The 144,179-nt window shown below is 42.6% G+C and overlaps 1 protein-coding gene across 1 annotated transcript; it reads left to right on the forward strand.

Moving 5' to 3' along the window:
• The first annotated feature begins 8,625 nt into the window (after window positions 1-8,625).
• hcrtr2 (hypocretin (orexin) receptor 2) lies at window positions 8,626-93,705 on the forward strand. The gene is made up of 7 exons (XM_043687463.2): window positions 8,626-8,839; window positions 50,791-50,969; window positions 63,345-63,588; window positions 70,890-71,005; window positions 71,092-71,315; window positions 74,156-74,277; window positions 93,330-93,705. Exons 1-7 carry the CDS (start codon window positions 8,632-8,634, stop codon window positions 93,548-93,550), a joined length of 1,314 nt encoding a protein of 437 aa, XP_043543398.1. The 5' UTR covers window positions 8,626-8,631; the 3' UTR covers window positions 93,551-93,705.
• The last annotated feature ends 50,474 nt before the right edge of the window (window positions 93,706-144,179 follow it).

The raw sequence follows: 144,179 nt of genomic DNA on the forward strand, positions 1-144,179 counted from the left end.
AATGCTGGCAGCCTTTCCTTTACATGAAGCCTGGTAGATGGATTCTATAGATGGGAGGTTGGCCTTTGTGATTGTCTGGGCTGGGTTCACCACTCTCTGTAACCGTCTCCGATCTTGAACAGTACAGGTCATACGAAGTAGTGATACATCCAGACAGAATGCTCTCGATGGCGCACGTATAAAAGTTGGCAAGGGTATTTGCCAACATTCCAAATTTCCTCAGCTGCCTGAGGAAGAAGAGACGTTGTTGGGCCTTTGTAACCAGTGTGTCCACATGAAGAGTCCAAGAAAGCTTATTGTGGATGACCACTCCCAGGAGCTTGACACTCTCCACCCGTTCCACCACTGTGCTGTTAATGTGTAGGGTGGGGTGGGGTGAGGGGGGGTGGGGGGCATGAGTAACATCTTGCTGAAAGTCAATAATGAGTTCTTTGGTTTTGCCGGCATTGAGAGCTAGGTTGTTCTCAGTGCACCATTTTTCCAGGTCTTCCACCTCCCATCTGTAGTCTGTTTCATTGCCATCTGAGATTCGACTGACTATAGTGGTGTCTTCAGCGAACTTGTAAATGGCATTAGTCTGGTATTTGGTGACGCAGTCATGGGGACGCAGTGAGTACAGTCTTGGGCTGAGTACACACCCCTGGTGAGGATGATATATTGTCCCCAATCTTCACTGATTGTGACCTGTGGGTCAGGAAACTGAGGATCCAGTTTCAGAGACTGCGCTTAGTCCAAGGTGACTAAGTTTAGTAATCAGTCTTGGGGGGATAATAGTATTGATGGCTGAACTGTAGTCAATGAGTAGGATTTTTACGTAGCTACTCTTGGTGTCAAGATGTTCTAGGGAGGAGTGAAGGGCAAGTGACATGGCATCTGATGTGTTTTGTTGGTCCGATAGGCAAATTGGAGTGGGTCACGAGTCGTGGGGAGGCTGGAGTTGATTAATGCCATAACCAGCCTTTTAAAGCACTTCATGACAATCGAAGTTAGGGCCACTGGGTGGTAGTCATTGAGACATGCTGCATGAGCCTTCTTAGGCAAAGGGATGATGTTGGCCCTTTTGAAACTGGCAGAGACTGTGGCCTGCTGCAGGGACAGGTTGAAGATGACCGAGAAGACCTCTGCCAGTTGATCTGTGCATGCTCTGAGTACATGGGCGTGATATTCCGTCTGGTCCCATCACTTCCCTTGGATTCACATGAAGGAAAACTGATCTGACCTTTGATGCAGTGATTGTTAGAATAGGTATTACCTCTCCGCCGAAATTCTGTTCAAAGCAAGCATAGAAGGCATTGAGACAATCTGGGAGGGTTGTGTCATCTGCTATCTTGCACTATCTCTTTTTAGAACCTGTGATGTCATTCAGTCCTTGAAATAGTCGCCGGGTGTCTGACTGGGTCTCTAGTTTGGATCAGTATTGGTCCTTGGCTGTCTTAATGGCTGTGCAAAGTCATTGTGGATTCCTTATATTTGAGTGGGTCTCCTGATCTGAAGGCACCATACCTGGTTTTTAGCAGGTTCTGTACGTCCTGATTCATCGAGGGTTTCCTATTGAGTAACACCTGGACTGATTTCCTCGGTAGCAGTCTTCCACACACTTGCTGATAAAGTCTGTGACTGTGGTGGCATACTTGTCCAAGATACCTGCGAACTGTTTGAACATGGCCCAATCAGCCGATTCTAGACAGCACAGGAGTTGATCCTCTGCCTCTTCTGACCAACACTGGACCTGTATCTGCAAGGATGTCTCCTGCTTGAGCTTTTGCCTGTAAGCCGGGAGAAGAAACACGGTTTTCTGGTCAGAGTTCCTAAAATGAGAGCGGGAGATGGAGCAGCAGACATCCTTCACAGTGGTGTAGCAGTGGTCTAAAATGTTTAGGCTTCTGGTGGGGTAGGTAATGTTCTGGTTGTACTTGGGCAATATCTTCCTTCGATTGTTTAGAGTCATAGAGTCATAGAGATATACAGCACAGAAACACACACATATCTGGTCCACACCGACCAGATATCCCAAACCAATCTAGTCCCATCTACCAGCACCCGGCCCATATCCCTCCAAACCCTTCCTATTCATATACCCACCCAAGTGCCTTTTCGATGTTGCAAATGTACTGGCCTCCACCACTTCCTCTGGCAGTTCATTCCATACACATATCATTCTCTGCGTGAAAACGTTGCCCCTTACGTCTCTTTTATATCTTTCCCCTCTCACCCTAAACCTATGCCCCTCTAGCTCTGGACTCCCACACCCCAGGGAAAAGACTTTGTCTATTTATCTTACCCTCATGATTTTATAAACCTCTATAAGGTCACCCCTCAGCCTCCGACACTCCAGAGAAAACAGCCCCAGCCTGTTCAGCCTCTCCCAGTAGCTCAAATCCTCAAACCCCAGCAACATCCTTGTAAATCTTTTCTGAACCCTTTCAAGTTTCACAACATCTTTGCAATAGAAAGGAGACTAATGGCCTAACCAATGTCCTGTACAGCTGCAACATGACCTCCCAACTCCTGTACTCAATACTCTGACCAATAAAGGAAAGCATACCAAATGCCTTCTTCACTATTCTATCCACCTGCAACTCCACTTTCAAGGAGCTATGAACCTGCACTCCAAGGTCTCTTTGTTCAGCAACACTCCCTAGGACTTTACCATTAAGTGTATGAGTCCTGCTAAGATTTGCTTTCCCAAAATGCAGCACCTCGCATTTATGTGAATTAAACTCCATCTGCCACTTCTCAGCCCATTGGCCCATCTGGTCAAGATCCTGTTGTAGTCTGATATCATCTGCAAACTTACTAACTATACCCCTTATGCTCACATTCAAATCATTTATACAAATGATGAAAAATAGTGGACCCAGCACCGATCCTTGTGGCACTCCACTGGTCACAGGCCTCTAGTCTAAAAAACAACCCTCCACCACCACCCTCTCTGTCTTCTACCTTTGAGCCAGTTCTGTATCTAAATGCTAGTTCTCCCTGTTTCCCATGAGATCTAACCTTACTAACGAGTCTCACATGGGGAACCTTGTCGAACGTCTTACTGAAGTCCATATAGATCACATCTACCGTTCTGCCCTCTGACAACTTGACCACTATAGGCTCACTAGTCTATAGTTTCCTGGCTTGCCCTTACCATCTTTCTTAAACAGTGGCACCATGTTTGCCAACCTCCAGCCTTTTGGCACCTCACCTGTGACTATCAATGATACAAATATCTCAGCAAGAGGCCCAGCAATCCCTTCCCTAGCTTCCCACAGAGTTCTAGGGTACACCTGATCAGTTCCTGGGGATTTATCCATTTTTATGCCTTTCAAGACATCCAGCACTTCCTCCTCTGTAATATGGACATTTTTCAAGATGTCACCATCCATTTCCCTACATTCTATATCTTCCATATCCTTTTCCACAGTAAATACTGATGCAAAATACTCGTTTAGTATCTCCCCCATTTTTTGCAGCTCCACACAAAGGCCACCTTGCTGGTCTTTGAGGGGCCCTATTCTCTCCCTAGTTACCCTTTTGTCCTTAATGTATATGTAAAAATCCTTTGGATTCTCCTTAATACTATTTACCAAAGCTATTTCATGTCCCCTTTCTGCCCTCCTGATTTCTCTCTTAAGTAAAGTCCTACTGCCTTCAGGATTCACTCAATCTATCCTGTCTATACCTTACATGGGCTTCCTTTTTTTCCTTAACCAAACCCTCAATTTCTTTTATCATCCAACATTCTCTATACCGACCAGCCTTTCCTTTCACCCTAACAGGAATATACTTTCTCTGGATTCTCACTATCTCATTTCTGAAGGCTTCCCATTTTCCAGCCGTCCCTTTACCTACAAACATCTGCCCCCAATCAGCTTTTGAAAGTTCTTTCCTAATACCGTCAAAATTGGCCTTCCTCCAATTTAGAACTTCAACTTTTAGATTCAGTCTATCCTTTTCCATCACTATTTTAAAACTAATAGAATTATGATCACTGGCCCCAAAGTGCTTCCCCACTGACACCTCAGTCACCTGCCCTGTCTTATTTCCCAAGAGTAGGTCAAGGTTTGCACCTTCTCTGGTAGCTACATCCACATACTGAATCAGAAAATGTTCTTGTACACACGTAACAAATTTCTCTCCATCTAAACCCTTCACACTATGGTAGTCCCAGTCTATGTTTGGAAAGTTAAAATCCCCTACCATAACCATCCTATTATTCTTACAGATAACTGACATCTCCTTACAAATTTGTTTCTCAATTTCCCTCTGACTATTTGGAGGTTTATAATACAATCCCAATAAGGTGATCATCCCTTATTTCTCAGTTCCTCCCAAATAACTTCCCTGGATGTATTTCTAGGAATATCCTCCTTCAGTACAGCTGTAATGCTATCCTTTATCAAAAACTCCACTCCCTCTTCTCTCTTTCCTCCCTTTCTATCCATCCTGTAGTATTTGTATCCTGGAATATTAAGCTGCTAGTCCTGCCCATCCCTGATTACTATGATATCCCAGTCCCATGTACCTAACCATGCCCTGAGTTCATCTGCCTTCCCTGTTAGGCCTCTTGCATTGAAATAAATGCAGTTTAATTTATCAGTCCAACATTGTTCTTTGCTTTGTCCCTGCCTGCCCTGACTGTTTGACTCACTTCTGTTCTCAGCTGTTCCAGTTTCAGATTGATCCTTTTCCTCACTGTCTCTCTGGGTTGCAATGTCCATGCACCACAAGCTGTTGATTAAAAAGCAAATTCCTCCACCCTTTGTCTTACTCGAGGATGCTGTACAGTCCATGCAATGGATAGGAAAACCCTCAGCCTGCATTGCGCAGTCAGGAATGGATGGATTGAGCCAGGTTTCTGTGAAGCAGAATGCCCAGCAGTCCCGCAGGTCATGTTGGAAGCTGAGCTGCGATCTGAGTTTGTCCATCTTGTTCTCCTGAGATTATACATTTGCTAGGAGTAAGCTAGGAAGGCTGTTCTTGAATCTGCGTAGTCTCAGTCTTACTAACAGGCCGGCACACTTATCCCACTTCCTCTCAGGTTTCTTACAGAGTGGTCTGGTGATCTGATGGAGTAGATTGTGACTGCTTCCAGTTCCGTGATCCCTCCTAGGACCCTGTAGAGCTGGTAGGTTGCAGGTTAGTGTATTTTTGCAGAGGGTCTGCTTAGGACCCGTGTAGCAGGTAATTTACTGTTTTTTTTTAACCAGAGGGAATTTGCTTAGGACCCAGTGGAGAAGTTCCTGGTTTCAGTTGCTGCTGATTTGCTGCCCCAGGTTCAGCCATGTTTTTTGCAGAGGTGTTTGGGCTGCTCTCCAGGTACGTTCTGATAGATTCCATGTCAGGCAGGCATCTTATGGGGTCGGGAGTGTTTCGTGTATGTTCTCCTTCCTGGGGCAGATCTCTCAAGTGTCTCAATTTTTCGGCAGACCCCAAGCCTGGAGTTCATGTAGGCTGCCTCTGGCTGGCCTGGCCTTCTTCTGGTGTGGTCAGATGGGACATGGGTACCACGTGGTCTGCAAAGCAAAAGACAGATTTCAATAAAACATATAATCAAGAAAGAGCCCATTCTACGCACTACTGTCGACTTACAGCAAAGTTACACCTTAAAAACTATGCACTTATCTGTTCCTGTGCTGTGAGCTCTCCCACACAAGTTCCTCCAAGGTCAGCTGTGAATTTCGCTGTTTGTCCTATTAGATTAGATTACTTACAGTGTGGAAACAGGCCCTTCGGCCCAATAAGTCCACACCGACCCACCGAAGCACAACCCACCCAGACCCATTCCCCCACATTTACCCCTGCACCTAACACTACGGGCAATTTAGCATGGCTAATTCACCTGATATCTTCGAAGAACTTTAGCAAATTAGTCAAACATGATTTACCCTTCATAAAACCATGCTGACTCTGATGGATAGTGTTTTGACTTTCCACTACTGTGTGAAAACATTTCTGTGAAATGATATCCATGCCCTCCATTTCTACACACATGGTACTAATATGGTCCTTAATACTCTTTCCTTAGTTAGCCTCTTGAAATTTTATGCATTGGGAAAACACCTGTAAGTTTTCCTTGTCAATAGTTTTCATAATAAGAAACAAAGAATGACAGATGCTAGAAGCAAAAACAGAAACAAAAACAGAAATTGCTGGAAAACTAAGCAGGTCTGGCAGCATCTGTGGACAGCTAGCAGAGTTAACATTTTGAGAGTGACCCTTCTTCAGAACTGAATAGCTTTTCATGCCCCATCTTTATTTTCCTAATTTCTATTGTAATTTCATTCCATTTGTTTTTTTTTGTCTTCTTGGTTTTCTGCAGTATTGAGCTCTTGACACCTATCTCAAATGTCTGTTGCACCTTTTGCTCTTTCTCCTTTACCTCCCTGCAATTCTGGGGTAGGGGAGTGGTGATGGAGAGGACTGTAGATTTGTTTGCCTATCCCTTTTCAGAGGGGGGCATACTTGTTCTGTGTTCTCACCATTTCTTCCTTGATTGCTTTCTACTGATCTGGCACTAATTAACCTTCAAGCATTATTTACAGTCAACTTTATTGAAATCAGTTCTCAGCTTGTAAAAATAAGTTGATCCCCAGTTGAGAGTTTTATTTCACCTGGTCCAGATTCAGCCATTCCTATAACCATTCTAAATCGCATTGCATGTTGATCATTTCCACCAAAATGCTCCCCAAATGAGAGCCTTCCCACTCGCCCAGCATCATTCTCTAAAACTCAGGCCAAAAATGGACCCCATCATGATCAACTAAATAAGGTTTTCCTGAATGCATTTTGGTGTATTTCACATTAATTTCATCCCCAGTTAGTATTAGGGTGCCTGGTATTTCCCATTATTATTGCCTTATTGTTCATGGCCTTCTCAGAAATTTGTCTACACATTTGCTCCCCTAACCTCTTTTGACTAACTCTCCACTCCCATTGTGTGATTGCCTCTTATTTATTGTCCTTCTACTGTGTTATAGCTCCTCATAGCTTTGATTGCAACTTTAAACAGTACTGTATTCTCACATTTTTAATAAGCACCTTGCTCTCTCCCTGGTTTTGTGTAAGAATATATTCCCCCTTTATACATAGTTAACACCACATACTCTCCCTTGCATGTGTGAGAATATATGCCTCTTGGGTACATGTAAGACTATGTGCTTCATGAGTACATGTGTAGCAGTGCATGAGCACATGTCTGTCAGTCATATGCACACATATGCATAGTCTTTGGTTACATGTGTGAGTACATGGTCCATGGTTACCTGTGTTTATGTACATAGCCTTTGGGTACAAGTGTAAGAGAGCATGCCACTTGGATACATCCTTCAGAATACATGCTATTCAGGTTCATATGTAAGAGTACTATGTAAGAATACGTGTAAAAAGGCATTGCATTCAGCACATTTGGAAGAGTTCATGTCTGTCAGGTACATGGGAAAGGTGTATTTGTGTAAGAGTTGTGTCCCCTTTGGGTACATGTAGGAGTTAACGCCCCTTGGATATTTATATATACTGCTCTGGTCTCTCGAGGTATGTATGTAAGGATGCATGCCTTTTTGATAAATGTATAAGAGAACATGCCCCTCTGCCCTGTAAATGTACCTGAGGGCATGTGCCCCTCAGGTACGTAAGAATACATGCACTTTCAGTATATGTGTGAGAACGCATGCCACTTGTGTGTGTAGGTGCATGTCCACTTAGGTACATATGTAGGGGTACATGCCTCTTGTGTGTAAAGATAAATACCCTTTGAGTATATTTATAAGGATATGTGCCCCTTGGGGATATGTGTAAACCTCTGCACTGTGTTGGGTGGCACCACTGGCTTGCAGCCAACAGACTGCAAGCAATCTAGTACCACTGTTCATGTCTTGTGCTGTTTGAGAGATTTCGATCAGACATATTTGAGTACAAATCATGAAAGAATGTCTTCCAATCTGGATCAAGTAAGGCTGATAACGCTTTTGGACCTATGGCTTTCCAAAAGCACTCTCTGCTCGCTCTCTCTCTCACAGACGCACACACACTATACTGTGTATCTTCGCAGGTCTGTTGAATAGTAGAGGGTCACTCCAAGTAGCAAGTACAGAGCCTGGGATAGTTAATCCAGCGGTCTCAGTAGTAGGAAGTGGGCTGAGGAGGTGGGAAGTGGGGGACCACTCCCAGGGTGATGAGGGGAATGAGGGTGGGGAGACTCTCAGGGTTGGGGGTGGGGATAGGGATGAGTGTTGGATGTTTCCTGGGCTGGGGTGGAAGGGAGGGGATAAAGGAAATGGGGAATGCGGGAATCCCAGAGTAGGGAATGAGGATGAGAAGATCCCTGTCTGGGTTGGGGGGTTTGAGGGTGGAGTATCTCTCAGTCTAGGGGTTGTGTGTGTGTGTGTGTGTGTGTGGCGGGGGGGGGGGGGGGGGGGTTGTGGAGGCTTGAGGAGTGGCTGGATTGATGCGTTCATTCCCTTTCCCATTGGAGGGACTGCGGGAGAGTGAAGTTGTTGGGGAGTGGGCACTGGGAGAACGTCAGCGAGTTGGAGTGAAACCTCCTCCCTTAGCAACTCCCTCCCACTCACGGAAATCCCTGGGCAGCATTGCCGGGGAATGGAGCGGTCTGAGGGAGTGGGCATTCTGTGAGCACACTCTGCAATGAAGGAGATGGAGAGGGACCAGGCTGAGCAGCTCTTTGCACTTAATGAGACCAACAGCAGCGGCGCCCTCCTGTCCGGCGCTGATTACGACGATGAGTTTATTCGTTACTTGTGGCAGGAATATTTATATCCCGAGCAGTACGAGTGGGTGCTCATTATCGCTTATATTATCGTGTTCATTGTCGCCCTGGTCGGAAACATACTGGGTGAGTAACACTTTCCTGCCCTTTGCACCATTCAGTAGCTGAGCTTTGGTGTTCCTGTAGCTGATGTATTGTTAAACCTTTACCTGCCCCGATACCTCTTTCCCTGCCTGTCTTTGCTCACGTAGAAACAAGCAGCAGTTGCAAGAAGTCACTTTTAAAAACAACCGTCCGATATTAATTTTAAAAGCGCCTTGTCTCGCAGTCCGTCCCATTGCAATAGTAAAAGTGACACCTGGTGATATGAGCCCCCCCCCCCCCCCCCACTTTTAGCCAGTTTTCAAATGCTAAGTAGGTGTAATGGGAGAGAAGATAAAGATGTCTTGGTTTCTCAGGAATATATAAATATTAGCAGCGATTATCAAACCGACTGAAACCCAAACTAGCTAAAAGTGTGTAGCATCAGCAAATTCCTGCGGATGCTGGAGATCTGACAGTTCGGGTATGTTGAGCGTCTCTGTGGACAGAGATAAGGTTGCAGGTCCCTGCCTTTACATGACATGCCATTGCCGAGCAAGGTCAACTCTGTTTGTAATTTTCTAGGGTGAGAAAGGATCCTTGTTTGCAGAGAACTGAATAAATGCCTTCAATATCGCTTTTAGCGTTTCACACAGTGAGGGAGCTGGACTGTATCAGAGAGCTTCGCTAGTAAGAGACTATCAGAGTCCACATTGGAAGAGCAGCTGGCGCTCTCTTTGCCCTTGTGTGAACAGAGACCTTAATCCGGTTGTGCTTCCTCGACCCATTCTTACTGTTTGCACAAGTGGGCTTTTCAATGTTTATTCCCGATTCTCCTAGAACAACAGTTTAAGGAGACATTCAAAGAGTCCAAAAAAAACACCACACCATAACTAATGAATTCTGAAACCTGGCGTCACTTTCATTACAAAATATTACACAGTTACATCATGGATTTCTCACTGATGTGCCTTGATTGAACAATGGCATTGAGCAAAGCCGGGGAATGAAATCATGAGCTCTGATACCTTCCTGAATCCAGACCTCTAACCCCAAACTGCTCAATCCTCCCCTTCATATTCTTCCAGTGCCCACAATTGAGAATATCGTTACAGCATGGTCAAACTGTTATGAAAATATTTCAGAAATTGTTTTCACTTTTGAATTCTATTCCTATATTTGTAAAGTCCTTTAAGAGCACAGGTATCAGTGTGATACACTTTATAACCAAAGCTTTGTCAGACAATTACACACAATTGTTCATATTATGCATCCATCTCCACTTCTTGAACCTGACCCTGACCTGGCAACATCCAAAAGACTTGAACCTGTAAACAACCATCCCATGGACAACGGAAAGTATGTTGAATGAACGGTGACATACTCCATTGGTATTTGACTCCTGGTTTCACTTCCAACTTTAAAGTAGCAAAATGTTTGAATAAATTAGCTCCAACCCATACCATGCAATAATGTGCAATCTCTATCCACACAGGAACTTTGTTAACAGAAAAGATGCATTTTGCATTTGCCTGGCTTGGGAGAAGCAGTGAATGCGCAAGTAGGGAAATACACCTATTAATGGGACAGGAAGGCTGACAATGACTGTCATTTTCACAGAGTTGACTTTGCCATTTAGAATAGGACCTTGGATAAACTGCCAGAACACTCCTCTATTATCATCGAAAATCTCATGACATGACACCTCAGTCATAACCAATATGCTACTTTCATCACTGGTCTTTAACTGGATTATAACATTAAATACCATCTAGATTGAAAGCTTTTTTAACCTCACTCGCCTCCATGTCAAAACTAAATTGACTTCCATGATACATGATACAAATGGCTGCAGTGTTGTTACCCACTTTGCTCAAAATTTGCAAGCCGCTCTCAGTCTCTCCAATTTTGCAAGGAAGAATCTCACCTTACATTGATTGTTGCTAAAAAAAAATTCCTTCAGTCAACCCATACCTGGTCCACTAATTCCACTCCCAAAAATGTTGAAGGAGAGGCTCTGTACTATATTGAGCACTTCCCACACCTTGGCAGCCATCTCTCTTTAATGGCCATCATTGATGAGTGCATTGCAGTGAGACCTGGACTATCTATCAGTCAGCAACACATACGTGCAATGGAGAAATTACATCAGGAATATCTCTACTGCATCCTGGAGAAACATCAAATACTGCTGTTTATTTTGAGGCTAGAGCTCTAAGGATTCAGGCAAACTTTATGCACAATCAATAGACTGGATTCGGTGGCCCAGTGACCAAAATGTGGCTTCCCTGCAAGGTCCAGTTTTTTTCTAACACTGAAATGGGCAACATTCCAGGGGAAGACAAAGAAAATGCTCCAAAGGTTTCTTTTACATTCGACAGCATTATCATATATGACTGGGAGGTGCTTGTCTTGAATCATTGAAAATGAAGGCAACCTGTCCATCAAGTTGCATCACACTTTGAATTGCATCATCCTAATGATGAGGAAAGTGGCAGCAGGGAGGGGAAAGACAAGTAGAAAAAAAACATCCTGCACTCCAAATCCCTTCTCCTCACAGAATGTCCTTCCTCATATGTCCAATGATCTGTACCTTGAAAATCAATCCATTCGTACAGATGGAGAATCACAATAGAAACTCACAATTCTGAGTAGGCACTATCTGTGAATTGAGAGGCGGTGATCATGATAATGATGGGGTAAGGTGATGGGATGAATCCGAAGAACTACCTCAGACAGTGTGGATGTTGAACTTGTCCTGTTAGCATTATTCTGCACTGCACAGTGAACTGAATGAAATGACTATCCACACACACAATCATTTGAGTACTTGAAATTCCTATGTGGACTGAAAGCTTCTTTTGAGATCAATGCTCACGCTCATCCCTGACCAAAGACAGATGAGAGTATTAAAGAACTCCTACTGAGTTCTTTACAATATGCAGTGAGGTAGATCTGCCAGCATATATTACTATGTGCCGTATTCTACAAATACTATTAATTTGTCACTAAAATTACATCACAGTATCCACTGACAGATAAAATGGTTAAGCTTTGATTCTTCATCATTTTAGAGCACAGTGTATATACATAACAGTGGGTGCTTCTTATCTGCATGGGCAGCAGTTGCAATGCAATTACTGGTTCACTGCTCCAAGAGATTAGAGTGCTTATTGACAGCCCTCCCTCAGTCTCTAACGTTTTGTTGCTGCTGATATGGATTGCAGCTCCGATCTGGTGTGGTTGCTTTATCTTTAGGAAAAGGATATGCATGATGGGCCAAAATGTCTCCCTCATTTGTACGTATCTTGTCAGAATCTAAATCAAACTGTATCGAAGGAGGTGGGAACACCTCCAAATGGACATCTCTCTGTGCGACAAATGGGTATTTCTGATGAATCAGTACAAATCCATTCTGGTGAGAAGGGCAGCTGAGATTGATCGGATAAAAGGTACATGTAGATAGGAGACCGTCTCTGTGACCTTCAGATGGTTATGGTGAATGGTGTTCCAGAATGTCTTTTGAATTGAGAAAAGTGCTGAGAAGTTCAATGAAGGAGGGCAAGTAACTTTCAAGGTAATCTTAAGGGAAATGACAATCCAGTTCAACTGTTAGTTGTATCTATCTGTCATCAGCAAAACAAGGCAAAGATATTCAAATGTTGGAGGCAATACAGAATGATGATTCTCAGTGTTGATTGGTTGAATTGTAAAGGAAGACTGAAGAGAGCTGGGATGTTCAATTTGTATAGAACATATCAGACATGAGCTTATTAAGGTTTGTAATGCAACAAGTAATTTAATTGTTGGTGAATGGTGAATGGTGTAAGGTGAATGTGTGTCATTACTTAGACCATGCCTTACTAATAGTGGATGTATTCTTTGAGGAGAAAGTGAGGTCTGCAGATGCTGGAGATCAGAGATGGAAATGTGTTGCTGGAAAAGCGCAGCAGGTCAGGCAGCATCTAGGGAACAGGAGAATCGACGTTTTGGGCATTAGCCCTTCTTCAGGAAGGGCTAATGCCCGAAAGGGCTAATGCCCTTTCCTGAAGAAGGGCTAATGCCCGAAACGTCGATTCTCCTGTTCCCTAGATGCTGCCTGACCTGCTGCGCTTTTCCAGCAACACATTTCCATCTTTAATAGTGGATGTATGTTGGAACTAATTAATATCATGTTTAGGATGGATGACAGGAAGTTTACTTGGAATAGAACCCTGGAGTCACAGGGTACCTAAAGTAAACAAGTTCAAGGGCTGATTTAATGGAGTGTTTGTAAACAGAAGACAAGGATCAAAAAGTTTTTGGAAAAGGATCATTGGTGACGTGAGTCTTTTTTATGCAGAGTTATTCTGATGTACAGACTGACAAAGTGGTGAAAGGAGATTCAATGACAACATTCAAAATGGAATCAGATTCACACTTGAAGTGGAAATATTTGCAGGTCAAAGGCAAATGCAATGGATTAGACAGCTCTTTCAAAGAGAAGCACTGTTACAATGGTACACATGAGCTCAGGCTCCACTGCACCCATACTCAAGAAAATTATTTTCTGCAATGCGGACTTCGCTGGCTTAGACCAGGATTTACTCCCCAAGCAGAACTGCCCTTGAGACTATACTGATAAGCTGCCTTGTTGGACTGCTGCAGTCAAGTATAATCCAACTCAATTCCTGCCATTCTGTAGGTGGACTAGACATTATTAATTCCTCAGATTTACAATATAATAACCTTGCTATTCAATTCTATTTCTATTCAATTTCTATTCTTTGTATGCAATGGGACTGCAGCACCTTCAATGGGAGAGAGACATTTGTAATGGACTATTTCCCTTATAAATATGAAGACAAGAAATTTCAGTGGGTGGGCATTTATTTTAGTGCATTAACAATTTAAGAGAATGGTTTATCTATGTATCATTGTAGTTGAGTGTTCCTAGCATGATATTTGTGTCCTTTCAGAAACGTTGACGGGTGGCTGGTTGGTGAATGGTTCCCATCTGACTAATGGAAAATTACCTTCAGACACCATGACCAGACATTCCAACCACATCAGCAAAATCTAGCACAAGAACCCAAATTTCTTATTTGCTATTGTCACAGCTGGAATTAGAACTCAGTAAAGCTGTCATTGAGCACCTTGCAGACACAATGGATGGATTTCTTGAGGAGTGTCAATCACACTCAGATTGCTGCTCGCATTTTTTCCATTGAGCAAGAACTCCATATATCTGGCAGGAGATTCTGACTGGGTCCTTTCAGAAATATGGTGCTGTACAGGTTCATTCTATAGTCGGGGCAGGGCAATCAGGGGAGATGGATAGTGTCAGGTCTGGCAGTGGGGAGGGAGGTGTGGAGTCCTGGGGAAGGTGGCAGACATTGGGTTCCAGGCTTGATGGGGCAGTGGGTAGTGAAGGTTTGCCAGGTCCAGTGACAGTGGGAATGGTGTCAGGTTCTGGGCAGTTGGGAGGTGTAAGTGAAGGATCCTGGATAAAAAGAGTGTGTGTCAGATCTGGCAGTGTGGAGTGGAGTATTGTTGGGTGTCGGTCCCAGGAAAAAGGGGAAATGTCAGGACTCTAGGGGTTCGAAGGGGGGTGAGGTCCCAGGGTAAGCGAAGATGGGGTGGTGTAAGGTTTAGCAGCAGGGGTTGTTGAGTTCTGGGAAGTGGGAATGTCTGGTCAGAATCTGAGAGGCATAAGGGATCTGGGGAAAATGTGGTTGAGGAAATGTACAGTAAGTTGTGGAGTCAGTTTAATATTAACCAAGAGATAGACTGCATTGTTAATTGTCTCCTTTTTCTTGGATAACTATTTGATTAACTTCAGCAAAACGCTCTGAATTCTTCAATTTAAGTTAATACTGTTTGGATAGAAATGCATCATGTTAGATTAGTCATGTGACCTGTACCATGAGGCACAGCCCTTGCAGACAGACAGCTTGACTTCACTTCAATAAAGTCTGTGTATTGAACACACTGCTACACTGTCCGCTCAAAACATGGCGTTAGAAGAGGCCCTGAGATGAGTATTGCAAAGTTGTACAAAAACACAACTACTGACTGGGAGGCACAGGTACATGCTGATGATGAGTGATCTGCAGATCTTTTTAAAAAGTGCAATTCAACAAAGCATGTCACAGTTATTATGATCGCAGCTGATGTTACTATTGGACAAGTCAGATCCTAGACTGAAGTCTGGCTTGATGGATCTTATTTTCTTTTTTGTTTATTTTTATCTCAGTGTTTTTCACTGAAACATAATTACACTGCTGCAGATTTGGTCTTAATAATAAAATAGAAGTTTATATGTAAAGTAAATAATGAAAAATAGAATTAACCAAACTACTTACTTTAAACACAAGTTTAAAGATTTTGAAACTCATGATAAATATACTCCTTAATCTTAAAAAAACATCCTTAACAATATTCATATCATAGAGAATTCCTTCCTCTATTCCCTCTGTAGGGCTTAATGTAACTGTACCTGCTTGCTTCTTGTCTTGAGAATATGATAATCTCTTTTTTTGAATCTTCATATAACCAACTTAGACTTTCTCAGTTTAAAGCAACCCCTTCAGCATTTTAACCAAACACTTCTGGTCTGGAACTTTCAAACTGAACTCCTTGCATTGAGATAATCTGTTTCTTAACAGTATTAAATTATCTCCCTTCTTTAGGAGCAGTTGTTTTACATTTCCGGTTTTAGCCAAGATTTTTGCAAATGATCAAACAGAAACTAAAAAGCTTTTCCAATCTATTGGCAATTCCACTAAACTAAACTGACCACCCCTGCCCCCACATTTCCAGAGTCTTCTACGTCAAGCCTGATAAACTACACTGTTTACTTAGTGCTTATAAAACTCTCCCAATAAATAAAATCCCATTAACCTCTAAGTGCTATTCAATTTCAATATTATTTATTTTTAAAAAATAAGTCATCCTGACTTTAAAAATACATGGAAGTTAATCATTGAACCTCTTCACACACAGAGAAACCCACATGTTGCTAGTTCAAAATCCACAAATCCAAAATAGATGATTTTGAAATATTGATGAATCACATACCTCACATCATACAGTTTAAACGCTGGTTAAAAGAAAATGGTTACAGCTTTTCTCCTGGATGAAATCATAGGGAAGATGAAGCAAAATTGGGAGGTCTTGCATGCACAAAGGAAGAATTATGTAACAGTTATGGACTTATTGACTAGAGGTTTTAAAATCATGAGAGACATGGATAGGGCAAATAGCCAAGGTCTTTTTCCCAAGGTAGGGGAGTCCAAAAGTAGATAGTTTAGGTTTAAAGTTAGAGGGGAAAGATTTAAAAGGGACCTAAGGGGCAATGTTTCTGTGCAGAGGGTGGTGGGTCTATGGAACAAATTGCCAGAGGAGGTGGTGGAGGCATATGCAATTACAACATTTAAAAGGCATGGGTAAATAAATAAAGAGTTTAGGGAGAAATGGGCCAAATGCTGGCAAATGGGATAAGGTCAGACTGGGATGTCTGGGCAGTGCAGATGTGTTGGACCAAAAGATCTGTTTCCGTGATGTATAACTCAATGACTTTATGACTAAAAGACTTTCAAAACGTATTCCATGCTAATTTTTTCTGAAGCGCAGAAAAAGCACATGGAAGGAACTTTAAAACATTTTGAAGGCATATTTTGAGCTCCAAGTGCATGTTATTGCCCTGGGTTCAGCATTCAGGACCAAGGGAGAAAAAGGGTCAAAAAGTGTGGTGCTGGAAAAGCACAGCAAACCAGGCTGAGGAACAGGAGAGCTGACACTTATAGCATAAGCCCTTCATCAGGAATCTAGGGGGGAGGGGGACAAGAGGGCTGAGAGATAAAAAGAGGGGTGTGGGGCTGGGGGGGTGGAATGTAGCTAGGAATGCGATAGGTAGATTAAGGTGGGGGCTAATGGTGATAGGTCAGAGCAGAAGGTGGAGTGGATAGGTGGGAAGGAAAATTTACAGGTAGGACAGTTCAAGAGGGCTGTGCCGAATTGGAGGGCTGGTTCTGGGATAAGGTGGGGCGAGAGGCGATGAGGAAACAGATGAAGTCAACATTGATTCAGTGTGGTTGGAGAGTTCCCAGGCAGAAGATGAATTGTTCTTCCTCCAGTCTTTGGTGGCTAGGATTGAGCGATAGAGGAGGCCCAGGACTTGCATGTCCTTGGTGGAGTGGGAGGGGGATTTGAATTGGTCAGCCACAGGGCTGAAACGTCCTGTCTCCCCAGTGTAGAGGAGGCCTCATCGAGAGCAGCAGACACTGTCTACTATGAGTGAATGAAAGATCGAATCATCTTAGTCCTATGAGATCCTACCATGGCAGCGTAATCACTAAGAGAAGAGAATCTGACTCTTGATGGAATGATAAACAGGTGCGGAATCTCTGAGCTTGTAAATCAACAGCCACAACACAAACACCAGAGAACATGCAAATTTATCCACATTGTAGAGAAGCAGCCTCAACTTGTGTGCTACGTTGGTAATCAGCCCAGGGCTGTGTGCTATTTTGGTAATCAGTTCAGTGTTGTGTGCTATGTGGGTAATCAGCCCAGAGCTGTGTGCTATGTGGGTAATCAGCCCAGGGCTGTGCGCTATTTTGATAATCAGCCCAGAGCTGTGCGCTATGTTGGTAATCAGCCCAGAGCTGTGCACTATTTTGATAATCAGCCCAGAGCTGTGCGCTATGTTGGTAATCAGCCCAGGGCTGTGCGCTATTTTGATAATCAGCCCAGAGCTGTGTGCTATGTTGGTAATCAGTCCAGAGCTGTGTGCTATGTTGGTAATCAGCCCAGAGCTGTGTGCTATGTGGGTAATCAGCCCAGAGCTGTGCGCTATTTTGGTAATCAGTCCAGAGCTGTGTGCTATGTTGGTAATCAGTCCAGAGCTGTGTGCTATGTTGGTAATCAGCCAAGGGCTGCGTGCAATGTTGGCAATCAGCCCAGGGCTGTGCGCTATGTTGGTAATCAGCCCAGAGCTGTGCGCTATGTTGTTAATCAGCCCAGAGTTATGCACTATGTTGGTAATCAGCCTAGAGCTGTGTGCTATGTTGGTAATCAGTCCAGGGCTGTGTGTTATGTTGGTCATCAGCCTAGAGCTGTGTGCTATGTTGGTAATCAGCCCAGAGCTGTGCACTATGTTGGTAATCAGCCCAGAGCTGTGTGCTATGTTGGTAATCAGTCCAGGGCTGTGTGCTATGTTGGTAATCAGCCCAGAGCTGTGCACTATGTTGGTAATCAGCCTAGAGCTGTGTGCTATGTTGGTAATCAGTCTTGGTAATCAGCCCAGAGCTGTGCGCTATGTTGGTAATCAGTCCAGAGCTGTGCGCTATGTTAGTAATCAGTCCAGTGTTGTGTGCTATTTTGACAATCAGCCCAGAGCTGTGTGCTATGTGGGTAATCAGCCCAGAGCTGTGCGCTATGTTGGTAATCAGCCCAGAGCTGTGCGCTATGTTGGTAATCAGTCCAGAGCTGTGCGCTATGTTAGTAATCAGTCCAGTGTTGTGTGCTATTTTGACAATCAGCCCAGAGCTGTGTGCTATGTGGGTAATCAGCCCAGAGCTGTGCGCTATGTTGGTAATCAGCCCAGAGCTGTGCGCTATGTTGGTAATCAGCCCAGAGCTGTGCGCTATTTTGGTAATCAGCCCAGAGCTGTGCGCTATGTTGGTAATCAGTCCAGTGTTGTGTGCTATGTGGGTAATCAGCCCAGGGCTGTGCGCTATTTTGATAATCAGCCCAGGGCTGTGTGCTATGTGGGTAATCAGCCCAGAGCTATACGCTATGTTGGTAATCAGTCCAGAGCCATACGCTATTTTGGTAATCAGCCCAGAGCTGTGCGCTATGTTGGTAATCAGTCCAGTGTTGTGTGCTATTTTGATAATCAGCCCAGGGCTGTGTGCTATGTGGGTAATCAGCCCAGAGCTATACGCTATGTTGGTAATCAGTCCAGAGCCATACGCTATTTTGGTAATCAGCCCAGAGCTGTGTGCTATGTGGGTAATCAGCCCAGGGCTGTGCGCTATTTTGATAATCAGCCCAGGGCTGTGTGCTATGTGGGTAATCAGCCCAGAGCTATACGCTATGTTGGTAATCAGTCCAGAGCCATACGCCATTTTGGTAATCAGCCCAGAGCTATGCGCTATGTTGGTAATCAGTCCAGAACTGTGTGCTCTTTTGGTAATCAGTCTTGATAATCAGCCCAGGGCTGTGCACTATGTTGGTAATCAGTCCAGAGCTGTGTGCTATGTTGGTAATCAGTCCAGAGCTGTGCGCTATGTGGGTAATCAGCCCAGGGCTGTGCACTATGTTGGTAATCAGTCCAGAGCTGTGTGCTATGTTGGTAATCAGTCCAGAGCTGTGCGCTATGATGGTAATCAGCCCAGAGCTGCTTGTATGTGGGTAATCAGCCCAGAGCTGTGCACTATGTTGGTAATCAGTCCAGAGCTGTGTGCTATGTTGGTAATCAGCCCAGAGCTGTGTGCTATGTTGGTAATCAGTCCAGAGCTGTGCGCTATGTTGGTAATCAGCCCAGAGCTGTGTGCTATGTGGGTAATCAGTCCAGAGCTGTGTGCTATGCTGGTAATCAGCCCAGAGCTGTGCGCTATGTTGGTAATCAGCCCAGAGCTGTGCGCTATTTTGGTAATCAGCCCAGAGCTGTGCGCTATGTTGGTAATCAGTCCAGTGTTGTGTGCGATGTGGGTAATCAGCCCAGAGCTGTGCGCTATGTTGGTAATCAGTCCAGTGTTGTGTGCGATGTGGGTAATCAGCCCAGAGCTGTGCGCTATGTTGGTAATCAGTCCAGTGTTGTGTGCTATGTGGGTAATCAGCCCAGGGCTGTGCGCTATTTTGATAATCAGCCCAGGGCTGTGTGCTATGTGGGTAATCAGCCCAGAGCTATACGCTATGTTGGTAATCAGTCCAGAGCCATACGCTATTTTGGTAATCAGCCCAGAGCTATGCGCTATGTTGGTAATCAGCCCAGGGATGTGTGCTATGTTGGTAATCAGTCCAGAGCTGTGTGCTATGTTGGTAATCAGCCCAGAGCTGTGTGCTATGTTGGTAATCAGTCCAGAGCTGTGCGCTATGTTGGTAATCAGCCCAGAGCTGTGTGCTATGTGGGTAATCAGTCCAGAGCTGTGTGCTATGCTGGTAATCAGCCCAGAGCTGTGCGCTATGTTGGTAATCAGCCCAGAGCTGTGCGCTATTTTGGTAATCAGCCCAGAGCTGTGCGCTATGTTGGTAATCAGTCCAGTGTTGTGTGCGATGTGGGTAATCAGCCCAGAGCTGTGCGCTATGTTGGTAATCAGTCCAGTGTTGTGTGCGATGTGGGTAATCAGCCCAGAGCTGTGCGCTATGTTGGTAATCAGTCCAGTGTTGTGTGCTATGTGGGTAATCAGCCCAGGGCTGTGCGCTATTTTGATAATCAGCCCAGGGCTGTGTGCTATGTGGGTAATCAGCCCAGAGCTATACGCTATGTTGGTAATCAGTCCAGAGCCATACGCTATTTTGGTAATCAGCCCAGAGCTATGCGCTATGTTGGTAATCATCCCAGAGCTATGCACTATGTTGGTAATCAGTCCAGGGCTGTGTTCTATGTTGGTAATCAGCCCAGAGCTGTGCACTATGTTGGTAATCAGTCCAGGGCTGTGTGTTATGTTGGTCATCAGCCTAGAGCTGTGTGCGATGTTGGTAATCAGCCCAGAGCTGTGCACTATGTTGGTAATCAGCCTAGAGCTGTGTGCTATGTTGGTAATCAGTCCAGGGCTGTGTTCTATGTTGGTAATCAGCCCAGAGCTGTGCACTATGTTGGTAATCAGCCTAGAGCTGTGTGCTATGTTGGTAATCATTCCAGGGCTGTGCACTATGTTGGTAATCAGCCTAGAGCTGTGTGCTATGTTGGTAATCAGTCTTGGTAATCAGCCCAGAGCTGTGCGCTATGTTGGTAATCAGTCCAGAGCTGTGCGCTATGTTGGTAATCAGTCCAGAGCTGTGTGCTATGTTGGTAATCAGTCCAGAGCTGTGTGCTATGTTGGTAATCAGCCCAGGGCTGTGTGCAATGTTGGCAATCAGCCCAGGGCTGTGCGCTATGTTGGTAATCAGCCCATAGCTGTGCGCTATGTTGGTAATCAGCCCAGAGCTATGCACTATGTTGGTAATCAGCCTAGAGCTGTGTGCTATGTTGGTAATCAGTCCAGGGCTGTGTGTTATGTTGGTCATCAGCCTAGAGCTGTGTGCTATGTTGGTAATCAGCCCAGAGCTGTGCACTATGTTGGTAATCAGCCTAGAGCTGTGTGCTATGTTGGTAATCAGTCCAGGGCTGTGTGCTATGTTGGTAATCAGCCTAGAGCTGTGTGCTATGTTGGTAATCAGTCCAGGGCTGTGCACTATGTTGGTAATCAGCCTAGAGCTGTGTGCTATGTTGGTAATCAGTCTTGGTAATCAGCCCAGAGCTGTGTGCTATGTTGGTAATCAGCCCAGAGCTGTGCGCTATGTTGGTAATCAGTCCAGAGCTGTGCGCTATGTGGGTAATCAGCCCAGAGCTGTGCGCTATGTGGGTAATCAGCCCAGGGATGTGTGCTATGTTGGTAATCAGCCTAGAGCTGTGTGCTATGTTGGTAATCAGCCCAGAGCTGTGCGCTATGTGGGTAATCAGCCCAGAGTTGTGTGCTACGTTGGTAATCAGTCTTGGTAATCAGCCCAGGGCTGTGTGCGATGTTGGTAATCAGCCCAGGGCTGTGCGCTATGTTGGAAATCAGTCCAGAGCTGTGTGCTATGTGGGTAATCAGCCCAGAGCTGTGCGCTATGTTGGTAATCAGTCTTGGTAATCAGCCCAGAGCTGTGTGCTATGTTGGTAATCAGCCCAGGGCTGTGCGCTATGTTGGTAATCAGTCCAGAGCTGTGCGCTATGTTGGTAATCAGTCCAGAGCTGTGCGCTATGTGGGTAATCAGCCCAGAGCTGTGCACTATGTTGGTAATCAGTCTTGGTAATCAGCCCAGAGCTGTGTGCTATGTTGGTAATCAGCCCAGGGCTGTGCGCTATGTTGGTAATCAGTCCAGAGCTGTGCGCTATGTTGGTAATCAGTCCAGAGCTGTGCGCTATGTGGGTAATCAGCCCAGAGCTGTGTGCTATGTTGGTAATCAGCCCAGAGCTGAGCACTATGTGGGTAATCAGCCCTGAGCTGTGCGCTATGTTGGTAATCAGCCCAGAGCTGTGTGCTATGTTGGTAAACAGCCCAGGGCTGTGCGCTATGTTGGTAATCAGTCCAGAGCTGTGCGCTATGTTGGTCATCAGCCCAGAGCTGTGTGCTATGTTGGTAGTCAGCCCAGAGCTGAGCACTATGTTGGTCATCAGCCCAGAGCTGTGTGCTATGTGGGTAATCAGCCCAGAGCTGTGTGCTATGTCGGTAATCAGTCCAGAGCTGTGTGCTATGTTGGTAATCAGCCCAGGGCTGTGTGCTATGTTGGTAATCAGCCCAGGGCTGTGTGCTATGTGGGTAATCAGCCCAGAGCTGTGCGCTATGTTAGTAATCAGTCTTGGTAATCAGCCCAGAGCTGTGTGCTATGTTGGTAATCAGTCAAGCGCTGTGTGCTATGTTGGTAATCAGCCCAGGGCTGTGCGCTATGTTGGTAATCAGTCCAGAGCTGTGCGCTATGTTGGTAATCAGTCCAGAGCTGTGCGCTATGTTGGTAATCAGCCCAGAGCTGATCACTATGTGGATAATCAGCCCAGAGCTGTGTGCTATGTCGGTAATCAGTCCAGAGCTATGTGCTATGTTGGTAATCAGTCTTGGTAATCAGCCCAGAGCTGTGTGTTATGTTGGTAATCAGTCCAGAGCTATGTGCTATTTTGGTATTCAGTCTTGGTAATCAGCCCAGGGCTGTGCACTATGTTGGTAATCAGCCCAGGGCTGTGCGCTATGTTGGTAATCTGCCCAGGGCTGTGTGCTATGTTGGTAATCAGTCCAGAGCTGTGCGCTATGTTGGTAATCAGCCCAGAGCTGTGTGCTATGTTGGTAATCAGCCCAGAGCTGTGTGCTATGTTGGTAATCAGCCCAGAGCTGTGTGCTATGTTGGTAATCAGTCCAGAGCTGTGTGCTATGTTGGTAATCAGCCCAGAGCTGTGTGCTATGCTGGTAATCAGTCCAGAGCTGTGCGCTATGTTGGTAATCAGCCCAGAGCTGTGTGCTATGTGGGTAATCAGTCCAGAGCTGTGTGCTATGTTTGTAATCAGCCCAGAGCTGTGCGCTATGTTGGTAATCAGCCCAGAGCTGTGCGCTATTTTGGTAATCAGCCCAGAGCTGTGCGCTATGTTGGTAATCAGCCCAGAGCTGTGTGCTATGTTGGTAATCAGTCCAGGGCTGTGTGCTATGTTGGTAATCAGCCCAGAGCTGTGCGCTATTTTGGTAATCAGCCCAGAGCTGTGCGCTATGTTGGTAATCAGTCCAGTGTTGTGTGCGATGTGGGTAATCAGCCCAGAGCTGTGCGCTATGTTGGTAATCAGTCCAGTGTTGTGTGCTATGTGGGTAATCAGCCCAGGGCTGTGCGCTATTTTGATAATCAGCCCAGGGCTGTGTGCTATGTGGGTAATCAGCCCAGAGCTATACGCTATGTTGGTAATCAGTCCAGAGCCATACGCTATTTTGGTAATCAGCCCAGAGCTATGCGCTATGTTGGTAATCAGCCCAGAGCTATGCACTATGTTGGTAATCAGCCTAGAGCTGTGTGCTGTGTTGGTAATCAGTCCAGGGCTGTGTGTTATGTTGGTCATCAGCCTAGAGCTGTGTGCGATGTTGGTAATCAGCACAGAGCTGTGCACTATGTTGGTAATCAGCCTAGAGCTGTGTGGTATGTTGGTAAACAGTCCAGGGCTGTGTGCTATGTTGGTAATCAGCCCTGAGCTGTGCACTATGTTGGTAATCAGCCTAGAGCTGTGTGCTATGTTGGTAATCAGTCTTGGTAATCAGCCCAGAGCTGTGCGCTATGTTGGTAATCAGTCCAGAGCTGTGCGCTATGTTGGTAATCAGTCCAGAGCTGTGTGCTATGTTGGTAATCAGCCCAGGGCTGTGTGCAATGTTGGCAATCAGCCCAGGGCTGTGCGCTATGTTGGTAATCAGCCCAGAGCTGTGCGCTATGTTGGTAATCAGCCCAGAGCTATGCACTATGTTGGTAATCAGCCTAGAGCTGTGTGCTATGTTGGTAATCAGTCCAGGGCTGTGTGTTATGTTGGTCATCAGCCTAGAGCTGTGTGCTATGTTGGTAATCAGCCCAGAGCTGTGCACTATGTTGGTAATCAGCCTAGAGCTGTGTGCTATGTTGGTAATCAGTCCAGGGCTGTGTGCTATGTTGGTAATCAGCCTAGAGCTGTGTGCTATGTTGGTAATCAGTCCAGGGCTGTGCACTATGTTGGTAATCAGCCTAGAGCTGTGTGCTATGTTGGTAATCAGTCTTGGTAATCAGCCCAGAGCTGTGTGCTATGTTGGTAATCAGCCCAGAGCTGTGCGCTATGTTGGTAATCAGTCCAGAGCTGTGCGCTATGTGGGTAATCAGCCCAGAGCTGTGCGCTATGTGGGTAATCAGCCCAGGGATGTGCACTATGTTGGTAATCAGCCTAGAGCTGTGTGCTATGTTGGAAATCAGTCCAGAGCTGTGTGCTATGTGGGTAATCAGCCCAGAGCTGTGCGCTATGTTGGTAATCAGTCTTGGTAATCAGCCCAGAGCTGTGTGCTATGTTGGTAATCAGCCCAGGGCTGTGCGCTATGTTGGTAATCAGTCCAGAGCTGTGCGCTATGTTGGTAATCAGTCCAGAGCTGTGCGCTATGTGGGTAATCAGCCCAGAGCTGTGTGCTATGTTGGTAATCAGCCCAGAGTTGAGCACTATGTGGGTAATCAGCCCTGAGCTGTGCGCTATGTTGGTAATCAGTCCAGGGCTGTGCACTATGTTGGTAATCAGCCTAGAGCTGTGTGCTATGTTGGTAATCAGTCTTGGTAATCAGCCCAGAGCTGTGCGCTATGTTGGTAATCAGTCCAGAGCTGTGCGCTATGTTGGTAATCAGTCCAGAGCTGTGTGCTATGTTGGTAATCAGTCCAGAGCTGTGTGCTATGTTGGTACTCAGCCCAGGGCTGTGTGCAATGTTGGCAATCAGCCCAGGGCTGTGCGCTATGTTGGTAATCAGCCCAGAGCTGTGCGCTATGTTGGTAATCAGCCCAGAGCTATGCACTATGTTGGTAATCAGCCTAGAGCTGTGTGCTATGTTGGTAATCAGTCCAGGGCTGTGTGCTATGTTGGTAATCAGCCTAGAGCTGTGTGCTATGTTGGTAATCAGTCCAGGGCTGTGCACTATGTTGGTAATCAGCCTAGAGCTGTGTGCTATGTTGGTAATCAGTCTTGGTAATCAGCCCAGAGCTGTGTGCTCTGTTGGTAATCAGCCCAGAGCTGTGCGCTATGTTGGTAATCAGTCCAGAGCTGTGCGCTATGTGGGTAATCAGCCCAGAGCTGTGCGCTATGTGGGTAATCAGCCCAGGGATGTGTGCTATGTTGGTAATCAGCCTAGAGCTGTGTGCTATGTTGGTAATCAGCCCAGAGCTGTGCGCTATGTGGGTAATCAGCCCAGAGCTGTGTGCTACGTTGGTAATCAGTCTTGGCAATCAGCCCAGGGCTGTGTGCGATGTTGGTAATCAGCCCAGGGCTGTCCGCTATGTTGGAAATCAGTCCAGAGCTGTGTGCTATGTGGGTAATCAGCCCAGAGCTGTGCGCTATGTTGGTAATCAGTCTTGGTAATCAGCCCAGGGCTGTGCGCTATGTTGGTAATCAGTCCAGAGCTGTGCGCTATGTTGGTAATCAGTCCAGAGCTGTGCGCTATGTGGGTAATCAGCCCAGAGCTGTGTGCTATGTTGGTAATCAGCCCAGAGCTGAGCACTATGTGGGTAATCAGCCCTGAGCTGTGCGCTATGTTGGTAATCAGCCCAGAGCTGTGTGCTATGTTGGTAAACAGCCCAGGGCTGTGCGCTATGTTGGAAATCAGTCCAGAGCTGTGTGCTATGTGGGTAATCAGCCCAGAGCTGTGCGCTATGTTGGTAATCAGTCTTGGTAATCAGCCCAGGGCTGTGCGCTATGTTGGTAATCAGTCCAGAGCTGTGCGCTATGTTGGTAATCAGTCCAGAGCTGTGCGCTATGTGGGTAATCAGCCCAGAGCTGTGTGCTATGTTGGTAATCAGCCCAGGGCTGTGCGCTATGTTGGTAATCAGTCCAGAGCTGTGCGCTATGTTGGTCATCAGCCCAAAGCTGTGTGCTATGTTGGTAGTCAGCCCAGAGCTGAGCACTATGTTGGTCATCAGCCCAGAGCTGTGTGCTATGTTGGTAATCAGCCCAGGGCTGTGTGCTATGTTGGTAATCAGCCCAGGGCTGTGTGCTATGTGGGTAATCAGCCCAGAGCTGTGCGCTATGTTAGTAATCAGTCTTGGTAATCAGCCCAGAGCTGTGAGCTATATTGGTAATCAGTCAAGCGCTGTGTGCTATGTTGGTAATCAGCCCAGGGCTGTGCGCTATGTTGGTAATCAGTCCAGAGCTGTGCGCTATGTTGGTAATCAGTCCAGAGCTGTGCGCTATGTTGGTAATCAGCCCAGAGCTGATCACTATGTGGGTAATCAGCCCAGAGCTGTGTGCTATGTCGGTAATCAGTCCTGAGCTATGTGCTATGTTGCTAATCAGTCTTGGTAATCAGCCCAGAGCTGTGTGTTATGTTGGTAATCAGTCCAGAGCTATGTGCTATTTTGGTAATCAGTCTTGGTAATCAGCCCAGGGCTGTGCACTATGTTGGTAATCAGCCCAGGGCTGTGCGCTATGTTGGTAATCTGCCCAGGGCTGTGTGCTATGTTGGTAATCAGTCCAGAGCTGTGCGCTATGTTGGTAATCAGCCCAAGCTGTGTGCTATGTGGGTAATCAGCCCAGAGCTGTGTGCTATGTTGGTAATCAGCCCAGAGCTGTGTGCTATGTTGGTAATCAGTCCAGAGCTGTGTGCTATGTTGGTAATCAGCCCAGAGCTGTGTGCTATGTTGGTAATCAGTCCAGAGCTGTGCGCTATGTTGGTAATCAGCCCAGAGCTGTGTGCTATGTGGGTAATCAGCCCAGAGCTGTGTGCTATGTTTGTAATCAGCCCAGAGCTGTGCGCTATGTTGGTAATCAGCCCAGAGCTGTGCGCTATTTTGGTAATCAGCCCAGAGCTGTGCGCTATGTTGGTAATCAGCCCAGAGCTGTGTGCTATGTTGGTAATCAGTCCAGGGCTGTGTGCTATGTTGGTAATCAGCACAGAGCTGTGCGCTATTTTGGTAATCAGCCCAGAGCTGTGCGCTATGTTGGTAATCAGTCCAGTGTTGTGTGCTATGTGGGTAATCAGCCCAGGGCTGTGCGCTATTTTGATAATCAGCCCAGGGCTGTGTGCTATGTGGGTAATCAGCCCAGAGCTATACGCTGTGTTGGTAATCAGTCCAGAGCCATACGCTATTTTGGTAATCAGCCCAGAGCTATGCACTATGTTGGTAATCAGCCCAGAGCTATGCACTATGTTGGTAATCAGCCTAGAGCTGTGTGCTGTGTTGGTAATCAGTCCAGGGCTGTGTGTTATGTTGGTCATCAGCCTAGAGCTGTGTGCGATGTTGGTAATCAGCCCAGAGCTGTCCACTATGTTGGTAATCAGCCTAGAGCTGTGTGCTATGTTGGTAATCAGCCCAGGGCTGTGTGCTATGTTGGTAATCAGCCCAGAGCTGTGCACTATGTTGGTAATCAGCCTAGAGCTGTGTGCTATGTTGGTAATCAGTCTTGGTAATCAGCCCAGAGCTGTGCGCTATGTTGGTAATCAGTCCAGAGCTGTGCGCTATGTTGGTAATCAGTCCAGAGCTGTGTGCTATGTTGGTAATCAGTCCAGAGCTGTGTGCTATGTTGGTAATCAGCCCAGGGCTGTGTGCAATGTTGGCAATCAGCCCAGGGCTGTGCGCTATGTTGGTAATCAGCCCAGAGCTGTGCGCTATGTTGGTAATCAGCCCAGAGCTATGCACTATGTTGGTAATCAGCCTAGAGCTGTGTGCTATGTTGGTAATCAGTCCAGGGCTGTGTGTTATGTTGGTCATCAGCCTAGAGCTGTGTGCTATGTTGGTAATCAGCCCAGAGCTGTGCACTATGTTGGTAATCAGCCTAGAGCTGTGTGCTATGCTGGTAATCAGTCCAGGGCTATGTGCTATGTTGGTAATCAGCCTAGAGCTGTGTGCTATGTTGGTAATCAGTCCAGGGCTGTGCACTATGTTGGTAATCAGCCTAGAGCTGTGTGCTATGTTGGTAATCAGTCTTGGTAATCAGCCCAGAGCTGTGTGCTATGTTGGTAATCAGCCCAGAGCTGTGCGCTATGTTGGTAATCAGTCCAGAGCTGTGCGCTATGTGGGTAATCAGCCCAGAGCTGTGCGCTATGTGGGTAATCAGCCCAGGGATGTGCACTATGTTGGTAATCAGCCTAGAGCTGTGTGCTATGTTGGTAATCAGTCTTGGTAATCAGCCCAGAGCTGTGTGCTATGTTAGTAATCAGCCCAGAGCTGTGCGCTATGTTGGTAATCAGTCCAGAGCTGTGCGCTATGTGGGTAATCAGCCCAGAGCTGTGCGCTATGTGGGTAATCAGCCCAGGGATGTGCACTATGTTGGTAATCAGCCTAGAGCTGTGTGCTATGTTGGAAATCAGTCCAGAGCTGTGTGCTATGTGGGTAATCAGCCCAGAGCTGTGCGCTATGTTGGTAATCAGTCTTGGTAATCAGCCCAGAGCTGTGTGCTATGTTGGTAATCAGCCCAGGGCTGTGCGCTATGTTGGTAATCAGTCCAGAGCTGTGCGCTATGTTGGTAATCAGTCCAGAGCTGTGCGCTATGTGGGTAATCAGCCCAGAGCTGAGCACTATGTTGGTAATCAGCCCAGAGCTGAGCACTATGTGGGTAATCAGCCCAGAGCTGTGCGCTATGTTGGTAATCAGCCCACAGCTGTGTGCTATGTTGGTAAACAGCCCAGGGCTGTGTGCTATGTTGGTAATCAGTCCAGAGCTGTGCGCTATGTTGGTCATCAGCCCAGAGCTGTGTGCTATGTTGGTAGTCAGCCCAGAGCTGAGCACTATGTTGGTCATCAGCCCAGAGCTGTGTGCTATGTGGGTAATCAGTCCAGAGCTGTGTGCTATGTTGGTAATCAGCCCAGGGCTGTGTGCTATGTTGGTAATCAGCCCAGGGCTGTGTGCTATGTGGGTAATCAGCCCAGAGCTGTGCGCTATGTTAGTAATCAGTCTTGGTAATCAGCCCAGAGCTGTGTGCTATGTTGGTAATCAGTCAAGCACTGTGTGCTATGTTGGTAATCAGCCCAGGGCTGTGCGCTATGTTGGTAATCAGTCCAGAGCTGTGCGCTATGTTGGTAATCAGTCCAGAGCTGTGCGCTATGTTGGTAATCAGCCCAGAGCTGATCACTATGTGGGTAATCAGCCCAGAGCTGTGTGCTATGTCGGTAATCAGTCCAGAGCTATGTGCTATGTTGGTAATCAGTCTTGGTAATCAGCCCAGGGCTGTGAGCTATGTTGGTAATCAGCCCAGAGCTGTGTGCTATGTTGGTAATCAGCCCAGAGCTGTGTGCTATGTTGGTAATCAGCCCAGAGCTGTGTGCTATGTTGGTAATCAGCCCAGAGCTGTGCACTGTGTGGGTCATCAGATCAGACTTGTGCGCAATGTTTAGAATCTGCTGTCATTTTACACATGTTACAATGTAGAAAAAAAGCACCGAGCCAACGGAAAGGTCAAGCTTGACGGACAAGTTGCAAACGTTGTGGAGGTAATCATAAACAACAAAAGAAAGCATGTCCATTTTGTGTGGAAAACTGTGTTTAGCTCGGAATCAGACAAACAATGCCTTAAAGAAGATTGCTACAAAGATGTCAGACAATGATTCCGATCAACCAAAAGTGACTACAAGAGGTGTCAGATGAAGATTTGGATGGTTTGATTTACATATGAGTGCAGGTTGGGAATGTCAAATCTAAAGAGAAAAATAATTTTTAACCATTGCAATGAGAATTATCCGCACACAAAGTTTCAGTTAGACTCTGCTGCCTCTTGCAGAGTGGCCAGAGGCAATCTAAAAGTGGACTGAAGGTAAAGTTGAGGCTCTGTGTTGGAACAATGCCCACTCTGAGGGGACAAATTAACCTGAGACCCAATGGCTGTGGCAGATCCAATGCTAAGACACTCACCTCAGCAGAAACAAGTCACGAGCTAATCCTAAACAGTCCAGAAGAGATTCATAATGTTTCACAGGCCACATCAGCTAACAAACAAGAGAAACAAACTGTGCAAGATGCACAGGGTCTAACTGCAGGGACACAAAAGAATTTTGTTGCTTAAGTTGAAGAATGAAAAAATTGCTTTCCTGGAAGGAAAAACAAATCGCATAAACTGGTAAGTGAGATATACTTGTCCATCCTATCTTGCATCCTTTAAAATGGAGGGTTAGGAAGACCAGTGTATTCATTTTTCAGCATGATTTATTTTGTTGTCTATCTCTTCTAGATTTTCAGACAGAGTTAATACAACGAAAGGAAAAATGTATCTAAGCCAACAGCATAAATCAGCCGTGTTAACTGGGAAGGTTTGGAAAGCAAACCAGAGAGCACATCATTCCACCCAGCAGATGTTGGAAAAACAAATCCACCAATCTGCATATGTTCTATCAAAAGATACAAGCATTTCAAAGACCATTGGTGCTCTGCATGTAAATAAACAAACAAAAGTGGGACGAGCCAAACTAACAAACAGTGGCTATTGAGGGCTGTTGTGTGTATGATTTTTTATATCTATTCTTTCATAGGATGAGGGCATCACAGCCAAGGCCAGCATTTATTGCCCATCCCTAATTACCCAGAGAACAGTTAAAACTCAACCACATTGCTGTGGGCCTGGTCAGGTAAGGGTAGCAGTTTCCTTCCCTGAAGGACATTAGTGAACCAGATGTATTTTTCCCACAATTGACAATGGATTCATGGTTATCTTTAGGACTTCTAATATCAGGTTTTTATTGGATTCAAGTTACACCATCTACCATAGTTGGATTTGAATTCAGATCCTCAGAACATTCTGGCCATTCTGATTGGTAACTTGGATAACTTGAACCTACATGATAATGGGTGCATATACTTTCTTTGTTTTATATAACAAGCAACATGTACAAAGGTCCTTCCTAATTTGCAATAATCATGTGACCCCTATCAGGGGACTCTATTGAACCACACCCCTGTAGGCAGACATCTTGACTTCAATAAAATCCTCAAATTGAATATACTGCTATATTGCACAACCAAATCAGGAGTATGGGAGTTTCTGATCAGAAGATTCAATTTCCCAGGTCACTCCCTCAGAGTCTGAGGAGATACAGCAAGACTCCACCAATTCTATGATTATTGGGCCATTGCAAAATCTAGACCGTGACTAGATTTACTTGTAACCACCTTCTAAAACTTGTAGATCTGTTCGTAAGACTGGAATATCTGTCGTTCACCTAAGAAATATATTTGAAATGATTTTTAAGTGACAATAGTTAAACTGATGGTGTATCTGTTTTTAAACCTTGTCAATATGAACGTCAATCTGATATAAAATCACATTATTAGCCTAATAATTGAATAAAAGTGACTGGCTTGAGCTGTAGAAGCAAATACTTCAATATTACCCCTGAATGCACTGGAACTGTCAAAAAGGCACTACTGAATGAATCCGTTAACGTCATTTACTCCAGCCCTGTGGAGTTTGGAACCACTATTCCATTTAAATGAATAGAATAAAATTAATCCCTATTGTTATGACAGGGGTAAACCCCTCTGTTAATTTAAACCAGCATGCTGTAATCTGTTAAAATTTGAGAGGCAAAGAACTATCCCATAGGTGACTGTTTAACGTAAAAATTGATAACTTTATTCTTTAAGTTCAACAGAGAATATTAAACCAACAATTATTTACAACTCCTTTTACTTAAACCTATCTTTTACCTCCCACTCTATAATACTAGTCTGATAAAAAATCACGATTAAGATTTACAAAAATAAATTCACGTTTCAAAACCAGTCAGCTTTGTCGAGTGTCCTTTATAGATGTTCCTCTGTAGATTCTCTCCAGGTTGGTTTCAATGTTCTGCTGTGCAAACTTCTTATGGACAGATACCTTTTCAGAGAGCTCTTCAACTAGCAGACTATATTTGTGGATGTCCTTGGCAGTTCTCATTCTACCTGATCAAAATGTCTGGTTTATACCCCAAAACATTGGTTTGTTTCATTGGTTTTAATATTATCAAAATACTAAATTCAAATTTGATTGGAATTTGGTACCTTGAGGCATAATTTAAACTGGCTGAATTTGAATTTGTTTTTGTTTCACGCAGCCCAGGTGCTGCTATTTGTTTTGATCAAGTATTACATTGTTACCTTGTTCAGGACACTCTACGCTGTCAGTCCTTGCTAGCATTTCAACTCTCTTAAAGGTACAGTACACCTCTACAACTTCATAGCACCATGCAGTTGCTGCTTGTAGGGTACAGTCTGTTGCGTACTGTCACTGGAAAACGAAAAATAAACTTCCATTCTCCCTAACCTTTCAGGCATTAGATCTTGCTGCAGTATAGATGATCAATTTGAATACAGAATTCTCCCAGGGGCCTGGAACATTCTGAGGTGTCTACAGTGAAAACTGGATTGCAAGATGCAATCTTGTAGAGAAGGCAGATTTGGGAAATTTGGAAATTGTTGTCCACTTCTCAATAGAAAATTAAATCATTGTTTTCTGACTGGAGAAGATCCTGAAGAATAGGTGGTGGCAATAGGATTAGTTCTGTAATTGTTGATGCCGATGGTGACAGGGTTAGATGGAATAAAGTAGAAGGAGGATCATATGGAACGTCAATACCACTGTCAACCACTTTGGGCTGGAAAGCCTGCTTCTACACAGTACCTATGGTATCACTGGGGCTAAGGGGCCTCATCTATACCGCATGACACGATGACTTTATAAACTGGGCTGTTGTGTACAGTTTTAAATTCTGTTGCTAATGAATATTTGGCACATAATGGGCATTAGGTTATTCCAATATTCCCAAAGATACACGCTATCCACCTGCAAGATGCATTGCAGAATTTTACCAAGTCTCTTATAGACAACACCATTCAAATCCCTGGCCATACAATCTAGAAGGACAAGGAACAGCAGATACTTAGAACACCACCATCTCCAAGTTCCTTTCTGAGTCAAGCAAAATTCCGATTTGGAAATATGTCACTTTTCCTTCACTGTCACTGGGTTAAAATCCTGGAGCCCCTCCCTAACAGCATTGTGGGGCTATCTGTATCAAATGGATTACAGCAGTTCAAGAAACAGTGGCCATCTTCTCAACTGCATCAAAGGATGGGCAAAAAAGGCTGGTGCAGTCAACAATGCCCACTCCCATGAATGAATAAAAATAAACATACTAGTACTTGTCATTAAACAGATTACCATTGCAAACATACAGGTTCCATGATGTGGTATCCAGTGCTTGTCCATTTCCACAATAGAAGGCAGGAAGTGACTGGAAGTTGGTGTCTGTAACATGACCAACATTTGAGAAGTTGCTTTTGAATGAGATAATTTGCAAGATCTCAGACTGGAAGAGACAGTGACTGTGAGTACCATAGGTATGAATCACTATCCTGGATAGCTCATGTTCTTGCATGATTTAAAGGTTATACTACCCCCATCTTGTGCACAGTCAGCAACCTATGGTAGGCAAAAGTGAGGACTGCAGATGCTGGAAACCAGAGTTTAGATTAGATTGGTACTGGAAAAGCACAGCAGGTCAGGCAGCATCCGAGAAGCAGGAAAAACGACGTTTCGAGCAAAAGCCCTTCATCAGGAAGCCCTTCATCATTCCTGATGAAGGACTTTTGCTTGAAACGTCGATTTTCCTGCTCCTCAGATGCTGTCTGACCTGCTGTGCTTTTCCAGCACCACTCTGATCTCAGCAACCCATGATGTCAGACTGGAATGGCATAGGAACTCCTGATGTTCTTTTCTCTTGACAGATTTTTAGAAGAAGCTCAGCACAGTCCCATAGTCTACAGACCAAATATTCTACAGTATCAAAGACATTATTAAAAACACCATGAGAGGCACTCGTACTGGCCATTAACTTAGAGATGAGATCGCAAGATGCTGTCAGGTTAAGGAAGGAAGGATGTGGTGATGTGACAATCAGTCAGCAAGACTCAGACATTCAAATATCACCTTTGCCACTTCAATTAAAGAGAATGCTGCTTTTGCCATAACTGCAGCAATAGGAACTATTCCTCTGCTACATTGTTCCTCCATCTTTAACTGAACATTGCTGTTACCAACTTTGGCACCAACATGCTCAGCATATAGACTGTGACTTTCGCCATATCACTACCCATGACAGTTATGCTGGGGTTTTCCACACCTAGAATAGATAAACCTCTCATAATGATCATCTATTTATTGACAATATTAGATGGGAGAGTTTCATTCAATTGGAACACTGCAAACCAGCATTATGAACAAGAAACCTCAGGCAGATGCTAGAAACTTGAAATAATAACAGAAAATGTTGAAAATCCTTAGCAGGTTAGGCATCATCAGTGGAGAGGGAGAGAGAGAGAGAAAGTTAACATTGGTACTTCTATCAGAAGTGGAAAAAGTTAAACGTATAACAAATTTTAAGCAGGTGTAGAGACAATGAAATGGCAAATTCTAGAATAAACAAAAGGAAAGGATTATGATCGAGTGGAAGCCAAGAGAGATTATAAGACCTAGGAGACAAAGGTCAAGGGTGAGAAAGAGTGGTGCTGGGACAAATAAACAAATAAATATTGTGAGGTTTAAATAGCAGCCACAGCATCATTAATAACAGTTACTCACTCAAAATGGGAGCAATGGTTATGACTTGAAATTATGTAATTGTATGTTAAGTCATAGAATCATACAGTCATGCAGCATGGAAACAGACCCTTTGGGTCAAACAGTCCATGCCAATCATAATCCCAAACTAAACTCATCCCACCTGTGCTTGGCTCATATCCCTCCAAGCATTTCTTATTCATGTACTTATCAAAATGTCTTTTAAATATTGTAACTGTAGCTACTTCCACCACTTTCTCTGGAAGTTCATTCCATGCGCAAACTTTGAAAAACGGTTGCCTCTCATTGTCTTTTTTAAATCGTTCTCCTCTCATCTTAAAAGTATACCCACTACTCTTGAAATCCCACTCACTGGGGAAAAGACACCTGTCAATCACCTTATCTGTGCTCCCTATGATTTTATAAACCTCTCAACCTTATACACTCCAGTGAAAGAAGTCCCAAAATATCTAAAGAGAAGATGCAGTTCCTCAAAGATTTGTTGAGCTTTCTGAGAACAGTGTAGGACGATAATGACAAAGTTGAGAGTGAAGCTGAGTATTGAAATGACAGGTAAACATAAGTTTTAGGTCATGCCTACAGAGTGAGCATACATGTTCTCTAAAAATAATTCCCAATCTGTCTTTGATCTGCCAAAGTTGTAGAAACTGTATTGCCAATGGAGTGAGCTGCCAGATGAAGTGGTGGAGGCTAGTACGATTGCAACACTTCAAAGGCATCTGGAAAGGTTTATGAAGAGGAAGGGTTTGGAGAGATATGGGCCGGGTGCTGGCAGGTGCAACTAGATTGGGTTGAGATATCTGGTCGGCATGGGCAAGTTGGACTGAAGGGTCTGTTTCAGTGCTGTACATCTCTATGACTCTAAATAGAAAACATTCAGTTCAATGACACACAAATATACAACTTCAGCTTTGAGTAGTATTTGAGGCATTGGATAGTGCATAAGGAAAAGACGAATGAACAGTTGCAACATTCTCTGCACTTAGATGAACAATGCTGTGGGAAGAGGTGTAGGATATTGGGATAGATTGAAGGTGGGCCAGGTGTCACAGAGGGAATGGCCTCTTGGAATGCTGGACAGGGTGTATAAGGGAGCGGCAGCAGGTAAGCAGTGTTTAGTGGAGCACAACTTTGGAGGCAATGGGGGTGGTCAAGAGAATCCATTGAATGTGGGGGTTAGTGGAAGGTGGGGTCAAGTGGAATCCTTTCATTGTTCTGGGAATGGGGGAAGGGTTGACAGCAGAAATGTGGTAAGTGGACAAGCACAGTACTGGGCCCTATCAGTCACAGTGGATGGGAGTCCTTAATTGAGGAGCAAGGAACACAGATGAGAAAAGCTGGTCAGGAAGATTACACATTCAGACCAGATGCAAAGCCAGAGAAATCAGAAAATTGATTCAAATTCTCAGAGCAGCAGGAATCTGTTGATTCTTATCCCACTTGTGGTCTTCCACAATTGATACATTTAGTGATGGGGAGGCTCTCACTCCCACCAAATTCAAGTATTCTACTTAATGTCAGCCCAGGATAAAGTGTACAACCACTCTGGAATAGTTTTTGTGCTACCTACTTTCTGATCAAAATGTGGGAAGCCAAAGGAAAAGGCTCATTCCACTATCCAAAGGCAAGAATACTGTATATATAATACGTTCAATCAAGACAACCCCTCAACTTTCATCAAATGGAATAATGTTTCTCTGAGATTTATTAGCTCAGCTGGTTGTGGGACTATCACGTCATCAACCTGTCTCACTACATTTGTTATTGATGAATTGAGTTTATCTTTGCATTGTGAGATTTTGCTGCCTGTGCACCCACTGACTTGCCAATGTGTTCTGAGCATACTCCTAGTACCCAGCCCATGCAGTCATTTCACTGAAGTGGAACTTCAAGACATCAACTGAATGAATCAGTCCCATTTGCCTCATGATGCTCTGAGCTAAGCTGAATACCCAGATGTAATATTCCTAGATGCACGGTAAGCTAGGGTTGTTCTGTTAAGGGAAGACTAACCAATTCTAACTTTGTAAATCTCACATAATATTCTAAAGGTATTGGCAATCATTCAACCTATTAATCCCATCTCTCCAAATTATGTAGTAGTAAAAGATTGAAAGTCATTTCTCTATTTTGAGCAACTTCTAACTGAAATGTTGACAGCACAGCTCAATCTTGCTATCACTAGAGTATATCCTGTTAAATGTGAAAAATGTGAAAGGAGACTGTGGAAGCATAAGTTATTCAGAGAAATTGAAAAGCAGTTGGCGATTAGTCAATATATATAGTTTTGATAACTCAGCATTTTGCTAAAAGGATTGACAGTAATTTAATGTGTTCCAAATGAATGAAGTATTTATTTTCAAAGAAAGTGGTCAGAGCATTGAGTATAGGAGTTGGAAAGTCACGCCTCGGCTATACAGGACATTGGTTAGGTCTCCTTTCGAATATTGCGTTCAGTTATGCTCTCCCTGCTAGAGGAAGGATGTTGTGAAACTTGAAAGGATTCAGAAAAGATTTACAAAGATGTTGCCAGAATTGGAGGATTTGAGCTATACGGAGCTGATTAGGTGGGGCTGCTTTCCTTGGAGCATCAATGGCTGCGGGGTGATATTATAGAGGTTATATAAGATCCTGATGGGCTTGAATAGCCAAGGTCTTTTCCACAGGGTGGGGAGTCCAAAACTAGAGGACCTAGGTTTAAGGTGAGAGGGGAAAGATTTAAAAGAGATCTAAGGGGCAACTTTTTTCACACAGAGGGTGGTGAATGTATGGAATGAGCTGCCAGAGGAAGTGATAGATGCCAATGGAAACATCTTCTCAATGTCCACTCTGTCCAGGCCATTCAGTATTCTATAAAGTTCAATCAGATACCCCTTCATCCTTCTAAACTCCATTGCTGGAACAGCACAGCGGGTCAGGCAGCATCCAGGGAACAGGAGATTCGACGTTTCGGGCACAGGCCCTTCTTCAGGAAAGAAGGGCCTGTGCCCGAAACGTCGAATCTCCTGTTCCCTGGATGCTGCCTGACCCGCTGTGCTGTTCCAGCAATAAAGTTTCAACTTTGATCTCCAGCATCTGCAGACCTCACTTTCTCCTTCTAAACTCCATCAAATGTTCTTCGTATGTTAAGCCTTTCATTCCTGGGATCAGTCTCATGAACCTTCTCTGGACCCACTCCAGAGCCAGTACATCATTCCTGAGGTATAGGGCCCAAAATTGCTCACAATACATAAATGTGGTCTGACCAAAACCTTATAAAGCCTCAGATGTACATCCCTGCTTTTATATTACAGTCCTATCAAGATGAATGACAGCACTGTATTTGCCTTCCCAACTACCTACAAGTTTACCTTAACAGAAATCTGGACTGGGACTCCCAAGTTCCTTTGACACCACGTCAAATTTCTAAATTTTCTCCACATTTAGAAAATAGTCTATGTCACCATGCTTCCTACCAAAGTGCATGAACTCACACTTGCCAACATTATATTTCGTCTTTGCCCACTCTCTTAACCTATCTAAGTCTTTCTGCAGCCTCCCTATCTCCTCAATACTACCTGCCCCTCCACTTATCTTTGTATCATAAGGGTGGACGCTAGGAAATTGTTTCCGTTAGGCGAGGAGACTAGGACCCGTGGACACAGCCTTAGAATTAGAGGGGGTAAATTCAGAACAGAAATGCAGAGACATTTCTTCAGCCAGAGAGTGGTGGGCCTATGGAATTCATTGCCGCAGAGTGCAGTGGAGGCTGGGACGCTAAATGTCTTCAAGGCAGAGATTGGTAAATTCTTGATGTCACAAGGAATTAAGAGCTATGGGGAGAATGCGGGTAAGTGGAGTTGAAATGCCCATCAGCCATGATTGAATGGCAGAGTGGACTCGATGGGCTGAATGGCCTTACTTCCACTCCTATGTCTTATGGTCTTATGGTATCATCTGCAAACTTAACCAGAATTCCCTAATTTCCTCCATCTAGATCATTAATGTATAAAGTGACCTGTGGAGGAAGGGAGTTGCAGGTCCAACAGATGTTAGGGATTGTAAAGAGAATGAACAAAACATGTACATCCATGTACAGTGTAGGATCTAAAGCCATGAGGTCTTTAATCACATGACTATCCCACTGCGTTACCCTCTGTGATGTACCTTGCTGCCGTAGACACTGCTGGTTGACAAGCAGGAGACTGGCAGAACACAGCAAGCCAGGCAGCAACAAGAGGTGGAGAAGTCAATGTTTCAGGTGTAACCCTTCTTCAGGACTGGGGGTGGGTGTAAGGGGCGCTGCAGAGACATTGCTGAATAACTCAATCACACCAACAGTTTTGGTCACAGTGGTTAGGAAAGAATAAGGATGTTGTAGAAGGAGGGCCATTACTTTCTATTATACCTTGTTCCTCTTGCATCTAGATGCTGTAGCAGGCCCTCACCACAGATATCCATCCATGGTACATGGGTTGTTGCCATGACGTTATGCCTAATGCTGGAAAAATTACATCTGGCACTACACAGAGAGACAAATAACCAGATGTAAGGTGAAAATAGTGCTATTTATTTAAAAAAGTGCAAAAAGAATGTAAAATCACCTAAGACCTAAAGTGTCCTCAATACATTTTCTTCCTCCTCCAGCTAAGTATTAATATACTCCCTGATACAGCCTGTGAGAAGGGAGGAAGCCCACTCAGTAGTGGAGTCTGTTGGCCTTAGGTGTTTGTTCAGGTGGTCTAGAGCACTTTCTGGTCTGCATGAGCCAAACATGCTGAGGATCTTCTTGCCAGATGCAGGTGACCCTTTGTAGTGTGAACTTTCAAGAGTCAGAAAGGAGCTGGCCAGATGGAAGTGAAGACCCTGACTACCTCAGGAGTGTTCTGAGTTGATATCACTGAGGGGGCTGTATCTAGTTCCACTTCTGGCTGAGTACTCCCGGCACTACCCTATCTGTTTATGAAGAAGTGGCACTCAGTGCTGTTTGGAATGATGTACTCTGGTTCAGTTCTGGAATCAGCTCAGTTGACTCTGCTGACTTCCACTGTTGCCTTCAACACCTATTTCATTATCATGGCAATTTTTTGATTTTGTCATCAGGCCTACTTTGTGGTCCTGGGAGAAAGTGAGATCTGCAGATGCTGGAGATCAGAGTTGAGAGTGTGGTGTTGGAAAAGCATAGCAGGTCAGGCAGCATCCAAGGAGCAGGAGAATCAATGTTTATGGAGGATTCCTGATAAAAGGCTTATGCCAGAAATGTCAATTCTCCCGCTCCTTGGATGCTGCCTGACCGGCTGTACTTCTCCAACACCATGCTCTCAACTCTACTTTATAGTCTTGTCATCAGACCATCTGTGACTCACATTGCTTGCGAGTCTTCATCAATCAATGTGATGAGTGAAACACTCTTCTGGCACTTTCGTGACTGCTTATTTGAGCTTTTGATTTGCTTCTACTGAGCTGAGTGAGTTTCGCTTCATGTTTTGTATCTGGGATTTCAATCACAAATAAAAACAAATTGCTGAAAAAGCTCAGCAGTTCTGGCAGCAGCTGTGGAGAGAAATCTGAGCTAATGCTTTGGGTCCAGTGACACCTCTTCACTGGAATTTCAAGACTTCATTCTTGCCATTACCTTGGGCTCTGAGTATTCTGTCCTCTTAGGGTGAGCATTGCTCTGACACAGAGCTTCACATTTCCCATTGAAGAACTCACTTTTTGATTGCTATCTGGTGTAACTTTACGTAGTTGCAAAAAAATCAGCGTTATGGAAAGTTTTGCAGTCTGTATGACCCCTATTAGTCATTTGAAGCTCTTATACTGCTGTCTTTGTTGCAATAATTGAAAACCATTTTTCTCCTTTCAGCTCAATGTCAATGGTGTAGATTGAATCATTTGTATCTTCATCTAGCATCTCACAGTACCACACTTGATTGATCAGAATCCTCATCTGATTTGGCTGTAGCAATAGTCTTTCTGGTCTCTGTAGGCTTGATTGTCTTCTTTCAGGTTAAAGATTTGCATGCAAAATACTTCATTTCTTGCGAGTAAATCACTGGACATGCTTTCTTGTTTTTTTTTTGCTGGTCTTTCTGTGAATACTTACTGATTTTCTCCACCTTGTCATGTTTGAACTGTCAAGACTGCTTTTCAACAGAATGGATAGGTCTGAGCTCCCTAGCAAAATAATACACAGCCTTGGGTTGATTCTCCACCTGTTCTCGCATGTATGTGCTAAAGCTATTGATTGACAACCTCAGAGCCTCTGCATATGTGTAATACCTAATAAAGAGTCAGATTCTCTTCTCTTAGCATCCATGCTGCCTTCGTAGGTAATCTCATGTCAAATAGTATTCCATCTTGAATTAGATCATTTTCAAGTGACTGAATTCACTGGGTGCTGTAAGCTGTGTTAATGCAGTAATGTATTTAACAATAGGTTCTTGTTCAACTTAAGCTTGAACATTTGGACATTTACCATTCATGTGTGGTGCTATTGAATCATCCTGATGAAGGGCTTATGCTCGAAGCATCGATTCGCCTGCTCCGCGGATGCTGCCTGAGAGCACCACACTCTCAACTCTGGGCTCCAGCAACTGCAGTCCTCACTTTCTACTAATTTACCATTCATATGCCATGTTCAACTTCAGTTTAAAATGCTTCTAAAAGTTCTGTCATCCTTTATGTATTCTTCAGAGAGAAATTTAGCTTGAAATGCATTTTATAATAGTCTCTCCCCAGCAGTGTTGTCCACATTCTTTATCACCATTATCTGATATTGCTGTACATGAGAAACTTACCCCATTGGTAATGGTTTTATATTATGGCGCAATGGTCTGGGTGTAGTCAGCCATCACTGGATAACAAGTTTTGTATTAGAGGCTTCAAGAAGTGTTACAGAAATTCTTTTAGTCAGATATTTTCAAATGCCAATATGGCAATTGGTAGCTGCTCTAGCTGATAGGTAAATACATTGTTATTTTGTAATTTTGTCATTTTGCCATAACAGTTGGAAAGGCTGCTAGTTCTCTTTCATATCACATATTTCTATCTCATGGGGACTAGCATAGGAAAGTTAAAACCATTGCATGACTCATTCAGTACTTTCAGCTGTGGCTTGAGTCTTTTCTGCAGCTTCTGGTGGATTTTAGTATCTCTGAAAGTCTTGTTAAAATGTGAATCTGTTGAATACTTTAATCATTTGACAATTTTGACTGAAAGTATTTCTATAACACTTCTTGAGGCCTCTAATGCTAAACTGGTGTGTCGGGAGGTTAAGGGTGATGATAGCTCAAACCATGGCACCATAATACAAAACCAATACCAATCAGGTAATCTCTGATATGCAGTAATATCATTGGAGTAATTCTCCGACTCCACATAAAGTCATAGAGTCGTACAGCATGGAAACAGAACATTCAGACCAACCTGTCCATGCCGACCAGATATCCCAATCCTATCCAGTCCCACCTAGCACCTGGCCCATATCCCTCCAAACCCTTCCTATTCATATGGCCATCCAAATGCCTCTAAAATGTTGCAATTGTATCAGCTTCCATCACATCCTCTGGCAGCTCATTCCATACACGTACCACCCTCTGTGTAAAAACGTTGTCCCATAGGTCTCTTTTATATCTTGCCCCTCTCGCCCTAAACCTATGCCCAATGGTTCTGGACTCCCTGACCCCAGGGAAAAGACTTTGCCTATTTACCCTTTCCATGCCCCTCATATAATTTTGTAAACCTCTATAAGGTCACCCCTCAGCCTCCGACGCTCCAGGGAAAACAGGCCCAGCCTGTTCAACTTCTCTTTATAGCTCAAATCCTCCAACCCAGGCAAATGCTGGTAAATCTTTTCTGAACCCTTTCAAGTTTCACAAAATCCTTCTGATAAGAAGGAGACCAGAATTGCATACAGTATTCCAAAAGTGGCCTAACCAATGTCCTGTACAGCTTCAACATAATCTCCCAACTCCTGTACTCAATACTTTAACCAATAAAAGAAAGCATACCAAATGCCTTCTTCACTATCCTATCTACCTGCGACTCCACTTTCAAGGAGTTATGAACCTGTACTCCAAGGTCTCTTTGTTCAGCAACACTCCCTCGGACCTTACCATTAAGTATATAAGTCCTGCTAAGATTTGCTTTCCCAAAATGCAGCACCTTGCATTTATCTGAATTAAACTCCATCCGCCATTTCTCAGCTCATTGGCCTATCTGGTCAAGATCCTGTTGTAATCTGAGTAACCATTATTGCTGTCCACTACACCTCCAATTTTGGTGTCATCTGCAAACTTACTAACTGTACCTCTTATGCTTGCATCCAAATCATTTATGTAAATGACAAAAAGTAGTGGACCCTGCCCTGATCCTTGTGGCACTCCACTGGTCACAGGCCTCCAGTCTGAAAAACAACCCTCCACCACCCACCCCCCTGTCTTCTACCTTTGAGCCAATTCTGTATCTAAATGGCTAGTTCTCCCTGTATTCCGTGAGATCTAACCTTGCTAATCAGTGTCCCATGGGAACCTTGTCAAACGCCTTACTGAAGTTCATGCAGATCACATCTAGCACTCTGCCCACATCAATCCTCTTTGTTACTTCTTCAAAAAACTCAATCAAGTTTGTGAGACATGACTTCCCACGCACAAAACCATGTTGACTATCCCTAATCAGTCCTTGTCTTTCCAAATACATGTACATCCTGTCCCTCAGGATTCCTTCTAACAACTTGCTCACCACTGAGGTCAGGCTCCCTGGTCTATAGTTCCCTGGCTTGTCTTTACCACCCTTCTTAAACTGTGGCACCACGTTTGCCAATCTCCAGTCTTCTGGCACCTCACCTGTGACTATTGATGATACAAATATCTCAGCAAGATGCCCAGCAATCACTTCTCTAGCTTCCCACAGAGTTCTAGAGTACACCTGATCAGGTCCTGGAGATTTATCCATCTTTACCCGTTCCAAATTTAAAGAATGTGGGACTACACTATTCTCTGAGAGATCACCACCATTGCCAGTTGCATAGAAGTCCAGGTGGTTGTCTTTGAGAGACGATAGCCCCACAGTCCTCAAGTCCTGCTTCAGCCAATGTAGTTCCATCATAGTGTTTTAATCTTTGCTACTTAGAATGCATTTCGATACTCTCCATCACAGCATTTCTTAACCATGAATTTTTGGTCTTTCTCATCAAGCCCTTCATTTTGACTGGAAGAACTTTATGCGGAGTATTACAAAATATCTGCTTAAAATCTGTCCCTGCTCATCTACTGCCCCTCTTTTAATCTATTTTCCCAATCTGCTTTTGACAATTCTTTCTTCATATCTCAGTATTGGCCCATATTTGAATTGAGAATGCTGGGTTGAGACTCAAGTTGCTTTCCCACAAATGGAATTTGAAATTCTCCATGTTGTGATCAATACTCCCACAGGATTCTTAGCTATGAGATCTCTTATTAATCACACCTCATTATACATTGCTAGATCTAACATTGTTTGTTTCTGGGTAGATTCTGCAGCATACTCTGCTCTAAAAAAGAATTCCTGATGCATTCCAGAAAGCTGTCTTCCTTGTGACTTGTGCCGATCTGATTTGTCCAAATGATATTCAGATTGAAATCACCCATGACAATTACAGGGATTAATGCTTACATGCCTCCATTGTTTTCTGATTTATATTTTGTCCTTTGGTGAGGCAGTTCTTCAGTGCTGATAGATAATTCCCATGTGGGACATCTTTCTCTTGCTTTTCTTTATTTCCACTCAAACTGATTCTATATCATCATCTGTTTCATTGCATACCACTGCACTGATACCTTGACTTTTTTTAACAAAGCTACCCTTATTTTACCTGAACGTTGAATACCATGCTTTTGGATTTTAAGTTCCGAGTCCTGGTCACCAAGCAACTATGTAGCTGTAGACATCAAGTAATTTTCATTTGTTTTATTTCTGGCATGCGACTCTTAAACCTACCATGTCATTCCAGTCCTTTTGCTTGTCTCCAGCACCACCCTATTTTAATTTTTTTGTAATTATCTCTCTGCCACAATTTAATCAGATTATAGGTCATCCCTTCGCTTGTTATTTAGCTGTTGACGCTTTGCTCACACTGTCTGACACTCTTGATCACCTGCAGAAACCCATTATTTAGCTTGTTGACACTCCACCCATACCATTTGTATGACCTTTTGATCTCTCTGAGTATACATTCTGTGCCTAGTGCTTCTCTCTCACCTCAGTTGACAAAGGGGTAGTGCTCCAAAAGCTTGTGATTTCAAAATAAACTTGTTGGACTATAACCTGGTGTCACCTGACTTCAGATCTTGTTTTATTTCTCAGCATGGGTCTTGGCCTTGGGGACTGCTGACAATACCTCTTGGCCTTGGGGTGCTCCTAAATATGATCCCATACTCTTGGGGTTATCAAAGTTCACTCTGATCCTTGGGTTGCCAAGTTCCAGGTTTTGAGGGGTGCCTATCACTGTTCAGGGCCATCAATATTGTTGCTGATCAGGTCTGGGAAATGTTACTTGAAATCGATTTGGATGAGGGGGTGATGGAGGAGGCTACAAGGACTAGAGGCAAGGATGGAAGACTCCAAAAGACATGGGGAGAGGAGGACGCTACAAGGGGCAATGAGGGATATTGGAAGGCTGCAAGAAGTGTGCAAGAAGCAGAATACTGAAAGAAGAAAAGGAAAATGAGTCTATAAGGTGGGGAGAAGATGACTGGAAAGAGGTAGGTGGAAGAGAAGGCTACAAAGGAGAGATAACAATTTCAAACATTTCACCAATGGAACATTCAACTACTTGGGCCAGGAAAAATCAAATTCACAGAGATATAGAATTCTTTGAAAGGGGAAACATCTGTGCAGAAATATAATGGATGCTCTTATAAGACTGTCAATTGTTAAATTTAAATCTGTGATTATGATCTGCGATACAATAAATAGGGTAGTGACTGCCTGGTCAAACCTTTTTAAGGAGAAAGTGAGGTCTGCAAATGCTGGAGATCAGAGCTGGAAATGTGTTGCTGGAAAAGCGCAGCAGGTCAGGCAGCATCCAGGGAACAGGAGAATCGACATTTCGGGCATAAGCCCTTCTTCAGCCCTTCTTCAACCTTTTTAAGCCTGTGTATAGCAATGGAAACACACCTCACCATTATGCAGAAGGTATGTTTAGGGTAAGGCTTTTTTTGTGTAAAAGAGTCTGTCACTTACTTCAAAAATAACTTTTATTGATAACATGTGCCTATTGATCATGCCAATTTAAATACTGTGTGTGACTAGAAAATGAATGCTTGACTTGTTGTGTTGTGGATTGAAGTTTCACGGAGGGTTGATAATTGAGATTGATGAATTCTTCTAACTTTGCTTCTGTGTGTTGAAATACCCCATAAGCCTACTCAAATACAAAAGATTTTGTTACCACATGACAGCCTTATTTAATAAATCTGTAGTGACAGTGAAAAAGGCAAAACTGAAAAGTAAAACATAGCTGTTAAAAGTTATTAATTAGCCCTAAAAAAATCTCAAAATGAGTTCTACAAAAAGGTTTTTCTGATTCAGGTTCAAGCACAAAGAAGCAAAGCTGTCTGCATAATATGAATGGCCAAGATGTGCCTGACTAAGCCATCATTTTAGAGTTCATTGCACTGAAACTGAGCTGTCAATAAGCTTCACAAATAGAGTACAAAATGAGAAGGTTTTGCTAAACTTTTGTAAACAGTTCAACTCCTTTGTGACTGCAATTTCAAATTCTGGACAGCAGAAAAATGTAAAAGTTTTGTCAAGGGTTCGGAAGAGATTAACTTGGATGGCTCCAGGGAAGAGGAATTATAGAGAAGCCTAGGTGACCTTCTTTAGAGCCAAGAAGCTCTAAGGAGACATCAGATTACAAAGAATTTAAGTGGATCAAACAGAAACTATTTCCGGTGTCCAAAAGATCGATAAGTAACTGGGCCAAGTGTGACTTCATTTAAATTGTTTGGCAGAAGAACCAGTGATACCGTGACAAAAAAAAACCTTCTCCACAAACACTGGTTATAATTTGGAAGAAATTTGGCAATAAGCATGAGCAGTCATAATACAAACAAAATGGTACAGTTTTAAAGAGGATGCAAGAGCAGTGAGACATGGGGTTAATTGTGCATGGATCTATGAAGGTGTCCAATCAGATTTATAAAGTATATGAGATCTTTGTTTTTAATTATACGTGTGGAGTTCAAAAGCAAGGAAGTTATGTTTTTTTAAAAAATTCATTCATGGGATGTGGGCATCACTGGCGAGGCCAGCATTCATTCCTAATTAGACCATAAGACCATAAGACATAGGAGCGGAAGTAAGGCCATTTGGCCCATCGAGTCCACCACTCCGCCATTCAATCATGGCTGATGAGCAATTAGGCGAAAGTGGGTCCTGCAGATGGTGGAGACGAGAGTCAAGATTAGAGTGGTGCTGGAAAAGATTCCTGATGAAGGATTTTTGCCTGAAAGGTTGATTTTCCTGCTCCCCGGATGCTTCCTGATCCGCTATGCTTTTCCAGCACCACTCTAATCTTGATTCATTCCTAATTGTCCAGAGGGCAATTAAGAGTTAACCACACTGCTGTGGGTCTGGAGTTATATGTAGGCCAGATCAGATAAGGATGACACATTAGTGAAGCAGGTGGTGTTTTTCAGACAATTGACAATTGTTTCATGATCATCAGTACACCTTTAATTCCAGATTCTTGTTTGAATTCAAATTCCACCAACTGCCATGGTGAGATTTGAGCCCAGGTCCCCAGAACATTAGCTGAGTTTCTAGAATAACAATCCAGTGATCATATCACTTGGCCATTACTTCTCCAGAATGAAGGAAAATATTAATTATGTCCATAAAGACCACATCTTTTTATATTTCATTATTTTTATTGTGGGCCAAAAAATGAAATGGACTGTTTTAAACCAAGATTGTGGAAAGATATGCTGTACTTTTTAAAGTAGTTTACTGGAACTCATTGTGAGTTGTCTTTGCACAGTCACTCTTTCAACCAGTGGAGCAAGATGTCTGAGACCCAGCAGCAGTGTGGGTGAGGGCTCAAAGCAAGCTTCATCTAGAAACAGTTGGTCAATTGTTTTTTTTTCAGTTAGGACCAATACGCAATGATTGGTGAAAGACATGAGTGCAGTGTTATTATGCAGTGAGAGGTTAAGATTTGGAATGGATTGCTTGACAGGGTGAAAGGTATGATTTCAATAGCAGCCTACAAAATGGTGCTGAATATTTGATGGAGAAAAGAAAAAAATGAGGATCTGTGGTTAAGCCAAAAAGTGGGACTAATTGGGTTGATCTTTGAAAGTACACGGACGGACTTGATGCATTATTCAATGATTCTTTGAAGTAATGTGAACTTGCATAGTTTTATAAGCTACATGCTGCAGCCGCGAAAATAGAGAGTGAGTGTGATGTGCGTGTGATCTATCAATCCTTATTCTATTTGATGTGACTGAGGACTTTTAAATCTCATCTCAGATGGTCTAATTAATGCATGTGATGGTGGCAATTCTACTAATATATGAATTATCTTGGGCATGGGAATTGTCAATTCAATTGATGGGTCTGCTCATAAATTCATGAATGGGAAAGGTGATGACGGTTCATTTTCTGTATGGGATAAAAGCGTTGAGACATTCTCAAACAGGAGACGAGAAAATAAGAAGCGGGAGAGTCATCCTTCAACTAGAAATGAGGTTTAATATTCTACTCATTTATCAAAGAGAGAATTAAAATGAATTGAAGATGATCAGGCTTACTGGCAGCCTCTCTTACAGGTTTGTTTTCTGTGTGTAAATTAAAGGAGCTTTACAATTCATTATGATTGAGATTTGCTGCATTGAATTATTTCTTAATCCCCCCATTGAAAGATTGGACAAAGGAATGACATGGTATTAATTCCAATATCATAAGATGTTGTTCTGAGTCATGCAACTGCATAAGCAAAAGTTGGATTGTTAAGTCATCTGGCTGTGTACAAGATCCCATGAATGCTTTTGGGAGTGACCAGCCCTGTTACATTGAGAGACTTTAAAAGGCAGACCCAACATTTGTAACACTGAATTGTGTGAACACATGAAGAGACAGAGGGCTCGGCACACCTCATCTCCTGAAAGTGTGAGTACCAGTGGATAACTTTGCAAAATGGTCAAGAGTTTATAAATAAAGTTACAAGAAATTTACACTAAAAGTAGGAAGTCACATTCAGAGAATTGTGTTCAGTTTTTTTATGCCTATAACAAAGGACAATAAACTGAATGGTAAAGATTCATCAAGATGCAGACGGGAAAGAGAAACTGCAGGGGAATGATCTCAGATACCTACTACAGCAGAGAAAGTTAGGACATTGAAAAGGAAATTGGAGTCTTTTGATAGTTGAGTGGAAATGATTATTTCACTGAGAGTCAGTTAGAGGATATATTTGATGAAATTACTTACAGTGTGGAAACAGACCCTTTGGCCCAACAAGTCCACCCCGACCCTTTGAAGAGCAACCCACCCAGACCTATTCCCTTACATTTACCCCTTCACCTAACACTACGGGCAATTTAGCATGGCCAGTTCACCTCACCTGCACATCTTTGGACTGTGGGAGGAAATCTGAGCACCTAGAGGAAACCCACGCAGACACGGGGAGAATGTGCAAACTCCGCACAGGCAGTTGCCTGAGGCGGGAATTGAACCCAGGTCTCTGGTGCTGTGAGGCAGCAGTGCTTGCCACTGTGCCACTGTGCTGCCTAATCGGAGCCTGCTAAAGGCAGTGGATAAGTATTTGGAGGAGAATATTTTTGCAGGAATTTGGGGTTAGAGCAAAAACATGAATTTAATTGGATTATTTTTGCAAAGAGCAGAGACTGACTTGATGTGCAGTTCAATCATTCTTCTTTAAAACAATGTGAATGTCCATCATCTTAAAAACCATATACTGAAGCCACTAGATAGAGGGTGAATTGCTGCTGAGGGGAGATCTAATTCCTTTATACAGCAAGTCATTAGAATGTGGAGTACATCATTACAAGGAGTGGTTAAAGCATGGAATATTGCAGCTTTTAAGCAAAAATTGGATTCAGTGAATAGACAGTCAAAATGAGTTGAAATGTACACTATTCCATCTCCACTGATTATCATTTAGTGGTTGAGGCTATTGCAGCCAGCTGCTAGATGCCACATCGATACATGGCACGGTGGCTCAGTGGTTAGCACTACTGCCTCACAGCGCTAGGGACCTGGGTTCAGTTCCCACCTCAGGTGACTGTCTGTGTGGAGTTTGCACATTCTTCCCGTGTCTGCGCAGGTTTTCTCCGGGTACTCCGGTTTCTTCCCATAGTCCAAAGATGTGCAGGTCAGGTGAATTGGCCATGCTAAATTATCCATAGTGTTAGGTGCATTAGTCAGGGGTAAATGTAGAGGAATGGGTTTGAGTGGGTTACTCTTCGGAGGATGAGTGTGGACTTGTTGGGCCGAAGGGCCTATATCCATACTGTAGGGAATCTAATCTAATCATATGCTAATTGGTTTCCTCGGATGGAATTCAGAGTTTAATAGAATTATGACGGCCCAGAGTGCTGCACTTTGGCAGTTCAGTGGGAAAGAAAGGTTAAGTCAAAAACTCTCCAAAGGGAGATGAGCAAGAGTGCCTTTGGGGTACAGAAGGAAGAATCGGTTCTGGACTCTCCCACCAACACAAACGACCAAGTTTTACGCCCATTCTGAACTAACCTTCACGCAGCCTGGGGGGGGGTCCTGGTTGTCTGCCTGGCCAAAACAAACTTCACGTATACAGCTGACAAATGGGATGCAAAACAAGTTCGCCCATTAAAATAAGCCTTTGCTTTCTCATCAGAGTAAGAGATAGTGTCTTTCACTTTCCCTCCTACCTGCCACCTACATTCTATCGGCCTGTTTCCCAGCCAAGCAGTTAAAACCTAACTAACAGAAAGGACTGAGGACTGTGCAAGCAGTGAAGGGACTGGCTTTTATCTCGACTCTTTCTAATCTTGTTTTTTTTCCATTTTAGTTTGCATTGCAGTTTGGAAGAATCATCACATGCGGACAGTCACAAACTATTTCATAGTTAATTTATCATTTGCCGATATCCTTGTAACAATTATCTGCCTTCCTGCCAGCCTACTTGTTGATATAACTGAGACATGGTTTTTTGGGCCGATTTTCTGCAAAATAATTCCTTACCTACAAGTAAGTACATTATCATTTCTGACACTTCAATGGCTAAAAATGCAAGTTCTAAATGGGGACTCATAATAAAAAAATAACTTGCAGTTATAGAGTGCCATATGCAAACATTTGATGCCTCAAAGCTGGTTTGAAATAAAACAAACAAATTTACACTATACAACCTTAAAAATTTGAAAGCAAAAATATGTTGTGAATCTTGCAAATGGAAGCAGAAAATGACTGGAAGAATTGAATGGAATTGAATTAGCTTTATTGTCACATACTAACAGTACCATTTTAGTTGCAAAAGTTACTAGGTATAGATTTTTGAATACAAATGCTTAGCAAAAACGTTAGGAAAATAAATAAATTAAAGAGTCCAGACCTTCAAAAGTTCAAAATCATAGGAATAAATTAGAAAAATAAAGAAATAAAAAGCTCATAATATCAGTCATTCCACAATAATATAAAAAAAATGTTACAAAAAGAAATTTAAGGAAATTATATTAATTGCTGATAGCTGAAGCATCATTGTTCTGTTTAATTAAAATAATTCAATACAAGCTAAGAAGTTATTTAATTTAAAGATGATTCAACCAAGGAGAGGGATTTACATTGAGGCTTCCTTTTCCTGTGAAGTACAGGAGAACCATAAATCGATTTATAAAAAAAGCACATTTCTAATTGGACTTCATGCAGTACATAGAACAAAGCTTACTGTCTAATAGTGGAAATAAATTATCCTGCTTGATTCACTCTCAAATTCCTTTGATCACACAGTTGGTAATGTGTTGCATTTGTCCATCTTGGACCTGATTCATAGAGACCAGACAGACTTATGCATCCAATTCTGATTTTGTTAATTGTTTGGTATCGGAGTTGGGAAGTCACGTTGAGGTTGTACAGGACATTGGTGAGGCCTCTTCGGAATACTGTGTCCAATTCTGGTTGCCCAGTTATAGGCAGGATATTATTCGGCTGGAGATGGTTCAGGAGAGATTTACCGGGATGTTGCTGGGTATGAAGGTTAGGTTATAAAGAAAGGCTGGATAGGCGGGGCTGTTTTACTGGAGTGTAGGAGGTTGAGAGGTCATAGAGTCATAGGGGTGAACAGTACGAAAACAGACCCTTCATTTCAATTCATCCATGCTGACCAGATATCCCAAATCAATCTAGTCCCACCTGCCAGCACCCAGCCCATATCCCTCCAAACCTTTCCTGTCCATTTTCCCATCCAGATGCCTTTTAAATGTTGCAATTGTACCAGCCTCCACCACTTCCTCTGGCAGCCTATTCCACATACGCACCATCCTCTGAATGGAAAAAGTTGCCCCTTAGATCTCTTTTATATCTTTCCACTCTCACCTTAAACCTACGCCCTCTAGTTCTGGACTCCCCCACCCCAGGGAAAAGCCCTTGTCTATTTATCCTAGCCATGCCCCTCATGATTTTATAAACCTCTACAAGGTCACCCCTCAGCCTCCAACGTTCCAGTGAAAACAGCCCTAGCCTATTCAACCTCTCCACAAAGCTCAAATCTTCCAATAAGGCAACATCCTTATTAATCTTTTCCGAACCCTTTCAAGTTTCACAACATGACATCCCAACTCCTGTTCTCAATACTCTGACCAATAAAGGAAAGCATACCAAACACCTTCTTCACTAATCTATCTACATGCGACTCTACCTTCAAGGAGCTATGAACCTGCACTCCAAGGTCTCTTTGTTCAGCAACACTCCCTAGGACCTTGCTATTAAGTGTATAAGTCCTGCTAAGATTTGCTTTCCCAAAATGCTCCACCTCGCATTTATCTAAATTAAACTCCATCTGCCACTCCTTCGCCGATTAGCTCATCTGATCAAGATCCCATTGTAATCCAAGGTAACCTTCTTCGCTGTCCATTATACCTTCAATTTTGGTGTCATCTGCAAACTTACTAACTATACCTGTTAAGCTCACATCCAAATTATTTATAGTAGTGGACCCAGCACTGATCCTTGTGGCAATCCACTGGTCACAGGCCTCCAGTCTGAAAAACACCCCTCCACCACCACCCTCTGTCTTCTACCATTGAGCCAGTTCTGTATCCAAATGGCTAGTTCTCCCAGTATTCCATGAGATCTAACCTTGCTAACCAGTGTCCCATGGGGAACCTTGTTGAATGCCTTACTGAGGTCCATATAGATCACGTCTACCACTCTGCCCTCATAAATCGTCTTTGTTATTTCTTCAAAAAACTCAATCAGATTTGTGAGACATAATTTCCCTTGCACAAAGCCATGTTGACTATCCCTAATCAAATACATGTACATCCTGTCCCTCAGGATTCCCTCCAACAACTTGTCCACCACTGATGTCAGGTTTACTGGTCTATAGTTCCTTACCACCTCTCTTAAATAGTGGCACCATGTTAGCCAACCTCCAGTCTTCCGGTACCTCACCTGTGACTATCGATGATACAAATATTTCAGCAAGAGGCCCAGCAATCACTTCCCTAGCTTCCCACAGAGTTCTAGGGTACACCTGATCAGGTCCTGGGGATTTATCCACTTTCATCCATTTCAAGACATTCAGCACCATTTCCTCCGCAATATGGACACCTTATAAAAGTTTTTACAATAATGAGTATAGATAGAATTAACGGTAATTGTCTTTTCCCTCGGATGGGTGATTTCAATACTAAGGGGCACATTTTTAAGGTGAAACGAGACAGACTTAAAAAGGAAATGAAAAGCAAATTTTCTACGCAGAGGGTGGTTCGCATGTAGAATGAACTTCCTGAGGATGTGGTGGATGTGGGTACAATTACATCGTTTAACAGACATTTGGATTGATACATGAATTGGAAAGGTTTGGAGGGATGCGGGTCAAGTGCAGTCAGGTAGGACTAGGTTAGTTTGGGATTATGTTTGGCATGGACTGTTTGGACCAAAAGGTCTGTTTCCGTGCTGTATGACTTTATAACTCAGCCAGTGCAGAAATTAGTATGCTACTTGTTGGATGCTGAGCTCAGTATCTCTGTTCAGGGAGGACAGGGAAAGATGAGCAAGCATTCCTATTCCTGGTCACAATCTCGTGACTGTACTAAAAGGTGGGAGTGTGTAGATACTAGTTGGAAATAGCATTGTTCCTCCTCTTCACTGTCCAGTCAAATAGCCTAATGACAACTTAGTGTCTTGACTCACAAAAACCCATTGCTACGACCAGAACCTGGGTGAGATTCTGTGATGTGACCAGACGGATATCTCCTGGACGAGTAGAGTTGAGCTGGCTCTCCTTCCCCAATCACCTGCCCCCTCAGTTGATCACAACAGGGTTAAAGAAGTATCCTTCAGTTGTGGCTGCCTTTTTGAAGGTCAAATGAATTTGTGTTTAAAAAGGAGTCAATTTATCCAAGCTTTCTTGAGTTCTTTAGTTATTAAGCCTGAAAAAAATATTATTGCAAAAACACAAACACATAGATTCAGATTAAGATTGTGTCCAAAAGTCAAAAACTATATGAAATGGTTTCCCTGGGTCACTTGTGAAAGTAGATAGTGGAACATTGTTGGTTGAACAGTTGATTTTTTGATTCTTGGATCTTGCAGGTTAGATCAAATCCTTTTATCGTGTTTCTTTGGTTAGCAGCCAGCACTCAGAGCAAAAGAATTTTTCTCTTTGCATTTCCTTTTGACTGGCTTGAAGTGTAGTTTGCTTTTAGCACTCAGTGCACAGGTAAAACTAGATAATTCTTTGACTTCATAGCATACAAGCATTTGAACTATGGCTAGTACACAGGGACCTCATTTCACCAGCCCATCTTCTTCAGCTAAAACACACACACACACACACTCTCTCTCTCTCTCTCACACACACATACACACACACATACACACACACACACATACACACACACACTCCCTCTCACACACACGCGCACACACACACACACTCTCTCTCTCACACACTCTCTCTGTCTCTCTCACACACACACACACATTAGGATGGCTTTTTTGTCTTGTATTTTCCTGCATGGGACAAAAATAAAATATGTTGCTAGAGATAGCTTTCTATTGAGAGGAGAAAGATAGTCAGACATCTCGTTGTCTCTTCCTGTTGCATCTCTTTCTGTCTTTCTCTCTGTTTGAAGTTTTGCGGATGCTTTACAAATAACACATTCAATGGGTCCCACACAGGCAGCACCAATTTATTTTCACAGTTTTTTTTTTGTCTGTAATAATTCTCTTTCCAAAATCATGGCTGCAATTAAATGTACTTTGGGATTTTGATTTTGATTCATTGTCATGACACAGTAGCCACTTGGTAAGGTAGGTGGAGCACCTAGTTCAGATAAACAGGATCCTCCATAAAAACCAGTGCCTTCTAAAGGAACAGAGCAAAGTTTCAATAGTAATTTAGTGTACTCTTCTCTTATATAACTGTGTCTCAGAGTAATATAAAACCACCAGAAGAAATAAAAATTTTGAATAAACTATACTTTGCTCAGTCATGCGAGGTACATCTGTAAGGCAGTGGGGGCAAGTCTTGGCCTTTTGGTAGCATCAATGCCTGAAGGTTCTATTACATTTTGAACGTTCACTCCTTTACTCCTTCGACTCCTGACTTTTACTCCAGTTAGTTTCAATTTCATGAACAACAGCTTGCATCCACATAACATAAATTGTGGTCAAACACCTTTAGGTAGCTTAACAGAAGCAATTATGGCTTCCATTTACCATGACTTTTAATTTTACACTTCAGAGTTATTGGTGTTATTTTAAAACCCTGCTGGTTAGCGAGTCATAGAATCCACTTAGTTTAATTTTTAATTAACAGGATGAAAATTAGGCTCATATAAGACAGATTAGGGTACATGACCACAAGCTTAATGAAAGAGTGAGCTTTGCAGAATGCCTTGAAGAGGAAAGAGGTGGCGTGTTTTAGGAAGGAAATTTCTGAACTTAGGACCCAGCCCAAGCTAGTAGGCACACCCACCAGTAGTGAAGCAGTTAACATTAAGGATGTTCAAGAGCCAGCTTTGGAGGAAAGTGGAGATATCGGAAGGTTCCAGGGCTTGAGGAGATTCCAGAGATAGAGGAAGGTGTGTCACTACAGAGAAATTTGAAAACAAGTGTGAGAATTTTAAATTTGAAGGTTTGTGGGGTTCTGAGCCAATGTAAATCGTTGAGCATAGGGATAGTGGCAAATAAGGTGAGCCTGCATCCTGTGGCCAAATGGATAAAAACAGGACTGTCATCTTGACACCATAATTAATTAAGGTATATACCTGAAACGTTGACTCTCCTGCTCTTGGGATGCTGCCTGGTGTGCTGTGCTTTTCCAGCGCCACACTTTTTGACTCCATAATTAATTATGTTATTAATCAAATACGTTCTGATGTTCAACCTATCATTTCAAACAATAACACAAGAAAGCTTTTCTCTCTTAACTATATTTTTTCTCCCTCAGATGTTGTCATCCAGATCTCATCTTCAGTCCAACTCATCTATGCTGGCCAGATATCCTAACCTAATCTAGTCCCATTTGCCAACACTTGGACCGTATCCCTCTAAACCCTTCCGATTCATATACACAACGAGATGTCTTTTAAATGCTGTAATTGTGCCAGCCTCCACCACTTCCTCTGGCAGCTCATTCCACACACGCAACACCCTCTGCATGAAAGAGTTGCCCCTTAGGTCCCTTTTATATCTTTTCCCTCTCATCTTAAACCTGTGCCTTCTAGTTCTGGACTTCCCCATCCCATGGAAAAGACCTTGTCTATTTATCCTATCCATGAGCCTCATGATTTTATAATCCTCTATGAGGTCACCCCTTAGCCTCCAATGCTCCAGGGAAAACAGCCCCAGCCTGTTCAGCCTCTCCCAGCAGCTCGAACCCACCAACCCTGGCAAAATCCCTGTAAATCTTTTCTGAATCCTTTCAAGTTTCACAATATCCTTCCGATAGAAAGGGGATCAGAATTGCATGCAATATTTCAAAGGTGGCCTGACAAATAACCTGTACAGTTGCAACATGACCTCCCAACTCCTGTACTCTACTCTGACTAATAAGGGGAAGCATACCAAACAGCTTCTTCACTATCCTATCTACTTACAACTCTACTTTCAAGGAACTATGAACCTGCATTCCAAGGTCACTTTGTTCAGCAACACTCCCCAGGGCTGTACCATTAAATGTATAAGTCTTGCTCTGATTTGCTTTCCAAAGCGTAGCACCTCACATTTATCTAAATTAAACTCCATCTGCTATTCCTCAGCCCATTGACCAATCTGAACAAGATCCTACTGTGCTCTGAAGTAACCTTCTTCGCTGTCAGCTACACCTCTAATTTTGGTGTCATCTGCAAACTTACTAACTATACTTCCTATGTTTACATCCAAATCATTGTTATATATGACGAAAAGTAGTCACCACTGATCCTTATGGCACACCACTGGTCACAGGCCTCCAGTCTGAAAAACAACCCTTCACCATCACCCTCTGTCTTCTATCTTTGAACCAGTTCTGTATCCAAATGGCTAGTTCTCCCTGTATTCCATGAGATGTAACCTTACTAACCAGTCTCCCATGAGGAACCTTGTTGAATGCCTTACTGAGGTCCATATAGATCGTGTTCACCACTTTGCCTTCATTAATCCTCTTTGCTACTTCTTCAAAAAACTCAATCAAGCTTGTGAGACAAGATTTCCCACGCACATAGCCATGTTGACTATCTCTAATCAATCCTTGCTTTTATAAATAAATGCACATCCTCCCCCTCTGGGCTCCCTCCAACAACTTCCCCACTACTAATGTCAGGCTCACCAGTCTATAGTTCCCTGGCTTTTCCTTATCATTGTTCCGAAATAGTGGCACCACGTTAGCCAATGTCCAGTTTTTCGGCACCTCACCTGTGACTATCGATAATATAAATATCTCAGCAAGGGGTCCAGCAATCACTTCTCTAGCTTCCGACAGAGTTCTAGGGTACACTTGATCAGGTCCTGGGGATTTATCCACTTTTATCCGTTTCAAGACATCCAGCACCACCTCCTCTGTAATATGGACATTTTTCAAGATGTCACCATCTATTTCCCCACATTCCATATCTTACGTGTCCTTCTCCACAGTAAACACTGATTTAAAATACTCATTTAGTATCTCCCCCATCTCCTGCAGCTCCACACAAAGGCTGCCTTGCTGATCTTTGAGGGGGCCTATTCTCTCTCTAGTTACCCTTTTGTCCTTACTGCATTTCTAAAAACTCTTTGGATTTTCCTTAACCCTATTTGCCAAAGCTAGCTCATGTCCCCTTTTTACCTTCCTAATTTCCTTCGTAAGTATACTTCTACTATCTTTATACTCTTCTAAGGATTCATTGATCTCTTCTGTCTATACCTGACATATGCTGTGGTTCTGTTCGCCGAGCTGGAAGTTTTTGTTGCAAACACTTCGTCTCCTGTCCAGGTGACATCCTCAGTGCTTGGGAGCCTCCTGTGAAGCGCTTCTGTGGTGTTTCCTCTGGCATTTATAGTGGCCTGTCCCTGCCGCTTCCGGTTGTTAGTTTCAGCTGTCCGCTGTATATTGGGTCCAGGCCGGTATATTGGGTCCAGGTCGATGTGTTTGTTGATGGAGTTTGTGGATGAGTGCCATACTACTAGGAATTCCTTGGCTGTTCTTTGTTTCGCTTGCCGTATAATGGTAGTGTTGTCCCAGTCAAATTCATGTTGCTTGTCGTCTGCGTGTGTGGCTACTAGGGATAGCTGGTCGTATCGTTTCGTGGCTAGTTGATGTTCGTGGATGCAGATCGTTAGCTGTCTTCCTGTTTGTCCTATATAGTGTTTTGTGCAGTCCTTGCATGGGATTTTGTACACTACATTAGTTTTGCTCAAGGACTGCACAAAACACTATATAGGACAAACTAGCCACGAAACGACACGATCAGCTATCCCTAGTAGCCACACATGCAGACGACAAGCAACATGAATTTGACTGGGACAAGAAGCGCTTCACAGGAGGCTCCCAAGCACTGAGGATGTCACCTAGACAGGGGACGAAATGTTTGCAACAAAAACTTCCAGCTCGGCGAACAGAACCACAGCAACGAGCACCCGAGCTACAAATCTTCTCACAAACTTTCAACACCTGACACATAGAGTCATAGAGATGTACAACACGGAAACAGACCCTTCGGTCCAACTCGTCAATGCCGACCATTATGCTTCCTTCTTTTTCTTCACCAAAGCCTCAATTTCTCTCAATATCTCACATTCCCTAAATCTACAAGACTTTTCTTTCAGGAATATACTGTCTCTGGACTCTTGCAATCTCACTTTTGAAGGCTTCCCATTTTCCAGCCGTCCCTTTGCCTGTGAACATCTGTCTCCACTCGGCTTTTGAACATTCACACTTAATACTATCAAAATTAGCCTTCAAAATGCAGGACCTGCAAGCAGTCAATGCAGGCAGTGAATCCATCTAATATTGTAAATTCCACTTTGGAAATAGAACCAGTCTGACTCAAGATTGGTCTGACTCACACCTTTAAAGCATTATCTGAGCTGAGATGTCACTTTTTGTTATAAAATCTTAAAGGATCTTGAGAAGGTGACTTAAAACAAGTTCTAGGATTTACATATTAAAGAATCAAAACCAACAAATCCATTCTAAAAGAAGAAAGACTGAACAATCTAAGTTTGTTCAATGTATCATTGTATCACTGCAATCTTTTGCTATAAATTCTGTGTCTTATGGTCCAGCTTCACAACCTCCTGATGAAGAAGCAGTGCTCCAAAAGCTCGTGCTTACAAATAAGCCTGTGGACTATAAACTAGTGTTGCTTAATTTTTAACTTTGTCCAACCCAGTCCAGCACTGGCTCCTCCAGATCATATCTTAAAACTAATAGAATTATAGTCACTGGCCCCAAAGTGCTCCCCCACTGACACCTCGGTCACCTACCCTGTCTTATTCCCCAAGAGTAGGTCAAGTTTTGCACCTTCTTTAGTAGGAGAAAGTGAGGACTGCAGATGCTGGAGATCAGAGCTGAAAATGTGTTGCTGGAAAAGGGCAGCTGGTCAGGCAGCATCCAGGGAACAGGAGAATCGACATTTCGGGCATGAGCCCTTCTTCAGGAACTAGTGCAGGGAAGAAGGGTTAACATTTTTGGATCAGTGGAATCTCTTCTGGGGTAGAATTGACCTGTACAAGAAGGATAGATTGCACCTGAATTGGAATGGGACTAGTAGGTGCATTCTCTAGTAGGTACCTTCTCTAGTAGGTGCATTCGCATACTGAATCAGAACATTTTCTTGTACACACTTAACAAGTTCCTCTCTATCTCTACTCTCTACACTATGGCAGTCCCAGTCTGTGTTTGGAAAGTTAAAATCCCTTACCATAACCACTTCTATTTTTCTTACAGATAACTGAAATCTCCTTACAAATTTGTTTCTCAATTTCCTGCGGACTATTAGGGGGTATATAATACAATCCCAATAAGGTGATCATACCTTTCTTATTTCTCAGTTCCACCCAAATAACTTCCCTGGATGTATTCCCAGGAATATCCTCCCTAAGTATCCCTTATCAAAAACACTACTCCCCCTCCTCTCTTGCCTCCCTTTCTATTCTTCCTGTAGCATTTGTATTCTGAAACATTAGCTGCCATTCCTGCCCATCCCTGAGCCATGTTTCTGTAATTGCTTTGATATTCCAGTTCCGTGTTCCTAACCATCCCCTGAGTCATCTGCCTTCCTGTTAGGCCTCTTGCATTGAAGTAAATGTAGTTTAATTTATCAGTCCTACCTTGTTCTCTGTTTTGTTCCTTCCTGCCCTAACTGTCTGACTGGCTTCTTTTCCCAACTGTACCAGTCTCGGATTGATCTCTTTCCTCACTAGTTCCCTGGGTCTCTCTCCCCCCCCCCCCACCACCACCACCACCACCTTACTAGTTTAAATCCTCCCAAACAGTTTTAGCAAATCTCCCTGCCAGTATATTAGTCCCCTTCCAATTCAGGTGCAATCTATCCTTCTTGTACAGGTCAATTCTACCCCAGAAGAGATTCCACTGATCCAAAAATGTTAACCCTTCTTCCCTGCACTAGTTCCTCAGCCACACATTCATCTGCTCTTGCCTCCTATTCCTACCCTCACTAGCTCATAGCTCCAGGATTAATCCAGATATTACTATCCTCGAGGACCTCCTTTTTAAATTCCTGCCAAACTTTCTATATTCTCCCTTCAGAATCTCATCCTTTTCCCTTCTTATGTTGTTGTTTCCAATGTGTACAATGACCTCCTGCTGGTTCCCTCTCCCCTTTGAGAACATTCTGCACCCTCTCTGAGATATCCTTGATCACGGCACCCAGGGAGGCAACACACCATTCTGATTTTTCACTGCTGGCCACAGAAATGTCTGTCTGTGTCTCTGACTAGAGAATGCCCTAACACAATTGATTGCTTGGAACCCAACATACCCCTTATTACAATAGAGCCAGTCTCGATATCAGGAATTTGGCTGTTCGTGCTACATTCTGCTGAGAGTCCATCACCTCCTACATTTTCCAAAACAGCATACTTATTTGAAATGGGGATAGCCACAGAAGACTCCTGCACTACCTGCCTACCCCTCCTACCTTTCTGGTTCTTGAATTTTTAAAGCCCATGTTAAAGTAATCACTTGTGAGATTGTGTTCAAAGTTGATGTGTAATTTTACTCCAGTGTTAAACAATCCCAATGGTAACAGAGATGAAAATTCCTCATGGCTTGTCCCACTCCACACATTCATTTTTATTCACTAAAATTGGTGATTGTACCAAAATTGTAGTGATCAAATAAGTAGGTAATTGTTTCACTGCACTTTATAATTATTCTAATCAATCTGTGCAGACGCATTATGATACAACTGCTGGAGGAGATTGGATGTGATCCTGGATCCTCTGGTCCAGAGGTAGGGACAATACCAATGCACCACTGTAGTTAAGTAGTGGTCTAACACTGGCAGATTGATGACTGGTTTCAGCTGAGAAGCCCCAGTTACAGTGCAAACTGAGGTTGTGCAATGCACAGGAAGGCAGCAATGAGCCAAACAGCCTCTCAAAACTCATTTGCCTATCACTATTGGAAATAAAGGAATTTTGTGTTTTTTCACAGACACCGGGCACCTCAATGTGCGTTCCGACCAATGAAATACTTTGAATTGTAGTCATTGATGTAGGATAGGTAAAGCAGCAATCAATTTGCAGACAGCAAGATGATATTGACCAAATGTACATTTTGGTACTGTTGACTGAATCAGAAATATTTGCCAGGGTATCAGCCTTCCTGTTGTTTGAAATGATGCCCTGGTATCTTGTTTGCCCCACTTGAAAGGGGATGAACTTCAGTTTTAATGTCTAATAAAAAAAGATGGCATTTCTGAGAGCAACATGGAGGGTCAGCCTTGATTTTGATGTCCAAGTCTTCGACTGGAATGTGAACTGTGGCTATGTGGTTTGAGAGGTACTGCTACTGAATCATGGCTAATGCCAAAGGGAATCTCTTCTGAATTGTACTAAATCCTTTTAGAATCTTATAGGTCTTGATTCATTCCACCTTCCAGTTTCTAGGTTCAGAAATGTAGTGAATACAGGCCTCAAAATTTAACACAAAAGCAAAAGACTCAGCACGTGAGGCAGCATCAGTGAAGACAGAAGCAGGGTCAATATTTCAGGTGGATGATCTTTCATTAGAATCAGAAATTCATAAATTAACATTTTGGGCCCAATATCATTCTGTCAAAACAGTGCTTTATATTATCCAAGGATAATATATCATTCTCAAGGGTCTATACTGAGAACTGCATGCAATGTCTGCGGTTTGACCAAGGGCTCTGTACAATAAAGTATCACTTGCTCTTATTTGTGTTCCACCTCTCATTTTCTTCAGATAACTTTCCATTTCTTTGCACACGTGCAAAAACTTTTAATGATGTGTGTACAAAGATAAACAAATCCATTTGCTCTCCCAAAGCTTCAAGTCTTTGCACATTAAGAAAATATGCTGATTCCTTGGATCTAATTGACTTTACACTTTCTCAACAAATGTCTAACACACATCCATCCAGGGAATATGCAATGACACTTCCCTTATCTCAAGATTAGTCATTTGTTTGATGCTTACAACCTGCTTAGGAAGTTCTGAAAGAGGTCCAGGCTCTGACTTCACCGAGTCCAAAACATTAGAATCACTTTTTAGCCCAGTCATGTCAGCAGGGATTGGTTGGAATACAAGAAGTTCATTTATACAAGGAAACAGATTTAAGGCAGAGGAACAGGAGAGGTCTTAATAAAATCACTTCAAATCAGTTTGTTCTTTTGTGTAGTTAACATTTGGTTCTAGAAATGAAATTTAATGTTTTCTTTTTCTTTCAGACTGTTGCAGTGTCTGTATCTGTACTGACATTGAGCTGCATAGCACTGGATCGCTGGTACGCAATATGTCATCCACTTTTGTTCAAAAGTACAGCCAGAAGAGCACGAAACAGTATAATTGCAATATGGATTGTCTCCTGTGCATTAATGATTCCCCAGGCAGTTGTAATGGAATGCAACGTCATGGTGCCAGAGTTAGCAAACAAAACACTTTTGTTCACCATCTGTGATGAGCACTGGGGAGGTAAAAGCAATTTTATATTGTTGTACACCTTACATTTATGTATAAAAAAAACTAAACCAAAAGAATGATTACAGGTAGATAGGATAGCGAAGAAGGTGTTTGGAATGCTTTCCCTTATTGGTCAGAGCATTGATCTCTCCACCCTGCAGGCACTCTGCCTCAATTCCTGATGAAGGGCTTTTGTCCGAAATGCCGATTTTCCAGCTCCTCGAATGCTGCCTGAACTGCTGTGCTTTTCCAGCACCACTCTATTCCAGAATCTGGTTTCCAGCATTGTTTTTACCTGGTCAGAGCATTGAGTATAGGAGTTGGGAGGTCATGTTGTGGATGTTCAGGACATTGGTCAGGTCACTTTTGGAATATTGCGTGCAATTCTAGTCTCCCTCCTATTGGAAGTATGTTGTGAAACTTGAAAGGGTTCAGAAAAGATTTGCAAGGATGTTGCCAGGATTGGAGGATTTGAGCTATGGGGAGAGGTTGACCAGGTTTGTTTTCCCTGGAGCATTTGAGGCTGAGGGGTGACTTTATAGAGCGTTATAAAATCAAAAGGGGCCTGGATAGGGTAAATAGATAAGGTCTTTTCCCTAGGGTATGGGAGTCCAGAGCTAGAGGGCATGGGTTTAGGGTGAGAGGTGAAAAATTTAGAATATAGAATATAGAACATAGAACAGTGTAGCACAGTACAGACCTTTTGATGTGCCAACATTTTACCCCACTCTATGATCAAACTAACCTACAAACCCTTCATTTTACTATCATCCATGTGCCTATCCAAGAGTCATTTAAATGTCCCTAATGTCTCTGACTGTACCACCACTGCTGGCAGTGCAGTCCACACACCCACCACTCTCTGCATAAAGAACCTACCTCTGACATCTTTTTCAACCTTCCTCCAATCACCTTGTGATAGCCATTTCTGCCCTGGGAAAAGGTCTCTGACTATCCACTCTATCTATGCCTCTCATCAGCTTGTACACCTCAATCAAGTAACCTCTCATCCATCTTCACTGCAATGAGAAAGCCTAGTCCCTCAACCTTTCCTCATAGGACATGCCCTCCAGTTCAAGCAGCGTCCTGGTAAATCTCCTCTGCACTCTCTCTAAAGCTTCCACATCTTTCCTATAATGAGGCGAGCAGAACTGAGCACAATATCCCAAGTGTGATCTACCCAGTCTCAATAGAGCTGCAGCATAACCTCACAGCTCTTAAACTCAATCCCTCTGCTAAGGAAAGCCAACATACCATACACCTTCTTAACAACCCAATCAACTTGGGGGACAACTTTAAGAGATCTATGTTCCTCCACACTACCAAGAATCCTGCCTTTAATCCTGTAAACTGTATTCAAATTTGACCTTCCAAAATGAATCACTTCACACTTTTCCAGGTTGAACTCCATCTGCCATTATTCAGCCCAGTTCTGCATCCTGCAAATGTCCCATGGCAACCTACAATAGCCCTCCACACTATCAACCACTCCACCAACTTTTGTATTATTGGCAAACTTACTAACCCACCCTTTCACTTCCTCATCCAAGTCATTTACAAAAATCACAAAGAGTAGAGGTCCCAGACTCGATCCCTGTGGAACACCACTGGTCACTGAGCTCCAGGCTGAATTCTTTCTATCTGCCACCACCCTCTATCTTGTATGGGCCAGTCAATTCTGTATCCAGACAGCCAGATTTCCCTGTATCCCCTGCCTCCTTATTTTCTGAGTGAGCCTACCATTGGAAACCTTATCAAACATCTTGCTAAAATCCATGTATGTCCTTCCATTGCTCTACCTTCATCAATGTGTTTTGTCACATCCTCAAAGAATTCAGTAAGGTTTGTGAGGCATGACCTGCCCCTCACAAAGCCAAGCTGACTATCTTTAATCAAACTATGGTTTTCCAAGTAATCATAAATCCTGTCTCTCAGTATCTTCTCCAATAATTTGCCCACCAGAGATGTAAGACTGGCTGGTCTGTAATTCCTAGGATTATCGCTATTCCCTTTCTTGAACAAGGGGATAACATTTGCCACACTCCAATCGTCTGGCACTACTACGGTGGACAGTGTGGACGCAAAGATCATTGCCATAGGTGCAGCAATCTCTTCCCTCACTTCCTGTAGTAACCTTTGGTATATCCTGTCTGGCCCAGGAGATTTATCTATCCTAATGTTTTTCAAAATTTTCAGCACATCCTCCTTCCTAACATCAACATGTTTGATCATATCAGCCTGTTTCATGTTGTCCTCACAAATGACAAGGTCTCTCTCAGTAGTGAATACTGAAGCAAAGTATTCATTAAGGACCTCCCCTACCTCATCCGATTCCAGGAACACGTTTTCTCCACTTTCCCTGATTGGCCCTACCCTCACTCCAGCCAACATCTTGTTCCTCACATAAATGTAGAATGCCTTAGCGTTTTCCTTAATCCTACTCGTTAAAGCTTTTCATCCCCCCTTCTAGCCCTCCTAAGTCCATTCTTCAGTTCCTTCCTGGCTACCTTGTGACCCTCTAGAGCCCTGTCTGATCCTTGCTTCCTCAACCTTAAGTAAGGGATGTTCCACATCCCTTGTCGCCCAGGGTTCCTTCACCCTACCATCCCTTCCTTGCCTCAGTGGGACAAACCTATCCAACACTGTCAGCAAGTGCTCCCGAAACAACTTCCACATTTCTGTCATATATTTTGCTGAGAATATATGTTCCCAATTTAGTCACCTCAGTTCCTGCCTAATAGCATTGTAATTCGCCCTCCACCTATTAAACACTTTACCATACCGTCTGCTCCTACCTGTAGTAGAGGTCAGGGAGTTGTGATTACTATCACCGAAATGCTCTCCCACTGAGAGTTCTGACACCTGGCCTGGTCTGTTGCCAAGCACCAAATTCAATATGACCTCCCCTCTAGTCGACCTATCTGCATATTGAATCAGGAATCCTTCCTGTACACACTTGACAAAAACTGCTCCATCCAAACTATTTGAACTAAGGATGTTCTAATCAATATTGGGGAAGTTGAAGTCACCAATGACAACAATCCTGTTACTTTTGCACATTTCCAAAATCTGCTTCCCAATCTGCTCCTCTGTGTCTGTGTTGCTATTGTGGAGTCTGAAGAAACTTCTCAATAAAGTGACTGCTCCTTTCCTGTTTCTGACTTCCACCCATATTGATTCTATAGACAAATCCTCCTTGATGAGTTTCCTTTCTGTTGCTGTGATACTATCCCTGATTAACAATGCCACCCCCTCCATTTCTTTTACCTCCCTTCCTGTTCCTTTTTAAATATCTAAACCTTGCAACATCCAATAACCATTCCTGCCCCTGTGATATTCAAGTCTCCGTAATGGCCACAACATCATAATTCCAAGTACTCATCCATGCTCTAAGTTAATTACCCTTATTCCCGATACTTCTTGCTTTAAAATAGACACACTTCAACCCATCACACTGACTACAACTTTGCCCAACCAACTGTCTATCCTTCCTCACAGGCTCTTTGCATGTATCTGGCTGTTCATTAGCTACTCCATCCTCAGATCTGTAGCTCCAGTTCCCACTACATTGCCTAACTAATTTAAACCATCCCAAAGAGCTCGAGCAAACCTTCCACCCAGGATATTGATGCCCCTCCAGTTCTGGTGCTTGTAGAGGTCCCACCTTCTCCAGAAGGTATCCCAATGATCCACATATCTGAAGCCTTCCCCCCTCCCCTTCGTCTAGCCATTGAATCTCTTATCACTTTTCCTCTTCTATTCTCTCCCCTTCTTTTCTGAGCCACAGAGCCTGGCTCAGTGCCAGAGACCTGGTCGCTGAAGCTTTCTCTTTGTAGGTTCCCTGCCCCAACCCCCAACAGTATCCAAAATGGTATACTAATTGTTCAGGGGGATAGCCACAGGAGGTCCCGGCACTGTCTGCCTATTCCCTTTCTCTCTCCTGACAGCTACCCAGCTACGTTTAGTCTGTAACTTAGGTGTGATGGCTTCCCGATAACTCCTGTCTATCAAACCCCCCACCCATCCTCCCGAATGATGCAAAGTTCATCCAGCTCCAGTTCCTGTTCTCTATCATGGTTTGTGAGGAGCTGGAGTTGGGTGCACTTCTCGCAGGTAAAATCAGCAGGGACACTGGTGGTGACCCTTACCTCCCACATTCTGCAACAGGACCATGCAACTGCCCTAGCTTCCATCCCCTCTGCTGTAAATTGCCAAGAGAGATTGAATAAATAAAAATAAGCCTTATCTTACCAGCCCTCCATACAGGGTATTTTCTTTCAAGGAAGATGATAGTTGGGAGACACTACATGTTCAGCCACTGCCAGAGTATATCAGTTCATGTACCCAGAAGTCTCCATGTCCCCTTCCGCTCTTGTTGAGCCTGTGCTCCTCCTATTCATGAGATAAGTATTTAACAGGAGAATTTCCCTTCTCAGCAGCCCCCTAGTCCACGCTGTCACCACTCCCGCTGTGGCAATGGGGCCTAAAAGGGACCTAGGGGGCAATGTTTTCACACACAGTGTGGTCTGGAATGAACTGCCAGAGGAAGTGGTGGACGCTGGTACAATTACAGCATTTAAAAGGGATCTGGATGGGTATATGAATAGGAAGGGTTTAGAGGGGTATGGGCTAAATGCTGGCAAATGGGACTAGATTAGGTTAGGATATTTGACAGCACGGACGAGTTGGACCGAAGGGTCTGTTTCCATGCCATGTATCTCTATGACTCTAATCCAGACTGCTTGCAGTTTAGTAAGCACTGATAGTCATGCTGATAGAAGCTGAGCAGGCTGAGCCAATATTTTCTGGAGTTTAGAAGAATAAGAGGTGATCTCACTGAAATGTACAAGGTTTTCACAGGACTCGGCAAGTTAGATGCACAAGGATGTTTCCCCAGGCTCAACAATCTGTAACTGGGCGACACATCTTCAAATGAGGTAGGCCATTTAGGATGAAGCTGAGGAAGAATTTCTTCACTGGAAGGTGGTGAATCTTTAGAATTCTGTATCCCAGAAGGCTTTGAAGGCTCAGTTATTGAGTACATTCAACTTAAAGATTGATATATTTCATATATTGAAACCATCAAAGGACATGAAGATAGTGCTTGAAAATGGTATTGAAGTAACACAGCCATGATCTAGTTGAACGGCAAAGCAGATTGAAAGGGCAGAATGGCCTTTTCCTGCTCATTTTAAAAAAATATTCCTATATTTTATTAAGTTCTACAGAGCCAAGCCCTTAGCCAATACTACGCTGTTTTTTTTTGTTTGAATGCGTAAAAATATCTGCTTTTCTGCTATCACAACAGTGACATCATGACCATTGTCCAACCAAGCCTGAAACATTGTTGGAAAACACAAGATGTTTTTAATTATCTGGAGAATTGTAATTTTCCTACAAATACAATTGAGAACTTAACATTAATTGCCACTGTGCAATGACTGTGCTATGTTTTTACAAGATATTAATTATATTGAAATTAAACACTGCTGGAAGTGAATACCAAGCAGTGAGATGCTAAAAGTGTCAGTCAGAACAAGCAGGGTACAAAGTACAGGCAGAGTCAATTGCTTCTGATAAACTCTTTATTTATATTAATGCTGCTCCTTTTGATGGGACAGGCAAAGATGGGTGGGGTATCATTAGGCGCAAGACAAAGTTTCCCATGTAGTCCGTCCGAAATTGAGAAATACAATTAAAGGGGAAGACAATGGAAATGTCCACAAACCAACTCAAAACCCTGGGTAGAAATGTGAATGTGTACTCAAAAACTCATCTCAAACAGAAATTCAACAGTCAGGGAATTTCGAGACTCTGGCCTTAAGATTTGACTGTGCACTGACTGAACATGGCCTCCAAAGTCTCTGATGTGGCAGTAGTGAGCAGGGAGTGCACACTTACTGGGAGGCAGTAGTTTAACGTTTGCTGCACTGATAAAAGCATCAGTGTCCAGGGCTCACACTTGAAAGAGACATCGAGCTATTTACAAATTCAAATAGGTCATTGAGCATCTTTAGGAGGTTCGTACTGCAAGGTTGGCTTGAACACAGCCGCTGTTGGGTGGACTGTACACTGGAAAATTACACCTGCACATGACAGCAGTCATTCAAGGGAGCAGTTCAGGCATCAACTGGCTAACCATTGTGAACAGGCATGCCTGATTGTTGAGTCATGACAAAAAGAATCCTCCATTAGAATCACACAGGCAGCTCCTGGCCACCTTTATCCCACCATTGCATCCTTGAGCCATCTCCATTAGCCACCGACTGATATCTAGTCTTACTGATTCACTTATATCCCCCACTTCCTCCCTATGTTGCACCTTGATAATAAGAAGGGCCAATATCAGTATGTCTTGAATCATCATTTCAGAAACAGTGGTCATCCCTGCTCCCTCTACCTGCTCATTCGTGGATGCACGTTCTTGGCCATTTTGTTTTATAAGTGGGCAGTCAACGGAATGCATGTGAGCAGACTGAAAAAGTTTGGAGGCATTTAGCTGGAGAAGTAACATCATCAAACAAGGCACTTAAAATAATTCCAATCAGTTGTTGGCCATGGCTGTATATTTAATGATGATTTATCAATATATTAACCAGATCAATACTGCAAGATCCTTTTGTAGCTCACTAATCTAATCCTGAGGTTCTAGTATTTCAGGACATTTTTTGTTATTCATTCAGGAAATGTCAGCATCACTAGCTAGGCAGCATTTTTCACCCAAATCTAGTTGCCTTTGAAAAGCTGACGGTGAGCTGACTTCTTGAACTGCTGCAGTAAGTATAGTATAGGATCATCATATTGGCATCCAGTAAAAAGATTGTGGGCAATGGGGGTGATGACGGGGAGCCACTGGTGTGTTGCAGCTTCTATTTAATAGTTACCCAGGAACTAGATTAAGTTTTTGATCCTCCAGTTTTTTTTCTATTAAGATTAACTGAGTCAAAACTGTCTGAATTTTTTAATCTTGAGAGTCTATTTGAGAGGGTTCCAATTACAAGGAAACTGTCAATTTGAAGTTTTAGTTTCCTAGATAATACCCTTGGAGTCAGCTGCACCATGGTTTCTATCTGGACCTAATGTACAATTCCGGCCTAAGCTGCTCCAACAACTACCTGACCATTATAATACTTAGGGCCATCTTCAACTTTCCACTCCTCATTAATATTAACTGGAGGAATGTAACATTGAAGTTTAAACCAAGTAGTGGGTCAATATTATGTTCAATTACTATTACCCGAATAGAATAACTCTTTACAATGTTATTGAATTTCAATGTCCAGTCTCATTTCTGCTTTCTTTGTTCATTTCAGATGACATTTACCCCAAGATCTATCATATTTGCTTTTTCATTGTCACATATGTGGCCCCTTTGTGCCTGATGATTTTGGCCTATTTTCAAATATTTCGGAAACTTTGGTGTCGACAGGTAAGTGTGTGCCAACACCTTGCACAGAAAGATTACTTTTACCTTCATGTAGGTTGCCATATACTTGACTTTGCAACTACTTACAGATACCGGGGACATCCTCGGTAGTGCAAAGGAGTTGGAAGCCTCTGGCCCTGCAGCGTTCATCCCAGAAGGCTGGCAGAGGACAGGTCAAATCACGAATACATGCTGTTGCTGCAGAAATCAAACAGATTCAAACAAGACGGAAGACAGCACGGATGCTTTTGGTGGTTTTCATTTTTTTCACACTTTGCTACCTTCCAATAAGTATTCTGAATGTTCTGAAAAGGTGAGCTTGCTATTTCCAGAGACCGTCACTAAATTAAATGTGGACAGTATCAGAAACCTTCACAAGCTTCATTTATAAAATGTTTTTAATATTGCTTCCTCAATTGGTTATTGTTGAATGCTGTCTTATGACTTATCTTCTCTGTTCATGAGGCTGGAATTCTATTCAGTTATCTTTCCGTACCCATTCATTTGTGTGGGTCAGAGGGAAATGGGTCTGGGTGGGTTACTTTCCAGAGGGTCAGTGTGGACTGGTTGGGCTGAAGGGCCTGTCTCCACATTAGATTAGATTACTTACAGTGTGGAAACAGGCCCTTTGGCCCAACAAGTCCACACCGACCGCCAACCCCCCCCCCCCCTACATTTACACGTTCACCTAATACTACAGGCAATTTAGCATGGCCAATTCACCTGACCGGCACATTTTTGGACTGTGGGAGGAAACCGGAGCATCCAGAGGAAACCCATGCAGACACGGGGAGAATGTGCAAATTCCACACAGTCAGTCGCCTAAGGTGGGAATTGAACCCAGGTCTCTGGCGCTGTGAGGCAGCAGTGCTAACCACTGTGCCACTGGGACATCTTATCTCGCTCCCATTTGTTTCCATTGGTTATTTGCTTGAAAATTAGCAATGGGGGATGTCAGCACTAAGTCAGCAATTTGTTCCTGACATGACACCAACCCATTTATAAACAGAATGATAGAGAGATGAAATTGACCTGTGTGACCTCCTCACTTCCAAAGAGCAGTGTTTGGAGAAGTTTCTCTGTCCTGTAATTGGCATTTGTCCTGTAATAAAGGAACAACGAAAATTGGAGTATGGTTCCAAGAATTGGTAACTAACCATTGGAGCCGACTTCTTTGCACTCACTTGGAAGTGAAAGATGCACTGTAGAAGTGTTAATCGTGCTTTCTGACCAATCAGGAATCAAACTCTCTAACTTTACTTTGTGACTTCATTGTCACCAAGTTCTTCACCCTCTCTTTAAGCCCCTTGTTTTCCACACTATCTGATCTGCCACATAGTCTCTATATTCCAGATATCTTCCTATTGCTCCTGCTTCCAGGTCAAAGCTTGCCAGATTGTTATCTTCTGTGACCTTCATAACATTGCAGTCCAAAGAGGAGAGGCCCCAGTGGAAGAGACTGTAGTTGCTCAGGCTGCTTTCTCAGTTGGTGAATCATTATAGGGAATCTAATCTAAAAAACCCTCTGTTTTCAATTGTGTTGTAATCTTTGCTGTTTTTTGAAGATGTTCAAAATAGGATCAAAGAATAAATCTGCCATAACCTTTGCAGTAATGGTATCTGAGTCACTCCCAAATTATTGTACTCCTTCATCTTTCACAGTTGAATTAAATTCTGCTTTTGATATTTCCTTTCTCCCCTCTTCCTGCTGTTGCACTTCCTTTAAAACCTGTTATTATTTCTGAACATTTTTCTAGTTATGATGAATGGTTGTTGTCTTGCCTGTAATTCTGTTTCTCCCTTCAGAGATGCATTCTGAGTATTTCCATCATTTTTTATTTTTATGCAGAGTAAAATATGCACAGTATAGTATGTCCATAGTTTTGAAAAATGACTGACTGTACAAGGTTTGCTGTGAATCTTGTTATCACTTCCTTCCCATATATCCTCACAATCCATATTGCAGGTGAGAGCCATTTTGGATTTTGCTGTGATATGGAGGTGCCGATGTTAGACCGGGGTAGACAAAATCAGGCAGTCACATGGCACCATGTTATAGTCCAACAGGTTTAGTTGAAATCACAAGCTTTCAGAGCGCAGCGCCATTGTCAAGCACTCCAAAAACATGTGATTTCAAATAAACCTGTTGGATTATAACCTGGTGCTGTATAACTTTGGATTTTATTGGACCAGTGATATCACGACCAGACAAGGTGACTCTGTGTAAAATGTAAGAATTCATCCCTGACACAGAATGATGCTTCGCATATAACTTTCCCAAACTTTGCATTCGAACATGTCATTAAAGTTAAACCATGCTACTGTACTCTACATCAAATGTGAGATAGTGTTCTCTTATAGTGCAGTTGTTATTGCCCAGGTATACACGACATAGATGAAAATGAGTTAGTCAGGATTGCATGCCAGTGATAGAGCTCAATTTTTACATCTAAATAAAAGAGCTAGAAGCAGGAGTCTTAAACCTGCTCTTTCATTCAGTACGAACATAGCCAGTCAACTTGGTTTCAACTCTATCTTCCTGCCTGCTCCTCATTACCTTTTAACCCATTGCTAGTTAAAAATCTTTCTATCTCCTCCTTAAAGTTATTCAATGGTCAGGTATCTGCCATAACCCAGGGTAATAATTCCACAGATTCTTTGAGAGAAGTAATTTCTCCTCATCTCCGTTGGAAACCTGCTACCTCTTATCCTGAAATATTGACCCTTCATTCCAGATTGCCTCACAAGAGGAAACATCCTCTCATTGTTTACCTTGTCAATCCTCTTTTGCAGTTGCAGCTAAACTTCCTGACTTTTATACACCATTCCGTTAGCAATAAATGCCAAAATTCCTTTGCAATTTTTTGCTCCATCTGAATTGATGGTAGAGATTGAGTGGGCTTCCTCATCCACATGAGATCCTCTCTGCCATGTTTTTGTCTCTAACAGCCACTATGGTGAAGCAGAGCCTCGGGTTTTCAGAACAAGCAACAGAGGAAGCAAACTGATTTAAAGTCCCCTGACATAGACCCTTTAATTCAGGTCACACTATAAGTACAATTACGAAGCAATTAAGATTATATTTACAGTTGTGATGTATTTCTGTGAAATGGCCATAGGAACTGATACAATTTTCCTTGTTCACTTCCTCAGGGTGTTTGGAACCTTTGACAATGTTAACAACAGAGCAACGCTCTATGCGTGGTTTACTTTCTCACATTGGCTAGTGTATGCCAATAGTGCTGCAAATCCTATTATTTATAACTTTCTGAGTGGTAAGTTGTCTTGTTTTTTAATTGATACAGAAAGGTAAGTGTAACCAAAGTTATTTTTGCTTAAGGAATACGAAGTGTTTGACCTGACACGATGCATCTAAAGATCCTGCAGGAAATGGAGGAAATGAAAGTTATATTTCAACGTTCTATTGAGAGTGGATGTAAGAAAACAATAAATAGACCTCACAGCCCCTTGAGCATGCTTTGCTTTTCAATGAAATATTCTACCTCAACTCTTTTCCTGCACTATTCCTGTATCCCTTGATGATTTGAATGTCTATTGATTTCTGTCTTGAATGCACTCAAAGATTGAACCTTCACAGTCCTCTGGGACAAAGATCAACAAAGGTACACCATTATTTCAGTGAAAAAAATTCCACACTGCCTGTGTTCTCAATGTTCTGTCCCTTATTCTGAGATTAGGCACCACCTTGCCCTGCTCAGCCAGGGGAAATATCCTTCCTGAATCTACCATGAAAATGACCAGGAACTGGAAAGTAGCAGACTCAGTTGGACTGAATGACTTACTTCTGCACTATATTATTGTCTGACTCTTTGATAATGTATCACTTATTGTCACGCTTAGAGATAGCAACTTTAAGATTTACTTATAAGTCAGTTATAGAATCATAGAGTCATAGAAATATACAGCATGAAAACAGATCCTTCAGTTCAACTTGTCCATGCTGACCAGATATCCTAAATTAATCTAGTCCTATTTACCAGCATTTGGCCCATATCTCTCTAAACCCTTCCTATTTATATACCCTTCCAGAAGCCTTTTAATTAATGTAATTGTATCAACCTCCACCACCTCCTCTGACAACTTGTTCCATCCTTTTACCACCCTCTGCATGAAAACATTGCCCTTTTAAATCTTTCCCCTCTCACTTTAAACTTATGCCCTCTAGTTTTGGATGCTCCTTCCCTCGGAAAAGGCCTAGAGTATTGACCCTATCCATGCCCCTTATGATATTATAAGTCTCAATAAGGTCACCCTTAAGCCTCTGGTGCTTCAGGGAAAATGACTAGCCTTTTCAGTGAGACAATGCTGTCACTTTAAAAAGGTTATTTTCTCCTGGGTTTTTTTTTGAAGAGAAGTTGTAAAAGCAAAGGTGCCAAAGTAGCTACTGGAGATGGCCTAAGTTAATAGTTTAGGAAGCCTTTAATTTTTTGCAAAAGTGTTGTAACTATAGAAGGGGAGTGGCTGGTTCTCACAGATCAGGCTTTCTGGTTTTGTTAGCTGTCGCAGTCAGAAGCTGTTTGGGTCCCAAAAGAGTTAGAGCTTCAGTATAGTGATTCCTAGCTGCTACATTCTCTGAAATCTCGCTTGATGTTGTTTCCTCCTGGATTGGAGGATTGCCTCTAAGAATCTATGTCTGGATTTACCTTTTTGCCAAGGGGTGTGTTTATAGGATGTTATTATATTAGAACAGTTAATTAATCATTGGTACTGTATCTATTATTCAGCTAAATTTTCCAACAGTTAAGTTATTCCACATTCCTCTTTCTTTTAACAATAGTGTTTAAATAAATTGTGTTTTGCTTAACATCAAGTGGTTTTGGCCAGTTGCATCTCATCTTGAACATACATTTCACATCTACCTTTAAAATAAGAAAAAATAAGGTCTAGGTTGCCTTCTTAAAATACTTTGAGAGGGTCTCGTCTGGTCCATAGCATCAGTCTCTTCTTATTGGTCAAACCCTCCAACCCTGCCAACATCCTTGTGAGTCGTTTCTGAACCCTTTCAAGTTTCACAACAGCCTTCCTATTGCAGGGAGATCGGAATTTCACACTGTATTCCAAAAGTGACCCAATCAATATCAGTTTATTTGTGTTAAGGAAAGTTTGGGGTGGGTGAGGTACAGAAATTCAGCCACACCCAGTTTGGAGATGCATGGGCACAGCTGTGGGAAGCAATCCCCAAACCTTTGGTGAAGTCGAAGGTGCCTCAAACATTGGGTCTTGGGTCTCATTTTAATTAAGTGTAAAGCATGAGCATCAAATCTGGGTGGATTGACTGGAAGCTGGCTTTCGAGTGACTTCCAGTTTAATAAGTTGAGTAGTCATCAGATTGATGATACAGCTAAATAAGAGATGACATTATTTGGATGATGGGTCAAGAGGAAATCACAGATAAATAGAATTCAAGTTACTGGTCCCAATTGATTTCAATATTCAGCTTTCCTGAATGTAGCCCACCTTGGCTGCAATATCTATTCATATGAAGGCATGATCCAGGGAACAATAACAACAAATCTGCTTGCACCTGAATCTTGCAAGCAATTCCATGGATCATTCTGCAGTTTTCTGAGAGATGGATCAATTAGCCATTCCATGCATTAGGGAGATGCAATCAACAAACTGCTTTACTTTACAACTGTTAATTGAGGAAGTAAGATTGTATTCCGAAAAATATCCTGTGGTGTTTTGAGTTCATTAAGTCTCCCTCTTTTTAATAACTGTAAATCTTTCCTGAACCCTTTCAACTTTCACAACATCTTTCCGATAGGAAGGAGATCAGAATTGCACGCAATATTCCAATTTCTCTAGTTAGTACTGCTCCCAACTTTTCTATTTCTTAATAAATAAGCCAATGTTTATTTTGGTTATCCAATTCCTTATGCATAGTGGTGGCTGGATGTTTATACATTAACAAAAGGAGAAGGAAAATATAACATAAATGGTGAAAATTGCACATCAGAATGGATACTTTGTTAGACGTTGCCATGGTGGGCAGCACGGTGGCACAGTGGTTAGCACTGCTGCCTCACAGCGCCAGAGACCCGGGTTCAATTCCCGCCTCAGGCGACTGACTGTGTGGAGTTTGCACATTCTCCCCGTGTCTGCGTGGGTTTCCTCCGCGTGCTCCGGTTTCCTCCCACAGTCGAAAGATGTGCAGGTCAGGTGAATTGGCCATGCTAAATTGCCCGTAGTGTTAGGTAAGGGGTAAATGTAGGGGTATGAGTGGGTTGCGTTTCGGCGGGGCGGTGTGGACTTGTTTGGCCGAAGGGCCTGTTTCCACACTGTCAGTAATCTAATCTAATCTAAAATGCTGAGTATAAAGTACTAGGAAAAAAAATTGAGTTATCAGGCATTGTATTTGCATTATTCTGTTGTCACACAAATTTAGCATACTACTCAATCTTGCAACACTGTTCTTCCTGATTCTGGCTGTTGCCAATCTTTAGCAGCAGTATATTCTCCAATGTGTTTATTGTGTTCTCCCCATTGCACTCTTTTCGTGAGAAGTTTAAGTAATATTGTGATAATGTATTGACCTGAAGAGTATGACAACACCAAAATGTTGTGCATTAAAAATGCACAAAAATGTGATGACTTTAGCTTAATTGACTATTCTTCCATCAACATGTCACCATTGATAGAATCTTAATTGGACAAGCCATACAAATCGTGGGGCTACAAAAGTAGGTCAGAGGTTGGGAATTCTGTGTCAATTCATTTGCTGCCTCCCCAAAGCATGTCTGCTATCTACAAGGCAACATTCAGGAATGTGATTGAATACTGTCCAATTTATCTAGATGTTTGCCTCCAACAGCACCCTCGAGGCTCAATACCATTTAGGACAAGTCAACCCTCATGATAAGCACCCCATACACCACCTTAAAGATTGGCTCCTTCTAACAGTGGAAGGAGTGTGTAACATCTCCCACAGTGGAAGAAGTGTGTAACATCTACAAGATGCATAGCATGTTCCAAATCCAAAACCTTTTCCACTTTGAGGAATGAGGATAGCAGATGCAATGGGAACAGCACAATGTACATGATTCCTTCCAAGTCCTGCACCATCCTGATATGGGAATATCATTGAAATTATAGAATCCCTTCAGTGTGGAAGCAGGCTATTCAGCCCATCAAGTTTACACTGACCCTTGGAAGAGCATCCCATCCAGACCAATACCCTCTCATGCAATATTTACAAGGATGTTGCCAGGGTTGGAGGATCTGAGCTACAGAGAGAGGCTGAACAGGCTGGGGCTGTTTTCCCTGGAGCGTCGGAGGCGGAGGGGTGACCTTATAGAGGTTTACAAAATTATGAGGGGCATGGTTAGGATAAATAGACAAAGTCTTTTCCCTGGGGTCGGGGAGTTCAGAACTAGAGGGCATAGGGTTAGGGTGAGAGGGGAAAGATATAAAAGAGACCTAAGGGGCAACATTTTTACGCAGAGGGTGGTACGTGTATGGAATGAGCTGCCAGAGGATGTGGTGAAGGCTGGTACAATTGCAACATTTAAGAGGAATTTGGATGGGTATATGAATTTGAAGGGTTTGGAGGGCTATGGGCCAGTTGCTGGAATTGGGACTAGATTGGGTTGGGATATCTGGTCGGCATGGACAAGTTGGACTGAAGGGTCTGTTTCCATGCTGTACATCTCTATGACTCTGACTCTATGTGCAGGCTGGGTGAATTGGCCATGCTAAATTGCCCATAGCATTAGGTGCATTAGTCAGGCGTAAATATGAGGAATGGGCCTGGGTGGGTTACTCTTCGGAGGGTCGGTGTGGACTTGTTGGGCCGAGGGCTTGTTTCCATACTGTAGGGAACCTAATCTATTCAGCCTATCCTTATAACTGAAACCTTTCAGTCCCTGCAACATTCTGGTACATCTTTTCTGACCCCTCTCTAGCTTAATAATATCCTTCCTACAGCAGGGTGACAAGAACTATACACAGTAATCCAAACATGGCCTCACAAACATTCTGTACAACCTCAACATGATGCCCCAACTCCTGCAGTCAATGGTCTGAACACTGAAGGAAAGTGTGCTAAATGCCTTCTTACCCACCTGGTGTACTTGTGATCCAAAGAACTACATACCTGAACCCCTTGATTTCTCTGTTCAATCACACTACCCAGGGCCCTATCATTAACTATATAAGTCCTGCCCTTGTTTGCTTTATCAAAATGCAATACCTTGCATTTATCCAAATTAAACTCTATTTGCTGCTCCTCATTAGCCCATTTGGCCCAATGGATCAAGAACCCTTTGTAATCTTAGATAACCTTCTTCACTGTCGACTATACCACCAATTTTGTTGTCCTCTGCAAACTTACTGACCATGCCTCCTAAATTCTCATTCAAATCATTTGTATCAATGACAAACAAAACTGGACTCAGCACTGATCCCTGCAGAACACTGCTAGTCACAGGCCTCCAGTCTGAAAAACAACCCTCCACCACCACCCTCTGTCTCCATTCATCAAGCCAATTTTGTATCCAATTGGCAAGCTCTCCCTGAGTCCCACGTGACCAAACTTTTTAAATTAGTCTCTCATGCAGAACCTTGTCAAAAGCTTTACTAAAGTCCACGTAGACAATGTCTACTGCTCTACCCCCATCTATCTCTTTGGTTTTGTCCTCAAAAAACTCAGTTAAGTTTGTGTAACATGATTTCCCATGCACAATGGCAGATAGCATGAATTTGAAAAATTCCCCATGGTGGCTCAGTAGTTAGCACTGCTGCTTCACAGCACTAGGGACCCAGGTTCGATTCCCGCCTCGGGCGACTGTCTGTGTGGAGTTTGCACATTCTCCCCGTGTCTGTGTGGGTTTCCTCCGGGTGCTCTGGTGTCCTCCCACAGTCCAAAGATGTGCAGTTTGGGGGAATTGGCCATGCTAAATTGCCTCATAGTGTCAGGGATATGTAGTTTAGATGCATTAGTCTGGGGTAAAATACAGAGTAGTGGGGGAATGGGTCTGGGTGAGTTACTCTTTGGAGGGTCAGTGTGGACTTGTTGGGCCAAAGGGCCTGTTTCCACATTGTAGGGACTCTATGATTCTGCACCTGCCTTGAGAAACACCGACTTCAAAGGCAGGATCTTTATTGTACTTGGTGCCAGCTGAAGCCTAAAATACTTTACTGAGGAGTCAAATAGCCATTAGACAGCTGCAGTACCTCAGCCCCTTACTGGGCTGACAGCTCTACATGCCTAATTTCAGTTTTAAATTTCACAATGTTTATTTACGCAAGCTTAAATGATATAAAGTGCCTTGCCATTTCAGGTATTGAAACTTTAAATGATTTGGATAATTAACACTTTCATTAGAAAGCATTGATGTTAATTGTGAAAAATCATAAATGCACTTTTTTTCAAAAGCTTTTTGTCTACTTCCAACTATGGAGTCATATACAGTTCCTTAATTCTATACATTGTGTATAGTGGGTGAATGAACATAGAAATGTTGTGCCTTGGTGTGGGGGTATAAGGGCCTAAGGAGGCGACATGGGAGCCTTGGCAATGAGGAGCACGACAAGGACCTTTTTAACTTACCTTTCAAAAGCTTTCCATGAGATTGTGAGGGTCTGAACTGCATTAAGCATCACTCAGTATGATGGTGTCATATAGACTGGGAAAGAGTAACATCGTTGGATCCCAAAGCAGTAAGACCTTTAAGTCTCCTTTATAATCTTAGTAAAATTAGATCCTGTTCCAATATAACTTGTTCCTCATTTTGTAAGGGCTTCAGGACCCTGGAGGAACCTTGCAATGATGTCACAGAGCTGCATAGCACTGAGCATAAATTGCACAGTGTGGGTGGAGTTGGAAAGCACAAAAAGGAACAGTCTAGAACATATGCTCGAATGAGACACTTTCGAAGAGAGAGAGAGAACATTGACATATTAGATTCATCCTTAGCCGATGCATTTATAAGTTAATGTCTGGTATATCTCTTATAGTGATTGGAACAATCCAACCAGGTGGATCTCATAGAATATGAGTTCTCTGATTGGCTGTTAATCTGGTCCAGTCAGGGAATCCTGCCTGATGGATATAAAGGGGAGAATCAGAGGTTCTGCTCACTCTAGGAGCTGGATCTGAGCTAGCTGGGTCAGTGTCATGTACTGTGCACATGAAAAAAAGGGTGACTTGATGATGGGATACCAGCCTTTGTGGAGTTATTTCTCAATGACTATCATATATTGTGGCATTTAGCATGATGTGTGATCGGGAGTGTTACTTTGAAGTCCAAGCTGTGGTGAGGATCCATTGTACAAAAGTAGGCAGAATTGTTTTGAGAGGAATAGTCCTGGACTCAGATTAGACAACAGCAAACATTACTAAATGGCCTGAAACAGCAAAATCTGACTTAAAATTTTTTGGATTTTACTGATTTGGAACCTATAACTGTAACATAACAGTACAGTTAAATTGTTAATTTTCTTTGGTCACCATATCAATTCTTCAGTTGGCTGGTTAGAAAATGTTTTTCTGAGTTCAGTATTGTACTGGTGGATAGAGCTGCTTCATGCCCCAAGGAAGTTGTGAGTTTAGATTATTAAGGAGGTGTGTTGATTTTTTTCTGTGCATGATTCATAACATCAAACCATAAAGGAGAAAACACAGCTGATGTGATAAAACTAGTGTAACTTATTGGTATTCCCATTTCTTGTCTAACAAATAATTCAAAGTAAATATTGCAGAATCAAATTGTGCAGAAAACAGCATTGCTTAACACTTTCTGTTCCATTCATTTTTGTGGTTTTTCAACTGTGATATGCCACATGTTGAGATTTAATTTACTCATTAATGCAGGTGATCTCATATTAGCTATTTGTGTGGAGGGCATAATTTCCTTAAGCTTATTCAAATTTTCAGTGTATTGCCTGCCTGTTAGTAGCTACCATGGCCCAATAATACTGATAAGGATTTGCAAATATCTTTGGCCCTCCAATCCTCTGCTAAAAGTGATCACCCAGCACATTTTAAAAATTCTCTCATGGGATATGGGTATTACTGTTGAAATTGTTTTGGCCATTTCAGTTAAAAGACAACCACATGACAAAGGGCCTAGAGTCATGTAGGCCAGACCCAGTAAGGATGGCAAATTTCCTCCTCCGTGAAAGAGCTGGATCTTTCCAACAATCAATTATAGTTGCCTTACCTTGTGCTTTAAGCCAGTAGTGCTACCAGCTTATTGTAATAACAATCTGGAATATCTCAGGTTGAGATATATTGTACCTGAGGCAGCTTGCTCTCTATCTCTAAATAAGGCTCTTCCACTGCGGTACTAATTCATTCCTTATTTACAATTTTAAATTCAGGTTATGGTTAAACAGTTCTTTAGCAATGTGCCTAAGACCTCTCTCTCTGTCTGCCCTGTCTCCAATTGTCATCTACGCCATATCATTAGTTAATAAATCTTGTTATACTACACGTCCACCCAAGTTTCTCTCTACTTGGTCTATATTATTTCAGTAGTGTTTTTTCCTTACTTACATGATCTTTGTAATCGTTAGTGCCATTATTAACATAATTATTTCCATTACCAATGTTATCACCATTATCAGCATGTTCCCCTCGCTCACCAAAGTCTGAATCTCAAAGGTTGAGATAATCTAACTCTGCCTGGATATTCTGATCTGGTTTCATTTGTGTTCAGCACTAAGAGTGATGGTGTTGAACTCGGGAATAGTTGTACCATTCTGTACACTGTTTGTAGTAAAGCTATGACTGTCCCACATCCTGTGATCATCATACACATGCTTGGCCAAGGTCAGATCAATGCAGTCCTATTGCTCCTCGCTGCCCTTACAGGTGTTCTGACACTATGGCATCCAGGTTGATCTGTGACTGGTGACTGTAACTTCAACTATCCTGTCCCTTAACCAGACTTTGTGTTCTGGCTTTATAGTTGACAGAGTTTTCACCTTGTGTCTATAATTGTACTATCTCTGCTGCGTTTTAGCATGGCATTTTGTTAGTTATTTATCTCTCTTGCAGTTTTGGGAAGTTATGTTTGACCTGAGTTAACAATCACACAACACCAGGTTATGTTCTAAACTGATACTGTTTTTGATTTTCTCTCCATTTACAATAAGTACCCATTAATCATTAGTGTTGCTGTGTAACCACATAGAGCTAATTGCCCGTCTAGATTCTTATGCATCAGTAACTTCACAATTTTGACTGTTCTTTTCACCTCTCTGTTTGACTGAGGGTAGAGTACAGAACTTGTCAGCTGCTTGATATCTGCCTCCTAACCTTCAATCCTCATTCACCAATGGAGGTCCAATGTCTGATATTAAATCTCCTGGGACACTGTGTATCACAAGGAATCTTTTCTGTGCTCTGGTCACTGAGTCTGCTATGGTTGAATCGAGAATTGTCACTTCAATCTATCTCTAGTTGACTAGGACCAAATGCACTTTCTCTTTAAAATTAAATGAATATGTTTTTATAAACTTCAATAAGGTCACTCCTCAGCCTCAGGTGCCCAGGAAGGTAACCACAGCCTATTCAGCCTCTCCCTATAGCTCAAACCCTCCAACCCTGGCAACATCCTTGTAAATCTTTTCTGAACCCTTTGTTTGGCATAGACAAAATATAATCCTGTATGTTTTTCAAAATGCATAGCTACCACACTGATTGCTGTGCTCTTGCTCAGCATTTCATGACAGCTCACTGTTCCCTAAGGAGTTTCTGTGAGATTTCTTAAAGCATTCTATTGTACTCCAACAAATCTTGTCAAATATTGTTTCTGCTCATGCTACCTTTTCAGCATTTGGTCTGCTGGGCTATATTTCAACCATCCCTGCATACTGAGTCATTCTTGTAAAATTATGGAACTGCACAATTTATCAGAGTTTTCCCTCAGTTGCTGGTAAATTGTTGGTCATTCCCATAGAATAAGATTCTTCTGCAAGAATAAAAGCTTTTTCTGCTAATCCATTGCTGCCCCCAAGACTGTACATACCCTTACTTGTGTTTTGTCTGGAACACAGACTACATCTAGTTCTATGGTTTAGGAACAGGAGTAAGCCACTCATCCCTGGAGCTGGTTCTGCCATTCAATAAGATCATGATTAGTCCACATTCCTGCCTCTATCCTAATGACATTTCATCCTTTGCTTATCAAAAATTAATGAATCTGCTTCCATTGCCTTTCAAGGAAGAAAGTTGCAAAGATTCACGACCTTCCAAATTCTCCCTTAACAAATTAATCTTGAAATATTGGAAGATGTTGAGTGATAGGTTTACTCCAGGATTCAATCCCACCTCAATTCTGCAAGGCATGGAATAGCTTTGTTTGTATGGGCCACTTTGGAAACATGCTAAAGTTACAATGAAGCAGTGCATATGGCATTTAGAGTGCTCAACAACAGTCCTTAAAAAGGACCTTACAGAAGGAAAACTGTATCCTCAAGTTATAGCATCCTGAAGCTGTGTAGCTGTATGCTATTGTTACATTTCATGAATAAAGGAATTTGTTCAAACAGATGATTTCCAATAATCCAGCAAAAAGGCCAATCATCCAGCCTGCGCTTGATCTCTGAAACAGCTATCCAATTACCTTTCACAACAAATTATTCCTATGCAAGTACAGATTGAATTCCTTTTCTAAAACTATTATTGAATCCACTCCCTTTTGAGATAGTATTCCAGCCTATAATGATATGCAGTGTGGAAAATAAAATAGCATCTTCCGTCTGGTTACAGACAATTATCTTAAAAATCTCTCTCTTCTGGTTATTGTCTCTCTGCAGTTGGAAACATTTCTTCCTTATCTGCGATATCATATCTAATAGAACTGATGCTTGCTGTCAACAGTCAGTGGCCATCTCGTTTCTCACACAGAAAGACTTACCCAAAAGGGGATAGGTGGCAGGCAGCTCAGACAGGTCTAGGCAGAGAGAGTTCACATGAAAATTCTCATAATGTACAGCTTAATGAAGTTAGATATTGTAACTAATCTGCCAGGATCAAAGGTTGTTGATTTTGATAAATCTGACTGGGGTTATTTAAATGTTCACAATGTGATATATTTAAAGATATTTAACTCTTTAAGCATTTGTTTTGCAGTTTGTACTGAGAATGTCTTTGATGGTTGCCCTAGGCTCTGCACTCATTTAATCTGTACTCATACGCACCCCCAATTATTAATCGTTCCACCTTTAGGCCTTCAGCTGCTTAGGCCCTAAGCTTTGGAATCCCCTCCCTAACACTCTTCCCCCTCTTAGATTAGATTTTCTAGATTTAGATTTGAGTTAGATTACTTACAGTGTGGAAACAGGCCCTTCGGCCCAACAAGTCCACACCGACCCGCCGAAGCGCAACCCACCCATACCCCTACATTTACCCCTTACCTAACACTACGGGCAATTTAGCATAGCCAATTCACCTGATCTGCACATCTTTGGACGTGGGAGGAAACCGGAGCACCCGGAGGAAACCCACGCAGACACGGGGAGAATGTGCAAACTCCACACAGTCAGTCGCCTGAGGCGGGAATTGAACCCGGGTCTCGGGCGCTGTGAGGCAGCAGTGCTAACCACTGTGCCACCGTGCCGCCCTCTTCTTTCACAGTCTGTCAGTCTGTCTGTCTGTCTATCTTTTGGAACTCTGTGTTTACTTCTGGTCTCCCTGCTATACGAAAGGGTACAGAAACGACTTACAAGGATGTTGCTAGGGTTGGAGGGTTTGAGCTGTAGGGAGAGGCTGAATAGCCTGAGGGGTGACCTTATAAAGATTTGTAAAATCATGAGGCATGGATAGGGTGAATAGCCAAGTTCTTTTTGCCAGTTTAGGGGAGTCCAAACTAGAGGGCATAGGTTTAAGGTGAGAGGGAAAAGATATAAAAGGGATGTAAGGAGCAACCTTCTCACGCAGAGGGTGGGTGTGTGAATGGAATGAGCTATCAGAGGAAGTAATGGAGGATGGTATGCTTAGAACATTTAAAAGGCATCTGGATGAGTATATGAATAGGAAGGGTTTAGAGGGATATGGGCCAAGTGTTGGCAAATGGCACAAGATTAATTTAGGATATCTGGTCAGCATGGACGAGTTGGACCAAAGCGCCTGCTTCCGTACTTATCTATCTGTCTGTCTGTGTCCGTCTGTCTGTACGTCTGTCATTCTGTCTATCTATCTGTCTATACCTTCCTCTGATCATGGCCACTTATCCCAATATTGCTTTTTGTGGCTCACTGTCTAAGTTTGCTTTATAATGCTTGCATGAAGGATCTTAGAATGCTAACTCCATTAAAGATGTTACACCAATGCAAGTTATTGAGTATGTCAACATCAGAGCTCCTTGTATTGACACTCAGATTTCCCTCATGACTGCCATGCTGTATGCTGAGCTCAACACAGTCCTTTCACTCATTAAGGAGCTGAATATTAACCGTTATGGTTTTTAAGCAGAGATCACAGACCAGCTGCACAATGAAAGAATAGAATAATTTGCCATTCATGTTATGTAGCAGTGACATGAACAGAGAATCAATTAATCAAGTGGATGGAATTACTCAGGCTTCAAGAAAATGAACTGTGATTTGACATTGTCCAGGAAGGTTCTTCCTGATCAGCAATGAATATTAAGAAAGCATTTAGTTTCATGAAAGAAATATTTGTTACCTTATGACACATGCGTGGGCAGCAAATTAATGGCCCATGAATTCACTGCCTCTCTGTTCCATCCTCCATCACACTCAGCCACAGCTGGGTGGCTATCCTTCATTTGTAGTCAACTGACAGGTTTGGAAAGGAGGGTAACATCTAGAATGGCAGCCACATCATACTATGTTGAGTTGTTCTGTGGACTGACAGGAAACCTATTTAGAGCAATGGCTCAAGTATTTAAATTATACCCCTGTGTTTGTTGAGGGGTTGCTATGTGATATTGGAATACCATGCCAGGAGCTGGTTCCAAAACCCCATGCTGGTAAACACAATGGGTCTTTTAGCATGTCATGTAATGGAATAGTGCAGTTAAATATACGGGTTAGTAGGCGATTTGAACTTTCTGGTTATTTCTGGGCATTTTTTTAAATGTCTTTGGACTGTGGAAATTTAAAGGGAAATATTGAGAAGCAATATTGCAGTCACCGTGGGCGGCATGGTGGCACAGTGGTTAGCACTGCTGCCTCACAGCGCCAGAGACCCGGGTTCAACTCCCGCCTCAGGCGACTCTCTGTGTGGAGTTTGCACATTCTCCCCGTGGCTGCGTGGGTTTCTTCCGGGTGCTCCGGTTTCCTCCCACAATCCAAAAATGGGCAGGTTAGGTGAATTGGCCATGCTGAATTGCCCGTAGTGTTAGGTGAAGGGGTAAACGTAGGAGTATGGGTCTGGGTGGTATACGCTTCGGCGGGTTGGTGTGGACTTGTTGGGCCGAAGGGCCTGTTTCCACACTGTAAGTAATCTAATCTAATCTAATCAGATTTGACTACATTCCAAGCAGTTTTCAATTAAAGATGGTCTGACAAGATTATCTTTGGAACTGTAGGGTAAGGGGGACAAAGATAAAGATGAGAAGAAGGAGAAGGATTCTGTTTACACTCCCAGCATATGTTGAGAGATTAATCTTCAGTGAATTTCAGTCAAGAGCAATGTACAAGCAGTCTTCACTTGCCAAAGGAAGTTGGTTCTGAGCTCAATGAGCTGCTCCACCAGAGCTTGAGTTGCAGACCTTGTGATAAGCAACAGTGCCTGAGACTATCAGGATCACTGTGTCTCTTAAACATTTGTACCAGACATGAGCTGTGCGAGAGTGCTAGGCAGTCAGTATGTAGGGAAGAGGAGGTGGAGTGAAACGATTGTGGAAAAGTGAAGTGAAGATGACGGGAGAGTATTGTGAATAGAAGGACTGAATATGGCAAAGGTGTGAACAGAGGAGATCATTGAACATCTTTGAGCATTGCAACTATGTAGTGGCAACCATTTACCTCTGTAATGCTTTCTCACTGGTTTTGGAGTTAATTTCCTGGAAGGCTTTCTGTTCCCTTTGAGGGAAGAGTATTTCTCTCCTCCAGTTCTCTGCTTGCCCTGGGGTCTCCAGGATAGCAGAGAACCTACAGCACTAACTTTAGGATCATTATCAATTTCTTTCCTTACGTGGCTTCCTTTATATGCAACACCAAGCATGCATTTCCCCTTTAAGAGGTACTGGGTGCCTATAAGATCACAGATCCCACATAGATGCGTGGTCAACAAACAGCTGTTGTGACTGCAAGTTTGATTCATTACAATGACTATAGAGCAAAATTGCTCCACGCTCTTTCATGTAACAGTAACAAATAGGTACAATGCATTCTGCTCCCTGATGAACATTGCTTGGCACAATTTAATATTTAACCACAATTCTCTAAGGTATACCATGTACATAGGAAGATGGTTGTGGTTGTTGGAGGTCAGTTATCTCACCTCCCAGGCATTTCTGTAGGAGTTCCTCAGGATAATGTCCAAGGCCCAACCATCTTCAGCTGCTTCATCAATGACCTTCCCTCCATCATAAGGTCAGAAATGGGAATGTTCGCCAATGATTGCACAATGTTCAGTACCATTCACAACACCTCAGTTACCTGCAGCAGTGCATGTTCAAATGTGACAAGATCTAGAAGATATACAGACTTCAGGTGAAAAATGGCAAATAACATTCACTATCCGACAAATGCCAGGCAATGACCATCTTCATTAAGAAAAAATCTAAACGCTGATGTTCAATGGTGTTATCATCACTTAATCCCCCAATTCAACATCCTGGAGGTTACCATTGACCAGAAAATGAACTGGACATGTCGTATAAATATAGTGGCTGTAAGAGTAGGTCAGAGGTTAGGAATACAGCAGTAAGTAGCTCACATCCTGAGTTCCCAAAGCCTGTCCATCATCCACAAGGCACAAATCAGAACTGTATAGAATACTCCCCTATTTGCAGCTGAATCAACTTGACACCATCAAGAACAAAGAAGTCTACTTGATTGGCATCACATCCACAAACATCAACTACCTTCATCACTAATGCTCAGTAACAACAGTGTGTAGCATCTACAAGATGCACTGTGGAAATTCACCAAAGATCCTCAAACAGCACCATTCAAGTCCATACCTGCTTCCACCTCAAAGGACATGGAGAGCAGATCCATGGGAACAGCATTACTTGCAAGTTCCCCTCCAAGCCAGTCACCATCCTGACTTAGAAATATATCGCCATTCCTTCATTGTCGCTGGGTCAAAATCTTGGAATTCCCTCCCAGACAGCATAGTGGGTCAACCTAAACCATATGGACTGCAGTGGTTTAAGAAAGCAACCCATCACCACCTTCTCGGGGGCAACTAGAAACAAGCAATAAATGCTGGCCAGTCAGCAAAGCCCATGTTCCCTGAGTGAATGAAAAAAAAATCCAGGAACTGCGGTGATTTGTGCATTTCGGCTGTGTTGCTTGATTCATTTGAGCAACGAGAAGGTATCTCATGTGGCATGTGGGAAGTTTCAAGGTGATTCATTAAACTTCCTCATCCCTGTGGAGCACTAATTATTACAGCACTAATAAGATTCATTATACTTGCAAATAGCAAAGGGTCTTCATAGGTCCATCAATTTACACCTCAGTGCTCAGCTGGCAGAGAAAAGTTTTCTGCACACACTTGGTGGTCAATTATGTTGTTGCAGTGTTTATGGCTGTGGTTATGTTAATGATTGTACAATCCTAGGCTCAAGTGCCTATTCTGCATACGCCAGCTCTCTAGCCTTAATCCATTGTTTTGGCTCTGAACATATTGTCTTCAGATAGTTGTTCAATTCTGTGTGAGAGAAATGATAAAATCTGCCTTTCAGGAAGCACATTCCAAACCTAAATTACTCACTTCTTAAAAAAAAATTTCCGCAAGTCAGTTTAATTTAGCTTGTTAACCCCTTTTCTCTATGTGAACAGTTTCTCCCAGTCAATTCTGCCCAAACCCCTCATTGTGGTGGCTGCTGATGGAGATGGAAAAGTACTGCTGACCAAGTCAGGAAAAACTGCTGTCCTAATTATGATGAAAATTGCACCATTTACATAATTCGATATCATTTGTCTATTTTAGATTTCAAAATAGAGGCATATGGGTTTTGGTCATTTTTATGAATGGTTTCCTTTTTAAAAGAGAAACGAAGGGCCAGATAGTCCTTCCAGCACCATTTTCACAATTACTCCTCACCCCTCTGTGCTTTAATTGAAAGATGTTCATAATGGTTTACGAATGGTTAACCTTGAAGACTGTTTGCTTTATTTTCAGTTCGGAAGAATCCAAGATTGAAAAAGGTTTAGATGACAATAATGGGGCATTTGCACATTCTCCCTGTGTCTGCATGGGTTTCCCTGGGTGCTCCAGTTTCCAACCACAGTCCAAAGATGTGGGGATTAGGTAGATTGGCCATTCTAAATTGCCCATAGTGTCCAGGGATGTGCAGGCTAGGTAGGTTAGCCATGGGAAATGCAGGCTTACAGGAATAGGATAGTTTAGGGGGCATAAGGGTAGGTCTGGGTGGCTGTTCTTTAGAGGTTGGTGTGGACTTGATGGGCCAAATTGCCAGCTTCCACATTTTAGTGATTCTTTGACAATTGCCTTTAGCTCAGAAGATAAGTTTAATTTAATTCCTGGAAGGGGTATATGGCAATTGAAGGACAAGTTAGACAATAGACAATAGACAGTAGGTGCAGGAGTAGGCCATTCAGCCCTTCGAGCCTGCACCGCCATTCAATATGATCATGACTGATCATTCCTAATCAGTATCCTGTTCCTGCCTTATCTCCATAACCCTTGATTCCACTATCTTTGAGAGCTCTATCCAACTCTTTCTTAAATGAATCCAGAGACTGGGCCTCCACTGCCCTCTGGGGCAGAGCATTCCACACAGCCACCACTCTCTGGGTGAAGAAGTTTCTCCTGAGCTCTGTCCTAAATGGTCTACCCTGTATTTTTAAGCTGTGTCCTCTGGTTTGGCACTCACCCATCAGCGGAAACATGTTTCCTGCCTCCAGAGTGTCCAATCCTTTCATAATCTTATATGTCTCAATCAGATCCACTCTTAGTCTTCTAAACTCAAGGGTATACAAGCCCAGTTGCTTCAGTCTTTCAGTGTAAGGTAATCCCGCCATTTCAGGAATTGACCTCGTGAAATAACGCTGCACTCCCTCAATAGCCAGAATGTCTTCCCTAAACTTTGGAGACCAGAACTGCACACAGTACTCCAGGTGTGGTCTCACCAGGGCCCTGTACAGCTGCAGAAGCACCTCTTTGCTTCTATACTCAATTCCTCTTGTTATGAAGGCCAGCATGCTATTAGCCTTCTTCACTACCTGCTGTACCTGCATGCTTGCCTTCATTGACTGGTGTACAAGAACACCCAGATCTCTATGTACTGCCCCTTTACCTAAATTGATTCCATTGAGGTAGTAGTCTGCCTTCCTGTTCTTGCCACCAAAGTGGATAACCATACATTTATCCACATTAAACTGCATCTGCATGCATCTGCCCACTCACCTAACTTGTCCAGGTCACCCTGTAATCTCCTAACATCCTCATCACATTTCACCCTGCCACCCAGCTTTGTATCATCAGCAAATTTGCTAATTTTATTGCTGATACCATCTTCTATATCATTCACATATATTGTAAAAAACTGCGGTCCCAGCACGGATCCCTGCGGTACCCCACTGGTCATTGCCTGCCATTCCAAAATGGAGCCGTTTATCACTACCCTTTGTTTCCTATTAGCCAACCAATTTTCAATCCAATCTAGTACTTTGCCCCCAATACCATGCGCCCTAATTTTACTCACTAACCTCCTGTGTGAGACTTTATCAAAAACTTTCTGAAAGTCCAGGTACACTACATCTACTGGATCTCCCTCGTCCAAGTTAATTTAGCAAAAGGTTTAACTTATGAAAATATCAAAGCAGGAGAGTTTGGCAAGAAATCAGAAGGTCAGTAGAAATGATAAAGTTTAGGTACTCAGATCTGAGAAAGGTTCATAGAGTTTGACTTGGAAAGGACTCACTAATTGTCTTCACAATCCACAGCGAGGAAACTGTAAGGAGTTGGTTAATTAGAACGATCAAGGTAGGGGTATAATTTCCCTGGACTTGAGTCTCTGTAATGGATAGTGTCAGGAAACAGGTTGAAAATTTGTTTTGTATGTATAGATCGTGTTCGCTGTCTTTCATATATCGATTAACTTGCTTTATTTTAATTCTTCCTTGATGTATACTTCTATTACCTCATGTAAAATGCTTCAATGATAGAGCATTCACTAAACAAAAAAGACATAAAAATGTGATCTAGAAGGCCAGGCTTCATTGTGCAACCTGACATCCAGTTGGGCCATCAGCTGAGGTAAAAACATAATTCAAAATTCATAATCCATCATTCCAAACAGGACAGTCAGCCACTGAAGACTAAAATGAAGAAGAATCCTCCAATCCAGGAAGCAGTTAATGCTCAGTCTTTGCGTATTTTCAAGTTTGGGTCTTTCAACACTGAGGAAATGAAGGGATGTGAGGAGAGAGCAAGAGGCGAAATTGAGGCAGACTATCAGCAATGATTTTATTAGTCATGTGGATGTCCAACTCATTCACGCTGACTGGTTATCCTAAACTAATCTAATCTCAATTTCCAGCACTTGGCCCATATCCCTCCAAACCCTTCCTCTTCATATACCCATCCAGATGCCTTTTAAATGCTGTAATTGTACCACCACTTCCTCTGGCAGCTCATTCCATACACGTACCACCCTCTGCGTGAAAAAGTTGCCCCTTAGGTCCCTTTTAATCTTTCTTCTCTCATCTTAAACCTATGCCCTGTAGTTTTGGACACCCCATCCTCAGAAAAAGACCTTGATTATTTACACTATCCAAGCCTCTCATGATCTTAAACCTCTATAAGTTTACTCCTCAGCCTCAAAAGCTCCAGGGAAAATCACCTCAGCCTTTCAACCTTTCCCTTTAACTCAAATCCTCTTATCGAATTCTAGTGCATACTTGCATTGTTTCACTATTAATTGGCTTGAAACTTAATTTTTTCTTTGAAACAACACTCAAATTTCGCTTGGAGGGATTTTAACAGATAATGAGAAACAAAATAAAAATGTATGTGCTCAGTGAGGATCATATTGAATTTGATTAGTTATTCATTCAATCATTAGGAGTTTTATCTCCTTTTCAAACATATTTGTATAAATAGTCTTTTCTCTGGTCCAAATGGCACTAATAATATCAGTTAGCTCAGCAGTGGTCCAAAGCAATTGAAATATGCTTGCTTTTTCCCAAGGCAAATTCCGGGAAGAATTTAAAACAGCCTTCTCTTGTTGTTTCCGGATGGACCGTCAGAATGATGAACATCTGAACAGAGCCCGCTTGAGCACAGAAAGCCGCAAGTCGTTCACCACACAAATCTGCCATTTTGATAACGTTTCCAAAACTTCAGAACAAGTAGCGCTTACAAATGTAACTCCATCACAGACCAGTAACCGCACTGCAAACAACATCTGATGACAGCGGCAATATTTGAAGCATTCATCTCAGCGTTGGCCTGACCTTTATTATTTCCTGTAAAATGTTGCTGCTGTAAGCTTCAAGAGCAAAATTAATTTGTCTTGCACGAGGTAACTATTTTTGGACTTGTAAATAAATTCATTAAAATGACATCTTACTGGTAGAGAATGTCATTGCACCTTTATTTAATTATTATGTGTTTGCTAACTAATCTCTCATGTCCAGCCTCCTTTTCTCCTTGAAAATCCCAAAGTTGTTGCCTTCAATATTTATCCTCATCTTTCCCTGAACTCCCTGTTTGAAGGTAAATAATTGGGTTAAAGCTGACATGGCTCTTACCAAAGTTAGAAATGCCATCGCCTGTGACTGTGACATTGATACCTATTTCACTTCGTCCTTCTCAAATTTGTATGCACCTTTTAATAGTGTGGAAAACCATCGACACCTCTCCACTGTCAACCAACATGGATGGAACACTCTCGCATGGTTCCATCCTTATCCATTTGACAACTGCTGGACAGTCATTTACAATGCATTCTCTTTCTGATCTTGCTTTCTGTTACCTCTGGTTGCCCTCATTGATTAGTTTCCACATAAATGCTAACGATCTGCTTTGTCTGCCTCACCTTCGTATCTCTTGTCCCTTCCGCTGTCTTTGTGCAGTCAGCCTGTTTGTAATACCAGGTAAGCAGAAATTGACTTAACTAAATATTGATAAGACAGGTGCTGTCGTTTTTGGTCAATGCCACAAACTCTCTTCCTCTGCCTCTAAATCCACCCTTGTCGCCAGCAAAATCTGAGGCAGAAGCAGTTTGTTCGCACTCTTGGTATTTCTCTTTTTGGATTCCTTGGTGAAAGTTACAATTAACACAGCTTCCACGCCTGTGCTTTCGTACTTCCCCAACAGTACCATTCAAAAACCCAGTGGGATCACATATAAGCTGTCACCATCCAATTCAAACAAATCTTCATCTTCCTTGGCTCTGTCCCCTGTTTCTAAGTTGTCAGACTCATGGAGTCATAGGGATGTACAGCACGAAAACAGACCCTATGGTCCAACCCGTCCATGCTGACCAGATAGCCTAAATTAATCCAATCCCATTTACCAGCACTTGTCCCATATCCCTCTAAACCCTTCCTACTCATGTACCCATCCAGATGCCTCTTAAATGTTGTAATTGTACCAGCCTCCATCACTTCCTCTGACAGCGCATTCCATATATGTACCATCATCTGTGTGAAGAAGTTGCCCCTTTGGTCCCTTTTAAATCTTTCCTCTCTCACTCTAAATCTACGCTCTCTAGTTTTGGACTCCCCCCACCCCCGGGAAAAGACTTTGCCTATTTATCCTATCCATGCCCCTCATAATTTTGTAAACCTCGATAATGTCACCCCTCAGCCTCCAATGCTCCAGGGAAAACATCTCCAGCCTATTCAGCCTCTTCCTCTATCATATCCACTTGTGCACTCAGACAATATATTCTAGTTCATTCCAACCCACTATTCCAAGCATTTCTCATTCCTCCCTCATACCCGGTGTCATTTTAGCAATTCTCCTGTAAATCTTCTCCAAAGCCTTGACATTCTTTGTGAACTGTGCCAATAACTGGGTGCATCATACTGGCTGAAACCTAATCAGTGCTGTGTATAGCAGCCTTTCCTTGTTTTAATATGCTTGGCTAAGAATATCATACATATATTTTTTAACACCCTTATCAATTCACCATACACATGTACAATGATTTGTGAATCACCAGCTCTTTGTTCCTATATTCTCCTTAAAACTTTATCGTTGTATTGCCTGTCCTCATACTTCCTTCCAATATGCATAACTTTACATTGTTCATAGAATCTCTACAGTGTGGAAACTAGCAATTTGGCCCAAACAAGTCCACATTGACACTCCAAAGAGTAACCCACCCAGATCCATTCCCCTCCCTTATTACCCCTAACTAATGCACCTAACCTACACATCCCTGAATACTATGGGCAACTTAGCATGGCCAATTAACCTAACCTCTACATCTTTGGACTGTGGGAGGAAACCCATCAAACACCATGCAAACCCCACACAGACAGTTACCCAAGGCTGGGATGGAACCCATGTCCCTGGCACTGCGAGGCAGCAGTACTAACAACTGAGACACTGTGTTCTGCTTGAAGTCTCAGCTGTCACACGACAGCTAATTTCACTGAACTGTGCATACATCCTCCAAATGTTTGCTACTATCCTCTTCCTGCTATGGTGTTTCCAAATTTAGGGTCATCTTCAGACTTTGAAATTTTGCCTGAGGTCCTGATATTTAGTAAATATGAGAAGTAGCAGGGTTCCTAATGTGGAGCACGACTGCATAATTTCCTCCAGCCTGAAAAAAAAGCCAACTATTCACCACTACATCCAAATGATCAGAAGAAATAGAAGCAGGAGATTGTCAGCTGATCAAACTTGCTCCACCATTCGATAGGATTATGACCAATCGGATGGGGGTCATTGCTTCACCTTCCTGCCTGTGTCCCCAGACCACACCCCACCTGGTAGATCAAAAAGTGTCTAACTTAAACTTGTTTTCTGTCCCTTAGCCACCTTTGTATTCATGCCACTTTAACACGTGCAATGTCAATTGCATGACATTTATCAGCACCCCACCCTCTGCATTGCAAACACTTGAGCACAATCACGTTGGTCAAATAAAACTTGCTTTACACAAATCTGTGTTGGCTGTCAATTCTAAATTCACGTCATCCTATATGACAAGTAATTTTGTGGCTCACTGCAATTCCTAGAAGTTTCCCCACAATTGACATTAAGCTGTGTGACCTGTAGTGGTCAGTCTTAACATCCTCCACTCTTAAACAAGGCTATAACATTTGAAAATCATTTTAACATCATTCAGGAAAGCTGGGAGGTTGGAAACATGACTGTCAGTGTTGAGGGTGCAATAACACTGGGAGGTGGTTCAATATAAATGCCTCAAGTCAAAACTTTGCCTGTAAAGAAAAGGTACAGTTGAAAAAGAGGTCATATTTACCTACAGCCCAGCCTTGTGCACTCTCCATAAACTCCAAATGTGAATACAATTGAACAACAGAGATGCACACTGATAATAGGGATTGAAATGGTTGGAAGTTTCCTTTTTGATGACCGATGTAGAGTGCATCAGAGAATGAAAGTTGGGAGAAGGTGATCCTGAACATAGTAGCAGAGTACATATGGAGCTGAAAATGTGTTGCTGGAAAAGCGCAGCAGGTCAGGCAGCATCCAGGGAACAGGAGAATCGTCGTTTCAGTCATAAGCCCTTCTTCAGGAATGAGGAAAGTGTGTCCAGCAGGCTAAGATAAAAGGTAGGGAGGAGGGACTTGGGGGAGGGGCGTCGGAAATGCGATAGGTGGAAAGAGGTCAAGGTGAGGGTGATAGGTCAGACGGGGGTGGGGGCGGAGAGGTCAGGAAGAAGATTGCAGGTTAGGAAGGCGGTGCTGAGTTCGATGGATTTGACTGAGACAAGGTGGGGGGAGGGGAAATGAGGAAACTGGTGAAATCCGAGTTCATCCCTTGTGGTTGGAGGGTTCCTAGGCGGAAGATGAGGCGCTCTTCCTCCAACCGTCATGTTGTTGCAGTCTGCGATGGAGGAGTCCAAAGAACTGCATATCCTTGGTGGAGTGGGAGGGGGAGTTGAAGTGTTGAGCCACAGGGTGGTTGGGTTGGTCCGGGTGTCCCAGAGGTGTTCTCTGAAATGCTCCGCAAGTAGGCGGCCTGTCTCCCCAATATAGAGGAGGCCACATCGGGTGCAGAGGATGCAATAGATGATGTGTGTGGAGGTGCAGGTGAATTTGTGGCGGATATGGAAGTTTCCTTTGGGGCCTTGGAGGGAGGTGAGGGGGGAGGTGTGGGCGCAAGTCTTGCACCTCCTGCGGTTGCAGGGGAAGGTACCGGGAGTGGAGGTTGGGTTGGTGGGGGGTGTGGATCTGACGAGGGAGTCATGGAGGGAGTGGTCTTTACGGAATGCTGATAGGGGAGGGGAGGGAAATATATCCTTGGTGGTGGGGTCCGTTTGTAGGTGGCGGAAATGACGGCGGATGATGCGCTGTACATGGAGGTTGGTGGGGTGGTAGGTGAGGACCAGTGGGGTTCTGTCCTGGTGGCGGTTGGAGGGGCGGGGCTCAAGGGCAGAGGAGCGGGAAGTGGAAGAGATGCGGTGGAGGGCATCGTCGACCACGTCTGGGGGGATATTGCGGTCCTTGAAGAAGGAGGCCATCTGGGTTGTACATTTTTGGAACTGGTCCTCCTGGGAGCAGATGCGGCAGAGACGAAGGAATTGGGAGAATGGGATGGCGTTTTTAAAGGGGGCAGGGTGGGAGGAGGTGTAGTCCAGGTAGCTGTGGGAGTCGGTCGGTTTGTAGTAGATGTCCGTGTTGATTCGGTCGCCTGAGATAGAAGTAGAAAGGTCGAGGAAGGGGAGGGAGGAATCTGAGACTGTCCAGGTGAATTTGAGGTCGGGTGGAAGGTGTTGGTGAAGTGGATGAACTATTCAACCTCCTCGTGGGTGCACGAGGCGGCGCCGATACAGTCATCAATGTAGCAGAAGAAAAGGTGGGGGGTGGGGCCAGTGTAGTTGCGAGAGATGGACTGTTCCACATATCCTACGATGAGGCAGGCATAGCTGGGGCCCATGCAGGTGCCCATGGCTACTCCTTTGGTTTGGAGGAAGTGGGAGGATTGGAAAGAGAAGTTGTTCAGGGTGAGGACCAGTTCAGTCAGTCGAAGGAGGGTGTCAGTGGAAGGGTACTGGTTGGTACGGCGGGAAAGGAAGAAGTGGAGGGCTTTGAGTCCTTCGTGATGGGGGATGGAGGTGTACAGGGACTGGATGCCCATGGTGAAGATAAGGCGTTGGGGACCGGGGAAGCGAAAATCATGGAGGAGGTGGAGGGCATGGGTGGTGTCCCGAACGTAGGTGGGGAGTTCTTGGACTAAGGGGGACAGAACCGTGTCGAGGTATGCAGAGATGAGTTCGGTGGGGCAGGAGCAGGCGGAGACAATGGGTTGGCCGGGGCAGTCAGGTTTGTGGATTTTGGGCAGGAGGTAGAAGCGGGCGGTGCGGGGTTGTGGGACTATGAGGTTGGAGGCGGTGGATGGGAGATCCCCCGAGGTGATGAGGTTATGGATGGTCTGGGAGATGATGGTTTGGTGGTGGGGGGTGGGGTCATGGTCAAGGGGGCAGTAGGAGGAGGTATCTGTGAGCTGGCGTTTGGCCTCAGCGGTGTAAAGGTCGGTGCGCCAAACTACTACCGCGCCTCCCTTGTTTGCTGGTTTGATAGTGAGGTTGGGGTTGCAACGGAGGGAGTGGAGGGCTGCGCGTTCCGAGGGTGAGAGGTTGGAGTGGGTGAGAGGGGTGGGGGAGTTCAGGTGGCGGTTAATATCGCGGCGGCAGTTGGCTATGAAGAGGTCGAGGGCAGGTAGAAGGCCAGCATGGGGTGTCCAGGTGGATAGGGTGTATTGGAGGTGGGAGAAGGGGTCGTCAGAGGGTGGGCGAGAGTCTTGGTTGAAGAAGTAGGCGCGGAGGCGAAGGCGGCGGAAGAATTGTTCAATGTCTCGCCGCTTGTTGAACTCGTTAATCTGAGAGCGTAGGGGAATGAAGGTGAGGCCTCTGCTGAGGACTGATCTTTCATCCTCAGAGAGGGGTAGGTCTGGAGGGATGGTGAAAACACGGCAGGGCTGGGAGCTAGGACCTAGTGTGGGGCTGGAGCTGGGTGTGGGGGCGGAGTTAGGCCTGGCGGCGGGGACAGAGATCGGCGTGGGGGCGGGGTTGGGTGTGGTGATGGAGATCGGCGAAGGGGTGGTATTAGACGTGGTGACGGATATCGGCGTGGGGGCAGGGTTAGGCATGCTGTCGGAGATCGGCGAAGGGCGGGGTTAGGCGTGGTGACGGAGATCGGCGTGGGGGAGGAGACAGGCCGCCTACTTGCGGAGCGTTTCAGAGAACACCTCTGGGACACCCGGACCAACCAACCCAACCACCCTGTGGCTCAACACTTCAATTCCCCCTCCCACTCTACCAAGGATATGCAGGTCTTTGGACTCCTCCATCGCCAGACCACAACAACATGATGGTTGGAGGAAGAGCGCCTCATCTTCCGCTTAGGAACCCTCCAACCACAAGGGATGAACTTGGATTTCACCAGTTTCCTCATTTCCCCTCCCCCCAACTTGTATCAGTCAAATCCATCGAATTCAGCACCGCCTTCCTAACCTGCAATCTTCTTCCTAACCTCTCCGCCCCCACCCCAGTCTGACCTATCACCCTCACCTTGACCTCTTTCCACCTATCGCATTTCCGACGCCCCTCCCCCAAGTCCCTCCTCCCTACCTTTTATCTTAGCCTGCTGGGCACACTTTCCTCATTCCTGAAGAAGGGCTTATGCCCGAAACGTCGATTCTCCTGTTCCCTGGATGCTGCCTGACCTGCTGCGCTTTTCCAGCAACACATTTTCAGCTCTGATCTCCAGCATCTGCAGCCCTCACTTTCTCCTCAACGAGTTCATATGGAGGGCAAGTGTTAAGGATACCAAGAGGGCAATGTAACAAGAAGAAAGGCAAGGGGTAGCTGAGGAAGTGGGGCCATTCAGACTCACATAGTGATAGTGTCATACAGCACGGAAATAGACCTTTCGGTCCAATTAGTCCTTGCTGAACATAATCCCAAATTAAACTAGTCCCACCTGCTTGCTCCCAACCCTCCAAAACTTTCCTATTCATTTACTTATCCAAATTAGTTTTAAATGTTGTAATTGTACCCACATCAACCACTTCTGCTGAAAGTTCATTCCACGTGCGAACAACTCTCTCTGTAAAATATTTCCCCCTCATTTTTTTTTTAAGTCTTTATCCTTTGACCTTAAAAGAATGCCCTCTACCCATGAAATCCCCCATCCTAGGGGAAAGACAACTACCTCTCATTAACTGTATCTATATCCCTCATTATTTTATAAACCTCACCTCTCAACCTCCTATGCTCAAGGAGAAGTAAAACTGCCGAATCTAAAGCAGCAAGGTTGAGATGGGACACCATTGATCAAAGAAAACTATCGATTAATATTTCAAGCGTGGCTGGAACATTTCATCCTCAAAGATACAGCCAGAGCTGCTGAATATTTCTCGCATTTTTTATTTCAGTTTCCACAGGAATTTGCTCCTGAAACATTCTAAGTTTGTTGGGTACAATTCACTTTTCTAATCATTATAGGCTGCGAGAAGATTTACATCAGCCAGTGTGTGATGAATTATAAGTTCCTTCATTTTGAGTTGATGTTTGATGTTGTTCCACACGGTGGCAGCAGCAATATGAGGAATTCTTCCTGTAGTGAAGCTGGAGCAACACTAGAGGGCACTCAACTACCACCTTAATGTCTCAAATCACACAACACCAGGTTATAGTCCAACAGGTTTATTTGAAATCACACTCTTTCGGAGCGCTGCTCCTTTGTCAGGTGTTCACTATAACTGATGTCATGTTACTTCTGACTTTGTCCACCCTAGTCCAACACCGACACCTCCACATCATTTTAATTGCTATAATACGCTTACGAATAATTCATTTTTATCAAAAGACAGTGCCTGAAAGGGATGAAATTATCTTAAACTTGCTATTGATCTTATTATTTTAATGACAACTTTGATAAACACACACATTAAAAGCCAAATAGCACAAAGTATGGAATTGAAACCTTTGGAAAGCCATTATGAGGGAAAGGTCAAAAAGGGGTCATTCAGGGAAAAGGGATGCAATGCACATGTAGGTCCTACCTCAGGCCCACTCTGCTCCTCTTTCATTAAAATTAAACAATGTTTCTCAGAGGCCCTCAGCTCTACACAGGTGAAGAAAGCATCAACACAGGTGAAATCCAAAAATCGTTAACGTCTATTTTTATTCTCATTTGCAATGGAGCTAGATAAGAAATCAAGAATGAAATTTTGTTTTCTATCATGTACCAGACCTCTCAATCTTTGCCTTACTGGAGATTGGGTGTATAACCCAAAATGCATGTTGGGATCCCACAATAGTGGGTTGGTTTGCTGGGCTGACCTCTGTGTCCAGGAGGTTTGAACTTCTGACATGACACTCTCCAGTCTCCTTCCTTAACTGCATAGTTTCCCAGGGAATGTTAAGAAGACTCAATCGCAGTCTAACTCCTGAATATCTGCTGAACTGCCCTTTCCCCATCACTACACTGACCCTCAACAATTTCCCTCAATTCCCACTACCTCTTGACCCCACAACTACCCCCGACTCTTTGCTCTGACCTAATTACCGTGCCTGGATCCCCTATGAATCCTGATAACAACCAGACCACCGCCACCATCAATTCTCTCTGACTACCTGACAACTTCCATCCACCCCCATCAGCAACCTGACCTGACAAACTCTCCTGACTACAATAACCCCTGATCACCTGACTACCCACCCACTTCATAGATGGAGCCTGCCCCGGCCAGACCTGACTACCCTTCGACGGGGTGGGGGGTGATGTGGGGGGGAGGGAGGGTAAATCCAAACCCGTATCTTTGTAATCCTCAGAACATCTTAAACATCTTACACCAAGGAATTACTTTTGAAGTGTTGATGCTACAGCTTTATAGAGAAATACAATGGCTAACCTGAATAATGCAAGGTCCAAAGAGTAATGAGATAAATGACCTGTTCATCTGTTTTATTTGTGCTGATTGACCGATAAATGTTATTCATGGCATTAGGAAGATTCCAATATATATTAAGAATTACACAGTGGGATCTTTTCACTATTTCCAACTGAGAAAGCAGACTAAGCTCAATTTTAATGTCCCATCTAGCACTATTTCAGTGCAGCACTGAAGTGTCAGCCTAATCTATGTTGCTCAGTGCCTGGAGTGTAGCCTAAACCCATTGACTTTCATGGAAGCTTATTGCAGTGCATAGTTTACTTAAAGACAATAGGGGAATATCTGCAATACAGCAATAGTGACACTCCAGTGTAATTTAGACATACCATTGTAAGATTGACACAGAGACAGAACTATGCTGTTTTCAGCCACCATGTTCAAGTTCATGCCAGATATTATGAATCCAATCCTCTAATAGACATCTGGATATCCATGTTTTCATATCTCTTCATCCACTTGACCCTGCTATGGGGGAGCGGGGGATTGTACTTTCCTCATTCTAGCAATATTTCTATGGTTCCTGCTCTTGAATGTTACCTTATGTGAAGAGAATTTGATGAGACCTTGCATAAAAATCTTGTTCTACTTTTTAACCGAGCAATACACCACTTGTGCAACATACACATATTTCGACAAGTTATATTATTGATATGCAATGACCCACCAACACCTCATCTCTTTCCCATGGTACTTTCTCACTGAAATGCAGGTGTAGCACCTGGCCTATTACCTCCTCACTGTTCAGCGTTCACTGTCCAAGGTCCCGGACACTTGTCCAGACTGAAATCATGGTTTCAAGTTAGCATATTGCAGTTAATACTCAGAATGCAGTCTCCACTACACTGGGGGGGGGGGGCATAATCCAAACAGGATGGGCACCTCCTCTCTCAGTCTAACCTTCCATTTTTAATTGTTGTGAGATCTGAGATAGCTATCATTGCCCTGTTGCAGTGGTGCAGTGAAACTACACTTGAGTTTAAGGAGTAGCACTTCACGCTTTCATTTGGTACTTCACATTTTTCCCATTCAATTTTGAGTTCAAAATCCTGGAACTCCCTCACTAACCGCTTCAATGGTCTACCCCCGCACACAGGTCCACCCAGACAGATTGTGGCGATTCAAGAAGGAAGCTCAGTACCACCTTCTTCTGGGTAATTGGGAAGGAAGAACGCGTGCTGTGAAACAACAAAACAAAAACAACCATTACCATTCTGTTTGCCATTTGTACCATGCAATCTTTTGTCATCTCAACTCAGATTGTCCAGATAATTGAAGAACAGCCCAAGGTGGCTGCTGGGACTTCCCACAGAAATCCCAACTTATTGACTCCTGGGAATCGCCCAGGAAATTCCAACTAACAAAACAAATGAAACCAAACAAACTACCTGGCATCAACCTAGGGCAATGGAAATTATATCCTCCTTCCCTGAATCTGGGGGCTAGTGTTAAAATTGGGAGAGCTGTCCCACAGACTAGTCAAGCAACAACCTGACATAGTCACACTCACAGAATCATACCTCAAAGAAAATGTCCCAGGCATCACCATCAAGTAAGATGTAAGTGCTATCCCACGAGCAGGCAGGTCATACAGAGTTGGGGGTACATTGGTACACAGTCCAGAAGGACATGACATGGAGGTCCTCAATATTGAAGCGGAAGTGGGTACTGCAGATGCTGGAGATTACAGTCAAGGTGAGAGTGGTGCTGGAAAAGCACAGCAGGACAGGCAGCATCCAAGGAGCAGGAAAATTGATGTTTCAGGCAAAAGTCCTTCATCAGGAATGGCTTTTGCCCGAAATGTCGATTTTCCTCTGTCCTCATTATTGACTCTAGTGAAGCCTCCTCAAGTCAGACACAGGCAAGGAAATCTCCTGTTGATTTCCACCTGTACTACACCCAAACATGCGCTTGCACCACTACTGAAGGAGTCAGTTGAGCTTTAGCGAACGTTGGTGCTGGACTAGATCTGTAGCAGGTGGCAAGGAAACCAACAAGATAAAAAAGTTCATCTCATCCATACCAATCTACCTGTCGCAGATGCATCTGTCCATGATAGTACTGGTAGGAGTGACTACTGACAATATTCATCACTTTTCATGACTCTTCAGCCACAGGATCAGCCTCTATCCATATGCAGCAAGACATAGAGAACATCCCAAAGTAGACAAGCAGAGCACAGAACGTCAGGCAGCATCAGGAGGTTGAGACGTCAATGTTTCAGGTGTAACATTTTTTTTTGTCTCTGGACAACATCCAAGTTTGGGCAATAAGTGGCAAGTAACATTTACATCTGCCAAGCAACGACCGACTGAAATGAAAGATTTTTCCATTGTTGACATTGTGGGGATTATCATTCACCAGAAACCCCACCTGGCCTAGCCATGTAAATACTGTGGGAATGAGTGCATGTCAGAGACCAGCAATTCTGTGCTGAATATCTTAACATCTGTCTCTCCGTGTGTAAGACATGAGGTCGACCTGATGTATTCTATACTGGGTGCCACACTTCATGAAGGGTGTGAATGGAGTGTGCAGAAGAGATTTATAAGAATGGTTCCAGGGATGAGAAACTTCAGCTACGAAGATAGATTGGAAAAGGTGGGACTGTTTCCCTTGGGAAGGGATGGGGTAAGAGGATACTTGATAGATGTTATCAAAATCATGTTGTTCTGGACACAGTAGCGAAAAGTTCCCACATATAAAAGATACAAGAACAAGAGGGCACAGATTTCAAGTAAATTTCAAAAGAAGCAAACATAATGTGAGGAAAAATGTCTTTCACCTAGCAACTGGTTAGGTTCTGGAGTGCACTACTTTGAGGTATCCTGAAGGCAGGTTCAAGACAGCTTTAGTTGATTATTTGGATAAAAAAGACAATGTGCAGGGTTACAGGCAAAAAGTGGGAGAATGGCAGTAAGTCATATCACTCATTTGGAGAGCTAGTGCAGACAGCATTCGCCGATAATTCTCTGAGTCAGTGAATAAGAATCACAAAATCGTTACATCTCAGAAAAAGGCCATTCGACTCCTGGAGTCCATGCCAGCTCTCAAGTACAACAAGCAAGAATCTTAGAAGCAAGTGGATGGGTATATGAATAGGAAGGGTTTGGAGGGATATGGGCTGGGTGCTGGTAGGTGGGACTAGATTGGGTTGGGATATCTGGTCGGCATGGACGGGTTGGACCGAAGAGTCTGTTTCCATGCTGTACATCTCTATGACTCTATCTATGATTATTTCGCCCAGAGGGAAAGTTATTGAGAATATCAACAATGAACAGTGAACCTTGTATCTGACTTTATGGAATTATATTGTGGTCCTATATGCTCCAATATATATTTAGCATCCAGTAAGTTAGTGCGAACCCCTTTTCAATGATCTTTGTTTTGCGTCCAGTCCAGGCAAATAGCATCAATGTTTATTCACTGCATTCCTCTAATTGAGGATTCTGGATCCAAAGGTTTAATGTCTCAGGATACAGAACTGGCCATTTAGGACAGAAGTGAGGAGACATTTCTTCACACAAAGGATGGTCAGTCTATGGAAATCGCTATCACAGAGGATTGAGGAGCCTCGATCACTGAAGATATTCAAGAAAGAATTTGTTTTTGTTTAGCAATTAAAGGCACCAAGAGGCACGGAGAGAAAGCAAAAATATTGGACTAGGATAGAGGATCAGCTATGATTGTATTGAATGGTGAAGCGGGTTTGAACGGCTTGAAATTTTCCTACTTTTTATGTTTCAAAAAGATATAAGTATCTAACATTTGGGCAATGTCAGTGCAGTTCTCAATGGACTCAAAATCAGATTCTAAAATTGTTCATTATTTGAGAGTATTCTGACACTGTCACTCAGAGACTTCACCTGGATGGGAAACATCATGTTCGTATCATTTGTTTGTGCTGGCGTTATGGTTATAGATCTTTTTGAATGAGATGTTAGGATTAATGCAGGTTCTGCTGATGGGAGGATAATGTGCTGTTGAAACCAAACTGCCTTGCTACTGAGCCAGCATTCCAGTGCATATTTGTAAGAAAATAATCTGCTAACAAATAGAAGTGCCTGGCTAAGTGAATTTGCGCTATTCATATTTAAAGCAAATTTTCATTAGTTCTATTGTTATTTTGCAGGGTATCATCCATCAATAAAATGGCTCATTCAGCTCAGTGTATATGGAATGTGATGCATAAAATATAACGGTACATCTGAAATACTGAGCATCATTACACCTAGAGTCACCTATCACTGCAGCTCCTGTAACATTCAATGAAAAGGAAAGTATTCCCTTATCTGTTGGTCAGCCTATTCTGGGACTGCTGGAACCAATCAGATTCCTTATTAACTTATGTTTACAATGTGCAGTTAAAGAAAAACTTCCTGCTCAAAAAGTCAATTGTGAGGATCTTCAACACTGAAAGCAAATCAAACTGTTGAATATAGTTCCCCACATAAATAAGAAATGCTGTACTTCATTGTAATTATGCACAGAACTAAAAGCATATAAAGAACATTTCAAAGGGATCAGCTTTAATGAGCTGCCTAATCTGTTTTATAGAGGAAGCTCATTTTGTGGGGATGCATTCCAAGAGATAACCAATATATGCTAATGAAGACTTTGGAAATGTGTTTTTCATTTCGGCAGTTCAGATTCAAAGTATCTGGTTTCTCATCATTTTCTTTACCCCTGCCATTTCCACCCCCAAACACCAACAGAAAGATGTCTAGACTTTGTTTGGTACATGCTGACTGGGTTTAACTGACTGAGGGATTAAACCTGCACTGCACTGCTCCCCAGCTAGTGTTCCAGTGCTATGGCTTCATGTACCATCGCACTTATGCCTTTCGAGAGCTCAATTTAGAGAAAACGTTGCAAATTCCTTCGATATACAGTAGTTTGCACATGTTAATAGTTAGTGAACCCAGTAAAAATTATAATAGACAGAAGTAATATGGAAACAATGAATGGCTAGGAACATATACTGTCAGCGTCCATTCTGTATTTCTAAGGGAATTCACAAGATAAAAGCAAATACCTTGAGGAAGACCTGTCCAATGATCCTGGATTTAAATAACCTGTGAACTGCACTATGCAAACTGTGGTACACTTAATGCAGAAATGAAACTTTTAAAACTCTGTAGTGAGGGATTGTGGTGACCCAGTACAGACAATGAAACATATAACAGATTCAATAATTCACACATTCAGAGGCAGCATTACAGGGACGCACTCCATGACTCCTGAAATTATCTAACCAAACCACATAAATGGATTTGCTTTACATCCAAATAACCTACAAGGAAGTGAGATAGGACTCCAAATCTGGGCAAAGATAGTTTAACAATTATCTTTTTTTTTCAAAACATGGGAATAATACCATTTAAGTGATAAGTATTCCATTTTTTCTTCAGATACTTTTGCATTTCTTGTTTAAAAGCTATTATCAATTCTATTTCCAATATTGCTTGCAGTAGGAAATTCACTCTTGGACAATCCATCATGTTAAAGATCGTTTGATCATTCTTTAAACTTTCTTTGCAATATTTTGGTGCTGAATTCCAGTTAACAGCTAACTGAGTAACAGAAAGAAAAACAGAAAATGCTGGACAAACTCAGTTAGGGCATTTGTGGAGTGACAGCAGCTTTAACATTTTGGGTCTCGTGACCCGTTTTCAGAACTGAACCTAAAACATTAACTCTACTGTGTCTGCATAGATGCTGTCAGACTTGCTGAGTTTTTCCAGCAATTTCTGCTTTTCTTTCTGATTTGCAACATCTGCAGTTCTTTTATTTTTTTGACTGAGCAATGGAAACAGTTTCACTCTAATTGCCTGATCCTAATTCTTAAATCAAATGTCTTCTCACTTCGGATCAGGCATCTTCCCAATCTTCCTTAATTGAAAACAATTGCTTTTGTTCCAAAGTAAATAGTCTCATTATTACTGGTTGTTCCTCATGCTTATAGTATGAGCTCCTCATAGCTAACAAATTCATAAATCACATTATTTAGTGAGCCTTTTTTGCACTCAATCCACGTGCTGGGTTCTGACTGCATCCGTGATTTTGCAAAAGTGAAGAAGACTGTTGAATGCACACAAATAATCCTTATGTAGCATCCAATCTGGAATCAAGAGGAACAGATTCCAAACAGTCAATGCTTTTCTCATATGATTTGACGTCAGTTTCCTGCAGTAAATATGATGCTTTCAGACATGAGTTGAAGAGTGCGATGCTTTCAGACATGGTGAGAGTGGCTGACCTTCTCATTAATACAGCATTTGATAAAGTGTGACATCAAGGAGCCATATAACAAAATGGACTCAATGGGAATCAAGGGAGAACTCGCTGCTGGTACCTGGCACTAAGGAAAATAGTTTGGGTCAGTCATCTCAGCTCTGGGACATCACTGCAGGAGTTCCTCAGGGTAGTGACCTGGGCCCAACCATCTTCAACTGCTTCATCAATGTTATAAGATCAAAAAAGGGGATCATTGACAATGATTGCACGATGTTCAGCACCATTTGTCGAATAGTGAAAAATAATATTTGTGCCACCAAAGTACCAGACAATGACCAATGAGAATCTAAATATTGCCTCTTGATGTTCCACTATCATTATTGAATCCTCAACTATCAATGTCTTGTAGGTTACCAATGACCAGGAACTGAAACTGAACTGGATAGACCATATTGTGGCTACAACAGCAGCTCAGTTACTAGGAATTCTGTAGTGTGTAACCCACTTCCTGACTCTCTGGAACCAACCAACAAGGTACAAGTCAGGAGTGTGATGGGATGCTCCTCACTTGCCTGAATGAGTGCAGCTCTAGCAACTATCATGAAGCTTGACACCAGCCATGACAAAACAGTCCACCTGACTGACACTCCATTAACATCTTCAATATTTATTGGCTCCACTGTGCTGAGGCACAGTGGCAGCAGTGTGTACCATCTACAAGATGCACTGTCACAACTCATCAAGTCTCCTCTGACAGTTCCTGCACAACTTGTGATCTCTACCATCTAGAAGGACATGGATAGCAGATACACCCGCTACCTGCCAATTTTTCTAAGCCACTCACCATCTTGAATTGGAACCATATCAGGTCCTGCACTACCTCGGAGTCAAAATCCTGGAACTCCAGTCCTAATCTTGTTATGGCTTTTCCTGCACCCAAGCACTACAGCTATTCAAGAAGATAGCTCACCATCACCGTCTGCAGTGCAATTAGGATTGGACATTAAATGCTGGTCTAGACACATGCCATGACTGACTAATTAAAAATTTACACCTTTACAATGAATATTTATTGAGCTTGTGAAGACTACCAAGGAATCTCTCCCTACTGTGCATTGCAGAGAACATATTTACAAGAGTTCTGGTAAACCACACCTGCATTCTAAATGGCACCCTCTACCAGACAATCAATGCAGATCATAGTACAGTCTTACAAATCAAAACTCTGTCTAACTCAGCCACAAATATATTCAATGGCCTAGTCTTCATTGCTCTCTGTTGAAGAGAAGTCTAATGACTTTTGGAGGGAAGACATCCCCCTTCACTTCCATTTTAAGTGCATGTTCTCTTTAATTTGTACAACTCAGTCCTAGAATCTCTTAAGAAGTGAAACATTCTCTCTGCATCTCTCACGTCAATATCCTTTAAATTCTAATGTGTAACGATTTTTCTTCTGCAGTTGCATTGGCAACTGTGTCAAATGTTCATATTTCATGAATAAGATCACCTTTCATATTTGTAAATTTTATCAAGTACAGGCTCAACTTATGCATCATTTCCTTGTGTGACAGCACCTTCATCCCAGAAATCAGCCCAATGAGTCTTCTCTGAGCTGTTGCTACAGGAAGTCTATTGTTTCTTCAGTAAGGAGACCAGGATAACATAGTATTCTAGGTGTAGTCTCACTAATGCCTCATACAATAAGGCTTACCTTCTTTCACACACTTTGCCCCCGCAATATTGGCCAACATTCTGTTTGCTTTCATCATGTCTTACTGGGGTCAAGTGTTTGAAATCAAGCCCCACTATTCTTGGAGTCCCAACGGATGTCTCAACATTTAGACTGGAGTTACAAACTTGAGTTAAAAGGAAACATTCATGCACTTAACAAGCAATAACTGTTTATTATGAACAAATTGTCTTTAGCCAATGGCAGTTGGTAAAAATGAACTGCTATTTCATAACTTTAAACCTTATTCTTTCTTAAGTTCCTCAACAAACCCCATCCTTCCTCCCCCACTACACCCCGGACTTAATCCTATAAAGAGACAGATACCCAAAGACAGACGAGACACAGATATTAAGTGCGGAAAAAAATAAAGAAACAAGGTTGGGGAAATACAGTTTGATAACACTAGTTTGGATCATGGAATTCAATGAGTTGCTATCTTTCTGTTCTTCCCATTCTTTTTTAATGCTTTGCTGTTGGCGTCAGGTTATTTGTACATCAATCCTCACTTTAATTCACTCATTGAGAATTTGTCTTTCTGTCATTTTTAATGGTGTTTTACACCTCCTTCAGCAAGGGAATGTAGTGAAAAGGTAAGTGGAAGATAGTCAGTATTATTGGAGACTTTCTAGTGCCTCCATGTAGGAGAGAGATAGAGACAGAGAGAGTTGCTTTTGATGCTTTGTTTCTTGGCTCCACACAAGTTATGGTCACTTGTCAGAAGCTAATCAGAATGTTATTATCCCTCTTACCACAAAATCCATTGGCTCCATGATGTATTCTTTGTTTCTCACTGTTCCAGGAGAAAGCAACATTGTGTACAATGCACAGTGTGCTCCATTAAATGTGAACTTTTAAAAATATATACAGCCATCTCTTTACATAGTCTCTTTGGTTTAGTCTCTATTTTAGGAAATAAAAAGTGTGATCTTTTCATGCCTCCACCCTTAGGAAAGATGAAATGCTATTTTAGAAATGTATGTTAGCATGTGATACAGAGATAACATAAAATGAGACCCTTCCCTTATACAAGTCTTATATAATATTTTATTTTCTCTTAAATCCATGACATATTTCATCATTTTATATTCAGGACAGGGCACCTATGTTCATAAAATCTTACCAGCATTTGGAATAATATTCGCTTTGAATGGTTGAATCAATAGACTCCACCTTAAAAGTCTATCTTTTACATTATAAACTTTCTTAGTAATGCATTTCCCAGCAACAGGAAATAGTCTTAGCTGTGTGCACATAGGCTCTTCAAATAAAAAAAACCTTAAGGTTATTGTAGGATAACACCACTCAATATCTGCATCAAAATCTTCACTTGAAACAGAAGAAAAAGTGATCAACTTCATTTGGTTCCACAGTGAATTCCTTTGTAGCAGCATCTAAAATTACATTGAGTTAACCTAGTTTCCAGGTCAATGTTCATGGAATACAGTTTGTGGATTCTTCCTCTGATTCTAACTTAAATAAGTACTTTCACACTCCTTCTTCAATAAAGTCAACCTCAAGGCATGAACTAGAAATATTTTCTCAAAATTTGCTTTTTGTTGCATTTCCCTACTTTCAACTGAAGTTGCTTCACTACTGTTTACTTCCTCAGATTAGACAAGAAACATGACTGATTCACGTGGCTGGTCAGCATTTATGTTAAATAACAATACTTCACAGGAACATTTATTTCTTTGAACCATCTTGTCAAATAAAAAAATCTTTTACTGGCTCACTTCCTAACTGGTCTGCATGTGTCCATTATACAGAGGAACCTCATTAATCTGACCGAGATGAGTGGGCATTGTTTGGCTTGTATAATTGATTTTTCAGGTATTCAAATTTACCTTAAGCAAGGTATGCCATACTGATCTAATGCTGTGCCCCACCAGAGAATTTGTTTAAATCTAGAATTTTAATGAGTCTGCTATTTAAAAAAAGAGCTAATCTTTGCATTCTGCAAATTACAGGTTAAACTGAGAAGGACTAAACCCTTACCACCACATAAGTACTGTGTATGAAATCCCAGCATTAAACAAGGTCCTGAAAAGCTTCTACGATCACAAGAGCATTTATCAGTTTCCAGGAACTCAGTGTTGCAATAGAAAGACAGAAACTCCGCCTTACGCATGCATTTATGTTCTTGGCCATTTTTTTTTTCATGAATGGCCCAGTAAAGTGACGGGAATACTGTAAAACACTTACTTTTGCAAAGGGTTGTGTAACTAACCCTTATCTAAAAAATATTCAATTGTTGATGCTTGAGGTACTTGTGTTTCTTTATTTTTGCCAGCATTTTCACATGTTCTTCAGTATGGGTAAATTGAATATACTTACCTCTTTGATGTAATGTCTTTGCAGGGTCTTGAGATCTTCTTTGGATAATATGAAATTTGGAGAATTGATATTCGGATAATCGAGGTTCCTCTGAATTTGAAGAAATGGCACTTCAACTTTCTGGCCATTTTATTTCATCCAAATCTATAAATTCTCTTTTATTCATTGAACTGAATATGAGTACAACAATCACTGTGAGGAATTTGAATCTTTCTTTTTATTTAAGCTTGTTTCTCTGAGCTTAACCAATAAGGATATTGTTTAATCAACACTGAGTCCAATGTGCCCATGTTATGTCCAGTTGTATCCAGATGTATCTTTAAATATTTCCCTTATAACTTGACTAGATTGTCCTGTTGTCCTCTCTCTAATTATGAAAACCTGCTGTCTAACTCTCCCAGTATTTCTATATTGGCTAGCCAAATCACAGGAAGTTGGCTTTGTGAACTATCTACCTTTCCTTCTACCTCACACTTACTGTTTCTGTCATTACTCACTACTCTTACCAACCAGCTCCTTCTTATCCTCTTCCCCACAATGATATTACTTCATTATGTTTATATAACATAAATGATTCTCCTTCCTGCAGTCCAAAGCATTTATCAGATAATTCATTTTACTAACCCTTCTAACCACCTTGTATAAACTGCTGAATTTTGTTTTTAAGGCTTACCCTGCAGAAGCTAATAATACCAGTACTTTGTCTCCTGCATGAAATATCCTAGTTGTAACATGTTCAGCTGCCTATTCCTTCATTTTTGTTGTGAAGTTTTTAAATGCTCTTGCACTATCTTACATGCTCCTGTGAGCTTCTCTGACAAACACTGAGGATTTGTTTGTCTACTTTAAGAATTTTTCCTTAGTCAACATTAATGAACCTCTTATCTCATGGCCATGGATAAATCTGAAGGGAGCAAATCCAGTGGATTCAGTTTGGGAATCTCTGGGAGCAAATAGTGATAAACCTAACCCTTCATTCCAATCCTGAGGATATTTTAGCTACCCCAAGCTCCATGCAGAAGAACTGTGGTTGGTTTCAATTGGTTTGATACATAAACTGCTGCTTATATCTGAGAAAACTTCAGAATAAGTCAGAACCTCAATCAGATTGCATTTCAATTGGTCAACAAGTTAATTTTTCCACTAATACTTTAGCTGTTCTTGTCCTTAAAATACATGACTCCTAGACACCAGATTGGCATATTATAAGGATATTCTGATGTCCTGCTTTGTTTTTGGAATGGTCCTACACAATCTACCAATACTCAATGAATGGCTTTTCAAAAGCTGGTATGCGTACCATATGTGCTAGTTGGATTATGTATTGAGATTTACCTACCACTTATAATACAGGTTTATAGAACTGCACCACGTCCTTATGAAGTCTTGGCCAGTGAAATGTTTGGTTGTCAGTGGTTGAATTTTGTCCTGCCATTGGAATTTCATCTGCTCCTCACAATATCTCCTTACAATATTTGGGCAGTACCACTTTCTGTTGAACAACCTTCCATTCCTCATCCACATGTCTGTGAGTTTATCTCCATCTGCTTACCAGAGCTCTATTTTCAACAAAATAACAGTCTGAAACTCCTTCGGCCCAGACCATCAAGCAAGCCAACCTTCCATTCATTGACTCCAACTACACTTCTCATCGCTGTGGAAAGGCCATCAATATCAAAGAACCCTCACAACCCAGTAATAATCTCTTTCAACCTCTGCTGTCAGGCAGAAGATACAAAAGCTTAAACTCATGTACCCACAGGTTCAAAAACAGCGTCTTCTCCATGGCTAATAGACGTCTGAATGGATGTCCCAAATTTAAAATCTAATGTTGACCTTGTTTTTTGTACATCTTCTTTGCAGTTGTAACTTTGTATTCTTCTCTCTGTTCAATCACCCGTATAATCTTTAGTGCCTTTGTATGTTATGAGTTGCTGTACTGAATGCAAAACAAAAGCTTTTCACTGTACTTAGGTGTTGTTGTGGTTCTGTTCGCCGAGCTGGAAGTTTTTATTGCAAACGTTTCGTCCCCTGGCTAGGCGACATCATCAGTGCTTGGGAGCCTCCTGCGAAGCGCTTCTTTGATGTTTCCTCCGGTGTTTATAGTGCTCTGTCCCTGCCGCTTCCGGTTGTCAGTTTCAGCTGTCCGCTGTAGTGGTTGGTATATTGGGTCCAGGTCGATGTGTTTGTTGATGGAGTTTGAGGATGAATGCCATGCCTCTAGGAATTCCCTGGCTGTTCTCTGTCTGGCTTGCCCTATGATAGTAGTGTTGTCCCAGTCGAATTCATGTTGCTTGTTGTCTGCGTGTGTGGCTACTAAGGATAGCTGGTCATGTCGTTTCGTGGCTAGTTGATGTTCATGTATGCGGATAGTTAGCTGTCTTCCTGTTTATCCTATATAGTCATGTCACAATAATAAATCAAATCAAATTAACTTCAGTCAGCTGCCTGTGCTAACTTTAGGTCTTCTTTGTGAGTCTTGACTAATGAAGTCATACCAAATGTATTCTTTGAATTTTCCTAACCATCAAAGAAAGCTTCCATTACTCTAACATCTGCTTGTGGTATTACTTTGACCTCCAGTGATGTGCTTTGCTTCTCTATTGGTCAGGGTAAAAACAATGACTGCAGATGCTGAAAACCAGGTTCTGGATTAGTGGTGCTGGAAGAGCACAGCAGTTCAGGCAGCATCCATGGAGCTTCGAAATCGACATTTCGGGCCAAAGCTCTCTATTGGTCGGGTCATGACACACCAAGAATAAAAATATCTGGAACTTGTTCCTAGAACTGTTGCATCTCTTTGACATGCCTCGGGCATTCTGCAATTATTGGCAAAGCCAAATCATTATCCAGGAGTAAATCCACTCTGTCCATTGGTAATTTCTTAACTACTCCTATTAGCACTAGATCCAGATAATGAACCACACTTCAATTACAATTTGTACAACGGAACCAGGATATGGTCATCGTTTATCATGTTTACAAGCTTTGGCTTCCACTGAACTCTATGGAGTGAAAATCAAATCCTTCCGCAGTGAAAAAGTTTGAGTACCACCTGTCATTGAGTGTACTTATACATTTAGCTGCATTGCTTTCTTTCCTTTTAACAAAAGTCATTCACATCTCTCATCAACCCTAATCATCTCTTCTGCACTCATAGCAGTTTTTATCTCTGGTTCCATGGTTGTGGCTAAAGCTATTACTTTATCCATGATGGTTTCTGTTAGACTGTCCTTTTCAGACTCATTGTTACATGGCTCAACAAGGCCCATAGGCTTTGCGTGCAACTTCCAGCTTCCAATGTGACTCCGTCCTATTTCATTCCAATGGAAACACTTAAGTTTTTGATTTTTCACATCCATCTTCGGCATCCTCCTTTCTGATCAATTTTTTCCTTTCCTTCCTTTACTCTTTCATCCTTTCTCCTTCCCAAGTTTATGGGCATGACAGAAAAAGACAGAAAAAGATTTTACAGATCAGCTCATAATTATCAGCCATTTTTGCTAACTGCCAAGTAGTTGCAATCCTTTGGTCTTCAGCATGGGTTCTTATCATAAAATTGAGGTTTGAAGTTCTTCCGGTGGAAGTACTTCTCTGAGCATTTGATATGTAGTTACAACTTCTAATGTTGTAAAGATCATTTTGCTTAACCATTTCGAATTCAGTGTAGGTTTACCCAGGTTGGTGCCTTTAATTTAGAAACTTTTACCTCTATGCTTCAGGGAGTAAGCCAAGTGTACTCATTTATATTTGACAGTGCCATAAACTCCAGAACAGTGAAGCATAAATTTCCTGTGCTTTACTTGCCAATTTATTCTGTACGGGCAATGTCCTGTCTTCCTTTCATTTGTCCTGCTAATTTTTCAACAAGACATGAAGGTTTCTTCCATGTTCTTTTCCTCAAATTTTGGTAGGGCATACACAAATGTGAACATTTCCTTACTGCACTTCAGATTATGACAACAATTTTCCCATCATTTCTCTCTCTTTCAAATATTTAGCTTCGGTCTCTTAAATTCTCTTTCTCATGGCTTTCCCCTAAACGCCAAACTTTAAAGTTCAATTTCAATTCTGTTTTTTTACATTTTCCACTCTATCTCCAATGTTTTAATTTTTTTCTTCCATTTTAAGATTCTTTAACTGTGACTCGATATTAAATGATTCTAATGTGTCCCTGTAGTGATGGGAATGAGGTCATGAATATGACTTCCTTGATTGGAGCTTTTAACCTGGTCCAATCAGGAAGCCCTGGCTGACAAATATAAAAGGGAGTGTGCACCTGCACACACACACCATGGGTGCTGGGGAAATAATAAGCACTACTGCAGTTAGGCGGTAGTGTGGGGGTTATAAAAAAAGAAAAGAAAAAAAACCAGAAGATTTGATTAAAAAAAAGGGGAAGTGTTAGGGTTCTGTTCACTCTAGGAACTGGTTCTGAGTTAGCTGGCTCAGTGTCACGTTCTATACACATCTAAATAAAGGATGACTTGGTGACAGGATACCAGCCTTTATAGAGTTATTTCTACTTGGAGTTCTTGGTTTCTGTTGAAGAAATTCTTGGGAGCATTAACGGACTTTATTACATGGCCATGGGGAACACATCATGCCTCACAGAGAGAGAGAATCAGATGTAGTCCGAAGTAATACAAAATGTTCCAGTTTATATAGTATCTTAAGCAGGGGTTGACCATTAGCCATGAAAGTAATGGGGTTGAGTGATATCAATGGTCAGTCCAGGTTGTGGTCACAGATGTTTCCTTATCAAGCAGGGCTGGAGGGTTAGCAAACACTCAATGTTTGCCCAGTTTCTGCAAGAATCAGGAAGATAAGCGACACAGGCTGTAGGAATCAGGAAGATAAGCGACACAATGAGCCATACATCATTACAAAAGCAGAACTAATCTAGGGTCTGGGGGAGAGCAAGGATTAGCAGATATTTTGGAAAAGTAGTTATAGCAGGACTTCTTCAAAACAGCATGTCAGCAACCTGTGCTTTAACTGGAGAGACCAGTTATGTGACAAAATGGCTGCCAGGCAGAGTGTGTCAAATTTTCTTCCTCTTTGATCACAAGATCGAAAGAGCAGATCGGAAGTGTCCGCAAATGGGGGAGCGAAACCAGAGCCAGGGGATTGTTGGTGCTGGTGGTTGGAGATCGGACAGGTGATCTTCGGGTTCAGTGAGAAAGGGGCAGAAGGCTCCAAGGACTAAGAATCAGCATCGGGGGTTTCATCACGAAGGGAAAATCTAGGCATCTGTGAGATCGCTGGAGAGGAGAGCCATAACAGTGAACTGAACCAAACACAGGATTGTCTGCAGGGTCACTTCAGTTTCTATCTGAGTAGTCCCAAAGGCAGTGGAAAAGAAAGCTGCAAGTTTGTCAAATTCCATAAGGGCTCACTTGGTGTGAGTTCAGGACGGATGGGCATATGGGCATATACCCAGCAGCCAGAGTGACTGATCTTCTGTGCATAAAAAAAGCATTAAACTGTAATTCCTGTGTACTAGAGGTTATCAGGCTATCCATTGTGCCCCAATTAAACATAATTAGGGAAAGAAAGATAAGAAAGAGTGCAGTGAAAGGCCAAGCAACCAGGATGGAGGCTGAACAGCTGTCTCTGACAGGGTCTGACAGGGGGTGGCACTCTTTAGCATTGCGTCACATGCGTCCATCCGGCCTGCCCTTGATTTTGACTGCTGTGCGAGTGACCTGCAGGGCAAGGAGCGGGCTTCCCACCTCGGTTCCGATTTGTCCTGGTCCTAATTCTTATGCTTGGCGTACCTGTGAATGTAAACTTTGAAGAGTTTTGATTAACTGATGCAGATATTTCCCACTCGTCCACCACTATTGTGGCAGCAGTATAGGTCGTTGGGATGGTTTTGAATAATCTATTAAATACATCTACTATTATTAGACAATATTCATAACAATGAAATCAAGGTAGTTCTATAAAAGCAAGTTGTCGACAAGTAAAAGGCTCACCAGGCAAGGAAGTGGTTCAACAAATGCAGGGCATCCCTTTTACAGCATTCATCTTTTTTGTTTACAAATCAAACATGATTCAGCTCTTTTCTTAGCTGCTTTCGGAAAATCTGGGTGCAACCAAGTTTGTAATAGAGTATTAACTATTCCCTCCTTGCCCAAGTGTGTACATAATCAACTAAAATAGGCAACAGCAAAGAAGGACATAAACTTGTCCAGCAGGGGTCACCCACATTTTTCTTTGCAGATCAATGTGTTTTATTATCACTATCGACAATGTCAATAATCATTATTCCGAACACCAAGCATTGTATTTCTTGCAGTAAAACCACAAGCTTCGTTGTAATTTTAAATTTAACACGTATGTTTAAGAAAAAAATAAAAATAATCTAGGATTTGGGGGAAAGCCGACAGTTGCAAGGCTATTTTGGAAAAGTAGTTACAGCAGGATATCTTCAAAACAACATGTCAGCAACCTGTGCTTTAAATGGAGAGACCACTTATGTGACAAAATGGCTGCCAGGGAGAGTGTGTCAAATTTTCTTTCACAGTTTCTTTCATAATTCCATTAATTCCGAATGCTGTGCTCGTCCGTCAATTATTTCCACCCTTTTACCTCTCTAGGCAATTTCATTTCTAGTTCCATCAGCATGGTTTTTGCTATCTTTTGTAACCTTGTCAGGACCATCTCCTCCACCTTGAGCTGATTCCAATGCCATCTTATTTTTAAAAAATCCAAACGTGTTTTTTTTTTAACTTTATCACTTACTAACTCCACATCCCATATTATATTTTCTTCCATCGCCACAAACTCCAAAACTTTGCTACAATTCACTTGGTTAATGTGTTGGAAATCAAACCTCATTATTCCTGAAATCATCACAGATGTGAAAATATTTAGTCAAACAATTCAAAATGCCCAATTTACTTAAGTGATGAACTCAGGTTAAAAGCAAAGACTGTCTTCAGGTTTCTGTACTTACCACAAAAATAACTGTTTATTGTGAACAAAGTGCATTTAATCAATGGGTTACCATTGTATTCTATTTTCTCTTAGTGGCTTATGTGCTTTACAATGGTTTTGGAGGCTGAGAGCTGCCTATTCAAGATTGCTCTCTGTTTTAGCGCCATTTTCCATCAAGCACCACACTTTACCTCCAATCCCATGACGCCTTACCTTAGCCATTAAACGTCAATTCTCAATCTTGTCAAAAGCTTTCTGAAAATCCAGCCCAGCTTAGTTTAATCAGTTCCTCCCTTACTAATTGCTATAATTGTGCTTCAGTTATTATATCCTAATCCCTTCCAGCTGGTATTATTTTCCATGAAGTAAGAGTGGACATGGAGTAATTATCTCGAACATTACCCTTTCTCTAATGGAAAAATATTGCAATACGTAGTACAGGCAGTAAGACCTACGTATAAAGAATATGCGAGCAATAATTTTTCCTATGTTTGAAGTAACAGAAAATTCTATAATTTTTCTTTGCATGATTTACATGTTATTTACTTAACCAGTATCTTCTACCCATTTCTAACACAAGTTATTTCCAGAAGAAATCCTCTGTGAGAAAGATTTGGCTAACAGATAGGCTTAATGTCAAATGCACTCACAGTTTTGTTGCTCAAGTCAGCCAATTAAGGAAGTACTGTCAACAGCAGGTTCCCAAAATGTATCCTGGTGAGTCAGCACAAGTTTCATTGCCAACCCCAAGTGTATTGAGCCAGCACTCTTGTGTGGGTGATGGGTGGAGGCAATTACCACAACTGTACACACTAGCAGCCAGAACAGCCAATTGAGAAACCACAGTGCTGTCTATCTTTCAACCAAACATATTTCAGGCATTCACTCAATAGTATACAATTTCACAATGATGATCTTAAGACGCTGGTTAGTGAGGAATTCTCTGAGGATTATGTACCACACCCAGAAAGGACCAACTGTCCCAGCTCAAATGGTTATTTCCATCCTAAGTTTATGTTTTTTTTTGTTTTGGAAGGGGCATAACTTTTCCAAAATCAATAATCCCAGGAAGGTAGCCAGGGGTCCCAACTCCCAAATGAGAAAATAAATTCTTTTTGATGAATCTATTTTCTCTTATTTGTTTTAAAGATACTTGCAGCCATCATAAAGCACATGGAGAAACCACGTTGGTCAATTGAACATGTCATATTGTTGCTGAAGCATGCAGCCAGGACACTGGAGAGGCTGGTACATACTGTGGGCGGACACCTCTAGAAGGGTCTGAACTTACTGGCTAAGTACACTGTCAATCTAGACAATCAGTGTCCGCAATAACAAAACAGTGAGGCGGACCATCCCAAATGATCTGAATGTTCTGAACAACAGCCATCATTGACTGAGAAGGACACATCAGGTCCTGTGGGCCCTGCTTTTCGTCTTACTTAGTGTTGGGTTTCTGGATTGTTGTGTCGACCTGATTAGAGACTGCAGGAGCATGAGGTAAGGAAATCTAAAGCCCCTAATAGAACATAGAACATTACAGCGCAGTACAGGCCCTTCAGCCCTCGATGTTGCGCCAACCTGTCATACCAATCTGAAGCCCATCTAACCTACACTATTCCATGTACATCCATATGCTTGTCCAATGACGATTTAAATGTACTTAAAGTTGGCGAATCTACTACCGGTGCAGGCAAAGCATTCCATACCCTTACTACTCTCTGAGTAAAGAAACTACCTCTGACATCTGTCCTATATCTATCACCCTTCAATTTAAAGCTATGCCCCCTCGTGCTCGCCGTCACCATACTTGGAAAAAGGGTCTCCCTGTCCGCCCTATCTAACCCTCTGATTATCTTATATGTCTCTATTAAGTCACCTCTCAACCTTCTTCTCTCTAACGAAAACAGCCTTAGGCCCTTTCCTCATAAGACCTTCCCTCCATACCAGGCAACATTCTAGTAAATCTCCTCTTCACCCTTTCCAAAGCTTCCACATCATTCTTATGATGCGGTGACCAGAACTGTACACAATACTCCAAGTATGGCCACACCAGAGTTTTGTGCAGCTGCAGCATAACCTCATGGTTCCAGAACTCGATCCCTCTATTAATAAAAGCTAAAACACTGTATGCCTTCTTAACAACCCTGTCAACCTGGGTGGCAACTTTCAAGGATCTGTGTACATGGACACTGAAATCTCTCTGCTCATCTACACTACCAAGAATCTTACCATTAGCCCAGTACTTTGCATTCCAGTTACTCCTACCAAAGTGAATCACCTCACACTTGTCCGCATTAAACTCCATTTGCCACCTCTCAGCCCAGCTCTGCTATCTATGTCTCTCTGTAACCTACAACATCCTTCGTCACTCTCCACAACTCCACTGACCTTAGTGTCGTCTGCGAATTTACTAACCACCCTTCTTCGCCCTCATCCAGGTCTTTTATAAAAATGACGAACAGCAGTGGACCCAACACTGACTCTTGCAGTACATCATTAGTAACTGGACTCCAGGATGAACATTTCCCATCAACCACCACCCTCTGTCTTCTTTCAGTAAGCCAATTACTGATCCAAACTGCTATATCTCCCACAATCTCACTCCTCCGCATTTTGTACAAAAGCCTATTGTGGGGAACCTTATTGAACGCCTTGCTGAAATCCATATATACCACATCAACCGGTTTACTCTCATCCACCTGTTTGGTCACCTTCTCAAAGAACTCAATGAGGTTTGTGAAGCATGACCTACCCTTCACAAAACCATGCTGACTATCCCTAATGAAATTATTCTTTTCTAGACGATTATAAACCCTATCTCTTATAACCTTTTCCAACACTTTACCAACAACTGAAGTGAGGCTCACTGGTCTATAATTACCAGGGTTGTCTCTACTCCCTTTCTTGAATAGGGGAACCACATTTGCTATCCTCCAGTCTTCTGGTACTATTTCTGTAGACAATGACTATTTAAAGATCAATGCCAAAGGCTCGGCAATCTCCTTCCTGGCTTCCCAGAGGATATGAGGATAAATCCTATCCGGCCCAGGGGGCTTATCTATTTTCACACTCTGCAGGATTTCTAATACCTCTTCCTTGTGAACCTCAATCCCACCTAGTCTAGTAGCCTGTATCTCAGTATTCTCCTTGACAACATTGTCATTTTCTAGAGTGAATACTGTCAAAAAATATTCATTTAGTGCTTCCCCTATCTCCTCTGACTTCACACACAACTTCCCACTACTATCCTTGATTGGCCCTAATCTTACTCTCGTCATTCTTTTATTCCTTAAATACCTATAGAAAGCCTTAGGGTTTACCCTGATCCTATCTGCCAACAACTTCTCATATCTCCTCCTGACTCTTCTGAGTTCTCTCTTTAGGTCTTTCCTGCCTACCTTGTAACCCTCAAGTGCCCTAACTGAGCCGTCACATCTCATCCTAACATAAGCCTTCTTCTTCCTCTTGACCAGAGATTCCACTTCCTTCATAAACCACGGCTCCCACGCTTTACAGCTTCCTCCCTGCCTGACAGGTACATACTTATCTAGGACACACAGGAGCTTTTCCTTGAATAAGTTCCACATTTCTAATGTGCCTATCCCCTGCAGTTTCCTTCTCCATCCTATGCTTCCTAAATCTTACCTAATCACATCGTAATTGCCTTTTCCCCAGCTATAACTCTTGCCCAGTGGTATACACCTATCCCTTTCTATCGCTAAAGTAAACATAACAGAATTGTGATCGCTATCCCCAAAGTGCTCACCTACTTCCAAGTCTAACACCTGGCCGGGCTCAGTACCCAGTACCAATTCTAATGTGGCTTCGACCCTTGTTGGCCTATTTACACACTGTGTCAGGAAGTCCTCCTGCACACACTGGACAAAAACTGACCCATCTATAGTACTCTTACTATAGTGTTCCCAGTCAATATTTGGAAAGTTGAAGTTCCCCATGACAACTACCCTGTCTCTCTCACTCTTATCCATGTAATGCTGCACCTCTACTCCAAGTTCATTAATTGAACAGAATAGAGACGGCTGAGCAGGCAATGTGTTGCAGCTGTAGTATGTGGGAGCTAGTGAATACCAGTGCGATGACTACATCTGAAGCAAGTGCTGGTTGCTCGAGGAACTTCAGCTCAGAGTTGGTGAGCTGCAGTCCACACTGCAACACTTCAGGGAAGGGGAGAGGTCCCTGAACACCATGGTTAAGGAGACAGTCACATCTCTTAGATTAATTATATCAAATTTGGTCCATAGAAAGAGAGAAAGAAGGGTGGGTCTGTGACTGAGGTAACAGTGGGATCCAGAATTCAGATCTGGAGGAGCTGCAGCCAGTGACCTTGTCCAATAAAAATGAAGTTTTTGTTCCCAGTATAAACATGGGTGCTGCCTGCAGATGGCATGAGCAAATCAAGGGTTATTGGGAAAAGGCAAGAAAGTAGAGTTGAGGATTATCAGATCAGACATGATCTCATTAAATGGTGCAGCTGACCCAATGGACCGAATAGTCTTCTACTGCTCTTACCTCTTATGGTCTCATGTACTGTCTTTCAATCACTGCAGCACAATTGACTAAAACCTCCTGCTTTATCACAATTACGCTCCTCACTTACCCTCAACCAATGTCTCACACAGACACACTGTCAGCCATTCCACAGTGAGTCGCATTATCCAAATACCTCGCAAGACTCCCACTATCACACTTCGCTGTCTCTCACAGGAGCAGATCACAAACAACATCAGATGACAGTCTGCCATAGTGGTGGAATAGTTTATCTATATCGCCTCTTGCCCCTTGAAGAGAGCTTCCTGACCACTAAAGCAAGGGACAGAGTAGAGGGCATGGTCACAGGTGAGGCTGGAAGAGTTTCATTATATACCATCGTCTTTATCTCATTTCTTTGATATCGGATTCTTTCTCATCTCACATGCTCTGAATGAAAAACTGCCAATTCTTTCAATGCCCTCTTCTCTCTCTCTAATATAACTATAATTATGTCCTGCCTCTCAACACAAGATAACCTTTATTCCTGTTTTTCCTGCTGAGAATGTTGATGATCCTCAGGCAGTGAAGGGAAAGGAGTATTGTGCTACTGAACATATAGACAAGGTGCAAGAGTAGGCCACTCATCTCTTTCATCCTGTTTCACCATTCAATAAGACCATGGCTGCTCTGATTTTAATCTCAACTCTACATTCCTGCATATCCCCAATAATCCTTCATGCCCTTGGCAATCAAGAATCTATCCACCTCTGTCTTAATGACGCTTAAAGATTTTGCGTCAACTGCCCTTTGAGGAAGGGAATTCTGAAGATTCTCAATGGTCTGAGAGAAAAATATTTCCTCATCTCAGTTTTAAATGAGTGCCCCCTTAATTTAAACTTATAACCCCTGGTTCTAGATTATCACATAAGAGAAAATACTCTTTCAAAGTCCACCCAAGTTTCCTCAGCATCTTACATGTTTTGATTAAGTCACCTCTGACCCTTCTAAACTCCAGACCTAGCCTATCTAGCCTTTCCTGATGAGACTATCCACTCACTCTCGGTATGAGTCTAATGCACATTCTCTGAACTGTTTCCAATGCATTGGCATCCACCTGTAAGTACAGCAGCCAGTACTGTACACAACACTCCAAATGTGGTCTCACTAATGTTCTGTCTAACTGAAGCTTAAACTATTTACTCTTGTATTTAATCGCCCTGGCAATAAAACATAATATTCTATTAACTTTCCTGATTACTTGCTGGACCTGCGTATTAATCTGTGAATCACATGCTGGAACACTTTGCACTTCAGAGTTCTGCAACATCTCAATATTTAGATGATAGCTTGTTTTCTTATCCTTTCTGCCAAAAGGATTCTTGCACATTTTCTCACGTTGTAGTCCATTTTCGCGATCTTTGCCCACTGATTTATCTGATCGATATCCCTTTGTGAGCTCCATACGTCCTCTTCACAACTCACTCTCTCACCTGTCTTTGTGCCATCAGCAAATTTGACAGTGATCTCTTCAATCCCTACATCCAAATATTTTAAGTAATTGAAAACTGCCGAAGACCCAGCAAAGGGCCTGTGACACACCACTCATGACATCCTACCAACTTGAAAATCACCCATTTAATCCTAACCCCTGCTTCCTGATAACCGGCCAACTTTCTACCTTTGCAAATACATTACCCCATACACCACGAGTTTTATTTTTATTTTCCACAATAACCTTTCATGTGATTAGTTATCAGATTTCTCTGAAAATCTAAGTACAAAACATGCGCTGGTTCCACTTTCTTATTAGCACAAGGTACTTAAAATCATAGCTTAAACTCCAGCAAAGAAAAATGCCTTTGGCCCATTGCATCTGTGCTGGTCAAAAAGGATCTCCTACCTATTCTAATCCCATTTACCAGCACTTGGCCCATAAACATGTATGCCTTGGCATCACAAGTGCATATCGAACTACTTCCTGTGTTATGAGGATTTCTGCCTCCATCAGCCTTACAGATAGTGAGTTCCAGATGCCCACTGCTCTCTGGGTGATGAGGTTTTCACTCACATCTTCTCTAAACCTTCTGCCCTTCATTTAAATCTGTGTCCCTGGTCATTGATCCCTCTATCAACAAAATAAAAGTTTCTTCCTGATTACCCTATCTATACCCCTCACAATTTTACACATCTCAATCATGTTCCCTTTCAAATTCCTCTGGTCTCAGGAAAACAAACACATTCTATCCAATCTCTCTTCTTAACCAAAACACTCCAATCCAGGCAACGCCTTGGTAAATCCCTTTGCACCCTCTCAGTGCTATCACACTGTCCAGAGCTGCAAACAATACCCTAACTATGGTCTAACCAATTTCTTGGGAAGAACTCTAACAAATTAATTAAACATAACTTCCCCTCTGAGAAAACTTATCACATGAAAGGTTATTGTGGAAAAAAAAAAAAAAATTGTGGTGTATGGGGTAATGTACCTTGAACTTATCCAAGTGCTTTGTAGTTTCCTGCTTTCGGTCTCACTCCCTTTTTGAATAAAGGAGTTCCATTAACTGTTTTTCATCTAAAGATTCCTTGAATCAAATAAGTTTTGGAAAATTAAAATCAATGCATCTTCTATCTCACTTGTTGCTTCTTTTAAGACCCTAGGGTGGAATCCTTCAAGATGCACATGCTGTCTGACTCCAACAAGCACCACATCTGATGTTGACACCCCAGGTATTTCAGAGGTTGGGTTAGAGAAAGGGTCAGCACATGGTGATGTATTGACCACAAGTGTCTAGGAACAAAAGCAGGGCCATAGGATGACACAGATGCCAACTCACCAGAGGGTGAGGTCACACAGTGATTCTGTTGCAGAGTACTCAGAGTCCAGGCTACTGACAATGACTGATGGACAAATGAAAGGAAATGCTTGGTGCACAACCTGCCAGACAGTCTGGGCACAAGGTCGCAACCCTAATATTGTCACAGGGCCAGCACAATTCACGAAAGTCGTACTGTTCAAAATGCTTTCTGAAATCTCTAACAGTGGCCATTTTGGCTTTGGTGACCACTGTTGACACAGGCTTCTAGAGTATTATGTGGCTCTACAGTTCACTAACAAAACCACTGAGCCTAGAATGATCTTAGAAGCTAAACCTGCTGACCTCTGTCAGGATGACAGTGAGGTTCTCCCACCAATGACTCTGGTCTGTCAGTGTCCTTAAAGCTGCCGGCCAACCAGCTAGCTCTACCCGACCCAAAGGTTGAGTTACTGCTGCATGACTGGACGAGGGTTTGGTCATCAAATTGTCGTGAGTTGAAGCTCAGCCACCTTCATCTTCCCAAATTCTAGAGATTGGAGAACAATCTTGCTGGAACACAAGGTTAGCAAAATGATCATTCGAAGATACGCATTGAGGGGTGTGATTAATATCTTTGATGCTAACACGACTTAAAAATTGCCCTTTGTTAAATGTATATTGTGGTCTGTGTTTGTGTTTTCTATTTAAAGTAAGATTAATCTCTTTATAGTAAGAACAATGCAAAATCCTGACACCTGAAGTAAAAGAACATAATCAGATACTGGCACAGCAAGTAATATAGACGCGAGGGAAAGATTAAGTTAAACTGGAGATGGAGTTCAACATGGGGAAATGTGACGTAAGGAATTAGATCAGAATATATTCTAGTTTATCGGTAACTAGGAACAGTGCAGGAAACAGAGAGATTTTGGTGTTCCTTACAAAAACATGAGGGACATGGTTAGGGTAAATAGGCAAGGTCTTTTCCCTGGGTTGGGGGAGTCTAAAACGAGAGGGCATAGTTTAAAGGTGAGAGAGGAAAGATTTAAAAGGGACCTAAAGGGCAAATGTTTCATGCAGAGGGTGGTGCGTGTATGGAATGAGCTGCCAGAGGAAGTGGTGGAGGTTGGTACAATTATAACATTTAAAGGGCATCTGAATGGATATATGAATGGGAAGGGTTTAAAGGGAGAGACTGCCAAATGCTGGCAAATGGGACTAAATTAATTTAGAATATCTGGTGGTCATGAGCGAGTTGGACCAAAGGGTTTGTTTCCGTGCTGTACATCTCTATGACTCTATGTGAAAGAATAATGGTACAGGTTAGTGCTGATAAATTAAGCTAATGCTAATCAGAGCCTGGCAGCTGGGGAAATTTAAATTCAGTGAATTAATACATTCAGTTGATTAATAGAAATTAAATTGAGAATAAAACTAATTACCGATGCCATTGGGTACATATCGTAAAAGTCTATCTGATTCACTAACGTTCTTTAGTGAAATCACTCTGTCATCCTTATGTGGCCAAGTGTAGGTGTGATACCAAGGACTCACAATAATGTAGTGGAGTCTAATTTCTTTCTGAAATGGATAAAAAAAGGCATTCATAATTACAAATGAGCAAATCCTTGACTTGCCAGAAATAGCCTCACACGGAAAAACTAAAATAAATTTAAAAAGTGATGACTCACTTAAACCCAGCTCTGGTCAAACGTTTCCTGGAAAACTAAACAAAAGTGAAAAGAAGGGATCTCCAGCATTGATATGGTATCTTTCGCAAAAACTGGAAAGCCCAGGGCACAGTAGTCACTTCTACATTGCAGAAAACATGTCACCAATTTATATACAATACACTCTCACAAACATTAATGACCAGAAAATTGGTTTCCATGAGAATAGTTGAAAGATAAATGTGAACCAAGTGGTTGGAAAGATCATGCCTGCTCTTGTTTGATTGGTTATGTGAGAGCTCTTCAAATAGAGAGAGAAATTGAAGCTTCAGTTTAACAGCTTATCCACAAGAGTTGCATCACAGAGGGCAACACCTCAGGAGAGATATACCAATTGGTGGGCAAGCGGTCAGTACAGATTTACGAGAATGATACTGGCACGAAATTACATGGACAAATTTTAGAGACTTGGCTTACATTCTCTGAGTTTAGATGTTTGAGGCATATCAGCAAGAGCGCACCTGCTGGGAGTTGCGCTAACTGTGGGGGTTTAGGCAAGTGGGGAGGATGAGGAGTGCAGAGCTATCACTGTGCCTTGTTCGAGCCATTTTTGCAAGGTTTCCTGGCGATATCTAAGAATGGCTTTCAGTGAATACTGAGCTTTGTTTGGGAGGGCAAGGAGCAACAATATAAGGGTAAGATCTTCTTTTCCCCTAAATCCGCTAGCTGTTAAAGGATCAGAGATAGCAGTTACTGGAGTGGTTCGCTCCTCCTGAAAGATGTGGGAGATCAGGGAGCAGTTGACCCACCTTGCAGGAAGTGTGTCTGGCTGCAGCTCCTCTCAGAGAGCATGGATTTGTTGGAGCAGCAGTTGGAGGCACTGAGGAGCACAGGAGTCAGAGAATGGGTTAGGTAGCAGTTTCAGTTGTCACAGCATAGGTGTAGTCAGGTAGATGGGTGACAGCCTGGAGACATAGGCAGATAATGGAGGGGTTTTCTGTGGCTCACCCCCTCTCAAACAACTATACTATTGTGGATGGTGCTGGGGGCAATAGTCTCTCAGGAGAAAGTAGCAGCCATCACCGACTGCACTGCAAAAAATGGGTATGACAAAGTCCAAGCGAGTAATCATGATGGGGACTTTTTAACCAGGGGCACAGATAGGCATTTCTATGGCTGCAAGTGAGACTTCAAGATGGCAAGAGAGGAAGGGGAATGAGATTTTGATGAGTGAGAACATCATGACAGTCCTTAGAGAGGCTATTTCTTGGGCATCGTCCAATGAAGCTATATGGGTAGAACTGTGAAATAAGAAGGGGGTGATCACTTGAGATTGTACAGAAAGCCACCAGAAATAAGTGGGAAATTGAGGGGCAAATGTGTAGGGAAATAGCAGGTAGCTGTAAGAATAATAAGGTTGTAATAGTAAGGGATTTTAACTTACCAAACATAGACTGTGACTGCCATAGCATTAAGGGCTTGGATGGGAAGGAATTTATTAAGTTCAAGAAAACTTTTTCAATCAATATGTAGATAGCCCGACAAGAGTAGGGGCAAAACCCGACCTCCTCTTGGGAAATAAGCAATGTCAAGTGATTGAGATATTAATGAGGGAACACTTTGGGACCAGTGACAACAATTCTATTAGTTTTAAAATAGTTATGGAAAAGGATAGATCTGGTTCACAAGTTGAAGTTCTAAATTTGGGCAAGGCCAATTTTGATGGCATTAGAAGAAACTTTCAAAAGTCGACTAGGAAGGCTGTTCACAAGTAAAGGGATGTTTGGCAAGTGTTTCCTGCTTTCTACTTGTATGTTTGGATTTCCTTAGGAAACACCAGCAGTGCTTCATCCGGAGGCTCACTGAAGATGCTACCTAATATAGTGACGAAATGTCTGAAAATGAACCTTCCAGCTCAGCGAGCAAACCTACATCCAGAACCTCAACCTGAGCTACGAATCTTCTAAAAACCCGGTAAGGAAGAAATTGCAGGTCCCCTTGCAGAGATATTTGTATCATCAACAGCCTGGGTGAGATGCCAGAAAACTGGAAGGTGGCTAATATTTATTTATGAGACCCTGAAGGGAAAAGCCGGGGAACTACAAAGCGGTGAGCCTGACAACAGTGGTGGATAAGTTGTTGGAGAGGGTTCTGAGAGACAGGACATTTGGAAAGGCAAGGTCTGATTAGGGATAGCAAGCATGGCTTTGTGTGTGAAAAGTTGTGTCTCACAAATTTGATTGAGGTTTTTGAAGAGGTGACCAAGAAGATAGATGAAAGCAGAGCTGTCGACATAGTCTACATGGACTTTACCATGGTCTTCCACGCGGTTTTGCATCGTAGTTAGTAAAGTTAGACCACGTGAGACCCAGGGAGAGCTAGCTAATTGGCTACAAAACTGGCTCAACAGCCTGAGACAAAGCATGGTGGTAGACGGTTGTTGTTCAGACTGGTGACCGGTGACCAGCGGTGTGTTACAAAGATTGATGCTGGGTCCATTTTTGTTCATCATTTATATGAATGATTTAGATGAGAATCTAGAGGTATGGTAAGTAAGTTTGCAGATGACACCAAAATTAATGGTGTAGTGGACAGTGAAGAAGAGCAGTTAGCCCTGTTGCCTCACAGCACCAGGGATTCGGGTTTGATTCCAGCCTCGGGCGACTGTCGGTGGGGAGTTTGCACATTCTCCCCACGTTTGGGCAGGTTTCCTCCCAAAGTCTGAAGATGTGCAGGTTAGAGGGATTGGCCATGCTAAATTGCCCACAGTGTCCAGGGATGTGTGGGCTAGGTGGATTAGCCATGGGAAATGCCACGTTACAGGGATGTGGTGGGTCTGGCTGACATGTTGTTCAGATGGGCCAAATAGCCTGCTTCCACATTGTAACCATTCTATGATTTTAAGATTATCTAGGAGTACAATGGGATTTTGAATAACTAGTCAGTTGAGCAGTGGCGGATAGAGTTTAATTGTGGGTGGCACGGTGTCACAGTGGTTAGCACTGCTGCCTCACAGTGCCAGAGGCCCGGGTTCAATTCGCGCCTCAGGCGACTGACTGTGTGGAGTTTGCACGTTCTCCCTGTGTCTGTGTAGGTTTCCTCCATCAGTCCAAAAATGTGCAGGTTAGGTGAATTGGCCATGCTAAATTGCCCGTAACGGAGTTGAAGGGGTAAATGTAGGGGAATGGGTCTGGGTTTGTGTGGACTTGTTGGGCTGAAGGGCCTGTTTCCACACTGTAAGTAATCTAATCAATTTAGATAAACATGAGGTATTGCATTTTGTAAAGATAAACCACAGTAGGTCTCACACAGTAGGGACCTGGGAAATATAGTTGAACAAAGAGATCTAGGTGTGTAGGTCCATAGTTCTTTGAAAGTGGAATCACAGTTAGAGAAGGTGGTGAAGGAGGCATTTGGCACACTTGCATTCATCAGTCAGAGCAATGAGCACAGGATTTGGTATGTCATGTTGTGGCTGTACAAGACACTGGTGGGGCCATATTCATAGTACTGCATATAGTTCTTGTCATACTGCTATAGGAATGATGTTATTCACCTGGAAAGAATGCAAGATGATTTAAAAAGATGTTACCAACACTGGGCAATTTGAGTTACAAGGAGAGGCCTGGATAGGCTGGGACTTTTCCCCTGGAGTGTAGGAGGCTGAGGGGCGGCCTTATAGAGGATTATAAAATTGTGTGGGGCATATTTATGATGAATAGTTAAGGTATTTTCCCTAGGATAGGAGAGTCTAAAACTAGACGGCATAGCTTTAAGGTGAGAGGGGAAGGATTTAAAAAGTACCCAAGGAGCAACCTTTCCACACCGAGGATGCTACGTGCATAGAATAAGCTGCCAGAGGAAGTCGTGGAGGCAAGGATAATTGCAACATTTAAAAGGCATTTGAACAGGTACATTGATAGCAAATGTTTAGATGGATAAGGGCTAAATGCAGGAAAATGGGACTAGCTCAGTTTAGAAACTCTGGCCAGCATGAATGTGTTGGGCCAAAGGGTCTATTTTCATGCTTTGTGACTCAATGACTCTATTAAAATCAGGAGATATGTTTGTCCATAAAGTGCATTAGAATCTGGAACTCACTGCAAAAAGCAATGGATGTTTGAAACTTTCAGGATGCAATCAATAGATTTTTATTAGGTAAGAGTATCAAAACATATGCAATAAAATCATTGCGATTCCATTCCAGTTGAAGATTTTTGAAACCAGTAACACTATAAACATACTTCTTTAACAACACTGAATTGGCAGCCATTCACAGGTCGGCAATTACATATACATTTTGAACTGAATAGAAAGACTTAGCTCATTGATCTGCAACAAATGCTTTAACTGTTACTTTAGACAGATTGCCACAAAAGTACATTGGGATTGATCATTCATTCATACTCAAAGGCCTCACCAAATGATGTCAGCTGCCATCTTTTGAGGGTTTTGGTCGTTTTTCCACAGGGGAAACATTAGTATGGGATGATATTTGTACATTAGTTAAACATTTAAAGAAAGTGAATTTACAGAAAGTTAAAGGAACTTACAATGGACAAAGAAATGACACAGAAACCAAATTATTATTCTGTGTCTGTCTTTGCTGAGGAAGCTACAAGAAATATTACAGTATTAGAAATCCAAGTGATTAGAAGAATGAGGGACTGAGCAAATTAGTACTAAAAAGAAGGTTGTATTGGAGAATGAAGGTTAATAAGTCCCCATGACATGATATTCTACATCCAGTATTAAATGAGGTGGCTATAAAAATAGTCAATGTTTTGGTGATTATTTTTCAAAATTCTATAAATTGTGGAATGATTCCAAGATAGCAAATGGGAGAGAACATGGGGAACTGTAGACCTGTCTGCCTTACCTCAATAGTAGGGAAAATGCTAAAATCTAAAGTCGAGGATGTAATGAATAGACACAGATAATCATGACCTGTTTATAGTCAGTATGCATTTTGAATCAGAAATTATGTTTGGTGAACCTGTTGAAGATTTTTCAAGAATGCTACTAACAGAATTACTAAATTATTATTACTATGGTAGGAGACTTGGATTTTCAGAAGACTTTTGATAAAGTCCTCTGCAGGAGGTTGGTAAGCAAAACTAAAGCAAATGGAATAGGGCTTATTGAACTGAGATGGATTCAAGTCGAAAAAGGGTGTCCTGGAAAAGGACAGCAAGTCAAACTGAATCCTGACGAAGGGATTATGCCCAAAACGCCGACTCCCCTGCTCCTTGAATGCTGCCTGACTTGCTGTGCTTCTCTGGTGCCACCCTTTTTGACTCTGACCCTCCAGCATTTGCAGTCCTTACTTTCTCCTGATTTGAATTAAACATTGATTAACAGGGAGGTAACAGAAAGCCTGAACAAACAGATCATTCTCATGCTGGAAGACTGATTGGTGGAGGACAGAAAGAATCAGTGCTTGGGCCCCATCTGTTCACAATATATATCAGTTACTTAGAGGTGAGAACCAAATCTTTTCAAATTCACATACAATACACAGCTAAGTGAGAATTTCTGCTGTGAGGAAGATGCAAAATGGCTTCAACAACATTCGAATGAGATTTAGCGAATGGGCATGAACATAGCAGATGGAATATATTGTAGGAAATACAAGGTTATCAACTTTGGTAGGAGGAATGGTGTGCAGAGAATGTCTTAACAGGTTGTAGGTTATAAAGTGCAGATGTACAAATGAACCTGTATGTCCTTGTCGCTAGATCACTGAAGACCACTATGAAAGGGAAACCAGCAAGTAGGAAGGCCAGAAGTATACTAGCAATGGGCTAATGCGTACATTAGTCATGATATCTTGCTTCAGTTGTATAGAACCTTGGTAAAACAAAAGCTAGAATATGAGTAGATTTTGTTCCCTTATTTCAGGAAGAATATCACTGCCATAAGGGTGAAATTTCACCAAGCTTGTTCCACGGATGGCTCGATTGTACTGGCAAGTGAGATTGAGGAAATGGGGTGTGAATGTGATATTTTCTTACCAGATAATGACAAGATGCTGGAGACCACTGGGCACTGGAGAAAGAGTAATGGAACTCAGAGAGGGCCTTCAGATGGGATCTATCTAACAACAAGAAAGTGCAGCCTGAGGGTAAGACGGAACATGAGAGGCCACTAGCATCAGTGCAAGAGTGAATACTGAATGGTCTTCAAACAACAGTGCATAAAAGAGATGTTGGAATTTTCAGAGTGGGGAAATATTAGAAAATTTAAGAATGGCTATGAGAATGGAGTTGCATGTGTGAAAGACTCTCAGTTACACCAGCCATGCCTTGGGTAGTGTGGCTTTGTGACTGCTGAGTCATTACATTGCCAGTGAAGTGTAATGCTAGATTGCCAGTGCTTCTCTGGTTGTGAGTCGGCTTTCAAAGATGGTGAAGGCACAAAAATTGGTAATATTTCAGTGGCGACATGCTGAGTGTCAAGTTGTTCCCAGAACGGCATATGATAAGATGAGGTTAGATTTGGTTATAAGGAAATCATCGGGTTTGGGATAGGTAGTTAATTGCATTTCTTTGCAATCATAATTGCAGGCTTCCACAATGCCTGGACCATGCAATATAAGACCATTTCAATGCCAAGGCTATGGAATATTGGGCCATTGCAATAACAGGACCATGCTATATCAGCCATCACAATACCAATACTGTGCAATATTAGGCCATGGTGATATTTGTTCATTATAATATCCCAGCATGGTAATATCAGATAATTATAATATCAGACCATAGCATTATTTAGTCACTTGCACATTATGTCCGATTTCCCAGTAAAACTTTCATACAAAGATGGTAAGCTGCACAAGGTGCAAATTGATTCAGATCATACTGTAAACAATGAATTTACTTTTTATCACATTCTTCAACAGTGGTAGAAGTGACCAAAATTAGTGGACATAGGTCCATTCATGATTTTTGTGTGGTATAGAATGAGTGATGAGTTGATCAGGATATCCACTATCAGGCAGGATGATACTGATATGCCCTACCTCAGGGTTGAGCGTACTCAGTGAGGAGATGGCTTGGCTCCCATTCATGTGGTTGCCAATAAGATTGATCATGGAACTGTAGGAATCCCAATGAGTATATTAATCAGTGATCATTTGGCACTGAGTGATGTCCTTTCTACCTCAGGTTACCCATGGAAGACCTTGGAGTGCAGGTTCATAGTTCCTTGACAGTGGAGTCGCAGCTTAGACAGGATAGTGAAGAAGGCATTTGGCATGCTTGATTTTATTGGTAGATGCATTGAGTCTAGGAGTTGGGAGGTCATGTTGCAGCTACAGAACATTGGTTCAGCCACTTTTGTAGTATTGCACACAAAATTCTGGTCTCCATGTTATAGGAAGAATGTTGTGAAACTTGAAAGGGTTCAGAAAAAATTCATGAGGATGTTGTCAGGGTTGAAGGATTTGAGCTATAGGAAGAGACTGAATAGGTTGGTACTAGTTTCCCCGGAGCTGAGGGGTGACCTCATAGAAGTTTATAAAATCATGAGGGGAATGGATAGGGTAAATAGGCAAGGTTGTTTCCCTTGGATGGATGAGTCCAAAACTAGAGGGCGTAGGTTTAAGGTGAGAGGGGAAAGATATAAAAGGGACCTAAGGAGCAACACCACACACTGTGGTGTGTGTATGGAATGAGCTTTCAGAGTGATGCAGGCTGGTACAATTACATCACTTAAAAGGCACCTGGATGGGTATCTGAATAGGAAGGGTTTAGAGGGATATGGGCAAAATGTTGGCAAATGGGACTAGATTTACATGATATCTGATCAGCATGGATGAGTTGGACTGAAGGGTCTCTATGACTACGAGTCTAAGGGAAAGGTGTCTTGGAACAACAAGTGAAGTTGTTTGCTGTCTCACACTGCTTTTGTGCACAAAATTCAAGCGTGGTTTTCTCTACTAATACGATGCTGCTGTCAGATCTTAAAGGTGTTTGCCTACCAAACAAATCAGTAATGTGATAGATGAGTTTCAGTGCTGGTATAATGTCTGGTATGTAGGCTGTACATCCCAATAACTGGCAGACTGTATCAAACAACGTATCCCATTGATCATTCACAGCTAGTAGCATGTCCCTTGTACTTGTCCAGACTGTGCTTGCAAACTTGAGAAACGTATACCCCATCATTAGATGTGATTCTACTCTTGGAAATTGCTTCTTAAACAATTTGGACCAGGCTAAGCATTACACCAGAAATCAGTTTAAAATCATCAGCTGCCCACATATTTGAGCTTGCTAGATGCGACATGTATAAACACATAAGAGTCGGTTTTATGTTTGAAATGATATTGTCCTGGTGATTGGAGATAGCAGCAGCAGCAGATAGGACACTGCTCCTCCCGGTATTTGGGGCAATGGTGGCAATAGCAGCAATAGCAGCAAATTTCTCCAGCAATTGGAGGCAGTGGTGACAATTGCAGCAGCAGCAAGGATATGTCCCTTCCAGTGATCAATGTGAGACTGGCAGGCTGACCAAAACTCCAGGCCATGGCTCAGCCTGAGTGCCTGCTTCGGTGGCTCCAAACACTTCTATGGAGATTAGACTTAGACTTTAACATCTGGACATTTTTCTTACTTTTTGGCTTTCTTTTATCTTTGCCAAGATGTTGCTGGAGAATGGCAACTTTTTACACTTCTCATTGCACTCATGCCGTCCTATACTTGAGTACACATGACAATAAATTCAATATAAATTGTTGGTGTCCGATGCAACTTTAAAGTGGTTATTAAAGTGGATTTTCCCTGAATTCCTCAGGATTTCAGTAACTTTTTGTGTCAGTGGTACTCCCTATGCCTGACAAGGTGAGATCCCAGCGCCCAGTGCTATCCATTCTCCTGCTTGCTATCTCGCCTTGAAGTGATCAGTGTTGTTTCTGATGCCTTAGAAATCAACTATTGTTTCAGATACTTGGGAATTATCAGTACTGACCCCGCTTCCTCTGTGACCTGCCTCCGCTATGCTATGTCTAGGTGCTGAGCTGGCTGACTTCGATGGTGTCAATGTGAGTTTGGGGTTCCTCTCTCCAGGCCGCCTGGAAAGCAGGTTATCACCCAGCTCGGATCTGTGTGGAGGGAGGGCGAAGAAACTGACGTCAGGTTGAGAGCTGTCCATTCATGCAGTGCTGAAATCAAATCTCAGCCGTCTCCACTCATCAGCCTTTAACAGGGCAATCAACACCTCCTCACAAAGACTTCTTCCCCTGTTTCCGATCAGCACAGCCATGGGGAGCACATTCTTGTTCGGTGAGTGAAGACATTTTATTCTCAGTGGTTACACTCATGTTGCCGGTTATCAGGGAAATGCAGAGATAGGGGAACGATTAACCTCAAATACTTATCCAAAAGTGTGCGAGTTAAGATGTATTTTTAATAGCTAAAGTTCCCAGATTTTGAATTTGATAAAGCTTGCTAAATTCGTATCACTATCACGTGCATGTGATAGTTTAAGCTACTTTACCTTGTGTTAAGTCCCGTGACTTTCAAAGTTTTACAGAGTCATTTGCGATTTCAGTTTTTAGTTCCGATTGAAGAATGCTATCTAGAATAAAGCTGACTTTAAAACGTGTTTCTAAGGGAGTGAAACGTCTCTACAATGAAATAATACAACTTTCCCGATCTTTCTATCAAAACTAATCAATTGTTAGAAGGAGGGATGCTGTACATTGAAAAGCAGGAAGGGTTAGCACGTCTTGACTTGCACGACCTTAGCACATTCATAGAATATAGATAGAACATAGAACAATACAGCACAGAACAGGCCCTTCGGCCCACGATGTTGTCCTAGCTTAAGCACCTATCCATGTACCTATCCAAGTGCTTCCCTGCCAATGAAACACTTTTGCACTTTTAATCAAAATTTGGCAGCCACTTTATGCACAAGATCCCACGAGCAGCAATCCGGTAACGACCAGAACTTGTTTTAGCCACTTTGTTAGAACAAAAATGCACGCAGGGAGCTTTCGGAGTCAAGATTATACTGCGAAATATGTCATTTCCCATGGACAGAATGTCAAGGTGTAGGGGAGCTGTTTTGTGTAATGTTGGCGTAAAATAAACCGAGATCGTTGTTAAATGGTTACAAAGTGAAATTCATTTCAGCAAATGAAACAGTTTGTCTGATAATGGAGTCACTCTGTCCCTGATGAAATTTAAAGTGGGATGCTTGTGTGTAAATGAATATCCCCACGCTTACTCAGGGCAATAACAAAGCAATCATTTCGCGCACTAAACTCACGTAAGAGACATTTAGAGCCAGGGCTGCGAGGCAACTCCTTCTGGAACGGGCAGCTCCCATTTCTCAACCTCACTTAGCGAAAGGTCAGATCGGATTAGATGCTGGGGAGAACAGTTATTTTTCATTGAAGAAAAGGATTTACCCCAATTACAACTCAACTGAAGAAAATATCCTGAAGCTTCAATCAGACATTATACTCGTTTCTTCTCGAAAGCAGGTGTACCTGGAATTGAGGGAATTCTTAAAGTGGACTTCAATTTGACTGTATGCTGTAATCAGTAAAACTGGCCTATACCATTTTGGCGACATGTTAATAATTTGCATAAAACCATTGACTGAAATTTTAATGGGCAGATTAATTTGGTATTTTTAAATGTATCTTCAATTAAAGTTGATAAATTAATATCCTAATGACTTGCTAGATTTGTTACTCATACTAGAGTTTTAACAGTGTGTCAAGTACACCAGTGGATTAATAAGCATTTAATGTAAAGTGTTTTTGAATGTGATGTTCTTTCATAAAGAAGGTACAGTCGATGTCAATCATCTTCAGATGCAATTGGAGTTAAACGACTCACAGAATTGAAAAATTACATTGTCAAGAAGGACTATTTTAAAATCCTCTTCGGATTGGTATTTTTTTTTTTGTCTGGCTAAAGTTATGACAAGAACAATTCAAATTTAAAAAGTTGCAAAAAACACTTAAGGGTCTGCTGGGAGGGAGCAAGTTACATCATGATAAATTAGTACATTGTAAATAAATGATTTGATGGCCAGGAGTAAGAAAGTGAGCATTAGTGAGCAGTAATAGCTTGCATTCCCAGAACTACCATAGCTGATCAGAATCAGCACCATGTGAGTGCTTAAACTGCTCCAACTGGCTTATCTCTGTTCTTGCCCTGTCTACTAATGGGTGGAATGAATATTCCAACAGACTTCATGTTGGAACATGCAGACTTTGGCTCATTCGAGCCCAATGCAAACAGTCACCAACAAACACGACTGTTTTGACCATGGATACATTAGTCAGTCATTTATCATATTAATTAAAATAAGACAATGACTTTAAAAGAAATTAGGCAATTGAGGGAGATAATCACACAACTAATTTGAGAAGAGAGGTTTTATTTTGGTTCTCAACCTATCTGTTCAGATTACAATCCCTACAGTATGGAAACAGGCCCTTCAGCCCAACAAGTCCACACTGGCCCTCCAAAGAATAATCCCCCCAGACCCATTCCCTTATATTTACCCCTGACTAATGCACTTAATACTATGGCAATTTAGCATGTCCAATTCATCTAACCTGCACATCTTTGGATTGTGGGAGGAAACCCACACAGACATGAGGAGAATGTGCAAACTCCACACAGACAGCTGCCCAAGCCAGGAATCAAACCCAGGTGTCTGGTGCTGTGAGGCAGTAGTGCTAACCACTGAGCCACCGTGCAGCCCATAAGATTTGTCTTATGTTTCCACCACCTGCTCTTATTTTATCCAATGCAATCTATTATCTATAATTAAATAATGAGGGCTAATTTCTTACATTGCTCATGCAACATATAGACCATGCAACAAAGAAGTTATAGCCAGACTGCTACCACTTCACTACGGCTACAATTATTGGAAGCGCTCCTGAGGTGATGAGCTTCACCCACTGGTGAAATGTAGGCATTTTAATTCAGCCTGTTCAGGCATGTCTAGAACAGATAGGGTTTGAACTCAGGCCTTCTGGCTCAGCTGTAGTGACACTACCATTGTGTCACAACAGCTCCCTTGGTGGTGTGTGTTCAGATCATAAAAACAGAAGTGGGACACTTAGGCCTGCTATGATCTATACTTTCAGTCAATCTACTCACCTCAGTTTGTGACCTAAAATAACCTTGTTTAACAAAATTCCAGCAGTTTCATTCTTGAAACTTTTAATTGATTGAACCTCAACAGCTTTTATAGTACAAAGTGTTTTGGTTTTCCACTATCCCTTGTGCAAAGAAATGTTTCCTGCAAACACCCCTGAACAACATAGTTCCAATTTTAAAGCTATGATGTGCTAGTCTGCAGTCTTCTACCAGAGGAAATAATTTCTCTCTGCTTATCCTACCAAATCCTTTAATTGTCTTAAACTTCTCAACTAGCTCATCCCTTAATCTTCTTTACTCAAGAGAAAACCAGCTTTGTTTATATAACGTCTGCTCACTATTTAACTCTCTTAGCCTTCGTATCAAAACATTTGACGTATCTGCTTCCCTTTCAGCCATCACTGTTTGCTGAGTTCTTTTCAACTTTTTTCAAGTCACTGTCCAGATTCCAAAGGTAGCAGAAAATATTCTTTTCTGTCCTAGTTACAGTGACCTTGATCAGATGGGCAGATGGGCTGAGGAGTGGCAGATGGGGTTTAATTTAGATAAATGTGAGGTGCTGAATTTTGGAAAGGTAAAGGACTTATACACTTCATGGTAAGACGGTTGGTGCTGCTGAACAAAGCAACCTTGGATTGCAGGTTCATACTGCCTTGAAACTAGAGTCGCAGGTAGGCAGGATAATGAAGATGGCATTTGGTATGCTTGCCTATATTGGTCAGTGCATTGAGTATAGGAGTTAGGAGGTCATATTGCAGCTGAAAAGAGCATTGGTTCAGCCACTTTTGGAATACTGCATTCAGTTATGGTCTTCCTGCTATAGGAAGGATGTGAAACTTGAAAGGGTTCAGAAAAGGTTTACAAGGATGTTGCCAGGCTTGGAGGGTTTGAACTAAAGGGAGAAGCTGAATAGACTGGGGCTATTTTCTTTAGAGCATCAGAGGCTGAGGGGTGACTTTATAGAATTTTATAAAATCTTGAGGGGCATAGATAAATAGCTAAGGTCTTTTCTGCAGGGTAGCAGAGTCTAAAACTAGAAAGCGTAGGTTTAAGGTAAAAGAGGAAAGAACTAAAAGGGACTTAAGAGACAACTTTTAAACACAGAGGGTGCAGTGTGTATGGAATGAACTGCCAGAGGAGGTGGTGGAGGTTGGTGCGGTAGCAGCATTTAAAGGGCACCACCATGGGTAAATGAATGGGGGTGGGGAGAGCTGGAGTTTGGACAAATATGGGCCAAATGCTGGCAGCTAGGATTGGATTAGTTTGGAATACCTGTTTGGTGTGGACGGGTTGGACCAAGGGGTCTATTTCCATGCTATGCGGCTCTATGACTCGATGAAACACGCACAACAATGTGGATTATTTTAAAATCATAATCTTTCAAAATAATGGCATCCTGCTTCTTCCCAAAACTCAGAATATCATCTCACTTGTACAGAGACTGCATTGCCTACTAGATACCTTTGTAAAACCTTGTACACCAACACACCCTGTATCTTCCCTACCTGTGCAAGCATTCAGCCTAGTTTACAGGAGAATTTGCAGAAAGACAAATCATTCTTCTATTGGCAAGTAGTTTGTAAAGTCCGAGTACAAATGTAAATGCTTAATACCATGGATTATAATAGCCATTTGTCATTGGAGATTGTGGAATGTTGCTGTGAATATTATATTTGTTTTTGAAAAGGTTAATATTAAGTGCCAGAAGCATCACCCATTATGATGATGTCATATGAACTTGTGGGCAAAACAGTTTAGGATCTCAAAGGAGTGAGACTGAACACCTGGTGTTCCTCCATCTCTAACAATGTCTTTTGAATTAATGTAACTTGTAAATAGGTAGCAAAATGCGATATCCAATATCTTGCTATCTACAAAGGACCCCAACTCTTCTAGTCAAACCTGAAAGTGGGTTTCATCAACCACCCTAGACCAAGCAGGTCCTACATTTAAATAGGGTAATTGAAGCAGTCTTCATCATGAGAAGCAGCTCATACAACAATGAGGGATGACAAGTCCATTTAAAAACCATTGTTTCAGCCAAATCATCAAATCCCCAAAAGAAATGGCACAGGAAGATTGGTCAGTTGTTTAGCTAGTAGGTTTAATTTTACACAGTGCAAAGGTAATAAAAAAATCATGGAACAAAGCAAACACAGATAATATAGACTTCAAATTTATTTGTCCCATTTTTCCTCTACATGTTGCTCCTTCATCCAGTTTCCTCATGTACCCTGTTGCTACCCAGCTCTATTTCACCACCACTGTTCTTTACCCTTCTCCTTCCTCTGGATTGTCACACTACTTGTCTGAGATCCACTATTTAATTTCAGAAATTTCCTCTAACTGGATATTTGGAAGCCACTGTCCTTGCAACACTCCACAAACACAGTATGTTAACGGTCAATTCCATTCATCTCCCTGCAACTATGTGGTTGAATTATACTGTTCATAACATTGGTGCTACAATAACCACAAAATGAGCTTCCAACTACACACATATCCATACCGTCACTGAGTGCATCTGTTTCTATGTTTGGATCATCAACATATCTCTGCTTATCTGCTGCTGAAAACCTCATTCATGCTTTTATTCTCTCTAGGCTTGACTAATTCAATGTTTTCTTGCTCAACCTCCATGTTCTACCCTTCAAAAACTTAACCACATCCAAAAGTCTGCTGCACTGGCACGCAGCCCCGTACCCCTGCCATCCCTGGGCTAGTATTGGTGCCCAGATAGGCAATGCCTCTGTTTTAAAGTTCTCATCCTTGTTTTCAAATCGCTCTATGGTTTCACCTGTTCCTGCCTCTGTGACCCCCCGCCAATCCTTCACACTGTTCCTGCCTCTGTGACCCCCCGCCAATCCTTCACACTGTTCCTGCCTCTGTGACCTCCGTCAATCCTTCACACTGTTCCTGCCTCTGTGACCCCCCGCCAATCCTTCACACTGTTCCTGCCTCTGTGACCCCCCGCCAATCCTTCACACTGTTCCTGCCTCTGTGACCTCCGTCAATCCTTCACACTGTTCCTGCCTCTGTGACCCCCCGCCAATCCTTCACACTGTTCCTGCCTCTGTGACCCCCCGCCAATCCTTCACACTGTTCCTGCCTCTGTGACCTCCGTCAATCCTTCACACTGTTCCTGCCTCTGTGACCCCCCACCAATCCTTCACACTGTTCCTGCCTCTGTGACCCCCCGCCAATCCTTCACACTGTTCCTGCCTCTGTGACCTCCGTCAATCCTTCACACTGTTCCTGCCTCTGTGACCCCCCGCCAATCCTTCACACTCTGCCTGCCTGTAATTCTGAGCAACCATTTTTGAATAGCTTCACCTATTGGTAACCAGCCTCTCCAGACAGTGATTCTCTCCATAAACATTTCTGTCTTTTTAACCCTTTTTGTCTTCTTTAAGATGTTTCCTTCAAATCTCTACCTCATCTGTCTTAATGTCTATAGAATCTAGAGTCATAGAGATGTACAGCATGGAAACAGACCATTCTGTCCAACTCATCCATGCTGACCAGATATCCCAACCCAATCTAGTCACACCTGCCAGCATCCGGCTCACATCCCTCTAATCCCTCCCTATTCATAT

Source organism: Chiloscyllium plagiosum, unplaced genomic scaffold (assembly GCF_037043375.1).
Source record: "Chiloscyllium plagiosum isolate Xiang-an unplaced genomic scaffold, Cpla_swu_hap1 HiC_scaffold_3, whole genome shotgun sequence".
Classification (NCBI taxonomy): Eukaryota; Metazoa; Chordata; class Chondrichthyes; order Orectolobiformes; family Hemiscylliidae; genus Chiloscyllium; species Chiloscyllium plagiosum.

What these genes read in the sequence shown, in the direction of transcription:
- hcrtr2 (XM_043687463.2), top strand. Translation starts at nt 8,632, where the DNA reads ATGAAGGAGATGGAGAGGGACCAGGCTGAGCAGCTCTTTGCACTTAAT. An exon ending in AAATAATTCCTTACCTACAA is followed by an intron (nt 50,970 to 63,344) that starts GTAAGTACATTA and finishes TTTTTCTTTCAG; the next exon opens with ACTGTTGCAGTGTCTGTATC. An exon ending in GGAAACTTTGGTGTCGACAG is followed by an intron (nt 71,006 to 71,091) that starts GTAAGTGTGTGC and finishes AACTACTTACAG; the next exon opens with ATACCGGGGACATCCTCGGT.